Below are 139,177 nucleotides of genomic sequence, written 5' to 3'. Positions count from 1 at the left end.
GAGTTAAGTAATTAATTAAAAGGATAAAACATTTGAGATTCAAAAAAGTATTTAGAATACCAAAATATATAAAATATTTTGTATATAAAATTAAATAAAGCACAATAGAAACCTATACAGATACTAGGGGACAAGTCCGTTGCATTCAGGAATACAACGGGCGCTAGATTGGAGGGGTAGGGTGGAAGAACTCTGCGGATGGCCTCTCCCTCTCCACCCCTCTGGACCTGGAAAGGCTGAAAGCAGCTGTTAGGGAACTCACCAGCAGGGGCAGCTCTCAAGCAACAGCCATCTGCAGCCTCCAAGCCTCGGACGGAAGTGGAAGGAGGAGGGGTGGTCAGGGGTGGGGGAACAGAAGGCGATTGGCTGGCCACTCCACAGACAGGCAAGCCGGTTGGAGGAGGCACTCAGGGGCGGGACAGCTGCGCTGATTGACACATAAGCCATGAGACGCTCCTCCTCCGAGTCCTTACTAGAAATATATTATACAGAATAAGATAGAAACACATCAACCTACACAAACAGCAAAAAGGGCTAATAAGTTCTTTGCGAAGAAAGGCTAAACAGAACACATTTCAGGGGTTCAAAGGAGGCCCACGTATGGTCTGCAAAAGGACAGATAAGTCCCACAGCACCTCTGAGACCCACAATATCTCCAGGGAATAATCTTTTGAGAGGAAAAAAGGCTTCACCCACTTGTGGAAGACAGCCAAAGAGGGAGAGAGCGCCTGTCTATTTCTCTGCTCTCCAGGCCCAACATTTCCACCGCAGTTGGCTAAAGTCAGGAATGCTATTAAAAGCCTGGCTAAATATTTAAAGGGCACTGCTAAACTTAAGCTAACAGCCATCTTAGACTTGAAATTCTCCCAGACGCTGATTGGGGAGGAGATCTCTCAGACAAAAAATTCAGCTGGCCGTCACCTAATCCTTTACGGAGAATGTTGCATCCGTGGGTTTGAAGGAATCCAGGGGACTGGCAGGTCAATCAGCTCTTTATTGTCATCGCAGCACGATGATACAAGGCTCAAAACTGAATCCAGAAACCCACAACCACTCTCAACTTATATACACAAGTCACACAAGTGTCTAGCGTCACCCTCTCCCTACTTACCAGGGCATTCAGGGAGGCATTTATTGGGCGGGTGTGGACCCCGGAGGAAAAAGGAGAGGGCAAGCATGTGTGTTCTCTTGGCAGCTTTTGTACATGAGGGCAGGAAGCCATGAAGTGGTGCAGCCGCTAGGCACATGAGTCAGTGTTGTGGCTGTGGGCGGGGCCAGTGTTGCGGCAGGTTTAAAGGATTCAGTGGGTTGCCCCCATCACTTGCCCGCTGCTGAAATCTTTGCTCTCACCCTCCCTCCCTCCCTAACTTTCAGGGTTTTTTAAAATAATTTTTTTATTTTTATATTGTTATTGTTGTTATGTGCAAAGTCGTGTCCGACCCATCGCAACCCCATGGACAATGATCCTCCAAGCCTTCCTGTCCTCTACCATTCCCCGGAGTCCATTTAAGTTTGCACCTACTGCTTCAGTGACTCCATCCAGCCACCTCATTCTCTGTCGTCCCCTTCTTCTTTTGCCCTCGATCGCTCCCAGCATCAGGCTCTTCTCCAGGGAGTCCTTCCTTCTCATGAGGTGGCCAAAGTATTTGAGTTTCATCTTCAGGATCTGGCCTTCTAAAGAGCAGTCAGGTCTGATCTCCTCTAGGACTGACCGGTTTGTTCGCCTTGCAGTCCAAGGGACTCCCAAGAGTCTTCTCCAGCACCAGAGTTCAAAAGCCTCAATTCTTTGACGCTCGGCCTTCCTTATGGTCCAACTTTCACAACCATACATTGCAACTGGGAATACCATAGCCTTGACTAAACGCACTTTTGTTGGCAGGGTGATGTCTCTGCTTTTTAGGATGCTGTCTAGATTTGCCATAGCTTTCCTCCCCAGGAGCAAGCGTCTTTTAATTTCTTTGTTGCAGTCCCCATCTGCAGTGATCTTGGAGCCCAGGAAAATAAAATCTGTCACTATCTCCATTTCTTCCCCATCTATTTGCCAGGAATTGAGAGGGCCGGATGCCATGATCTTTGTTTTCTTGATGTTGAGTTTCAAGCCAACTTTTGCACTCTCCTCCTTCACCCGCATCAACAGGTTCTTTAGTTCCTCTTCACTTTCTGCCATTAGAGTGGTATCATCTGCATATCTATAGATATAGATAAAGGTAAAGGTATCCCCTGTGCAAGCACCAGGTCATGTCTGACCCTTAGGGTGACACACTCCAGCATTTTCATGGCAAACTCAATACAGGGTGGTTTGCCATTCCCTTCCCCAGTCATTACCATTTACCCCCCAGCAAGCTGGGCACTCATTTTACCGACCTCGGAAGGATGGAAGGCTGAGTCAACCTTGAGCCGGCTGCTGGGATCGAACTCCCAGCCTCATGGGCAGACAACTTCAGACAGCATGTTGCTGCCTTACCACTCTGCGCCACAAGAGGCTCTTAGATATAGATATAGATATAGATATAGATATAGATATAGATATAGATATAGATATAGATATAGATAAAAACAGGGAGAAAATATCTTTGATTACAATATCACCCCTCCCTCTACCCCCAAAGTCCCCATTTGCTTGAAGTTTCGTATTGCCAAAATTTTCAGTTTTTAATGTTTTGTCACAGCAGTGGGTTTTAACACCTTAGGGACGGATTCTTTGGGGCTTAGCCCATGCTGGTGGGCTGGACTTTGCCTAGTCCAAGTTCTCTGAGAGCTCTCTCAGTCCCACCTACTTCACAGTGTCTCTGTTGTGAGGAGAGGAAGGCAAAGCGAATGTAAGCCACTTTGAGACTCCTTCAAGCAGGGATCAAATCAAATTAACTTATTATGGTCCAAGACCAACAAACAAAAATGGATTCCAGAAATACATATTCCACAGTACTGAAATACCAAAAGTGGAATACATATTACAGGGAGAGGAAAGGAAGGTGATTGCAAGCTACTTTGAGACTCATGAGGCCTACTGTGTGACCTTAGGCCACACAGTTCGCTCAGAGCTCTCTCGGGCTCACCGACCTCTCAGGGTGTCTGTTGTGGGGAGAGGAGGAGAAGGCAGTTGTGGGCCACGTTGAGATTCCTCTTAGTAGTAAAAAGTGTGATACAAAAAAACAGCTGTTCTTAGCAGACCGAGCTCTCCCACTGAAGGAAGTTTAATGTCATTCTGAGTAGGAAAAGAAAGGTTCAAGATGGAGATGATACTCTCTTGGCGCAAACAAAGACGAGAAAGACAAGGGAGGGAGCCGTGCCTGGAGAGAATAAGATGTTTCCAAAGTACTTGGACCCGTCGAATCCACCTTCCTTTGTTCTTGGCTCAAAGCGAGCACTCATGACAACTTAGCTTTGGAGTGACGCGCTTTCAGGAAATTTGGGGCTCAAGAGAGGAAAACAAGTGTTTTCTTTGTTGCCGTTAGCGAGAAGCAGAATTGGAACCCTTGCCCACTTTTGAGGCCGTCTCCATTTCAAATTCATCCAGAAGGACTAACTTAAGCAGGGCAGCGCCATACAAGTGTCTGACTTCGGGCCAATACGCACCTTACTGATTCATCAGTCCATCGAAGGAGTCTGCAGCCTGGAGGGGCAAACACAGGTCTGAAATCACACAGTAAACAGATGCTCTGGTGCCTCAGCCAGGTGAGGTATATGTAAATCGTATTCCCTGAGAAAATGCTTACCATTCTCTCCTCTACATATTGGTTATTGGGAACATGCATAAAGCTGGCAGAGACAAAGGCAATTTCCGCACTGAGTGCCAAATTGAGCTTTGTGTCCTGCTTGCAATTGCGCAATAGTAAATGGCGCTATTTCTCCTCTCAACAGTCTGCCAATGCATCTCACCTTTTCCCCTCCTCACTAGCAGGCACAAGAAAGACCAGGATGTTGGTAACATGATGTGGAGGAAGCTGAATATGCCACCAACATTCAGAGGCTGTCCAGCTACATTTTGCACGTGCGGAAATGGCCAATTTGGCCCACAGTATTATCATTTTGTTGATATCTAGAATGTCTGGAATGTAAGTTCCTTGGGGCAGGGACCTACCAGTGGTTATATGCTCAAGGTGCTATTAATAACAGTAATCTATACCTGTTTCTGTGAGGAGGAGGAGGAGGAGGCCCCCAAAATCTTCCACACATTAAGCCCACGGACCATTAAGCCCATATATGACCCACGGACTCCATGACCTTGAGTCCTATAGCACCTGCCGATGTGAGATCCTTCTCTTAACAATAGAGTTAAGATGCTGGGAAGGCTTGGGTTCAAATCCATATTTGGTTGTAGAGATTGATGGGCGAAGTTGGAATGCACTGTCTTTTTTTTTTTTTTTTGCTTAACCTACCTCACAGGATTGTTGTGGGGCTAAAATGGAGGGACCTTTGAGGAAAGGTGGAACAGATGTTAGAGATTTAAGATGCAGACTCTAAATAAATAAATAAATACAATCTTTATTCCTATAATCCGCCCTGCCCATGAGTCTCATGGTGGGTAACATTAGTCCATAAAATACAGTGAAATTCTGTATTTAAACATCTGAACATTTTAAAGGAAATTGCCAGATGTTTCTTCAAACCATTCATTTCGAGACCTTACAGGGGAGGACCAGACTGAAATGGTTTAAGGATTATGAGGTAAACACAAAATAAAGATAATTAAAAATACTTCTGTGTTGATGATGCCCTTCCCTCCTTATATTGATATTTTAAATATTTTTGGCAAACCATGGTGCCTACCGGATACCTGCTGCTGACCAGAATCTAATTTGTGAAGTGGATTCTTTCGGCAAGGAAATGTTGAACGGTAATAGTGGTATTTTACCTTGTCAAAAAAAATGATTAGGCTAAAACAGCCCTAAACTACCCAGTAACGCCAGAAATTGAAGTCACACAAAGGCTATCGAATTACTTACAAAACTTCTGGATTTACTAGTAAGAGGCCTGATTTGATACTTGAATGAGTAATCAAGAAAGTCTCATTTTCTGCTATATTGATCACAGTATAAGGCAGGATCGAGCTACAGTAAAGGACAGTAATTTATTATTTCCTCCTTATTAGTGTCAGAAGAATCATCTTCAAAACCATTTCATATTGTTCCCTTGGGCGGTGGGGGGGAGTAACCCACTGACGATTTGACAGAAGGGTTTTTTTTAGTCCCTTGAAAGAAGATATGCAAGAAAAAAACATACGGGTTTGGGTTTTTGTTTTGTTTTTTTGTTAGCCTACTCCTCGGCGATGTTAAGGGCTGCAAAAAATAACCAAGACAACGAATGTAATGCAAAACTGTACAATATTGTTTATATAAATTTACAGAAATGTGCAAAAGAGTGAGGATAACATCCTATCGAAAAATAAGAAAGGATGGTCACTTTAAGTAAGGATGAACTTGAAAAACTGAGGATTAGATTCTGACCTCAGCTGCTGAACGAAGGAGACTTGAAATCGGATAAAGAGCAGGTGAACAGCCACAATGGGATTCAATCAGCACTTGGGCAAAGAATTTCCTATAAAAATAGAGAGTGCTCAGCTCTCTAGGTTGGGAGTTCTACAATGGGGGGCTACCACCCAAAAAGTCCTGCTTCTTCTTGACATTGTCTAAGCCAGGGGTAGTCAACCTGTGGACCTCCAGATGTCCATGAACTACAATTCCCATGAGCCCCTGCCAGCAAACGCTGGCAGGGGCTCATGGGACTTGTATTCCATGGACATCTGGAGGACCACAGGTTGACTACCGCTGGTCTAAGCCTCATGAGGCTCCAGCATCTGTACTATGCCCTTGGTTGATGCCCTGAGCAGATGGAGGCAGAGGGTGGCACATTCCCAGTTCTGGGTTGGAAATACCTGGAGACTGGGGGGATAGGGGGCAGCTTTTGGAAGAAAGCGACCTCTGTGGGATGTAATACCATAGAGTCCACCCTGAAAAGCAGTGACTTCCTCCATGAAAACTGATTTCTGTAGTCCAGAGATCAATTCTAATTCCTGGATACCTCTAGGCCCCTCCTGGAAACTGGCAACCCTAGTTGAAGTCTCCAGAGACTACAATAATGGTGTTCCTTTTTATTTTTAGCAAACAATCCCCCACAGCTGCTGCATGGGGGAGCCAGCTCTAGGGTAGAGCCAGAGGGTGGCCATTTTGTCCAGTCGAACTGATCTCTGTCACCTTGTAATGGAGAGAGAGCTCCAGTCACTACCTGAAGGCTGGCAACCCCCAGCTGTGTGGCTGGGGAAACCACCATGTCTAGGTGAGCCCTAAGTTAGCAAGCCTCCATGGGGAAAGAATTCCAAACCACTGAAAAAGCCCTGTATGTCACGAGGGTTTCGAATGATGAGGAACTCTGTCATTACCTCAGGCCCACTTCTGATGTGGAGATGATCTTCTTGACTTGCCACACAAAGTTATTGTAAATTTTTTTTTGAGGTAATATCTACAAAACACTTAAAAGGGGCCAGGTGGGAACATGAAACAAATGAGCTTGTTTGTTTATTGTTTCTGTTTATATCCTGCCACTCTTCGTGGACTCACGGCGGGTCACGTAAAACAATATTAAATCCGCAATAAAACCAATCCAACCCCCCAAATAACATAGTGCACAAGAAGTGGCATAATCCCAACCATCATCAGAAGGAGGGAAATCACAAGATGGCATAGCATTTGACTGGAGGAGGGGCCTCAGTTGTTCCTGATACTGGCCTCAACCAAACACCTGGTGGAAGAGCTCCATTTTACAGGCCCTGCGGAACTGTGATTGCTCCATCAGGGCCCTCAGCTCTTCCGGGAGCTCATCCCACCAGGTCGGGGCCAGGACCAAAAAGGCCCTGACCCGGGTTGAGGCCAGGTGTGCTTCTCTGGGGCCAAGGACAACAAGCAGATTCGCACCCACAGAGCAAAGAGCCCTGCGTGGGGCACAAGGAGACACGCGGTCCCTCAGATAGGCAGGGCCCAAGCCGCAGATGGCCTTAAAAGTTAACACCAGGTTATATCCTTTTAGTCATTCTGCGTCATTCGTTTCCACTCCAAACCCTCCCGGTCCATCTGAAATGGAGCCAGACAGAGGGCTCTCTGGGGAGAACACATTTCTAGCCAATACAGTGATAATAGGTGTGAATGAATTGCCAATGGCAACAATATACCAATGGGCTTGAAATCGCTTGGCTAACAGGCAGCCGAGGTATCTTGGTTGCAGCTGTGCTTTTTAGGCAGAGCAGACCTCGAATCTCTGAGTTATACCTGAGAGATACCTGTGGGTATTTTTTTTCAAAGGTGTTTAGCTGTCATGATTGTGGAAAACTCTTAAGTATGTATGGGTCTGATTACGCTTTCTGAATGGCCTCTAGAATATAAATTAGCAATGTCTTGAGATGACTCTCATACAATGTTTTTGACTCGGATGCAGGTACTTGTTTACAAAACACAGCTCATTTTTTTAGTTGCTTGGTAATGAAGGGTCAGTGAAGATCAACTGATGCTAACGCCGAGGGCACTAATGGCGGGAAGAATCCTCTATCCAAATCCCCTCTCAGTGGAGATCTGGACATAGAATCATAGAATCCTAGAATCATAGAGTTGGAAGGGGCCATACAGACCATAGAATCATAGAATCATAGAATTGGAAGGGGCCATACAGGCCATAGAATCACAGAATCATAGAGTTGGGAGGGGCCATACAGGCCATAGAATCACAGAATCATGGAGTTGGAAGGGGCCACACAGGCCATCTAGTCCAACCCCCTGCTCAACGCAGGATCAGCCCTAAGCATCCAAGAAAAGTGTGTATCCAACCTTTGCTTGAAGACTGCCGTCTACGCCTGCAAGGCTATATGCGGCCTGGGTCCTACCTATCTGAGGGACCTCTTGTCTGCTTATGCCCCTCCACTCTGTGGGTAGGAATCTGTTGGTTGATTTGGGCCCCTGGGAAATCCACCTGGCCCTGACCAGGGCCAGGGCCTTTTCAGCCTTGGCCCCTGCCTGGTGAAACGAGCTCTTGGAAGAGCTATGGAGCTGTCTAAGCTCCTCAGGGCCTGCGAGATGGAGCTCTTCCACCAGGCTTTTGGTTGAGGTGGGGGGGGGGTTGACCGGAATTTGATCAGGGGTCCCACCCTAGCTGAGCATCCCTTGTAATATAATAACAACTAGTGCTGAATTGTCTGGCTGGACTCTGTAGAATGAGTTGGGATAGTTGTTTCCACCATCTTATGGGTTGACAACACGAGTGGGTGCTCGTGGGAATTGTAGTCCATGGACATCTGGAGGGCCACAGTTTGACCACCCCTGCACTTGTTGTTGTTAGGTGCGAAGTCGTGTCTGACCCATCGCGACCCCATGGACAATGATCCTCCAGGCCTTCCTGTCCTCTACCATTCCCCGGAGTCCATTTAAGTTTGCACCGACTGCTTCAGTGACTCCATCCAGCCACCTCATTCTCTGTCATTGTCCCCTTCTTCTTTTGCCCTCGATCGCTCCCAGCATTAGGCTCTTCTCCAGGGAGTCCTTCCTTCTCATGAGGTGGCCAAAGTATTTGAGTTTCATCTTCAGGATCTGGCCTTCTAAGGAGCAGTCAGGGCTGATCTCCTCTAGGACTGACCGGTCTGTTCGCCTTGCAGTCCAAGGGACTCGCAGGAGTCTTCTCCAGCACCAGAGTTCAAAAGCCTCAATTCTTTGACGCTCAGCCTTCCTTATGGTCCAACTTTTGCAGCCATACATTGCAACTGGGAAGACCATAGCCTTGACTAACGCACTTTTGTTGGCAGGGTGATGTCTCTGCTTTTTAGGATGCTGTCTAAATTTGCAATAGCTTTCCTCCCCAGAAGCAAGCATCTTTTAATTTCTTTGCTGCAGTCCCCATCTGCAGTGATCTTGGAGCCCAGGAAAATAAAATCTGTCACTACCTCCATTTCTTCCCCATCTATTTGCCAGGAATTGAGAGGGCCGGATGCCATGATCTTTGTTTTCTTGATGTTGAGTTTCAAGCCAACTTTTGCACTCTCCTCCTTCACCCGCATCAACAGACTCTTTAGTTCCTCTTCACTAGACACTACAACAAGCCAAAACTGAAACAGTCAGCCAAAAACACAGCTCAAAATCCTGTCTCAGCCACACAGAGAAGAAAGCCATGAGCAGCCTGAACAAGCGGACAAGGGAGGAGCTATTGTCATACTGGACAAAAGAAATTATACATTAGAAGCTGAGCGATAGCTGTCCTCAGACGCCACATGTGAATAGCAGCAAGAATTCAACAAAATCATACATGCATGCCGAAACAAATATAAATGGATACACTCTGACTGTTTCCACACTAGGGATATACTCCGGATTTGCATTTTTAAAGGATCGAGTTATTGTCCATTTGAATACTGAAATTCGCCTCTTTGAGTGCACACCCAAATTGCTCCAAAGCAAAGGAATCCCGAGAAAACTGGAGTCTAATTCAGGGCTGCCAACTGTGGAAATGCTTACAAGAGGGCTTTTCTCTGCACTTGCCATTTTGAGTTGTTTGGGAATGCCCTTTTCCTCATCCCAGTACTCTCTCCCCCTCTCCCCATCCCTCCCTCCATTCCTAAACATCCGCTTTTTTTATCGCCTCCCCCTTCCCCCCAAAGCGTCTCAAATGTAATTTTTAAAAAACTGTTATAGCGTTATAACATTATAACACTGCTGTATAAGACTGCAAGACTGCTTTTTTACTAACTTAGAAACAGCGTTGTAATGCGATAACTCTTTTAAAAGGGGGTGATCATGTTACAACGCTGTTTCTAAGTCAATCGACTGTTACCTGAAACAGATCTGTCTCCTGAATTTATGATGAGAGAATAGCCCTGTAGAAGACAATGTGAACAAAATAAATAATAATGCCACAGCCATTTCCTGAATGCATTTCAGAAAACTTGCTGCTGGAGCACATATGCAAGGAACCTCTCCTTGCATACATGCTCAGAAGAGCAACAAAATGGCAAGATAGGAGCACTGTGCAGTACCCAGGATTCCTTTGTAGGGAGGTTCAAGGACACATATACACATGCACAAAAGTGTTCTCTTTTTCCCTTGCTTTTCCTGGCCTAGTCAGTCCTGCCACTGCTACTCACCAGTGCCCCACACTCGCCTGCAACATGGAACTCCTCCGTCTCAGTGGGACCACAATTCTGGCCCCTCCTCTTCCTGTCATGTGATTCTTATGGCACATCACTTCCTGTCATGTGCTTGCCTCTCAGTGGGTTCCACGCTGCCACCTGGGCCATTAAAGCATGGCAATGCTGAAGTGGAAAACTGGAAGAAATGCTGGTATCGACCAATGCGGTGTAGCCCGGCATAGCTAAAAGAAGACAAAGCAATGCAGGCAATAGGTCTACGGGCCCCTTTGGTGAACCCATAATAGTTGGGAGCACCGATTCATTAGCATCGCCTCTGGTCTAGTTATCCCCTTGTTTCTCAAAAAGTTCTCTCTCTTTCATTTGAAGAGGCAAGAAAAACACACGGCGAACGACCCCTTCCCACTCCCAGTTGTGAAATGACAAGGAGTCTTTGATTCACTTTTAAAAGTTACTTGAGAATCCTTACAAGCTCGCCGAAGTTGATTTAATTGACTCCCGACCCTCCTTGCCTGATAGCCGCGAACGTATTCATGCAGAAACCTCATCTTCTCCCCAGTGGTTTCTGAAAAGTCAACAAGCTACAAAAAGAAGCAACAACAAAGGAGGGGGGGTGGAAATATCACTTGTTTTTCTGCTGCTGCCATAACTGTGATCGAGGGGTAAAGGCAATAAACAGGATATCGGGAACATTTCTTTAGGGGAGGGGGATCGTGATCTATTTCAATGCTGCATTTTAATTCACAGCCCAGTAAACTGTTCCTGATCTTCCTCTTTTGAATCCACCCCTTCCCGCTTTGCTTCTCGTGTTACGAAATCCGGGTAAGATGACTTGTAATTCCGCACGGTAAAGTCTGCTTCGATTTCTGCTGAAGAGTGGCTGTGCTTGTCCCTTTCTGAAACAATAAAACAGTCGTCGGTAAGTATCGCCAGGGAACAAGGAGCTTTGCTTCAAGTGGCTAAATAAGGCACTAGCCCTCATGGCCCAAGCCACTTCATCAGCCATGTTTTTACGGAGCGCTCTGTCGTTAAGACTTTTGCTTCCCACAGAAATCTGCCTGACGCTGAATAAGACTGTTGTGTCTGTAGGCCTGCTGAGGACGGAGCTTGAGGTCCGAGGCGGGATCGGAACTCTGCGGTTGCAACAGCCAATGCGTGGCTAGATCCCGACGGCAGGATCCAGTCAGTTTAAACCGAAACTGACTTATAGTGTGCTCTGGTGGGAAGAGAGCTTTCGGCGTTCCGCGGGGCCTGTAAAACGGAGCTCTTCCGCCAGGTTGTTGGTCGAGGCTAGCCGCAAGGAAGATCTGGGCCACCTCTAATAGGAATAAATTAAGTAGCAGTAGCGAATCATAGAATCGTAGAATCATAGAGTTGGAAGGGGCCACACAGGCCATCTAGTCCAACCCCCTGCTCAACGCAGGATCAGCCCTAAGCATCCTAAAGCATCCAAGAAAAGTGTGTATCCAACCTTTGCTTGAAGACTGCCAGTGAGGGGGAGCTCACCACCTCCTAAGACAGCCCATTCCACTGCTGGACTACTCTGACTGTGAACATTTTTTCCTGATCCCAACAGCGCCCTCTGTCTCCCTTCCCTCTAGAACGGGTTATCTAGGGGTAGTGTAGACAAGGGTTGTGGGGTTTTTTTTGTTGCATCTTGTCCTATCACGGTTGGTATATGTGTGTATTGTTATTTTTTATGGGTTTTTAGTGTATGGTTTTACTGGGGTTTTATATGTAGTGACTCATCTCAAGCCTCCGGGGAGAGGCAAGTAATAAAGCTAAATAATAATAATAATAATAATATCCCATTGTTTGTGTATGTTTATAAGTTGGGGTTGCTGGTTGAGTTCTGCTCTCTTGTTTTACCATAAAGGTAAAGGTATCCCCTGTGCAAGCACTGAATCATGTCTGACCCTTGGGGTGACGTCCTTTAGCGTTTTCATGGCAGAGTCAATACGGGGTGGTTTACCAGTGCCTTCCCCAGTCATTACCGTTTACTCCCCAGCAGCAAGCTGGGTCCTCATTTTACTGACCTCGGAAGGATGGAAGGCTGAGTCAACCTTGAACCGGCTGCTGGGATTGAACTCCCAGCCTCATGGGCAGACAGCTTCAGACTGCATGTCTGCTGCCTTACCACTCTGTGCCACAAGAGGCTCGGTATGTTTTACCATACTGGGGTTCTAATAAAGAGCTTAAATGTCCTTGTTCTTCCAAAGCTGCAGATTTAACAAAGGCAATCAAAATCAATATTAGGGATACCAGACCCTCCCAGTGGAGACAGGGGTTTTCCAGCTGCCAGGGCCCCACCACTGGTGAGCTGGCCAGAGGGGAGGAACTCCCACCCCCCAAAAAAGAGAGAATTGCAGTGATGTGTGTATGTCACTGCCCGTGTGACCCGGAGGGGGTGTTATTTATTTATTTATTATTATATCTGGATTTATATGACTGCCGCTCTCAACTAACTGGCTGATGGCGGTTTACAGGTATGTAAAATACAGATCCAAACCATAAAACAACAATATCAACAACCTAAAACAACCCCTTCCCCATTAAAATATAACTCGAAAACTCTACAGTATTACAGGCGACGGTAATAATTAACAACCAAACTCATTCCCCGCACAGGGAGCCACGTCCAGGTTGTCAGGGTGATGTGATGTTATCATGTTGTTGAGGCGATTGTATTTGGGCCAAACCTCTATGGTAGAAGGCAAATTACCATAGAGCTTTGGCCCCGATGTCAGAGTGTCTCTCCGGTGTTCCGAAAGTGATGATGTCACTTCCAGGTCAGAATGGAAGTGATATAGACAGGTTGATGTACATCAGATGAGTCTGCTTGCTGCTTCTGGTAGGACTCCCCTCATCCCTTTGGGGTTGTCTACTAAGATTGGCAGCAGCTCTCCAGGGTCTCAGGCAGAGGTCTTTCATGTCTCCTACTGTAAGATCCTTTAACTCAGCAGTCCCCAACCTTCATCTGGTCGGGGACAGCCTCCGGAGGTGGGGGAGAGCCAGTGGCCCGGCTGCGGCAGTTGCTCAAAAACGCGCACGCGCGGAACTGCCGCACATGCGTGTTTTGGCCACCAGGGGGCGCAAACGCGCATGCGCGGCAGTTCCGCGCATGCGCGTTAGCGTCGCTGGTGCGCCGGCTGCCGTGCTGGCCTCTTCCCCCCCTCTCGCTGCAGGGGGGGAGGGAGGCGTGGCCGCTGGCGGCCCGGTACCGGGCCGCGGACCGGGGGTTGGGGACCCCTGCTTTAACTGGAGATGTTGGGGATTGAACCTGTGCCTTTCTGCACGCCAAGCAGAGGCTCGACCACTAAGTCACAGCTTCTCCTCAACTCCTCAAGCTGTTGCTAGGTGAGCAGAGTGTAATCTGCAAATTAGAACTCACAAAAACATTTTTAAAGGGTTTTAAAGAAGATCCTAATGAGTTACTCCAAGAGAGGGAGGAACTCTTATTAGTTCTTCAGAAAAAAAAGAAGAAGTCTTAGTTTTTTTATTTGCACACTGAAAGCCATTAGAGACCATTTGCAACTTCTGATGAATGCTTGCTCTGTCAGATTTTGTTCTCTAGCTGGCCCCTTACCAGATGATATTTCCTTAATGGTTCATGGTCCTTCTCTTAAAAAAAAAACATCCTGTAAAATAAATATACTAGTATTCTTTGAAAGCCCATCTAGAAAGCAGGTAGCTCCATCTAGCAAGGTAACCCCTGAATATGGTTTAAAATGTTCCTGCTTTATATTCCAGACTAACCTTTCTCAAGTTTTTTACTATTAAGAAACCACTAAAACAGTATTCAGGCTTCAAGGACCCCCCCCCCCCAAAAAAAAGTGGTGCTATCCTGTGTAGAATATGGCTGGGAAGCAGAGCTGTGTACAAGCCCACCTGGGGCCTCTCCCCTTCCCACCCCCTCCAGGCCCAGCCCTGGCCATTTGGGGAGGGAGTCAGCCTAACGTGATCATATATGATCACATGACCTGATATATCATAGAATCATAGAATTGGAAGGGATCTCCTGGGTCATCTAGTCCAGTGGTCCCCAACCTTTTTATCACCGGGGACCACTCAACACTGGGGACCACTCACCGGGGACCACTCAACGCCTTTTACTGAGGCCCGGTGGGGGGGAGGGTAGTTTACTCTTCTACTCTCAACCACTGCCCTAACGCTCTCTGCTCGCTATGGTAATGTTTAAACATCCCTTCAAAATAAGATACAGACATGCCACAACAATGAACATGAGGAACATTTTATTTTCATGGAAATTTTAACGCATGATAAGGACAAATCAATGGGAACCCTGAGCTTGTTCCTCTGCAACGAGATAGTCCCATCTGGGAGTGATGGGAGACAAGGACACCCGAAGTGTGTTGTAAAGGGCCGGGGGGGATGAAGTAAAGGGCTGGGGGGGGGGGGAGAAGGCGTCCTTCGGGACCCACCTCCAATTAGTCGAAGGACCACATGTGGTCTGCAGCCCACAGGTTGGGGATCACTAATCTAGTCCAACCCCCAATTTTAACAACTTTAAAAAAATTTAAAATTAATTAAATCCCAACCAATTGGGAAACCCTTCCAGGGCCATCAAGAAACCCCAGGGTTTCATGAAACCCTGGTTGAGAAAGCCTGTTCCAGACTTTTTTTTTTTTAGCAGAATTTTTCTTTTATTTTCCAAAATTAAAGATGAAACAGTACGAATAATCTACATTATTAATAAAGACTGTTCCAGACTCTTGACCTGCAGCATCCAAGCAAAATAATCTGTCAATCATTCCATGCTGTCTTTTTCTGACATACCCAATAAACATGGCCTTCGTTGACCCGCCCTCTTTCTGAAAACCTTTAGCAGAAACCAGGTCAGAGGGTGCCCAGGAGCCCCTGGTATATCCTGCAAACAGGGTTGCATCATGAATTCTTTTGAGCCCCCCCAAATTCATTTTGAAGGAGTGAGCACCATGCATAGGCTGGACCACAGTTGCTGGTGATTTTGTTGGAAGCAAGGAGGACCTAAGGTGGCTTTTCTCAACCAGGGTGTTGTGATGGCCCTGGAAGTCCCAAATGGGTGGGAGTTCATTAATTTTTAATATATATTTTTACATTTGTTCAACAGTTACCAGGTAGCATCACCATTTATGGTCATATCGACCCCACCTCTCCCAAAATGGCCAATGATGGGCCTGGAGGGGGTGGGAAGGGGAGGGGCCATGGGTGGGCGTGTCTACAGCTCTGCTCCTCAACCCTATTCTGCACGATCGCACCACTTCTGGGGTTTCTCGAAGCCTGAAGGATGTTTCAGGCGTTTCTCAAAGCTTTAATTTAAAAAAAACAGCTGAGAAAGGCTGACTTAAGACTTGGTTGTGTTGTTCCTGGATCGGGTGTGTGGAAAATGTGAAGGGCCTTATTAAGAGGGAGATGGGTCAGGAATCATAGCGGTAACTTTGGCTGTCTCCAAAACCAGTCAATAAACTCACAAGCCTCTGAAGGTCAGGGTACCCTGTCACTCTCGTTCTCTCCCCTTGCCTTTTCCCCGCAGGGAGAAAAGAAGCCGGGGAGGGAGAGATTGATCTCCCACCAAACATCCAGCAAGGAAAGGGTGGTACATATCCCCACAAGACTGGATTTGAAATAGACTGCATTTGTTTTCATGGGGTTGGGGAGGGGAGGGGAGGCGTTTCCAAGGAGAAATGCCTGCAAATCCACATGCTTGCCTCCTATTTCATTGTCTTCACAGCAGATAGCTGTTGCTATTTTGTAATGTCCGTATTGTGGATGCCCACTGGGTTACCAACCTCCAAATGGAGCCTGAAGATCTCCTAGAAATACAACGCAACTCTAAAACTACGGAGATCAGTTCCTCCGGAGAAAATGGCTCTCTTAGATGGTGGAATGTTATGTATGTGGACAATTTATTCCACCAAACCTCATGCAGAAAAGGGCTTGAGAACTGCACAATCACAGCCAATCACAACGTATATCTGAACTCTCTCAATGGACCAATGAACTGCCTACACTCAGGACCAATCAGGTTCTGCGGCGGGCAATCCAAAGTGTTCTATAAGTTCGTGTCGTGCTTGTGTCTCTTGTTCAGTATTTGGAGTTGGTGTTGGATCGAATAAAAGAGTTGATAGTTTTCAGTAAAAAACCTTTGTGGTCTGTGCGACAAATTTTGAGTCCAATGGCACTTTTAAGACCAACAAAGATTTATTCAAGGTGTGAGCAAATTAGTAAACAGCATCAGAAGTCATAGAATCATAGAATCATAGAATCATAGAGTTGGAAGGGGCCATACAGGCCATCTAGTCCAACCCCCTGCTCAACGCAGGATCAGCCCTAAGCATCCTAAAGCATCCAAGAAAAGTGTGTATCCAACCTTTGCTTGACGACTGCCAGTGAGGGGGAGCTCACCACCTCCTTAGGCAGCCTATTCCACTGCTGAACTACTCTGACTGTGAAAAAGTTTTTCCTGATATCTAGCCTATATCGTTGTACTTGTAGTTTAAACCCATTACTGCATGTCCTCCCCTCTGCAGCCAGCAGAAACAGCATCCTGCCCTCCTCCAAGTGACAACCTTTCAAATATTTAAAGAGGGCTATCATGTCCCCTCTCAACCTCCTTTTCTCCAGGCTGAACATTCCCAAGTCCCTCAACCTATCTTCATAGGGCTTGGTCCCTTGGCCCCAGATCATCTTCGTCGCTCTCCTCTGTACCCTTTCAATTTTATCTACGTCCTTCTTGAAGTGAGGCCTCCAGAACTGCACACAGTACTCCAGGTGTGGTCTGACCAGTGCTGTATACAATGGGACTATGACATCTTGTGATTTTGATGTGATGCCTCTGTTGATACAGCCCAAAATGGCATTTGCCTTTTTTACTGCTGCATCACACTGCCTGCTCATGTTTAGTTTACAATCCACAAATCCAAATATAAGTCCAAATATGCAGTATGATCATTCTTTGCTCGAAAAGCCAATCTGTCCTTTGGGTTCAATTGTCATTTACAAAAAACATTGGGGCAATAAAATTGTAAAGTTAGTGATTAATGGCAGGCCCTTTCCCAGTTGTGAAAAGAAGTAATTAAAAGCGACTTCTTGTTAGCCCTGTCCATTCGTAGCCCCTTTTTATCGAACCCAAAGACACTTCATCGACACTATGGCATTATACCCTGCTGAGATCCCTTCCCCTTAAACTCTGCCCTCCACAGGCTTAGCCCCCACCCCAACAATCTCCAGGATTTGAGCTGGTAACCCTACAGTTAATTTATTCTTGTCCAAAAAGCAGTTTTCATGAAAGACAGAATCATAGAACCATAAAATTGAAAGGTGCCCTACAGGCCATCTAGTCCCACCTCCTGCTCAATGCAAGATCAGCCTCAAGCATTCAGGATAAGGATCTGTCCAGCCACTGCTTGAAGACCACCAGTCAGGGGGAGCTTCCCACCTCCTTAGGCAGCCCCTTCCACTGCTGAACTACTCAGACTGTGAGATTTCCCCCCTGATATTTAGCTGATATTGTTCTCCATGCAGTTTAAACACATTGCTGTGGGTCCTCTCCTCGACTGCCCACAGGAACCTTTCCCTGCCCTCCTCCAAGTGACAACCTTTCCGATCCTTCAGGAGAGCCATCCTGTCCCATCTCCACCTCTTCTTCTCCAGGTTGAACATTCCCTCAACCTTTCCTCACAGGGCTTGGTCCCAAGGCCTGCTTTTGCCAAAGAAGAGGAACGTTCCATCAAGTTGCAAACTGACTCACAAAAACGCCACAAGGGGTTTTAAAGGCAGGGGCTGCCTCTGCACAGCAACCCTGGACTTATTTGGTGGCCTAAATATAGCCGACCCAGCTTAGATTCCAGGCTCTGATGAGGTCAGCCATACTGGAGGTTCCATGCTGGGTTGCAGGCTGGAGTTTGCATTGGGGCAGGTTGCCCCACCCCTTCCGCACGGGGGAGCATTTGGCCCATTGCACCTCATCCCCCCTGGATTTGTGCTCTTGTACAGGAGCAAAGGCAGCAAAGTCCCCAGTGCGGAAACGGTCCAGGTCTATTCAGGTCGCCGTGTTTGCAGAAAGCCAGCTTCATTGACTAGCATATAGATGATATTCATAGTTTCAAAAGTTATTGCTTTAAATTTGGCCTATTGTCCTCTCATTCAGCACGTTTCCCTTCTTCAGCTGGCTTAGGTGGCCAAGAAAAAAATGCTCGGGGGAGGGGGGGGGTTCGACCAAAGAAGAAAATTGAGGAGGCACTTTGAAGAGCATTAAACTCTTAAACCAGGATGCTCTAATCGAATACTTTGTTCAAATTTCCTATTAGCCGGGACGGTGTCTAACTTCATTCTGCGGAGTCAACAGGAGAGAAAATGGGATGTTACTTGACATAAGTAAAAGGTACATTTGCTTTATGACCAGCAAAAGGTCAGGAACATTTTGTGATTGCAAGAAATTGCATCCATTACAAGCCGGGAGCCTTCGCTTACGGCAAAACGGCGCAATCTCGCCGGTTCAGAGTGGTAAATTTCTTGCACGGGAGGCTCTGTGAAACTGACAAAGAAGGCGTTTCCAAATGGGTTGAAAGGACCTTATGGGTGGAACGGGCAGAATAATTAGTTGCAGAGTTTCCATTGGAGGAATGACCGTGCTGGGTTGCAAAAGTGCTTTGGCGTGCCCCTCAGTACCTGGACACAGGGGTCACTTTGTAGTCGCTATTTCCCTGATCTGCAGGGTTGGCTCCACGTGATCCCCCATGAGGTTGTCCACATGAGGTCCTTTCTAACTTTATGTTTCTACTAGATTTAAAGCACTGTCATTACAACCAACGCTAGCATCCACTTTCTTTCCCCCCCTCCCCGGCAGCTCTCTCGCCAGCCCTCCCCCCTGCCCCAAAAGGGCCTGCTGCAGCTTCTCCAAGGATCTGCGGGCATTTTCAGGCCAGGGAACTCCCTTCTTCCCCGCCCCCCAGCCCCAATGACCTTCTCTCCTGGAAAGGAGCAGACTGGCGCCAATTGTGCCAGACTGAGCCAGACTGCACCAGACTGCGCCTCTTCGGGTTCATTGGGGGCCAGTCTGTCCTCTGTTTTCGGTCCACAGGCCAATCAGAATGCGCATTCTGATTGGCCCATGTACCAGAAACAGAGGATGGACTGGCTCCGCCCAGGAGGCAGCTTCTCAATTATTATAAGAGCAGCTGTTATCTGTGGTGCCCAAAACTGAAAACAGTTCTCCAAGTCAGGCCGAACCAGAACAGAGTTCTCCCTGCCTTGCTTTCCAGTTTTGTTCTACAGCTGCTTCAGATTTTCTGTGCTTACTTCCCTGTAGACATTCCTGAATGGATCTCTAATCAGCTCTTCAGCTGACAGGCTTTAATTAGGGCTCATCTCTTTCAAGTTTTGAACTGTTACCTTTCCCCAGCATTTTCATGATTGGGGTTTTGTAGTGGCAGAAAAACAAAGGCACTGACCCTTTGCCCTCCTGATTAGGAATTGATTCAGGAATGCCAGGGGACCCTGGTTGATTCAGTGGAAGGAGGAAAATGCAAAGGGGCAGAAAGCCTGGGAAAGCCTCCATAGTCCCGTGGTGGCATTTTAAGGAGGAACTATATGTTTGAAAGTCAGCAAAAAATAAATCTGTAAGAATAGTGGAATGTTGATACCCACAGCTAATTCTGTTCCAGCAGCTACGGTTCTGTCTGCTTTCCATACAACATCACCTTCCATTCCTGCATAAGTCATGGATAACTGTTCCGCTAAAAATTCCAACTTTTAATTTAAACTAGAGGGGGAGGGCGATCTTTCATGGCATGGGATTCCTGGGATAATCTTCTCCATGTCCAGAAAGGATACCCCACTTCTTTGCATTCTCACAGAGAACTGCCTTGATATAGTACTTGACGACAAGATTAAGATTTTTGTTTACTATGTTACAAGACAAGACAAGTGACAAGTGTTTACTCTCTTGATTACTATTTTAAAAATTCTTGAATTACACCCTTCTCTCTCCCTGGATATCAAGAGGCCAATCAGAAGAGAATAACTGGAGGGTTTATACACTCTGCTTTTCACTACCTGAAAGAGTTCCAAAATAGTCCCTCTCCCTTCCTTCTAAGGATGCCAGCTCTGGGTTGGGAAATACCTGGAGAATTTGGGGGTGGAGCCAGGAGTTGGCAGGAGTTGGAGCAGGGAGGGACCTCAGTGGAGTAGAATACTATGGAGCTTACCCTCCAAAGCAGCCGTTTCCTCCAAGGGAACTGACCTCTTTCGTTGGGAGACAAACTATAATTCCAGGGGATCCCCAGGCCCTACTTGGGGACTGGCATTCCTACTTCCTCTCCCCACAACAGACACCCTGCGTGGCAGGTGGGGCTGAAAGAGCCCTAAAAGAACTGAGCTGCAAGAACAGCTCTAAGAGAACAGTGACTGGCCCAGGGTCACCCAATTTATGGAGGAGTGGGGACTCAAACCCGGTACTCCAGATTAGAGAGTCAACTGCTCTTTAACCACTACACCACACTAGCTCCAAGATAAATTAGGCTTTTCAGTGCCAATGACCATGATGGGAGACATTAGCAGCATCCTAGAATCATCTTTCTGTATAATAAAACATGGACCGTACTGGCAGATGACTCACTTCTTTAAAAAGCAGGTAAATTGGTTCCAAGCCCTGCAGGGGAGTTGGGACTTTGGGAGATGATTGCCACACGCGTTCTAAGAGTTCTCTCTTCTTCTAGTTTCTTGACCACTGCCTCTTCTTCTTGGGCAGCTGTTGTGTAGATAAGATGCGACCTGCCGTATTAGCTTGGGACCTGATGGGGAGGAGGACTGAAAGAAGGGTTGGCTCTTCTGAGCTACAGTGCAGAAGGGTTGATGGAGTTAGAATAGGGGTCCCGGGTCCCCCCTAGCCACTTGTGGGCACGAGGGGGGTACAGTTGACAGATTCAGGCTGGGAAACTCCTGAAGATTTGGAGATGGAGCCCAGGGAAGACAGGAACTTCAGTGGGGCACGATGGCATGGAGTCTGCCTTCTGAAGCAGCCATTTTCTCCAGGGAAGGAGATCTCTGTTGCCTGGAGGTGAGCTATAATTCCAGGGGATCCCCAGGTCGCATCTGGAGGCTGGCATCCTTCAGTTAGAACAAAGCAGAAAAAGTTAGAACAAAGCAGAAATGGAAAGAAAGCCAGATGAAACGTATGCCCAGTTGTCATTTAGATAGAGCATTGAATACATAAGGGGAGTAAAGCCACAAAATTTGAAGAATTGAGGTGACTAATAGGCTTAGAACCGTTCTACAGGAAAGTTTTCACACAATTTAGATGTTTCCTGAGGGATAAAACACTAAAAAGAGATGAAACCACCAGTTTATTAGATTAGATCAGAGGTAGACAAACTGCGGCCCTCCAGATGTCCACGGACTACAATTCCCACAAGCCCCTGCCAGCATTCGCCATTAGCCTGATCCAAGATGGCATTCGCTGGCAGGGGCTCGTGGGAATTGTAGTCCGCGGACATCTGGAGGGCCGCAGTTTGACTACCCCTGGATTAGATTGAGGGGGACTTGGGGGGATATTTTTCCCCACCACACAAAAAGAAAAATAAAGTTCGGGGCCCCTCAGGAGTCATCTAACACCAGCCCTGCAAGGTGGGACACTCCCCCACAAAATAGACAGGGAAGTTTCCAAACCAGGATCTGGCCACCCTGCCCCTCATACCCCTCTGGTGGCTGGGGGACCTGACAGCGTAGCCCAAAGGCTGGCACCCAGGAGCATAATAAAACACAAGCAATGGCAGAATATTCTCCTTTTTCCTGCAAACATGACTCGCTGATTCATACAGCCATTTATGAGTGTGCTAGGCACATGCATCTGTATTTGGATGATGTATTTATTTTCTCCGCCCTTGGGATTCAAAGCAGCTCCCAGAACCTCATTCTCCTTCCCTCTGTTTCTCTCACAACAACACTCTGATGAGGTAGGGCAGGCTGAGAATTTGTGACAGGTCATCCAGTTAGCTTCCGTGGCAGATGTGGGGATGTGGGTATTCGACGGAAAGCTTCAATAAATTGGTCCACGCAGACTTCTGTAGGCCACTGGTTCTTCTTGACTATCTGTTTTGTGTGGTATTTTCTCCCAGCTCCATGCATTCGCCAGTTTGCAGTTTAGCTTCAAGCCACAGTTCCCGTTCTCATGGAAACACGGTTTAGCAACAGAACTTTCCACCAACAGCAGAATTGTGTTTTTTTTAATTACTAAAAACCCCTTTAAAACATCTATTAGGTATAAGCAGCAGCCTCTATCTCAGAAATTGACAGATTTTTTTCCAATTCTTAATTTATTTTTCATTTCTTCGCTTGTTTTGTTAGCCCCGTGACTAATCGGGGACTGTTCACAGCTGAATAAGTTGCTTGGTTTTCATTTTATAGAATAATTTGTTTGTTTTCTTTAGGCTTGCCAACCTCCAGGTGAGACCTGGAGGTATCTAGCTCTTGTAATTGATCTCAATTCCCCTGAAGAAAATGGGATTATATCCTGCTGAGGTCCCTCCATTTGCCAAACGAAATCTTCCTCAGGCTCCAACCCCCCAAATCTACAGGTGTTCCCCAAACCAGAGATGGCAACCCAAATTTTATTTTTAAAGTGTGTCTTGCCTTTCTTCTGAATAAGAGCCAAAGAAGCTGGCATAAAAGGTCTAAACCAGTGATCCCCAACCCCCGGTCCGGAGACCAGTATCGGTCCGTGGATCAGTCGGTACTGGGCCGCGGCTCCTCCTCATCCTCCTCCCCGGCTACTGCCTCGGGGGCTGCCCTGCCACTCTGCTACCGGCTCACCTTTGGTGCTCTCCAGCAGCCGCCATGGCTGGGGCTCCCCCTCAGCATGGCACTGTGCAGCTGCTGCTGGCAGCACCCCCAGCGGGCAGCGGGAAGTCAGGGGCGCCGGCGGGAAAGCAAGTGGAGCAGGGGCTCAGGCGGCGGCAACGACGTCCCTCCACAAAAGACTACCCCCTCCCCTTGGGCCTCAGTAAAATTGTCAAGCGTTGACCGGTCCCCGGTGATAAGAAGGTTGGGGACCACTGCTCTAGAACAAAGATAAAAGCCCTTTCCTGATCCAAAAAAGGAGGCGGGAGAGGAAGGAACAGGCTGCTTCGTATGAGACCCCCCCTCCCTTCACATTTGCAGAACATCAGCTGTCCGCACAGAATATCCAGGAGAGGCCGAGTGCTTTCAAGGAGAGGCATCGCCAGACGTGATAGGGTAATTTGATTTTCCTCCGGCGCGTGTGGGCGGATTGTATGAGACATGAGCCGTGCGGGGGGCGCCTTCACACCGCTCTCCCAGGCCGTTTCTGAAGCTGCATTTAGAACGGGAACCGCTCCAGGCCCTGGAGAGTTTGCCATGTGTCTAGTTCTAAATGAGTCCTGATACCGAACGCCTTTTACACCAGAGCTGGAAAGTCCAGGGTGCCTTAGCTTTAGCGTGGAGGGGGATTATAGCTATGGCTTTTCCCAGTCAGGACTACGGGTTGTTTATTATTATGCGAGAGAGAGAGAGCCAGCTTTATGTAATGGTTAAGAACGACAGTCTGGGGAGCCGGCTTTGATTCCTCGCTCCTCCGCATGACTTGGACTTACCACAGTCCTGTTAGAGCTGTTCTCACAGATCAGTTCTCTCGGAGCTCTCTCGGAGCTCTCTCAGACCCACCTGCCTCACAGGGCGTCTGTTTTGGGGGGAAGAAGGGAAGGCAATTGTAAGCAGCAGGTGGTGGTTAGGAGTGCGGACTTCTACTCTCGCGAGCTGACCTTGGGTTCGCCATGGCACTGATAAAGCTGTTCTGACTGAGCAGTAATATCAGGGCTCTCTCAGCCTCACCCACCTCACAGGGTGTCTGTTGTGGGGAGAGGAAAGGGAAGGCGACTGTAAGCCGCTTTGAGACTCCTTCAGGTAGAGAAAAGCGGCATATAAGAACCAGCTCTTCTCCTTCTTCAGTAATATCAGGGCTCTCTCAGCCTCACCTCTCTCAGGGCATCTGTTGTGGGGAGAGGAAAGGGAAGGCTGTCCCCCAGGCCCATAACTAAGGCCAGGAAATTAACACTGAAGAAATGCTGACCTCCCTGCTAAAAGAAAACCCAACCACCCAACAGAATTAATTCCCCTTTTGAAGGTTTTATAGAGGTGGTTGAAGACTGTAATTTAACTAATATGTGTTAATATATGTGAATTTTCAAAACTTTTATCTATCTAATTGAAGACTTGTATGCTTCTTGTTGCAACCCGCCCTGATCCCGCAGAGAAGGGCAGGCTATAAAAACTGAGTTTATTATTCCTGTAGTATTCCTTGGAGGTCTGCCATTCAAATTCTACCTAGAGCCAAGAAGAAGAAGCAGAAGAAGAAGAGTTGGTTCTTATATGCCGCTTTTCCCTACCCGAAGGAGGCTCAAAGCGGCTTACAGTCGCCTTCCCATTCCTCTCCCCACAACAGACACCCTGTGAGGTGGGTGAGGCTGAGAGAGCCCTGATATTCCTGCTCGGTCAGAACAGTTCTATCAGCGCCGTGGCGAGCCCAAGGTCACCCAGCTGGCTCCATGTGGGGGAGCGCAGAATCGAACCCGGCATGCCAGATTAAAAGTCCGCACTCCTAACCACTACACCAAACTGGCTCTGAAGCTACCCTTTTCTGTACCCAAAGGAGTCTCAATTGTCTTCCTTACGCTCAGGACCTGTGCTTTGAACACCCAAGAGAGCTGAGCAGTATTCCTACGATAACAGAAGTTACATCGCGGCAGTTGTGACGGACAGCCTGTCCAATGGAGCTGCAGATCTTATTTTTTGGCTGTCAGAAGAGGCCCATTTGTCATCATTGGGCTATGTGTGTTTGTGTGTGTGTGTGTGTGTGTGGGACTGTGTTCCCTCCGAGCTGCTTTACTCAAGGATTTCACACCAGCAGAGCGCAGGCTGGTCAAAAGCTTGTCTTCCCTGTTTCTCTGCTCATGCTCCTTCATGCTCTGGCTGGATGGGGAAGTCAATTTCTTCCTCCTGGCCGGTTCATCAGGCAAACTTGCCTTGTGCAACTCAAGGGCCGCCGGATCCTGGCCTCGCCAGCTGCTCTCCCCGGGAGTTATTTCAAGGCATCGCCAGCCGGGTATTGCTGCCACAGCAGCTGGGTTTTCACCTTGTTCTCTGCATCAGTTCCTTGTTACAAGATCTCCCCCTACTGTTAATCTATAGGAAAACATACCTTTGAGAATGAGAGAGCAAAATCTGAGTCCAATAAAGGTTAATGGGGCATATAAGCGTTTGTGTGCATGTATACATTTGGGAGTAGAGTGCGCGCACACAAATGTGTATACCCACAATTAAATGTTGTGGGTCTTAAAAGTGTCCCTGGGCTCAAACTTTGGTCTCTAGCCTCACACCAACATAGTAACTCACCTGAATCTTTGAGAATCGAAGTTTTAGAAGGATCGAATCTGGCAATCTCATAACTGACAGGCCCAGCCCTACCCCTCTTGTGAATGGGTCCGTTCTCCGATCCTTTTACAGGAAAACCCTTGTCTGGGTATTGTGACGTGTTGTAATTTTTCGCCCCAATTAAATGTACTTCTATGCGGCGCCTGAATCCTGAACTAACTAATCAAATCATTTTTTTTTACAAGCCAGTTCTATGCTTTTACCAAACTCTGTGCTCAAATGTTACTTAGTATAGATATATTGGTACCAGCATGGTGTAATGTTAAGAGAGGGGGACTCTAATCTGGAGAACCGGGTTTGATTCCCCACTCCTCCACATGCTGCCAGCTGGGTGACTGTGAGCTAGTGACAGTTTCCCTAGAGCTGTTATCACAGAGCAGTTCTCTGAGAGCTCTCTCAGCACCACCTACATCGCAAGGTGTCTGTGGCAGGAAAAGCGAAATGTATTTGTAAGCTGCCTTGTGTCTTATTCAGCTAGTGAAAAGCAGGGTATTAAAAAAAGCTCTTCTTCTATGCCAAAATAATAATAATAATTATTATTTATTAATATTATTATTAATAATATAATATAATAATATAATATATTATTCTATTATAATATAATATTAATAATAATAATAATACTTGCATACTCAGGCTATCCTGAGGCTAATAAAGAAGCACAATTTTACTTCTCATTGTTCAAAAGTTGAGGGTAGATGATAGATAGATAGATAGATAGATAGATAGATAGATAGATAGATAGATAGATAGATAGATAGATAGATAGATAGATAGATAGATAGATAGATAGATAGATAGATAGATAGATAGATAGATAGATAGATAGATAGCCATCTAGTACTTGAAGGGCTGTCACATAGAGGATGTAGCAGAGTTGTTTTCGGCTGCCTCAGAGGGTCGGACCAGAACCAGCGGGTTGAAATATATTCAAAAGAATTTTTGGCTGAACATCTGGAAGAAGTTCCTGACAGAGCAATTCCTCAGTGGAATAGTCTTCCCCATGAGGTTTTCCTTCTTTGGAAGTTTTTAAATATAGGCTGGATAGCCATCAGTTTGGTGAGAGCCAGTTTGGTGTAGTGGTTAGGAGTGCGGACTTCTAATTTGGCATGCCAGGTTCGATTCTGCGCTCCCCCACATGCAGCCAGCTGGGTGACCTTGGGCTCGCCACGGCACTGATAAAACTGTTCTGACCGAGCAGTGATATCAGGGCTCTCTCAGCCTCGCCCACCCCACAGGATGTGGGGAGAGGAAAGGGAAGGAGAAAGTAAGCTGCTTTGAGACTCCTTTTGGGTAGAGAAAAGTAGCATGTAAGAACCAACTCTTCTTCTTCTTCTCCAGTAATCTCAGGGCTCTCTCAGCCTCACCCACCTCACAGGGTGTCTGTTGTGGGGAGAGGAAAGGGAAGGTGTCTGTAAGCCGCTTTGAGCCTCCTTCGGGTAGGGAAAAGCGGCATATAAGAACCAACTCTTCTTCTTCTTCTTCATCAGACAGAAATGCTGGTTCTGTCAATTTAGGCAGATGGTGAGTGGGTGGGCAGAAGGGACTGTGTCTGAGCTTGACTCTTGTGGGCCTTTCCTGCATTCTACAGGGGGTTGGACTAGGTCACTCTGCAGTTCCCTTCCAACTCTATGATTCCATACTGAATGAATGTAAATATCTGCAGAAGACCCTGGAATACTTCCATCCTTCCAGAGCAAGTGTTTAAATGACTTGGGCGTGGCCAGGAGGCGTGGCCAGGTGACATCACTTCCGACCTGGTTCAAAGCCTGAAAACACATTTCAGGGGCTCCTCCATGATCAAAAGGTTGAAAAAGGCTGATCTAAACAGAAGGCAGCAAACTGGATCAGGAAAAATGCTAAGACGGGCTTGCTCCTTTCACAAGATTAGAGCTCTTTCCGTAGGGTGAGTTTTAATAGCAAAGAAGATGATGTTGTGGAACGCTTAAATTCCAGCCAGCCAGCTGATGCTTCTAAGTTGTAATTGCTCTCTGGTTTGCTTTAGGAAGATATAATAAGAATCTCTCAAGAGGAAGTACTAGGAAAAGGGCTTGACTCTTAATGCTCCACCCACTGCTGTTCTGCAGAGGCTGTTTTGTAATACTACAAGGCCAGGACCTTCCTACATTTCTGTTATTGTATCACTGTGACCCCCGTGACAATTTTTAGCCTCTTAACTGTGACAATTTAGTTTGTAAGAACCCCGTGTAATCTCACGCAATTATATAAAAACGTAGGAATATTTTGCACAGTGGATGCTTATTTCTGTCAGACGTCAAAGCGGGTATTCTCTGGCGGTATGGCCACTGCGGTATGGCCGTTAGTCTGCTCGATTAGGATCTGAGAGATCCGGGTTCAAATCCCCCCCCCCGCCATGAGATGTGTTGGGTAACCTCAGCCTAGCCTACCTCATAAGGTGGTTGTGAGGAGAGAACCGCAAGAAGAAGAGTTGGTTTTTACATCCTGCTGTTCTCTACCCAAAGGAGTCTCAAAGTGGCTTACAATCGCCTTTCCTCTTCCTCTTCCCACAACAGACACCCTGTGAGGTAGGTGGGGCTGACAGAGCTCTGACAGAACTGCTCTGTGAAAACAGCTCTATCAGGACTGTGATGAGAGTAAGGTCACCCAACTGGCTACATGCGGAGGAGCGGGGAATCAAACCCGGTCAGGAAGTCATAATGCCGCCCCTGTGGGTCTAAGCCAAGTAGGGCTGAGAGAGCTCTATGACTAGTCCAAGGTCCCCCAGCTGGCTGCATGTGGAGGGGGGGGTGGGGAATCAAACCCTGCTCTCCAGAGGCAACCCCTCTTACCCACGACACCAAGCTGGCTCTAGGATTGGCATTATGAAGTTGGCAGCTAGTGGGAGGGGAACCTGGCTGCTGGCACAATGACATCACAGATGAGGCCATGATGTCATTTCCCATCATGCCAGAAATGACATCAACATAGTGGGAGGCTGATGATCCATTCCTCTCCCCCTTCCTTGTGTCCTGCCGCTCGGCTGAGCAGCACGACAACAATTTATTTTATCCAGCAAAATCTCGTCCTGCCTCCATACTACTAAGAAAGACCATTTCTGATCCTTGTCTGTACATACAGCCTGCCCGGTTTCAGCCCAGTTCTGAAGCTGAAAACTCAGTCTGTCGTATGCATTTTGATTGTTTGAGTAACTCGGAGTAAATGTGCATAGGGGAGAGAGTCCTGGGGAGAAACCACACTGTACTCAGTTGCTTCGAACAACTGTATACTCACCCTCTGGGGGCAGCTCAGTACGAAAACAGTGCAGCCAAGGACACAGGACACAAGTCAACAAAGCCAAGCCAACAAGCCAAGTCCGTGAAATTTAAAAAAATGCAAGGTCCATACAAACAGAAATTCATAGCAATCAAACAGTGAGCAACAAGCAAGGAAAGCCCTTCTCATCAAAGCCTGGACAAAGAGAAGGTTTTGGGGCCTGGGGGCCAAGGTAAGTGTCAAGTAACCCTCGAGGAGCTCTTCTTAGATTAGGCAAACATAGATTACAAAAGGCATCATTGAAAGCATTCCCTAACCTAGGGGTAGTCAAACTGCGGCCCTCCAGATGTCCATGAACTACAATTCCCATGAGCCCCGGCCAGTGAACACTGGCAGGGGCTCGTGGGAATTGTAGTCCATGGACATCTGGAGGGCAACAGTTTGACTACCCCTGATCTGTGAGAAAAGAGGGAGTGTGTTTCTGCAGGGTCCTGACCCAGATGGCCCAGGCTAGCTTAATCGTGTCTGTTTGTAGAAGCAAAGCAGGGTCAGCCATAGCTACGGTTTGGATGGGAGACCACCCAAGAAATCCGGAGTTGCTACGCAGAGGCAGGCAATGGCAACCCACCTCACTTTGTCTCTTGCCTTTCAAGCCCTACATCGGGTGGCCAAACTGCAGCTCTCCAGATGTCCATGGACTACAATTCCCATGAGCCCCTGCGAGCACCACAGTTTGGCCACCCCTGCACCTACCATTGCTTTTGACAGTTTTCATGCTAGGGATGTTATTTTTCATTTGGAATCTCTTTCCCCTCATCAATCTCAAGCCATTTTCCAGTCAAGCTGCTTGCGATCCATTCATTTCAGCCCTCCAGTGGGTAAGTAAGACGTAGTCCTCGTTTTAAGCCAAGCGACCGAGTTATCCATCGGAGTTTTGGAGGAATGCTTTCGAAGACGCCCAAGTTCTGCCCCCAGTGATGCCCGCCTGGTTTCTGTTGTCCTTGGCTGTCCCTCGCAGCTACTATCGATTGCGGTTTCTTTCTCCCCCTGCTGCAATGTTTGCCCCTCCGTGTCATGGGGATGCAGCAATCCGCTGATAAAGCTGGTAGTTACACAAAACTGCACACTGAGGCAAGGCCCGTCAAGGAGATGTAATGGCCTTGCATCAGGATCTGGTACTAAACTGTGTGACTCAAGTAAACTTTGGACACCTCCTCCCATTAATGAATTGAGGGCTGTAGGGTGGGGGTCCCCAATGTGACGCCCACCAGGCATTTTTAGAAACTGGGCAGGGCCAAGTGAGGTTTTGGCCCAGCCAGGTTTCTGATTGGCCTCTGGAGATCTGATTGGCTGTGCAGATTTTTTTTTTTAAATGCTTTGGCAGCAACTGAGTTCAGCACAAAGATATTCTCTGTGTGACTGAATTTAAGCTACGGCAGCCATTTTGTGGCTGGCTCCACCTCCCGTGGCAGCCATTTTGTGGCTGGCTCCACCTCCTGTGGCAGCCATTTTGTGGCTCCCCTGTGTCAGAATTCTGAAGGTGCCTGCAGGCTTTAAAAGGTTAGGGGCCTCTGCCGTAGACTAAGAAAAAAAGTCTTTCCAGACCATTCTGTAATAATGATAGTCACAAAATTATAGTTATTTCTCCACCACTGTCGTACCTATGCCCATCATAGGACAAATCTTTTCTGAACTGCCAGTGGACGAATCAGTTCTGAATTTCCTTCTGGAAACATTTGTTCATTCGTTCCTTCATTTGTTTGTTCATTTGTTCGGTTTATATGCTGCCCCCTCACTTGGCGTCTCCGGGTCGGGAAATAAAGGTTACTCAGCAGCGCCACTAGGAAGTGGTTTGCCAAGCACATTGCAAATAATACCACATCTATACTGACCTTGACCTCTTCATGGCAGCAGCTTTTTATCAGCGATGTCTTCATCCAATGTTACAGCTGCTTTTAGGGATGCCTGTGGCTGCAGCCAGAGGGTGCAGGCAAGCTTTTAAAAAGGAAGCTCTTTGACCTATGCTCTAGATCGGGGGTCATCAACCCCCGGGCCATGGCCCGATACTCGCCCCCCACAGCGAGAAGCTCAGCAGGCCGCAAGAGAAGCAGTCGCTTTGCTCGTGGCCTGGCTAGCTTCTTACTGCTAGAAGGGGGGAAGAGGCAGGCGTGGCTGCTGGGACGCTGGCGGACACAAACGCGCATGCATGGAGCTGCCGCGCATGTGCGTTAGTGCCCCTGGTGGTCAAAACACGTACACGTGGCAGCTTCGCGCGTGAGCGTTTTCACCACCAGGGGGCGCTAATGCGCATGCGCGCTGCCCGGGCCGCCGGCCCTTCCTTACCCCTGAAGGCGGTCCTCAACCTTCAAAAGGTTGGGGACCGCTGCTCTAGATCAGCCTTTTTGAACCTTTTGACTGTTTGAGGAGCTCCTGAAATAAATGTTCAGGCTTCGAAGACCCCCGGAAGTGATGTCAGCTGGCCACCCTCCCTGCCACGCCCCCAGAAGTGACATGTCACCAGAAGTGACATCACCACACACACCGTTCACCCCTGCCCCTTTCCTATCAAGGCAGTTCTGCCTCATGTAGGCTGGAAGGAAGGGACTTCTATCCTGTAGCACAATCAACTCTCCCTTTTTTACATCCATGACCTATCCACCAAGCCCTCTGGTCAGAGGCAGCCCATTCCTTAGCTTGTGGCCAAATCCATTAACATAGTAGGGGAAAGGCCTCAGATATCCTCTGGAGCTCCCATGGACCCCTGGTTGGGAAGACAGGCTATAAATGATAGATAGAATCATAGAATCATAGAATCATAGAAACAGAGTTGGAAGAGGCCACACAGTCCAACCCCCTGTTCAATGCAGGTTCAGCCCAAAGCATCCTAGAGATCTTTTGTACCTTGTCTAGTTTCACAGTACTTCTGCTGTGTCCTCTTTTTTAGTATTTTGTACCTTTTAGTCTTTTGTACCTTGTCTAGTTTCACAGTATTCTGCTGTGTCCTCTTTTTTAGTATTTTGTACCTGTCTTGTACCTTGTCTAGTTTCACAGTACTTCTGCTGTGTCCTCTTTTTTAGTATTTTGTGCCTGTCTTTTGTACCTTGTCTAGTTTCACAGTACTTCTGCCGTGTAATCTTTTTTAGTATTTAACACTCTTCAGGGTCATAACTCCTAATAGATTCTAGCCTATGTGAAAGTGTTCTGCGTGGGGTGGTCCTTGAAGACTGTTTGGGCCTTCTCTGCAGTAACCCCAACCCAATCAGCTCTCTCTTTAGAAAACTGGTGAAGAAAAAACTTTTTTCTTTGGACTATCTGGCACGTGCAAGCAATTTTAACTGGAAGAGACGGGGCTTGCACAAAGAAATCTTTCTGTAATTCGTGTCTGGGGTGTTAATGGATTTCTCTTTGAAACGGTCCCAGCACTTTAAACAAGAGGCAAATCCTGCTAGTAGGTAAGATTGCTCAACACGCCAAGGGTCACCGAATGTGACGTTCTGCCCATCTGAGCTTGCTGTCAGATGTCATTTTTCTAGACGAAGAGGCCCTGCTCACAGCGGAAGGGTTATTTTATTTAATTACTTCTTTTATAATCCAGCTTTTTCTCTGATAGCTTCAGGCAGCCTGCCATGTTAGTCGGTGGAAGCAGAACAAAATTTGAGCCTGATATCACCTTAAAGACCAATAACGTTTACCAGGGCATACATAAGCATTTGTGGGTCCATGCTCGATCTGTCAAAAGGCCAAATGACAGGTTTGTAAGGTTTCTCTGTGCAGCTTTTGAAAAGCAAGAGAGAGACTAAATAGGTTTGAGAGAGGAAGGGGCTCTGCTTGTTTTCCCAAGCTGTTTTGCCTCACAAAAATAATTTCCCCATGGAGCAGCAAAAACAGGAAAATAACCAACCCCTAGCAGAGTTTTTGTGAGGAAAAACTGACTAGGTGGAGAGGAGCCCTTGTTCTGAGGTGGCATAAAGTTGTTTGGGCTATTTTAAAAAAGGAAAAAGAGATGGTTCTTATACCCTGCTTTTCTCTACCCGAAAGAGTCTCAAAGCATCCCACAATCGCCTTCCCTTCCTCTCCCCACAACAGGCACCCTGTGAGGTAGGTGGGGCTGAGAGAGCTCTGACAGAACTGCTCTGTGAGAACAGCTTTAACAAGTCACCCAGCTGGCTGCATGTGGAGGAGCAGGGAATCAAACCTGGCTCGCCAGATTAGAAGCCGCCTCTCTTAACCAATACACCAGGGGTGACCAAACTGTGGCTCTCCATATGTCCATGGACTACAATTCCCACGAGCCCCTGCCAGCAATTGGCCGAGGCTCATGGGAATGGTAGTCCATGGATATCTGGAGAGGCACAGTTTGGTGACTCCACTACACCAAGCTGGATCCCAGTTCTGCAGAGGAATGCACTTTGGTGTAGTAATTAGGAGAATGGCAGCTTGGTGTAATGGTTAGGAGTGCGGACTTCTAATCTGGCGAGCTGGGTTTGATTCCCTCTTCCTCCCCCACATGCAGCTACCTGGGTGACCTTGGGCTGGCCACAGCACTGATAAAGTTGTTCTGACTGAGCAGAAATCTCAGGGCTCTCTCAGCCTCACCCACCCCACAGGGTGTCTGTTGTGGGGAGAGGAAGGGGAAGGCGCTTTGAGACTCCTTCGTGTAGAAAAAATCAGCATAGAAAAACCAACTCTTTGACCTCTTCTTCTATTTAAGTTTAATTGTATTGAGGGAGAGGGGTAGCCCTCATTTTTAAAAAAAACCATTACAAACAGAAGTTGGTTTCCTTACTGATGCCATTTGTATGGGTTTTCTATGCCTAATCACTGGGATTCCTTCAAAAGAAATTCGAGTCACTCTGGGAGTTATTTAAAAAGCCATATTAAACTGACACTCCTATATTCATGCCTAGTGGCCTTTAGGTCTTACACCAATCCATTCTCCTACGCAGATGATTGCTGAGTAGGCTCTGAACCTTATTGACGCAATCCACAGCATGAGCAGAACAAAATGAGGAGGCTCCATCAGGCAGATGGAGGCCAGCAGGAAGAAGGGAACGAACCTCTCCCACACCTAGCCAAAAGGCCCGGAGAGAAGCATCGGCCCACCCACTGGAAGCAGAGTGGTTGGGCATATGCCCACCTCAGCCCGAAATGGATTAGTTCACACAGTTTGCACAGAAAAACCAGATGCTGCTACATTCCAGTATTTTCTGTTTTGCTTGTGTTGTGCCTGAAGGCCTGCCAAGGACCAAGTTTCCCTTTCAGGCAGATATGCCACCACGCTTGGGAACATCATCGGTGGTGGTCAGCGGTTACACTCCCTTGTCGGTAGTCCTTCCGTTATAAAGGTAAAGGTATCCCCTGTGCAAGCACCGAGTCATGTCTGACCCTTGGGGTGACGCCCTCTAGCGTTTTCATGGCAGACTCAATACGGGGTGGTTTGCCAGTGCCTTCCCCAGTCATTACCGTTTACCCCCCAGCAAGCTGGGTACTCATTTTACCGACCTCGGAAGGATGGAAGGCTGAGTCAACCTTGAGCTGGCTGCTGGGATTGAACTCCCAGCCTTATGGGCAAAGCTTTCAGACGGCTGCCTTACCACTCTGCGCCACAAGAGGCCCTTCCGTTATAGAGGAGGGCTTATTTCTCACCGCCATATTGTTGTTGTTGTTAGGTGCAAAGTCGTGTCCGACCCATCGCGACCCCATGGACAATGATCCTCCAGGCCTTCCTGTCCTCTACCATTCCCCGGAGTCCATTTAAGCTCGCACTGACTACTTCAGTGACTCCATCCAGCCACCTCATTCTCTGTCGTCCCCTTCTTCTTTTGCCCTCAATCACTCCCTACATTAGGCTCTTCTCCAGGGAGTCCTTCCTTCTCATGAGGTGGCCAGAGTATTTGAGTTTCATCTTCAGGATCTGGCCTTCTAAGGAGCAGTCAGGGCTGATCTCCTCTAGGACTGACCGGTTTGTTCGCCTTGAAGTCCAAGGGACTCGCAAGAGTCTTCTCCAGCACCAGAGTTCAAAAGCCTCGATTCTTTGACGCTCGGCCTTCCTTATGGTCCAACTTTCGCAGCCATACATTGCAACTGGGAAGACCATAGCCTTGACTAAACGCACTTTTGTTGGCAGGGTGATGTCTCTGCTTTTTAGGATGCTGTCTAGATTTGCCATCGCTTTCCTCCCCATGAGCAAGCGTCTTTTAATTTCTTTGCTGCAGTCCCCGTCTGCAATGATCTTGGAGCCCAGGAAAATAAAATCTGTCACTATCTCCATTTCTTCCCCATCTATTTCCCGGGAATTGAGAGGGCCAGATGCCATGATCTTCGTTTTCTTGATGTTGAGTTTCAAGCCAACTTTTGCCATATTAGATTACTGTATTTTTGTATTAGTGTTAATTTTAATCGGATTTTAATGGGGGGTTTTATGTATGGTTCACGTAAAACAGAAACAATACAGACAACTTAGTTTAACAATAATAAAGTTATAACAACAAGCAACATAGAACAGTAGGAAAATATGGAGAACATTAAATCAATGCATACCGATCGCCCAATGGGTTGTGTGGAATTGTAGTAAGTGACATAGGACGGAGGCCTATGGGAAGTGGTGGTTCAGGTCAACTTCAACCAAATGCCTGGTGGAGGAGCTCCCTTTTTGCAGGCCCTGTGGAATTGTTTAAATAAGAGGTTAGTTTCATTCAAACTCCCCACTCCCCTGAAACCTATATACCCTCACACACTAAGGAAGCAAGCAACGCTCACCAGTAGCTCCCGAGCTGGCACTCTCTCCTTCTCCCTGCCCAGCTGTTTATGAAGAATTATTCTAGGACACAGTAGTTGTGAGGTCCTTTCTTCTGGGCACCACTCAGACATTGTTTCTATTTGGCTAAGACGAATAAAAGTATTTTACAACACAGTCTTTGTAAATGATATTGTATTTTACTATAATTCCTTGTATCATTTATTGTGATCGTTTCTTGAGTCCACTGAAGAAGCAGAACTCTGCTAAAATGAAGTGTATGGAATCTCCATGTGGATTACAGTGTGTCATTCAAGACAAGACACTTTTATAATCTCTTTATGTCACTAAAAATCCTTACAAGCTTTTTTTAATAGTTTTGATTTTTAAAATTGTTGAATGTGTCTGGATGGACACTCTAGCACACTGTGTGCTCTCTAGCACACTGAATCCAGGGCTGAATCTGCACGGAGCTTTTATTACAATCCCAGATCGATTCAGTCCCTGCCGTTTACACTAAATGAGATTTCGATTTTTATAGAATCATAGAATCATAGAGTTGGAAGGGGCCACACAGGCCATCTAGTCCAACCCCCTGCTCAACGCAGGATCAGCCCTAAGCATCCTAAAGCATCCAAGAAAAGTGTGTATCCAGCCTTTGCTTGAAGACTGCCAGTGAGGGGGAGCTCACCACCTCCTTAGGCAGCCTATTCCACTGCTGAACTACTCTGACTGTGAATTTTTTTTCCTTATATCTAGCCTATATCGTTGTATTTGTACGTTGATTTTGATTTGGGGCGATATAAATTTTCCCTCTGCAACAAGCAGGATTGATCCAGAGTAACCCTACCTTTTCCCCGCAGTATGTTAGAGTGGATATAACCCTTGATATTTGAAAAATTGGCATGAGTAAAGGTGCAGCTCTCTGGTTTCCTTTCAAGAAAGGAAAGAAAGATGCTTCTGCTGTGCTTGGCTCCCCCCCCCCCCAGCTTCCCTAACCACATGCAGAACACTTTTCTGTTTCAATGGGGAGGGGGATAGAGAAAGACCTGAGTTCCAATCGATCTGGATTCAGCAGGATCCACAACGGAATAAACAAAGTAAGTGCAGATTCAGCTCTGGTCCGTTGTGTTATCCCCACCTGGAGGCTGTTAATCCTAGTGGGAAAGGGCTCCATCACAAAGATTATCTAGCATGCAGAGGATTCGTTCATTAAGACTCCATTCATACATTTACACCTATTGATTAATTCTGATCCATCAGCAAAGCGTCCCTGTCGATTGACACGGTCTCCCGTCGGTTTCTAAGCTTATGTTGTTCTTGATAACCAAGCTTGACGTCAAATGTATTCTCTCTGGAAAAGTCAAATTACTCACGTTATGACTAACGTCTGCGTCCCTGGTCATGCCATTCCCTAGCAATTAACGGTTGCTTGTTTGGTTTCCGAAGGGACACCCCCAGGGAAAATGAAAATCCCCGGAGAAAAGGGACGGAAAAACACAGGTTCCAGAGGTACCTCAGGTAAATACTCTGTTGTTATAGGTTAACAAGGATCATAAGATTGCCAATGGGTCTGTAAAACTATCCTGCCTCTTTTATGGTGTTGAAATACCTGAGAACAACAGGAAGAATATTGGATTTCGAAGCCCTCCTTGAAGATCTTCCAGGACCAGGTATAAAAAGAACGCTGGACTAGATGGACGACTAGTCTGATCCAGCAGGGCTCTTCTTGTGTTCTAATGACCTTCACCTCTGTTCCCTGTTGTTGGCTGTCCAGAGAAACTGGCTGGCCACTGTGTGAGAGGGGATGCTGGACTAGATGGACCCCTGGTCTGATCCAGCAGGGCTCTTCTGATGTTCTTATAAAGGCCTTGGCCTCCATGCCCTGTGGTTGACCCTCCAGAGGAACTGGCTGGCCATTGTGTGCAACAGGATGCTGGACTGGTTGGACCACTCGTCTGATCCATCAGGACTCTTCTGATGTTCTCCTGAAGGCCTCGGCCTCTCTGCCCTTTTGTTGGCCCTCCAGAGGAACTAGTTGGCCACTGTGCAAGATTGGATGCTGGACTGGATGGACCCCTGGTCTGATCCAGCAGGACACTTTTCATGTTTTTATGAAAGCCTCAGCCTCTCTGCCCTGTTGTTGTCCCTCCAGGGGAATTGGTTGGCCACTGTATGCTACAGCATGCTAGACTAGATAGACCACTGGTCTGATCTAGCAGGGCTGATGTTCTAATGAAGGCCTCAGCCTCTATGTCCTCCAAAGGAATTGGTAGCCACCGTGAGACAGGATGCTGGACAGGATGGACCACTGGTCTGCTCCAACAGGACTCTTTTCTTGTTCTTATGAAAGCCTCAGCACCTATGCCCTGTTGTTGGCCCTCCAAAGGAACAGGATGCCAAACTAGATCCAGCAAGGCTCCTCTTATGTTCTCCATCCTCTTTGCAAGGTACAATTTGACCCTTACAACCATCTTGATAAAGCAGCATCCATATTCACTGAGACTGACAAATTCATGGACAATTCCATGCGCATGCCCCTTCCCCACTATGGCTCCCCAAGGTGTCTCTTCCCCCATCCTTCCACCCTGCCCTTTCTAACCCCTAATTTAGTTTGCATCGGAATTGCCAGTTCCCCCCTTTCAAAACCGACCTCCTTAGCATTTCAGCATTGCGTCTTCCTTTCCGAGCCGAGCCTCCCTTTCTCCGGAAACTTCTGATTGCCCAAATATTGTGAATGCTCTTCAATCATTCAGATGGATGAGGGCTGCACGAGTAGTGCATACCCCACCCGGATCACCGGCAGGGTTAATTACCTTGCAGATCCAGTGGACGAACCCAGATGCTTGGCAAGTCCTCAGCCTTGTTATTCTTCCCGCAGGAAATGTCAATTTGCAAACCCGCTTGCTCCTGAATCATTTCTCGCCCTTAAAAAGTCAAGATAACCTCAAAGAAGAGGGTCTGTTGAGGAGGGCTTTGGGATTGTTCCAGGGGCTGCCAGCTGACAACACAAACGCTATTAGACAGGTATTATTAATACATCCCTTTATTCTCTCACACTCTGGGCCTGACGAGTAAAAGAAGTACCGTTACGTGGCCCCACATGGTGGCTGGGAACATAATTTTGGGGCAGAAGGTCAAGCAGGCAGAAACAAACAGCTACAGAGTTCTGGCAAAAGATTTCATCAAGAGTCGCTAATAACGCAACCCCAAATTTCTACAGAAGTTTTCCTTAAGGCTTAAACTTTATTTGCTTATTTAAAGACATTCCCACCGGCGTTTTCTCTAGCGTACCCTCGAGTAATGGTTGTTGGCACTCCCTCTAGTGTTATATCATAGAATTATAGAATCAAAGAGTTGGAAGGGACCTCCAGGGTCATCTAGTCCAACCCCCTGCACAATACAGGCACTCATTGTTTACATCAGGGGTAGTCAAACTGCGGCCCTCCAGATGTCCATGGACTACAATTCCCAGGAGCACCTGCCAGAATTCACTGGCAGGTGCTCCTGGGAATTGTAGTCCATGGACATCTGGAGGGCCGCAGTTTGACTACCCCTGGTTTACGTGTTTTTAATTTTTATATTTTAACTGCATTTCAATGATTTAAATGTTCTGATGCTTTTGTGTTAGCAGCCTTGTGGACCCCATTAGGGTGGAAAGACAGCTTTAAAAAAAGACTTCAAACTCACAAACAAAATGAGACATGCTTTTCCCCTTATATCTCCATAAGGTAAAGGAGATAGAGTATTATTTTTTAAAAGAAAGCTAGGAATTCTGAGAACACGATGCACATTTTTGCAGTGTTATATTGATATAACCATATTCAATTGCTGATCTGGGTGGGGGGGATCTAAAACCTGATTGGAGGGGGAATGGAGACCATTGGCACGGTTTAGGGTTGCCCGGTCTCCCCTGGGAGGAGATAGGGGTGGTCGGGTTACATATCCAGGTTGGGAAAGTCCTGGAGATTTGACGCTGGAGCTTGAGGAAGACCAAGGCTTCAGTGGTGTACAACAGGGGTAGTCAACCTGTGGTCCTCCAGATGTTCATGGACTACAATTCCCATGAGCCCCTGCCAGCGTTTGCTGTCAGGAGCTCATGTGAATTGCAGTCCATGACCATCTGGAGTACCACAGGTTGACTACCCCTGGTGTACAATACCCTAGATTCTACCCTCCAAAGCATCATTGTTTTCCCCATTGCAACTGATCTCTGTACTCTGGAGATAAGCTGGAATTCTGGGGGACCCCCAGGTCCCAACTGGAGGCTGGCATCTGCAGCAGGGCAAGGGAAAACGTTTGCCATGTGGATGAGACTAGAAAAATACAAACTCCACACACGCACCAACACACAAACACAGCAATCATATAGGCCTTTGCTGCAATCTCTTCCAGAACTTTGCAGATAAACCGGTTTGGGAAGATTGGAGCACAGCTAAAGAAACCCCAGGAAGTGCCTGAATGCCTCATGATTTATTTACAAATATTTACATCATGGCTTTCAGCCCCAACAAGACTATCAAGATGGCTAACCGTTGAAAGCAGAGCACCACGAAGCCCATAATAAAATCAGCACAACCTGCAAAACCCAGCAATGCAGGGCCAGGGAAGAGTGGTTACGAGGGAACGCCAGACAAAACAAAAAAGAAGTCTTCACTCACTGGCATGCAATTGTCACCTCCAGGCTTGACTTCTGTAAGTCGCTCTACGTGGGCCCACCCTTGTCCTTGACCCGGAAATTGCAGCTGGTGCAGAATGCAGCTGTTAGCATCCTCACTGGAACACCATGGCAGGGGTAGTCAACCTGTGGTCCTCCAGATGTTCATGGACTACAATTCCCAGGAACCCCTGCCAGCAGATGCTGGCAGGGGCTCCTGGGAATTGTAGTCCATGAACATCTGGAGGACCACAGGTTGACTACCCCTGCCTTGGAAGGCCCGTATCCAGCCAGTGCTGAGCCAGCTGCACTGGCTACCGATTGCGTTCTGGATCAGGTTCAAGGTTTTGGTGTTAGCCTTCAAGGCCATCCGTGGTCTGGGCCCCACATATCTGAGAGACCACCTATCACCTTATGTCTTCCCTTCCACCAGCTTTGAGCTCAACGGGTATGAATCTGCTGGTGGTCTCTGGCCCAAAAGAAGTATGCCTGGCCTCAACCAGGGCCAGGGCCTTTTCGGTCCTGGTCCTGACCTGGTGGAATGAGCTCCAGGAAAAACTGAGGTCCCTGATGGAGCTTGTGCAGTTCCACAGAGCCTGCAAGATGGAGCTCTTCCACGGGGCTTTTGCTGAGGCCGCGTGGCAATAAGATTGAGGGCCCACCTCAGTTTGGCTGGGACATCAGGCTCTCCTCCCATTGCATCTTTTCCTCTGAGAGGGTTACTTGCTCATCGGACTTAGAATAATTTTGGTTGAGGATGGTTGTATTTTATTGTGGGGGGTTTCATGTTGTAACCTGCTGCAAGGCAGCTTGCTGGATGCGGCGGGTAATGAATGCAACAATAACAATAACAAACCAATAATAATGGATTAATCTTTCATGGGAGAAAGTTCTGGAATTTCTGAGCCATCGGGGAGGAGGTTGCCCCCCCCACACACACACCTAATTCATAACCAGATCTCGGAACTCCCAAGCCATAGTGACTGGGGGCCAGTGATGATGGACCAAGATTCCCATAATATGGTCCACAAGAAAATGTTATTCAAGGCATAAGCTTATTCAAGGTGTAAGTATGCATGCACCCAAAAGGCTGTGCCCTATTCCCTGAATAAAACTTTGTTGGCCCGCAAGGTCACACCAGAACCAATCTTTGTTCTGCTGCTCCAGAGCAACACGGCTGCCTGCCCAAATTTATTTTATTTCTTCTTGGATGTCTATCACAAGGAAGGAAGGAAGGAAGGAAGGAAGGAAGGAAGGAAGGAAGGAAGGAAGGAAGGAAGGAAGGAAGGAAGGAAGGAAGGAAGTGGAGTGAGAAGGAAGGAAGGAAGTGGAGTGAGAAGGAAGGGAGGGAGGGAGGGAGGGAGGGAGGAAGGAAGTGGAGTGGAGTGGGAAGGAAGGAAGGAAGGAAGGAAGGAAGGAAGTGGAGGGAGGGAGGGAGGGAGGGAGGGAGGGAAGAAGGAAGGAAGGAAGGAAGGAAGGAAGGAAGGAAGGAAGGACTTGTTTAATTGGTTCGTTGAGTGTTATCAATTTTTGTACTTCCCTAACTTTAGGCTACGCATTTGAATCTAACTTTAGGGAGTTTGTTTTCACAAAGAATGGAGCCTTCTGCTTAAGATTCACATTAGCAACCACATTGAACAATATTGTGACTTTCTACAGTATTTATCCGTTTTTCAGCCTCCGGGTGGGGCCTGGGGATCTCCGGGAATTAAATGGCATCTCCAAACTATGCAGTCAGGTTCCCTGGAGAAAATGAATGCTCAGGACTCTATAGTGTTGGACCTAGGCTTGCCAGCTTGGGGTTGTGAAATGCCTGGCAACTTCAGGATTTGGGCGGGATTTGGGGCGGGGAAGGACCTCGTGGAGTATAATGCTATATAGAGTCTCCCTCCCATGCAGCCATGTTCTCTGGGAGAACAGATCTCTATAATTCTAGGTTCCACCTAGGGTTGCCAGCTCTGGGTTGGGAATACCTGGAGACTTTGGGGGTGGAGCCAGGAGTGGGTGAGATTTGAAGTGGGGAGGAACCTCAGAGTCTAATGCTATGGGCTCCCCCCCCCTCCCAAGCATCCCACTTTCTCCAGGGGAACTGATCTCTGTTACCTGGAGATGAGCTGTCAAACGAGGGGGGTCCCCAGGTCCCACCCGGAAGCTAGCCTCCTTAGTTAAGATGACCAGATTGTCCCATCTGGGGGCACCTGGCAAATTGTACTTATGTTGAAATTAAATATATATTGTCGCTCCCTATAGACCAAATTCTAATCAAGACCCCCCCCTCCCCGGGCAATGGTGTCCCGCTTGACCAATGTTAAAACCTGGTCACCTTATCCTAAATTGAACCCCAGCAAGCTCCCAGGTTCCACCTCCCCGAATCTCTAGGGCAGGGGCCGGCAAACGGGCGTGGACTACAATGACCATGAGCCCCTGCCGGCATCGGCAGGGGCTCATGGTCATTGTAGTCCACGCCCGTCTGGAGAGCCAGCGCTTGGCCACCCCGTCTCTAGGAGAGTCTCAACCTGCAGTGGCCAACGCTCTCTATCCTGCAGTGTGTGTTTGTGTGGGGCTAATCCGGATCCCTTCCGCACCGGTTGGCCAATCCCCCTTCCCGGTGCTTTTGCAATTGGTGCTTTCCTGGCATCTGCAAGGCATCTCCAGCCCACCCGGCCGCGCAGTTGCCCCCCGATCTACTTCTCCGCCCCCAAGAGGCGGGCCAGCCCGTCCACCGCCCACCGCCCACCCAGTCCCGCCCAGTCCCGTCCCGCCCCGCCCCTCGGCGCCCGCGGGCTCCCTCCAGCTGGCGCGGCGCAAAACTTTCTCCGCCACGTGGGTCCCGCGTGCCAGGCCGGGGGTGGGGCAAGGGGGGCCGCTCCGCGCGGGCTTTTGAGCCCCTCCCGGCGCCATCGGAGCCGCACTGAGCGCAGCCGCCGCCAGAGGAGGAGGAGGAGGAGGCAGAGGACGCGCCATGGCCCCCGCCGAGATCCTCAGCGGCAAGACCGTTTCCGCGTAGGGCTGGGCTTGGCTTTCGGTGGGGAGGGGATCCGGGCGCTGCAGGGGCGCCCCTAGGAAGCTAGCAGGCGTGCGGGGCTCCCGGCACGAGGAGGGCGCCCCCAGCTGGCTCGCTGCGCGCGGGACAACATGGGGTGGAGGGGGGCTCCCCAAAGTTGGCATCCCCCCCCCCTGCGGGTGGAGTTTCTCACGCCCGGGCAGAAAGATTTGGGGGGAACTTGGTGGCGGCTGGGAGGCCCCCGATCCCGAGAGCGCAGCCCACGTTGCGCAATGCGCTTGAGATGCGCGGCGTTTTGCACGGGGGGATCCAGCCGCATGGGCCCCGCGTGGCCTCCGGGGCTGTGACCCTGAATGCCCTTGAGCGCGCGCAGCTGCCTGCGGACTGGTTGGGCCAGGTCAGTGTCGCCTGCTCTGGCCGGCAGCGGCTCCCCGGTCTTTCGCAGGGCTTTGTTGGAGAGGCCAGGGATCTGTTGACCTGGGACTTCCTTGTGTGCCCAGCGGACGGTCTGCAAGTGAGCCAGCCCCTTGGTCCACAGTGTATCCTTGGACTGGCAGCGTCCTCCTGGGGTCTCAGGTAGAAGTCTAGACCCATAACCTGCTGCTTGTTGTTGTTGTTAGGTGCGAAGTCGTGTCCGACCCATCGCGACCCCATGGACAATTGTCCTCCAGGCCTTCCTGTCCTCTACCATTCCCCGGAGTCCATTTAAGCTCACACCGACTGCTTCAGGGACTCCATCCAGCCGCCTCATTCTCTGTCGTCCCCTTCTTCTTTTGCCCTGCTGCTAGATCCTTTAAACTGGAAACGCTGGGGATTGAACCTAGGCGAGAGAATCCTAGAAACGGAGTTGGAAGGGACCTCCAGGGGCATCTCCTCCAACCCCAAGCAGAAGGCAGGGATGACAGCCCCCAGGTGGATCCCCTGGAATTCCAGACTCAAGGGATCAATTCCCCTGGAGAAAATGGCTGCTTTGCAGAGTGGTCCCCATACAGCAGTGCGATTGCTCCCTGCCCCAAATCCTGCCCATTCCCGGTTCCACCCCCAAAGTCTCCAGATAATTCATAACCCAGAGATGGCAACCCTAGCTGCTGCCAAGCCACTAACACTCCTCTCCTCCCCCAGCCATTTTTCTGTCTGCCAGGGTCTTCTACGTGCAAAGCAGATACTCAATGGCTTACCTACAGACTCTTATCAGCTAAATTGGGGGTTGGGGTGTTATGGGGGGTATATTGTTTTGCGATCCGCCTTGAGTCCCGGGGGGGAAGATGGACTATAAATCTAATAAATAATAATAAGTAATTTGGAGTAATAATAAGTAATTTGGAGGGAATTTGGAGGGAATCTGATTCAGTGTGATGTAAACACTTCAGTTATGGTAGCCCAGGACCCTGATCTGAGGCTGACTGCTGAACTTTAGTTGCTGATTAATGAAGTGAGGCGGTAGCACTTTGCATAAGTTCAGAGGCAACTGCTGTTCTTCGTATTTAGTCTGGCATTACCCCCCCCCCAAGAGTGTATAAGTCGCTCAGAACCTCAGGAACAGAACAAAAGCTAAATGAGTGCATTGAAGTTCATTTCTTGCTTGAAATCTGGGATTTACTTTGTGTGTCTGTGTATAAAGTGCTCTCCTGTCACAACTGATTTAGGTAAGATGAAGAGAGGTGGCTTGCCAGCCCCTGCCATTATGTTGTAACCATGGAATGGTGGATCGGACCTGTGGTCCATCATGAGAACATCAGAAGAGCCCTGCTGGATCAGACCAGGGATCCATCCAGTCCAGCCTCCTGTCTCACTCAGGGGCCAACCAGTTCCTCTGGAGGGCCAACAACAGGGCAGAGAGGCCGAGGCCTTCCTAAGAACACCAGGAGAGCCCTGCTGGATCAGACCAGGGGTCCATCTAGTCCAGCATCCTGTCGCACACGGTGGCCTATTACTAACACAGTAGAGGAAAAACTGGGTCTGAAACAGGACACATTTAAATGCAATAAACGAACTTGCTTGTTGTCTTTTTCCTAATTTTATTTTGCTTGTAGTGACACACAAAATGATAGTTTCGGTCAAAAAGCTTTCATAAGACTAAAAAATCAGGCTAACAATAATTTCTAACACTTACCAATACTTGTAAGTAAATGAACTTTTAAAGTTACTCAAATTCTAAGAGTGTCATTTTCTTTTATATCTGAAAGAATGGCCACTGTAATGAAAGCCATTCCCAATCCTAAAAAACGATTCATACCACAAAACTACAAAGATTAGTAAAGGGTTACCAAGGCTGTACTGCGTTCCAATTAAAGAGAAGTTCGTATAAATTTTATTTTTGTTTTGTAGAAATCTGAATGTACTTTTTACTACTTATTAATTCATTCTGTGTTCTTTATTATGGTGAGTGTTTTATACATTGTAAGATTATATTATGAATAGAATTTTCTTCCTAGTAAAATATTGGTCAATTTTTGTAGTTTATACCATAACTGATGAAAGCTGCTTGAGAGAAACAATCATTTAGTATGTCACTACAAGCAAAACGATATTAAGAAAAAGACCACAGACAAGTTTGTTCATTGGATTTAAAAGTGTCCCATTTCAAACAAAAATTTCAAACACAGTGACCAACCAGTTCCCTTGGAAGGCCAGCAACAGGGCATAGAGGCCAAGGCCTTCCCCTGATGTTGTGTCCTGGCTCTGGGATCCAGAGGATCAGTGCCTCTGAATGTGGAGGTCCCCCTCAGTCACCATGCTAGTAACCACCAATAGATTTATCCTCCATGAATCATTCTCTGTGTACAATAGTATTTCCTGAACCTACTGCCCATCAGCTTGGTGGATGCTTTTGAGTTCTAGCACTCTAAGAGCAGGAGAAACATTTCTCTATGTCCACTCTCTCCACCCCATGCATCTTTTTATAACCATCTATCGCAGGGGTAGTCAACCTGTGGTCCTCCAGAGGTTCATGGACTACAATTCCCATGAGCCCCTGCCAGCAGGGGCTCATGGGAATTGTAGTCCATGAACCTCTGGAGGACCACAGGTTGACTACTCCTGGTCTATCGTATCTCCCCCTTGTCTTGTTTCCTAAACTGAAAAGTCTCAGACGCTTCGGCCTTTCCTCACAAGAAAGGTGCTCTAATGACTTCTTGGCTGCCATGCTCTGCACGTTTTCCAGCTCTGCAGTGTCCTCTTGAAGATACAGTGACCAGAATTGTCCCCAGTATTCCAAAGGAGGCTGCACCATTGATCTATATGAGGGCATTACACTATCAGATCTTTATTCTCATTTCCTTTAGTAATAATCCTTAACACAGAGTTTGCTTTTTTCACTACTGCAGTGCGCTTGGTTTCATTGAGTGATCCCCTATGACCCTGAGATCCTTTTCCCTCTTGAAAAGAGTCCTGTAGAATCGTAGAGTTGGAAGGGACCTCCTGGGTCATCTAGTCCAACCCCCTGCACTATGCAGGACACTCCCAACCCTGTCGCTCATCCACTGTCTCCTGCCACCCCCTTGAACCTTCACAGCATCAGCTTCTCTGTCAGATGGCTCTCCAGCCTCTGTTTAAACATCTCCAAAGATGGAGAACTCACCACCTCCCGAGGAAGCCTGTTCCACTGAGAAACCACTCTGTCAGGAACTTCCTCCGGATGTTGGGACGGAATTTAGAATCATAGAATCATAGAGGTGGAAGGGACCTCCTGGGTCATCTAGTCCAACCGCCTGCACTATGCAGGACACCCACAATCCTGTTGTTCATCCACTGTAACCTGCCACCCCTTTGGCTTCACAGAATCGGCCTCTCTGTCAAATGGCTCTCCAGCCTCTGTTTAAAAATTCCCGAAGATGGAGAACCCACCACCTCCCAAGGAAGCCTGTTCTCTCTTTGTGCTCTCTTTGTGTTTGGCTAATAGATTCTTATGCAGTTTAATAGTATGCAGTCCTTGAAATTCCCCGCCCCGAGACGGCCATCAAGGCAAAATGCTAAAAACTCACCATAAAAAACAAAACACTCCTATTGAGAAACAGAGCTAAAATTCCTAAAAAAAAAACAAATCTCTGGACACGAAGGAGAGATCAGGGTGGGAATGCCAGATGAAAGAGGAAAAGTCTTTACATCCTTACAGAAGACAGCAATAGAGGGGGACAGGTGAGCCTCTCTGGGGAGTGAGTTTTTGGTGCCACGACCAATAAGGCTCTCTTCTGGGTGGCCAAAAGACGAGGGCACCTGAAGCAAGGCCTCCAAAGATGATGGACGTGGTTTTGCAGGTTCATAAAGGAATGTCGGTCTGTCGGTCCCAAAACCTATAGGGCTTTAAACGTCGACACCAGTGCCTTGAACTCTGCATTTAAACAGACCGGGAGCCGGTGTAGATGGGCCAACCCTTTGGACAGCTTTGGCAACGTGTGTCAGTATTTCTGATGTGGCCTTTCCCCAGGGTGCAGTTTTCCTGCTCCTAGCTTTCCCCTGCTGTCTGTCTTTATTGCGCCATAGGCTTAACATTTAACTCGGGAGCACATGACTGATTAACACGTGTACCTTGATCCTGGAATGTGTACGTATGTCCCAGGAATGCTTGTTCTTCTTTTGAAATCCCTGCTTGGCTTTAAAATCATTTCTCTCTTGAGGTCCAGGTGCAGAATGCGATTGTTTTGTAAGGACTTCCCTCCCCTCTTTCACACACATTTTAGAAGGGATTAGAAGTGTTCCTCTTACAGCTGGACACAGATCGACTTTCATATGTTTTGAAGGGAGGTAGAAACCTGTAGAAGTGAGCAGAGACTCACAAAAGTGCCTATTTTAGGGATGTCGGCCTGCAGGCAGGACGTGGGGATGCTCTGGAATTACAGCTCAGTTCCAGACTGCTCAAATCAGTTCCCCTGGAGAAAAGTTAGACGGTATAGCGTTGTGCCCCACTGGGGATCGTGGCCTCCCCGTGCTCCATTCCCAAATCTTTAGGAGTTCTCTGACCTGGATCTGGGAATCCTACACCGCCTTTCCCTGCCAGCAGCCAAAGGGAACCTAGCAACCCAATCATTCCCTGCCACGGAAGTTATTATTTTTTATTTATTGGATTTCTATACTGCCCTCCCATATGGCTCAGGGCGGTTTACATACAATGTGGGGGGATACAGGGAATGAATTAATATATAAAGTAAACAAATACAACAACAACAATAATCTGCAGAGGAGAGGACACGCAGTAATGGGTTTAAACTCCAAGTACAACGATATAGACATCAGGAAAAAAATTTCACAGTCAAGAGTAGTTCAGCAGTGGAATAGGCTGCCTAAGGAGGTGGTGAGCTCCCCCTCACTGGCAGTCTTCAAGCAAAGGTTGGATACACACTTTTCTTGGATGCTTTAGGATGCTCTGGGCTGATCCTGCGTTGAGCAGGGGGTTGGACTAGATGGCCTGTGTGGCCCCTTCCAACTCTAGGATTCTAAATAAGACAATTTCAGTGATCTCAAACAATATAACAGGAACGGAACTTAGCTAAAGCTCTTAAAGAGGACAGACTGGTTCAGGCCATGGAGAGGATGTCTGAGGGGGGGACCTGTCTCAGGCAAATACCTAGTGGAGGGGCTCCCTTTTGCAGGCCCTGGGGAATTTTGGGAGTTCGGGCAGGGCCCTGATCTCTTCGGGGAGCTCGTTCCACCAGGTGGGGAACAGGATCGAAAAAGCTCTGGCCCTCGCTGAGGACCAGCGTGCTTCTTTGGGGCCAGGGATCACTAGCCAATTGGTGGTGGCAGAGTGTAATGCTGTTTTGGGGGTATAGGCGGAGAGACGGTCTCTTAGGAACACTGGGCCCATTACTCTTCCAGGTGCTCCTGGACCCTGGCTCTTTTCTCCTACTACAGGCAGACTAACTCGGTTACCTATTCTGGAATTGAGTCGTGAGTCACAAAAGCTCCTTCCCGGACACAAATTTTGCTAGTCTTTCAGGTGCTCCTGGACTCTTGTCCTATTCTCCTGCTACTGGCAAACTAACAGGATGACCCATCTTGGAAGTGAGCCATGATTCACAAAAGCTCCTCCCCTACCACAAATTCTGCTAGTCTTTCAGGTGCTCCTGGACTCTGGCTCTTCTCTCCTGCTACAGACTCACATGGGCTACCCGTCTTGATCTCCAGGTTGTTCATGATGCAACAAAACAGGGCCGATAAAGGAGAAGCCCTAAAAGAGGTCAAGTAGCTTTGGACGTGAGAGGGAGGCTTATTCCGGAAAAGAAAGACAGTGTCCAGCTTCTTCCAGTGAACCAGGCAGAGAGTCACAAGTTCCCCGGCTCATGTGCCTTCGATTAATCCATGCCGCTTCGCTGCGGTCAGGTCTGCACGAAATAAAAGCTCCCAGTGTTAGGAGCAGTTTTCTTTCTCTTGGTGCACCGGCAGATTCTGCTTCCTTTGCACAAAATAGTCTGGTTGTCTTGTGCCAGGATGCAAATCTGTTAGGAACATGGTGTTTCTGGGATGGTGAATGAGGAGACTTTGGGCCAGAAGGGCTCCATTGAAAATCTCCTCCTGACCATACAAATGAATTTCCTGTTTCCTAACCTAACCCAACCCTACGTCACAGAGTTGCTCCATGTGGCCCGAATGGGGTAATTCCCTTGTAGTGTTCTCTGAGCTCATTAGGAGTAGGGAAGAGAGTGAGTGAGATAGGAAATTTGCTGCCAGAGGATGTAGTGATGGCCACAGGAATAAACAGCTTTCAGGGAGGACTAGATTAATTGAGGATGAGTCTATCATTGGCTACGTGGTGATTGAGGGGAACCTCCACTTTCAGAGGCACTGATCTTATGAATCCCAGAGCTGGCTTGTAACATTGGGGAAGGACTTGGGCTCTCTGCCCTGTTGCTGGCCCAGAAGAGGAACTGGCTGGCCCTTGTGTGAGACAGGAGGCTGAACTAGATGGATCCCTGGTCTGACCCAGCAGGGCTCTCCTGATGTCCTTAGGAAGGCCTTGGCCTCTCTGCCCTGTTGTTGGCCCTCCAGACGAACTGGCTGGCCCCTGTGTGAGACAGGAGGCTGAACGAGATGGACCTCTGGTCTGATCCAGCAGGGCTCTTCTGATATTCTTAGGAAGGCCTCGGCCTCTCTGCCCTGTTTTTGGCCCTCCAGACGAACTGGCTGGCCCCTGTGTGAGACAGGAGGCTGGACTAGATGGACCTCTGGTCTGATCCAGCAGGGCTCTCCTGATGTCCTTAGGAAGGCCTCGGCCTCTCTGCTCTGTTGTTGGCCCTCCAGAGGAACTGGTTGGCCATTGTGTGAGGCAGGATGTTGGACTAGATGGACCACTGGTCTGATCCAGCAGGGCTCTTCTCATATAAGGATAAAATGAAGGGGAGAACATTGAGGGCTGGTTTTGAATCTCAGTTTATGAAAAAAATCAGGATAGGCAGGCAGGAGATAAGTATGCTCAGTCGGGTTACAGTGAGAAGCTGCAACTTTCCAAAGGAGGTCTTTCACATCATCTGCTCCTTCTGGTGATGCAAGAGATTGAACAGGGGACATTCCGCAGGTAGACTGGATGCCCTGCAAATGCGCCGTGATTTCACTTTTTGTCCAGATTTTTTTTTTCTGTAGTGCTGATTGGGGTGGGAAGGCAGCTTGGTAGAGTCAGATCTCAGGAATGATGTAGGGTCAGTACTTGGATGGGGGACAACCAAGGAAGGCTCTGCAGAAGAAGGCCATGGCCAACCACCTCTGCTTCTCTCTTGCCTTGTAAGGACCATGCAGTGGTTGCTTTAAGTCTTGGATGGGAGACCACCAAGGAAGGCTCTGCAGAGGAAGGCCATGGCCAACCACCTCTGCTTCTCTCTTGCCTTGTAAGGACCATGCAGGGGTTGCTTTAAGTCTTGGATGGGAGACCAACAAGGAAGGCTCTGCAGAGGACGGCCATGGCCAACCACCTCTGCTTCTCACTGGTCTTGAAAGCCCCTGGCTGGGAGTCACCCACCATAGATTGCTTGTGAATTGATAACATTTATGTATGTACTACTAACTGGGATATATTGCAAGAATAGGTATATCCATGGCTACTCATGGTGACGGAGGGGAAACCTCCCCATTCAGAGGCGCTAAACCTCTGAATACCATCAGGGGAAGGCCTGGGCAACATCAGGGGAAGGCCTGGTCCTGCATGCCCTGTTGGACTTCCAAAGGAACTCATTGGCTACAATGTGAGACAGGATGCTGGACTAGATGGACCCCTGGTCTGATCAACAGGACTCTTCGGATACTCTTGATCATTTGAATCCAAGATTCTAAACCCTCCACCAAGTGCTTTAGGATGCTCTGGGCTGATCCTGCGTTGAGCAGGGGGTTGGACTAGATGGCCTGTATGGCCCCTTCCAACTCTATGATTCTAAGACTTAAAAGTTTCAAAAGATGCTGCTGTTGTAATGCAATCCTAGGCAGAGGTACGACGACCACCTTTCTAAGCCCCAAAGTCACACAGTGGCATCACGCTCTTTATGTGTGCCCTGGTATTCTCCACGAATCTATCTAATTCCGCCTTAAAACTCTGTGTTCGTGTGATTTTTATTGCTTTAATGCGAAATACCATAATGGAAATGTTAACAACATTTTACAACTTTCAGCCGCAGTTTAAAATGCAACTTATTTGTGGACAATGGTAACCCGCCACGAGCTGGTTTTGGGAGTGGTGGGAAATAAAAATCAAAATAATAATAAAATTAGTATTATTATTATTGGGGTGGGGGGAGAGAGAGCAGGTAGGAATGACTTCCTTCTGACAAACTGTTGTAACAAAGAGGCAGCTTGGTGCAGTGGTGGCCTCAAATCTGTAGAGCCGGGCTTGATTCTCCACTCCTCCACCTGCAGCCAGCTGGGTGACTGTGGTTGAGTCACAGTTCTCTAAGGGCTATCCTCAAAGCAGTTCTGTTCGAGCTCTCTCAGCTCCACCTGCCTCAAAGCGTGTCTCTTGTGGGTGGGAGGAAGGGAAAGCTTTGAGACTTTTGGGCATTGAAAAGTAGGATATAAAAACCAGCCCCTCTTCTTCTAAAGATTAACTGTTTCAGGCTAACCGTGGATTTATATTAGTGGGATCCGGTGAAATATTAACTGGAGATAAAACGGAGGCCCTTCACCTTTTACCCTCCTCCTTCGTCATCAGAATCATCATTGAGAAAAATAAAATACTGTTGCGAAACGAAAGCCTAAAGAGACCTGAATCAGCCCTTTTTACAGCTCACATCTGTTTCTGCAAACGCAAGAATGTTTTCTAGTTCTGTAAAGATATATCCTCCTATGCCCAGTGAAGTGCTGTAGCATTTGATGGTGCAATTCTACTCACTGTGATACATGAATCGGTAACGTGCTGATCTAATCACATCTGGCAAAACACAAATACATTCCTAGGTGTTTAATTTTCAGACCTGGCACTGTGTATTTCAAGCACAGATCTGGCACAAAGCAACGCCTGAGAACTCTTCCCGGACAGTAGCATCAAATGCTAAATTCATTCTGCCGCCACACAGCTGCCGATAGGTTTTTATATCCCACTTTTCACTATGCAAGGAGTCTCAAAGCGGCTTACAGTCGCCTTCTCTTCCTCTCCCCACAACAGACACCCTGTGAGGGAGGTGAGGCTGAGAGAGCCCTGATATTACTGAAGAAGAAGAGTTGCTTCTTATATGCCACTTTTCTCTACCCGAAGGAGTATCAAAGTGGCTTACATTCGCCTTCCCTTTCCTCTCCCCACAACAGACACCCAGTGAGGGAGTGGTGGCTGAGAGAGCCCTGATATTACTGAAGAAGAAGGAGAGTTGGTTCTTATAGGCCGCTTTTCTCTACCAGAAGGAGTCTCAAAGCGGCTTACAATCGCCTTCCCTTTCCTCTCCTCACAACAGACACCCAGTGAGGGAGGTGAGTCTGGGAGAGCTCTGCAGATCCATAAAAATGTACTCACACATGCACCCCCGACTGGTGGCCAGAATCATCCCCCTTTTCTTCTTTTTTCATGCAGGGAAAAGTAACTCCAGTTACAGTGGCTGGCAAAAGTATTCACTCCCCTTGGTTTTTATCTTGTTTTGTCGCATTTCAACCTCGAAATAATTTTTTTGGGGGGAGGAGGGTAGCACCCTTTGATTCTCACAGCCTACCTACCCCTTTGAAGGTGCGAAATCTTTTTGATTGTGACACAAGCAGTGCTTAAGACAAGAAAACCAGAAATCATGACTGTGCATAAAGCATTTGTCCCCCCAAAGCCAATACTGTGTAGAGCAGACTTTAGAATCATAGAATCATAGAGTTGGAAGGGGCCATACAGGCCATAGAATCATAGAGTTGGAAGGGGCCATACAGGCCATCTAGTCCAACCCCCTGCTCAACGCAGGATCAGCCCAAAGCATCCTAAAGCATCCAAGAAAAGTGTGTATCCATTCTTTCTCAACCAGGTTTTCAGGGGGGGGGGGGTCTTGACAGCCCTGGAAGGGTTTCCCGAATAGGGGGGAGTTAATTAATATATCATTTTAAAATGTGTTAAGCATTTAGAAGAAGAAGAAGAAGAGTTGGTTCTTATATGCCGCTTTTCCCTACCCGAAGGAGGCTCAAAGCGGCTTACAGTCGCCTTCCCATTCCTCTCCCCACAACAGACACCCTGTGGGGTGGGTGAGGCTGAGAGAGCCCTGATATCACTGCTCGGTCAGAACAGTTTTTATCAGTGCCGTGGCGAGCCCAAGGTCACCCAGCTGGCTGCATGTGGGGGAGCGCAGAATCAAACCTGGCATGCCAGATTACAAGTCCGCACTCCTAACCACTACACCAAACTGGCTCTCTTTATTGGGTGATATGACCATATATGCTCATGTTAAGCTGCCCCACCTCCCCAAATGGCCGATGGACCTGGAGAGGGTGGGAAGGGGAGGGTCCTCAAACTATGGTTGCTTCCCAATTGTATTCTGCATGATTGCACCACTTCTGGGGTTTCTCGAAGCCTGAGGAATGTTTCTGCGATTTCTCAGTGGTCAAAAACTTGAGAAAAGCTGCAAGTCCGAATACTTTTTGCAAGCAGCTGTACCTGTGTTGTTCACAGACAGGCAGGCGGGTTTCCCCTCTGCTAAATGGGATTGTAGTCCAGAGTTAATCTCTGGTTTAGGATTCTGCTTAGGATGGGAAGTGGAAGGTAGAACTGGCTTGCATGCCTATTTTTGTAGGGCACAGAAAAGAGGTTATTTTTGCCTCTGTTTAAAAGTGGAGGAAGCGAGAATGGAAAAGGGGGAACAGCCTCTAAAACACATTTGTGTGTTTTTAATGATACCTGGTGCTCCTTCACAGGAGTTTCAATTTCACAGCTTATCTTTCTCACATCCCTGGAAATGAAATTGTCAAAATGTAAAGGGGAGAATGCTCAACTTTCTCGCAGTTCCTGCTTACTGTAGTTACACCCTGTGCTCACTAGATGGCACTGACATGCACGTTTTATTTGAGTCGGGATGGAAAAATAAATTGATAAAATAACTTTTTATCAAATGACATCCCATGCTACAAAACATGAAGACCTTGATTTAAAAGCACCAAGATGCAGATACAAACTTGCAATTTAAAAGCAGCAATGCACACACAACCTTGCAATACGTTTTCATTTTAAACAAATATTGACATTCTTCAAATGTAAATATACCAAAACGATTTTACAATATCTTTTGCCACTTCTTCATAGAAAACTATTTACAAAACTTTTTATTATTGCTTACAGTCTTGTCTGCCTACCTACCTACCTAATCTATAATCAACCTTTCTCAACTATTTTACCATTGAGAAATCTCTGACATATTCTTCAGGCTTTGAGAAATTCTGGAAGTGGTGCAATCGTGCAGAATATGGTTGGGAAGAATTGCTGTGTGCATGCCCACTCGGGGCCCCTCCCCTTCCCACCCCCTCCAAGGCCCATCGTTGGCAATTTGGGGAGGGGTGGTTGGGTTGACATGGTTATATATGGTCATGTTGTTGTTAGGTGCGAAGTCTTGTCTGATCCATTGCGACCCCATGGACAATGATCCTCCAGGCCTTCCTGTCCTCTACCATTCCCCGAAGTCCATTTAAGTTTTCACCTACTGCTTCAGTGACTCCATCCAGCCACCTCATTCTCTGTCGTCCCCTTCTTCTTTTGCCCTCGATCGCTCCCAGCATTAGGCTCTTCTCCAGGGAGTCCTTCCTTCTCATGAGGTGGCCAAAGTATTTGAGTTTCTAGCAGGGTAGAATACCATAAACCCCACCCCCCCGAAACAGCCATTTCCAGGACATTTCCAGGCCCCACTGGGAGGTTGACGACCATGCTATCTTTTTGGTGTGCACTTGGTATTCCTGAATCAGGGTGTGAATTTGCTTTTTCTCTCCCTTTTCTTTTTTATGTGTGATATGAATTTGCTTTTTCTTTCTCCTGTGCTCACCCCCCTCCTCCTCTTCTAGGCAAGTACGGGAGCGACTGAAGAACCAGGTGGCAAACCTGAAGGAGAAAGCCCCAGGATTCAGGCCAGGGCTTGCAATTTTGCAGGTAACACCCCCCCCACACACACACACACCGCCTCCCCCCCCAGGTTTCTAAGCATCTGTTCACGGGCCAGGACTTCTTTTCTAGAAATGGGTCCGAAAGCTGGAGAGAATTTGCTGGGGGGAAAGTGGCGACTGAGAAGAGGAGTTCTTAATCTTTTCTCTTTCTCCGCTTCCATAGAATCCTAGAGTTGGAAGGGGTTTGCAAAGGCCGTCTCGTCCAACCCCCTGCCCAAGGCAGGCTCAGCCTAAAGCAGCCATGAGAAGGATCTGTCCAGGCTGAACCTTTCCCCCAAATTCCCCTCCCCTGGGCTGGTTCCTCTCGAGTTAGGGTTGCCAGCACTGTGTTGGTTGGGAGTTTCCTAAAGGTTTTATGCATAGAATTTGGGGAGAGAGGAGATTTCAACCAGCTTGAATGCCATAGGGCAGGGGTAGTCAAACTGCGGCCCTCCAGATGCCCATGGACTACAATTCCCATGAGCCCCTGCCAGCGTTCGCTGGCAGGGGCTCATGGGAATTGTAGTCCATGGACATCTGGAGGGCCGCAGTTTGACTACCCCTGCCATAGGGTCTAATGTCCAAAGCTGCTGTTTCTTCCAGGGAGACTGATCTCTGCAGCGTGATTGGCTGCAATTTTTGGGAACTCTCCAGTCAGAATTTCATTTCTGTGTTTCTCAACTTGAGCACTGTTAAAGAAGCCCCTTACGGTGCAAAATAACTTTGAAAGCAGCGAAACCGGCGTTTAAGGCCAGGTTCACCCGGAAAGAGATGAGGAGGCACATTTCTTTGATGGTGATATGCTCTGACCGCAGGGGATTACAGATAATTCACCTTCTGGAATGCAGGCAAGGATTAAAAACCTCCCATGGAGAGCAATCCAGTTCAGCAAGCTGAGGGGTGGAGACTAACCTTTTCTCCCCGCTGTGCTCCTTTTTCTCTCTGCAAAGAGATTTTGTGTCAAGGAACACTCAAAGCCGAAATCCACCACCTGGGTTTTAAAATGGGTCTCTTCCCCTTTTCCTCCATGGTGCTTTGCCGCCTCATTACCCTCCTGCATGTGTGAACCGGTTCTATGTCCTCTCCCTTTGCTGAGTCCCTGGAAAAGTTTGTGGGTAGATGGTGCCGATGTAACCAGGCAAATCTAGGCCTGGTTCGTGTCTGTCTGGAAGTCTTCCTGGCTGCTCCATATTTTAATGTCATTATTATTTTTAACTAGAGGCAAAGCCCATTGCATTCAGGAATATAATGGGCACTAGGTGGGTGGACGAACTCTGCGGACAGCCTCCCCCTCCCCCCAGGACCTGGAAAAGCAGCAAGCCCTTGAGCAGGGAACTCACTGGCAGGGGAAGCTCTCACATGGCAGGGATCTGCAGCCGCCGAGCCTCGGAGGGAAGTGAGAGGAGGAGGAGGGAGTGGTCAGGGGTGGGGGATGGAAGGCGGTTGGCTGGCCACTGGACAGACAGGCAAGCCGTTTGGAAGAGGAGGCACTCAGGGGTGGGCAGCTGCCCTAAGTGAGTGTTAAGCGCTGAATGGCACTTAAGCCATGAGACCAGCTCCTCCCCCAAGCCCTTACCAGAAATATTAAGTGGAGCAGATGTCAGTTGTAAAGTGCTTTGTGGAAAAACACTGTTTTTGGCTACTGCATGACACTATTGGACTGGATGGGCCATTGGTCTGATCCAACATCTCTTATGTTATTACAAACAAGTATTTGGTGGAGGGCTCACTTGGGCACAAAATTGGGGTCACTGTGGGTGGGTGAGTTTCCTACATTGTGCAGGGGGTTGGACTAGATGACCCTGGAGGTTCCTACCAACTCTAGGATTCTATGACGCTATTCTATTATTCTGTTTTCCAGTAGAATGTCAAACTAAGATGTGGGATGGCCAGGTTTGAGTCCCTGCTCCGTCACACTGCTCACAGACAGTGTAGATCAATTGTTGTTGCCTCAGCTAATTTACCTCACGGGTTCAGAGGGTAGCCATGTTGGTTTGCAGTAGAAGAGCTAGATCCAAGTCCAGTGACACCTTAGACACCAAAGTTTTCGGTGCAAACGCTGAAGAGTCAAAGTTTCCTTCATCAGATAAGTGATGAAATGTCTGACAAAGGGATCGTTGCCTCTTGAAAGCTTGAACTCCAGAAATCTTGCTCATCTTGGGGGGATTGGATAAATATACGGAGAAGAGGTCCATCAGTGGCTATTAGTATAGTGGCTATTACTATGTCTGGGGTAGTGATGCTCTGTATTCTTGGTGCCTGGGATCCTGGAGTTCTGGCTTTCCTGGTGGACCTCCTGATGGCACCTGGGTTTTGGCCAATATGTGACAAGGAGTATCAGACTGGATGGTCCATTGGCTTGATCCAACATGGCTTCTCTTATGTTCTTATGGTGGACCTCCTGATGGCACCTGGGTTTTGGCCACTGTATGCCACAGAACGTTGGTCTAGATAGGCCGTTTGCCTGATCCAATATGGCTTCTCTTCTGTTCTTATGGTGGACCTCCTGATGGCATCTGTGTTTTGGCCATTGTGTGTCACAGAGTGTTGGACAAGATGGGCCATTGGCCTCATCCAACACGGCTTCTCTTATGCTCTAATTGGTAAGGTGCTGCTGGTCTTGAATCTAGTGTTACTTCATAGAGCACTTATGAGGCCAAGCAGTATGCATTTGTGGGAAGAATCATGGGAGGTTCCCTGAGCCCATTGGAGGGAGATTAGGATAAAACAGACTGAAATGAAACAGCCAAATTCCCCCCAGTGACCTTTTCCTTTCTTTCAAGGTTGGTGATCGGGATGATTCAAATCTCTACATTAGCATGAAACTGAAGGCGGCAGCTGAGGTAAACTTTCTCCCTAATTCAGCTGAGAATTCTGAAGTTCTTCTTCTCTTTAGGCAGAAAGACTGGGAGACAGATTAGCTGTAATACAATTTTGATATTTTTTTATTATTTAAAGAGATTTCCGTAGCACCTTACTTTTTCAGCGTGTTGTTGCAGTCTGGTCTAATGTTTAGGATCTCAGACTGGGATCTGGGTTCAAATCCTTGCAGGACCACGAAGCTGTCTGGGGGAATTTTGGGTAGACGTACTTTCACAGCATACGCTCAGGGGTAGTCAAACTGCGGCCCTCCAGATGTCTATGGACTACAATTCCCATGAGCCCCTGCCAGCAAACATCTGACGGACATCTGGAGGGCCGCAGTTTGACTACCCCTGCGCTACCTCATAGGCATGATGTGACAAAAAAGTAGGAGAAATCTATTTGCCACTTTGCATTCTTTGGAGGAATGGTGAGATAAAAATGTGACCGCTATAGAGATATGTCCAGGCCACCAAAGTTTTCGGTGAATCCTGACACCCGATTTGCTCTGTACATCACTTGGACTTAACTTCCTTTGCCCCCAGTGATGTCACTAGATTTGATTGGCTGCACAACCATGTCACCGTTCATAGGTGGGCCGGTATTAGGAAGCCAAATGGAGAAGCCGTTGGACACAGTGAACAGGAGTGAAAAACATGAAATCTGGGGCTGAGTTCTTATGGTGAATGGAACTTATTGGGACACAAAAAAAATGGCGCTGGAGAAACCACCGGCTGGGTGCATGAAGAGAATAATTTTGAAAGTACCCGTGAGAAGGGCATAAAAACTAATGGCGGGCCTTCCCAGGACAGGAAGCGACTGTTGCCATGGCAATAAAGCAGTGTGCTTCCTCACGAGGGTTTTGGGGGGGGACATTATTTAATCTCAAATCAGGACAATTTTCCTTTGCAGGGATGGGGAGGGGTCAGTCACAACTCTGCCTATGGGAATATTGATGAGCTTTTCAAGATGAAAAAATTATTCCCCCCCCCCCTTTTTTTAAAAAATATTTTAATCGTGATGCGACTTATAAAACCGAATAAATCCTCGGCCTTCTTGCTTTTCTAGATCGGGATCAACGCCAATCACATCAAGCTGCCAAATACTGCATCAGAAGCTGAGGTAACGCCATATTGAATTTTTGGTTTGTGTGTATGTGTGCCTGCAGGGGTGAGTTTCATGATAGAATTTGACAGGATAATCCTGCTGTTCTCTCTTGGCAGTTATGTCTTCTGACCTCACCGCATGGTGTCTGAATTACATTTCATTACAGGCTGAAGGAAGTTTAAAGTTTTTTTTTTTTTAATCTGCCTGCCTTCTGGCTATGGCTTACCTTCAAATTGTGATTATGAGGACACATTGGCTAGGAAGCTTTCTCACCATGTCAGGATTCTTTTCTTATATGACTGGCTAAGTTTGGCTCAGAGGAAGAGCTTCTGCTTGGCATGCAGAAGGTCCCAGGTTCAATCCCCGTCATCTCCAGTTCAAAAGGACCGGGCAGGTGATTGGAATGACCTCCTCCTGAGACCCTTGAGAGTCATGGAGAGGAGCCGTAGCTCAGGAGCAGAGCCTTTGCTTGCCATGCCTAAGGTCCCAGGTTCAATCCCCGGCATCTCCAGATGAAAAGGACCAGGCAGTGGATAATGGGATAGACCTCCACCTGAGACCCTGGAGAGCCATGGAGAGGGGCCATAGCTCAGGGGCAGAGCCTCTGCTTGGCATGCAGAATGTCCCAGGTTCAATCCCCATCATCTCCAGTTCAAGGCAGGTGATCGGAATGACCTCCTCCTGAGACCCTTGAGAGTCATGGAGAGGGGCTGTAGCTCAGTGGCAGAGCCTTTGCTTGCCATGCCTAAGGTCCCAGGTTCAATCCCCGGCATCTCCAGGTCAAAAGGACCAGGCAGTGGATAATGGGATAGACTTCCACCTGAGACCCTGGAGAGCCATGGAGAGGGGCTATAGCTCAGGGGCAGAGCCTCTGCTTGGCATGCAGAAGGTCCCAGGTTCAATCCCCATCATCTCCAGTTAAAAACAATCAGGCAATGGATGATGGGAAGGACCTCTGCCTGAGACCCTGGAGAGCCAGTGCCCATCTGAGGGCACAATACTGACCCTGATGGACCAATGGTATGTCAGCATCATGGGTAAAATCCACTTCAGAGCTAACTTGGGGCTAAATTGATGGACTGCAGTGAGAGCCTGCAGAAATGGCAGGCAATGACAATTAAACTTAGAAGGAGTTGTCACGTGAAAGGGGAACAGGGATTGGTTCCATGTATGATTGCCCTTTTCCCTTGGTGTGAAGAGATTCAAAGAGTCTCTTGCTCGAGGAAAAGACCTACTGCACTAGTGGGAGGAAGCAACAATAGAGGGATGGGTCTGTGGGACCTTAATTCATTGTATTATGCAGAGTTTTGGAGTTTAGACTGGGAATACAGAATGGAATAATCAGCGTTTCCTCACCAAAGGGGTTTTTGATGTGTATTTATAAATCTTACCAACAGAATGTCAGGGTCACAGACCTAAAGGATCGCTTTTTCCTTATAACCCCCCATGAGCAGTAAGATCTTCGGATAAACATCTGCTCAGGGTCCCTGGCCCTAAGGAGGGGAAATTGGCTTCTACCAGGGCCAGGGCTTTTTCAGCCCTGGTCCCAGCCTGGTGGAATGAGCTCCCAGGAGAGATCAGGGCCCTGTGGGATATAAACCAGTTCTGCAGGGCCTGCAAGACGGAGATTTTCCACCACGCGTATGGTCAAGGCCTAAAGTAACATCCACCAAGAAATTCCGGCCTCATCACTTGGAAGAGTTGGAAGATTGGAGCCTGAATGGCAACCCCCCCTGGGGGTCTGGGAATTTTAATGAGGGGGGCATTAGGAGAACTGTATTATTGTTTAGAGCCTCTTGTGGCGCAGAGTGGTAAGGCAGCAGACATGCAGCCTTGAAAGCTCTGCCCATGAGGCTGGGAGTTCGATCCCAGGAGCCGGCTCAAGGTTGACTCAGCCTTCCATCCTTCCGAGGTCGGTAAAATGAGTACCCAGCTTGCTGGGGGGTAAACAGTAATGACTGGGGAAGGCACTGGCCAACCACCCGGTATTGAGTCTGCCATGAAAACGCTGGAGGGCGTCACCCCAAGGGTCAGACATGACCTGGTGCTTGCACAGGGGATACCTTTACCTTTACCTTTTTATTAGTGTTTAACTTTCGTACGTTGTTTTACTGTCACCCTGGGCGATAGAGAATGGCAGGATAGAAATTTAAAAACATTACTATTAATTATTGAAGATTTGATGTATATTTCATCGCATTTATGTGTACGTTTGTGTGTGTTTATTTATTTAAGCCTCAAGAGGCTAAAGCAAACACATAATGAAGCTCACTAACAAAATGAAAAGGGAATACAGGATGCAAACACACAAAATAAGGGAGGAAGAAACCAAAGCCAGTTCTGCCAAGATGTTTCGCCTCCCACACTATGTCAAGATTCACAACTAGATCCATGATGGGATCTTCTAAGTGCATTGGGGCTTTTTTGTCTTAAGAAGGTGTCGGGCACCAGTTTGGTTCAAGGTTGTGATTTGGATAGAGCTGGGTTCATAGAATCTTAGAGTTGGAAGGGACCTCCAGGGGCATCTAGTCCCACCCCCTGCAGAATGCAGGGAAATTCCCAACTACACGTCCCTCTGGGTGATGCTCCACTGATCAAAATGGACCTTCCTGAGGTGTCCTCAACACTGGGAAGGAAGAAGACGGTCCAAAGCAGAGTGCTCGCCTCCCTCTCCTTCTAATAACAATGATAGCATTGCCAGGTAGCCCTCGGCAACCAGTGGGGTGGGGATGAGGGGGCCATAATGGCAGGAAAACTAGCCTTAGGCCTCCATCACTAGTGACACATTGATGTCACTTCCTGCCTGCGCTGGAAGTGATGTCGTCGCTTCGCCCGTGACATAGGGATGCTCTGGTAATTGGGCAAAAAGTCTATGGTAGAAATTTTTACCATATACCCAAGTACCAGAGCGTCCCTGTGTCACTGATGACAGGATGCTGTCACTTCCGGAGCAAGCAGGACCATTTTGATGTAAAAGATCACGTGTTTGATGCCCAGAATCGACATCTGGTTTCACATGCAAGCCTCAAATTCTGCTGCTGTGTTTCTGGCCTTTTTCTCTGCAACACGCCCAGAATCTTGAGGCCTGCTTACATTTGCAGAATAATATCAAAAGGGAGATAAAAATATATCCTTTCCATCCCAAAGGTTCTGAAGCTTATTTTCCTCCCAATTGCTCACCCCTGCTTGCTTTCCAAAGGTACTGAGGTGCATCAATACTCTTAACGAAGATCCGGCCGTCCACGGATTTATCGTGCAGCTGCCTCTGGATTCGAACAAGCCCATCAACACTGAGAAGATAACCAACGCGGTGGCCCCTGAGAAGGATGTAGATGGGTAAGCTTGTCGGGCTTTTGTAAGAGTGACTGGGTTCAAGTCCAGGCTCTGATTATCCCCGTCAGAGCCCTGTAGAACCGCCTCTCCCATAATGCTCTGCCGTGACCGCCTTGAATCATAGAATCCTAGAGTTGGAAGGGGCCACACAGGCCATAGAATCATAGAATCATAGAGTTGGAAGGGGCCACACAGGCCATAGAATCATAGAATCCTAGAGTTGGAAGGGGCCACACAGGCCATAGAATCATAGAATCCTAGAGTTGGAAGGGGCCATACAGGCCATAGAATCATAGAATCATAGAGTTGGAAGGGGCCACACAGGCCATAGAATCATAGAATCATAGAGTTGGAAGGGGCCACACAGGCCATAGAATCATAGAATCCTAGAGTTGGAAGGGGCCACACAGGCCATAGAATCATAGAATCCTAGAGTTGGAAGGGGCCACACAGGCCATAGAATCATAGAATCCTAGAGTTGGAAGGGGCCACACAGGCCATAGAATCATAGAATCATAGAGTTGGAAGGGGCCACACAGGCCATAGAATCATAGAATCCTAGAGTTGGAAGGGGCCACACAGGCCATAGAATCATAGAATCCTAGAGTTGGAAGGGGCCACACAGGCCATAGAATCATAGAATCATAGAGTTGGAAGGGGCCACACAGGCCATAGAATCATAGAATCCTAGAGTTGGAAGGGGCCATACAGGCCATCTAGTCCAGCCCCCTGCTCTGCGCAGGATCAGCCCTAAGCATCCTAAAGCATCCAAGAAAAGTGTGTATCCAACCTTTGCTTGCAGCCTTGCTTATCTGAGAAAAGCCTTCTAAATAGGAATCTATTCATGTGCATTCTCAGTGGTGGTTCCGCAGAGTGTGCAAAGCTCTGATCTTCGAGAGGGCGTTTAAAAAAAAGAGTTTGGAGCTGTAATGGAACAAGCAGGTCTGGTGGGTACCTTTATAAGAGCGTGCTGCAGGGATTATTATAGGTATACCCTGCTTTTACTGCACTGTAATCCACTTTCTGTCTTGTTTATAGCAGCTGTTCGCAATCCTTTATTGGGCACAGCCCTTTGAGGTTCCTGGGTGCAATGAGCTAGGCTAAAAAAAGGCCTAAGCTAAGAATGAGCTAACTATACTTTTGACATTCCTTGTCTGGTATAGAAATGTCCAGAAGTCAAAAATCGAAATCCAAATGGCACAAATGTATTAAAGCCTTCTTTTTTTTTATCTTACGTAATTAATGTATTTCTAATTTGCAACTTATCAGTATCCATTAATTTCCAAATACCGGCAACCAAACGGTGTCTCCGGTATTCTTATCCTGTTTTCTGTATCTTCATCAGTTGATTGCCAGAATATCTACAATAAGCCAGTGTCATGATTAAAGTCAGAATTACACAAATAACATCAATTGTACATCCAGCACAATTTAGAAACGAGACGGGTTTCTAGATTTCACTTCCCATGGCAGTGAATTCCACGTTTGATTTCCTCTTTGGGCGAAGGAGTACCTCCTTTGATTTGTTCTAAGCCTAACTCTCCTTAATTTCGTTGATTGCCAACGAGTTCCTTCTCGCAGTACGAGGACTTGTGGGCACTCAATGGAATCTGACCCAAATCACAAGAGAACCAGCACAGTGATCATAGTCAAGAGTTTCAGGCTAGGGCCTGGGGGACCCGAGCAAGTCCTCACTCAGCCATGTATAGAATCATAGAATCATAGAGTTGGAAGGGGCCATACAGGCCATAGAATCATAGAGTTGGAAGGGGTCATACAGGCCATAGAATCATAGAGTTGGAAGGGGCCATACAGGCCATAGAATCATAGAGTTGGAAGAGGCCATACAGGTGTTGACCATGGCCAGCTATGTTTAGCCTGTGGGCTCAGATGGAGTCAAACAGGGATGATCCAGGGCCTGGAGACCAAGCCCTGTGAGGAAAGGCTGAGGGACTTTGGGATGTTTAGCCTGGAGAAGAGGAGGCTGAGAGGGAACAGGATGGCTCTCTTGAAGTATCTCAAAAGTTGTCACTTGGAGGAGGGCAGGGAAAGGTTCCTGTGGGTAGCAGAGGAGAGGACCCACAGATTACACATAGAACGAGATTGGCTAGATATCAGGAGAAATATTTTTACAGTCAGAATAGTTCAGCAGTGGAAGGGGCTGCCTAAGGAGGTGGTGAGCTCCCTTTGACTGGCAGTAGTGGCTGGACAGATCCTTCTCATGGATGCTTTAGGCTGATCCTGCACTGAACAGCAGGTTGGACTAGATGGACTCTTCCAACTGTGGTTCTGCAATCCTATCTACTCTGCTATTGTGCTGTGATAAATACATTAGCTTCTAAATAGAGACGAACTGGGTGAGTCTTCAGCGTCTGAGTGCTGTCACCTTTGCTCTTCCTTTTGCCTTCCCAGCCTGAGCAGCATCAACGCGGGGAAGCTCTCCCGAGGTGACCTTGGAGACTGTTTCATCCCCTGCACGCCCAAAGGGTGCATGGAACTCATCCGGCAGACGGGTAAGCTTGTTTCTCGGACATCCCCTCGCACTCTGCTTGCATTCGTCGGCCTGCTGCCCATCGTCTTAGCCTTCCTCAACCTTTTTGACCATGGAGGCACACCTGAAACATTTTTCAGGCTTCGAGGCATGCCGGAAGTGATGTCAGCTGGCCACGCCTCCCTGCCCTTTCCCCAGGAAGTGACACGTTGCCCAGAATTCACGCCCAAACACAAAAATCCTGGTAAGCTTGAAACTTTTAAAAGCTCTCCAAGCCAGGCACCCAACAAATTCAAAACCTTTAAGATATATAAAAGGTAGTGTCTGTCCATAGATGAGTCATAATAATTGCATAAACTGATAATAAAACATCTTTAACCACTCCTGTGGAGCGGATTAAATAAAACAGTAAGGCCCCCGAGGGCGGGCCCTGTCTGGGATGAGGAAGGGTGCCGATTGGCCCCTTCCCCCGGACTGACAACTGAAGGCCCTCTGGTTGTCAGTCCGCTGGCAAGGGACTAATCGGCACCCTTCCTCATCCCGGACAGGAAGGCAATTGGCTGGCTGCTGCACAGACAGGCAAGCCGGTTGGAGGAGGAACTCAGGGGCGGGACAGCCGCCCTGAGTGGGTGTTAAGCGCTGAGTGGCACTTACGCCATGAGTCACGCTCCTCCTCCAGGCCCTTACCAGAAATATTAAGTGGAACAGATATCTCCCTGAGAGCATTGCTGAAGGCCCAATGGTGTCTCTGCCACCCAAGGCCCAGAGATAGCCTGGCTGCGGGTGAGTGCTGGGCCACAGAAGATGATAACTTTGAAAATCCCAACATAACTCGCATGCACCAGTGGCACACCCATTTGCTGCAGGACACTGGTGAGAGTCTTGAGTTTGATGAGTGATATTATAACTTCCTGTCATCTGTCTCTGAGGTCTTGTGACTTCCTGTCACACGTTTGGATCTCAGTCTGTGCCATGCTTATTGGGTCCCTAGTCTGAAAAGAAGAAGAAGAAGAAGAAGAAGAAGAGTTGGCTCTTATGTGCCTCTTTTCTCTACCCGAAGGAGGCTCAAAGCGGCTTACAGCTGCCTTCCCTTTCCTCTCCCCACAACAAACACCCTGTGAGGGAAGGGAGGCTGAGAGAGCCCTGATATTCCTGCTCGGTCAGAACAGTTTTATCAGTGCCATGGTGAGCCCAAGGTCACCCAGCTGGCTGCATGTGGGGGAGCGCAGAATCGAACCCGGCATGCCAGATTAGAAGTCCGCACTCCTAACCACTACACCAAACTGGCTCTCAAAACATTGAAGACCACTGGAACACACAGTCCAAAGCTTGATAGGCCAGTGATCCGATTTTGGTTTGAAATTTATTGATACTTCAGACTTCATCCAGGTCTTTGGGGGGCTCCCGAATGTTAAAAACAACGTCCTGTATTGCAGGTATCCAAGTGGCAGGCAAGAGAGCCGTGGTGATCGGGCGGAGCAAGATAGTGGGAGCGCCGATGCACGACCTCCTCCTCTGGAACCACGCCACCGTGACCACGTGTCACTCCAAGACAGGGTCCCTGGCTGAGGAAGTAAGGCTGGGAGACTTTTGCCGGATGCACAGGGCACCTCTTTTGTTATGCAAACAGGGCACATTGGCCCGTATTTTTGAGCCTCTGCGAATTATTTAAAACACAAACAAGTGAATGTTTTGAGATTTGCAAACTGGCCAATGAGCAAAGTTGTGGGCCGGGAGCATTGAGCCATAAGGGGCCAATGCAGTGTTTGTGCCGGGTAGCATCTGAGAGACTTGGGTTCAGATCCTCACTCAAATATGAAGGTCATTTTGGGCCAATCACTCTCAACTTAACCTGTCCTGGGGTGGTGGAGATTGCCTTCAAGTCGCAGCTGGCTTATGGTATTCCCCTCAAGGGTTTTTCCAGGCAAGAGGCTAACGGAGGTGGTTAGCCGTTGCCTACCTCTGCATAGAGAGCCTGATTTCCTTGGTGGTCTCCCATCCAAGAGCTTACCAGGACTGACCCTGCTTAGCTTCCGAGAGCTGACGAGGCTGGGCTAGCCTGGGCCATCCAGGATTTCAAGGTAAGAGATCTTCAGAGGTGGTTTGCCATTGCCTGCCTTGGTGTAGCAACCCTGAACTTCTTAATGGCCTCCCATGGTGGTCAAACCTGCTTGGTTTCCAATATCTGACAAGAAAAGGCAGTTCATAGGGTTCAATTAATTTTTTTGTCCGATTGATATTCCCCTTCCCCCCAGCGGGGACCCAAAGCAGCTTAGAGCAGGGGTAGTCAACCTGTGGTCCTCCAGATGTTCATGGACTACAATTCTCATGAGCCCCTGCCAGAATTTGCTGGCAGGGTCTCATGGGAATTGTAGCCCATGAACTTCTGGAGGACCACAGGTTGACCATCTCTGGCTTAGAGCATTCTGCTCTTCTCAACTTTATGTTCACAACAAACCCCTTACATTAATAGAATTGGAAGGGACCTCCAGGGTCATCTAGCCCAACCCCCTGCAGGATGCAGGAAATTTACAAATAATGCTATCTACAAATAATCCAGGTGGGGAAGGTTGAGCTGAGAGTATGCGACAGCCCCAAATCATCCAGCAAGCGTCCTTGGCAGAGTGGGGATTCGAACCTGGGTCTCTCAGATTCTGTTAATGCTCTAATCTCACCTGGTTTACGTGAAGACGAAAGATGTGTGTGAATGTGTTGAAATGTATTTAGATCGCGTCCTATGGAGTCGGATTGTTTCTCCATCTCGCCTGGCGTTCCTTTGAAAGTACCTGCTATCAAGGTCCTTCCCAGAATTCATTCTGGATTCTTTTTCTTTCCATTGATGCGGGGGACTTGTAGAAAGCCCTAGATTTCACGCAAAGCCCTGTTCTGCATTGTTTTGTTTCCCAGAAAGAAAAAGGTCATTTCAGCAAGCTGGGGCTCCCAGTAGATTTTGCTGGCAGGGTAATGAAAAGAAACCGGCAGCTGGCACAGCTGCGAGAAGCTAACTCAGTGTGGTCTTAATAGGGACCATGGAAAGATATGTTGTTTGCACAGGTAGTGTCCTGAATTCAACCTCTAGCATCTCCTTTCTGAAGGGTTTTGGGGAGGGGGAGGCGAACCCTTCCTTGCAGCTAAACCTCCCTGCTTGGTCATAGCTGATTTGTCAGGAAGAAAAGTTTCTAGCCTAGCGTTTTCTCTGAGATCTTAGTGTTTTGTGTTCAGGGAGGGTTTGTGACAGAGAATTCTGTGTGTGTATGTGTATGTGTGTTTTACAGACCTGAGTGCCTGGGAGAATGGCTTAAAGAAAATACATGAAGTTGCTCCATAAGTTGCTTTAGGATGCTTAGGGCTAATCCTGCGTTGAGCAGGGGGTTGGACTAGATGGCCTGTATGGCCCACTCCAACTCTATGATTCTATGATCCTGCATTGAGCAGGGGGGTTAGACTAGATGGCCTGTATGGCCCCTTCCAACTCTATGATTCTATGAGTCCAATAGCACCTTTAAGACCAACAAACATTTATTCAAGGTGTGAGCTTTCGAGTGCAAGTACTCTTCCTCAGACTAAGAACTCCCTTCCTGGAGCGCAGTCCGGATCAGGCCGTCCCGTGGAGGTGGCCCATCTGGTCGCCGGCCGCCACGTCCCCTTCCCCACCTCAGAGCCCAGCGAAATTGCTCTTTGTTGTTTCTGGAGTGATCTTCTGTTTCTGAGCCACTCACTCACTTGCCCTTTGCTCACGGCTAAAATTATCTGTCTAAATCAAGGGTCCCCAAACTTTTAAAGTTTGCAGGCATCTTTGGAGTTCTGATGTGGCATGATGGGCACAGCCCCAAAATGGCTGCTGCAGGAGGCGGAGTCAGCAACCGGCTTCGCTTGCGCAGTGGCAAAGGCCATGCTGAGGGCGCAGCTACTGTTAAAGCGAGGCTTTTAAAAATCTGCACACCCCATCAGTTCTCGATTGCTCGATCAGAAGCCCCGCCTGGTTCCACCCACTTTTTAAAAAGGCTTGGCTGGTGGCAGGAAGGGGGTCAACGGATGCCATTGGGCATTCCTGGCCCAAATGTTCCACCCACATGGAATCGTGGAAGGGGCCATCCAGGCTCAGTCAAAGAACCGTCAATTCCTCTAAGTGTCCAACCAAAAGAAAAAGGAAATCTTGCGGCTGATTAATAAATACGTTTTCACAATCCACTGAATGTGTCCCAGAATGAGATGAGCTGTGAGCCAAAGTGATCCTCTTAGAGAGATATATTTAGTTGTAAAAAACATCACCTTATCAAGGAAGTAATCACCGAAGAAAATCCTGTTTTCTGTTGAAAATCCTGTTGAAAATAGGCCCTTACCTTGGATCCTGTTTTGATTACTTCTGATTACTGCATGATTCGTCAGCCTTTATATTGGCTTCAGTAAATAACACAATGGAACAGTGTATTGGATTGTGGAAAATATATTTACTCATCAGCCGCAAGATTTCCTTTTTCATTTGCTTGGTCAGTGCAGGATCAGCCCAAAGCATCCAGGAGAAGGATCTGTCCAGCCACTGCTTGAAGACCACCAGTGAGGGGGAGCTCCCCACCTCCTTAGGCAGCCCCTTCCCCTGCTGAACTAGACTCCTAGAATCCTAGAGTGGGAAGGGGCCACGCAGGCCATCCAGTCCCACCCCCTGCTCAATGCAGGATCAGCCTCAAGCATCCAGGAGAAGGATCTGTCCAGCCTCTGCTTGAAGACCACCAGTGAGGGGGAGCTCCCCACCTCCTTAGGCAGCCCCTTCCACTGCTGAACTACTAGAATCCTAGAGTGGGAAGGGGCCATGCAGGCCCTCTAGTCCCACCCCCTGCTCAGTGCAGGATCAGCCTCAAGCATCCAGGAGAAGGATCTGTCCAGCCGCTGCTTGAAGACCACCAGTGAGGGGGAGCTCCCCACCTCCTTAGGCAGCCCCTTCCACTGCTGAACTACTAGAATCCTAGAGTGGGAAGGGGCCATGCAGGCCCTCTAGTCCCACCCCCTGCTCAATGCAGGATCAGCCTCAAGCATCCAGGAGAAGGATCTGTCCAGCCTCTGCTTGAAGACCCAGTGAGGGGGAGCTCCCCACCTCCTTAGGCAGCCCCTTCCACTGCTGAACTACTTTGTGAAAAACTTTTTTTCTGATATCTAGCTGATACAGTTCTACATGTAGTTTAAACCCATTACTGTGGGGTCCCTCCTCTGCTGCCAGACACTGTGAAGACACATTTATTGAACTTAATTTTGGTCTTTCCCTCTAATCTTTTATTTTTCTTGTAAAGAGGAACTGATTTGTTTAAAAGGGCAGCTTCCATCAAACCTTTTCTTTTCGTGGGGTCCTGTTCTGACCGCGGGCTGATGTGTTTCCCAGGTCGGCCAAGCAGATATCTTGGTGGTTGCAGCCGGCAAAGCTGAGATGGTAAAAGGGGAGTGGATTAAACCTGGCGCCGTCGTGATAGACTGCGGAATCAACCACATACCAGGTAATTGGCTAAAGAGGATGTATCGGATTGCACGGTATGTGGGATCATATGCAAGTAGGTTTTAGGTTTTCCTGATTCCAGAGAGGAGAGCTTTGGTTGGTGAACCCTGAGTGGGAACTGGCTCAATCAGCCTTCTGGAATAAATAATGTTTTATCTTATATTATTGTTTGTTTGTTTATGTTTATTGTGACATTCCTAGACTGCCCCTATCGCACCTGGCATCTTGGGACGGTCCATAACATTTATATATAAAAATATAGTGTCCTTAAAATAATTAAAACAAAGGTTAAAATATTAAGATTAAAATATTAAGTTGCTATGACCAGCCCTAGTTGTGAGCAGGTTCGTATTGCTTTGGACAGTCTAGTACAGGGGTAGTCAAACTGCGGCCCTCCAGATGTCCATGGACTACAATTCCCAGGAATTGTAGTCCATGGACATCTGGAGGGCCGCAGTTTGACTACCCCTGGTCTAGTAGGTCTCTGTTCTTCCTCCCTTTTAGGAAGGCAGCAGGAGAGAGGACTATTGGAGCTGCTAGTATTCCTTGATGCCAATGAATGAACCTGGGACTTGTTGGGGGCAATATTGGTGTCCCCCACAAAACACAGCTCTTCTCCTGAGCAGGAACACATAAAGGCAGTGGTCCCCAACCTCTTTATCACCAGGGATCGTTCAACGCTTGACAATTTTACTGAGGCCGGGGGGGGGTAGTCTTTTGCCGAGGAATGTCGCTGCCGCCTGAGCCCCTGCTCTGCTTGCTTTCCTGCCGGCACCCCTGACTTCCCGCCGCCTGCTGGGGGGCACTGCCAGCAGCAGCTGCACAGTGCCACACCTAGGGGGGGCCCCCAGCCATGGCGGCTGCTGGAGAGTGGCAGGGCAGCCCCCGAGGCAGCAGCCAGGGAGGAGGACGAGGAGGAGCCATGGCCTGGTAACGACTGATCCACGGACCGGTACCGGTCCACAGACCGGGGGTTGGGGACAACTGCATAAAGGCACCTGATACTAAATCAGAGCATTGGTCTAACACAATGGTTCTCAACCTAGGGGGCCGCAACCCCAATTGGGGGGGCCTAGCCCCTTCTTGGGGCTCCCCAGGTTGGTTGCTGCCGCCACCAGCGCCGCAGTAGCAGTGGCAGGAAGCAACGGAGCGGTTGAGAGCCGCTGGTCTAACAAGATCGGTTTCAATTGCGTTGATTGGCAGTTGTGCCTCGGATCTCATCCCTGGCTGCAGATTCTGGGGACTGAAGCACGGGAAGGATCCCAGGCCCATCTGCAGGCAAAGCAGATGATCTTCCTCTGAGCCACAGTCACAAATGCCTTATATTGAATCAGAGCCCCGATCCGTCACAGTCCGTATTGTCTGCTGGGACTGGCAGAGGATCTGCTGCCAGATTCTTTACTGGAGAAGCCGGGGATTGAACCTGAGACCTTCTGCATGCCAAGCAGACGCTCTGCCATTGAGCCAGGGCCCCTTCCAGTGGGAGACGCTGGGGACTGAATGTTTGTGTTCAGCTCTTAGCCAGATTTTGAATGCAGTCAATATCCCATTGACACTTCCAGGGGCTGGAGGGTTGAACCAGATGGGGAGTCTATTGCTTTTTGTTAAAGTCTTTTTGTTGAGTTTTTTTCCTTTGGCTCTGTGGATCTGAATCTCAGGTGCTTAAATAAGAGGATTAGTCATGCCTGCCAAGACGTTTCCATCCACCCACTTTCCGCGCCTCCAAGAGAAGGCTGTTTTTATAAGTGATCAGTCATTTATTGCAATTACCTAATGGAAGGGTTTTTTGTGTGTTTCTTTGCTAGAGCTCTCCTCCAGCTCCCATTATTTTAGCTTAAGTTGGGTGACAGGTGTGGCTGTTTGAAATAATTCATTCTCACAGTGCACTCTGAAAGCGGGAGGGCTTTGAATGCAGAAGTTCACTCCGGGAGAAAATAAGGCCTGCTTGGATCAGGCTCGGGATCGGCGAGTCGCGTAAGCCAAAAAGTCTCCAAATCAATGCTAATTTTGGCACTTTTTGACCTGAGCCGAACCATTGATTCCCCGCATTTAGGTCCAAATTCCATTTAAATGCATCCCTCCCCCTCTTTCTAAGGCAGGGGTAGTCAAACTGCGGCCCTCCAGATGTCCATGGACTACAATTCCCAGAAGCCCCTGCCAGCATTCGCTGGCAGGGGCTTCTGGGAATTGTAGTCCATGGACATCTGGAGGGCCACAGTTTGACTACCCCTGTTCTAAGGCATCGCTTGAGAAAGGGGAAGCAGTGGGCCGAATACCTGATAATGACAGGCTTGCCATTCCCTTTAAATATCTCCCTCCCCTACCTTTGCAGGCAGAGCTGCCTGGGAAGGTAGGTGTTGGGGGGAGCATTTAAATGGAGCAGGCGGCCACCTATGTTTGGGGAGAGATTTAAAGGGAGTGGCGTGCCTGTCATGATCAGCTGTTTGGTGGGCACTCTCTTTCCCCCTTCTCAGGCAGGGGAGGTGTGCTCTGCTGCCTAGAGGGGACGGGGAAGCAAGGATGTGCAAAACCCCCAAAACTTTTCGGATTTGTCCAAATCCAAAAAAGTGATATTTATGCAATTTGGATTCAGCCTGAGTTGTTTGGGGCAGAATCCAGAAGTGTGCATTTTTTGTGTGTGCACCTGCCTAGATCATAGAATCATAGAACCATAGAGTTGGAAGGGGCCATACAGGCCATAGAATCACAGAATCATAGAGTTGGAAGGGGCCATACAGGCCATAGAATCATAGAATCATAGAGTTGGAAGGGGCCATACAGGCCATAGAATCACAGAATCATAGAGTTGGAACGGGCCATACAGGCCATCTACTCCAACCCCCTGCTCTACGCAGGATCAGCCCTAAGCATCCTATCAGAACAGTGGTCCGTGTAGTCCAGCATCCTGTCTTACAGTGACCCACCGGTTCCTGTGGATGGCTAAGAACAGGGCACAGAGGCCAAGGCCTTCTCCTAGTTTTGCCTTCTGGCTCTGGGATTCCAAGGATTAGTGCTTCTGAATGTAGAGGTTCTCATCAGTCACCATGGCTAGTATCCCCTGGTAGACTTATCCTCCACAAATCTGTCTAAACCCTTTTTAAAACTGCTTATTCCTGTAGCCCTCCCAACATCCTCTGGCAGTGAATTCCACATCTTAGACACTCCCTTCTGCCAAGAAATTGGGATCTTTCCCCTGCCTTCTCTTTGATTTATTGGCTTTGGAAGTGTTGAAGAAAGTTGAGATTCTTCAGAACCTGATAAAAGAGTTTGGAAGAGAATAAGCAAGCACTTCGCTACATGCTAGGCCAGTGGGCCCCAACCCCCGGTCCAGGGACTGTGGATCAGTCGGTACCAGGCAGCTCAGTGGTAAAACATCTGTGTAGTATGCAGAAGGCCCCAGTGTCAATTCCCGGCACCTCCAGTTGAAAGAGTCAGATAGTAACTGACTCAAAAGACCTCAGACTCTTTATTATAGAAGAAGAAGAAGAAGAAGAAGAGTTGGTTCTTATATGCCGCTTTTCCCTACCCGAAGGAGGCTCAAAGCGGCTTACAATGGCTTTCCCATTCCTCTCCCCACAACAGACACCCTGTGAGGTGGGTGAGGCTGAGAGAGCCCTGATATCACTGCCCGGTCAGAACAGTTTTATCAGTGCCGTGGCGAGCCCAAGGTCACCCAGCTGGCTGCATGTGGGGGAGCGCAGAATCGAACCCGGCATGCCAGATTAGAAGTCCGCACTCCTAACCACGACACCAAACTGGCTCTCCTTATACAAAGGAAATGAACAGAGGGCAAGGCTTTTCCTTGCCAGAACTGAAACACAAAAGTTTATTTTTAAGTCCATCTCAGCCCGTCCCCCCCATAGAAAACTTGGTGCACTCTTAGCATGCCTGTCCCTCATTTCCCCAAGCTCGAAAGCATGCATTAACCCCCAGATGCTACATGGAATTCTTAAGACCACAGATCAGCCCTACAAGGTCAGACAATAAAGGTCAGCAAGAGCCGTGAGAAAGCACAGCTTAATTACACACAGGAGAAAGACAGGTCAAAGGTGACGTCTTTCGGGCAAAGGATTTAACTGGTCAAGGCATACGAAACAAACCAAAAAGCATCACATGGCAAGATTATAACACTGGATCCTAACAAAAGGACCAGGAAGTTGGTGTGGAAGACCTGGAGAGCTGCTGCCGTTCTGAGTAGACCAGGGGTAGTCAAACTGCGGCCCTTCAGATGTCCATGGACTACAATTCCCATGAGCCCCTGCCAGCGACCGCTGGCAGGGGCTCATGGGTATTGTAGTCCATGGACATCTGGAGGGCCGCAGTTTGACTACTCCTGGAGTAGACAATACTGACTTGGATGGGGTGATGGTCCGATCCAGCGCTAGGCAGCTTCATGGGTGCGTTCATGGCTGAGAACCTCACCTGCTCTGGTATGTTCAGAACCAGTGCAGTTCAACTTGCCCGGGTTTTATGGCGAGGGATGAGCAAACACTTTGGCTGTGCTTAGGGGTTCGCTTGGCTGCACAAACGTCCGCAGAGACAGGCGGCTTGGCAGGCGAGGAAGCTGTTGGCTCGTGGCCATGGGAGGCTCTTGTGGACCCCACCAGCGTCTGGCTACTTCCTCCCTTCTGCATCACCGGCTGTGAGAGAGCCCAGGGAGGAGCCGAGGACAACAAAGGATGGCCAAGCCATTTGTGTGCAGGGACACCAGCTGTCTCTCTCTCTCCCTCTCTTTCTCTCTCTCTGTCTGTCTCTTTCTCTGTATGTGTCTCTCTGTCTCTTTCTCTCTCTGTCTCTGTCTGTCTCTCTTTCTGTGTGTGTGTGACTGTCTCTCACTGTCTGTCTCTTTCTCTCTCACTGTCTCTCTGTCTGTGTCTGTCTCTTTCTCTGTGTGTGTTTCTCTGTGTCTGTCTCTTTCTCTTTGTGTGTGTGTCTGTCTCTCTCTGTCTCTGTCTCTTTCTGTGTGTGTGTGACTGTCTCTCACTGTCTGTCTCTTTCTCTCTCACTGTCTCTCTGTCTGTGTCTGTCTCTTTCTCTTTCTCTGTGTGTGTTTCTCTGTGTCTGTCTCTTTCTCTTTGTGTGTGTCTCTGTCTCTCTCTGTCTCTTTCTGTGTGTGTGTGACTGTCTCTCACTGTCTGTCTCTTTCTCTCTCACTGTCTCTCTGTCTGTGTCTGTCTCTTTCTCTTTCTCTGTGTGTGTTTCTCTGTGTCTGTCTGTCTCTTTCTCTTTGTGTGTGTCTCTGTCTCTCTCTGTCTCTTTCTGTGTGTGTGTGACTGTCTCTCACTGTCTGTCTCTTTCTCTCTCACTGTCTCTCTGTCTCTGTCTGTCTCTTTCTCTTTCTCTGTGTGTGTTTCTCTGTGTCTGTCTGTCTCTTTCTCTTTGTGTGTGTGTCTCTGTCTTTCTCTGTCTCTGTCTCTTTCTGTGTGTGTGTGACTGTCTCTCACTGTCTGTCTCTTTCTCTCTCACTGTCTCTCTGTCTGTGTCTGTCTCTTTCTGTGTTTCTTCCTCTCTCTGTCTCCCTGTCTCTCTCTCTATTTCCTCCAAAGGGGAATTTTGTGGCTCCTTAAAGACCAGCAGTTTTTTGCATGGCATGAGGTTGACTTCACCTTGTCAGAAGCGGGAAACAAATTCCCAGCAACGTTTGTGCACACAGAGAAAAGGGGAAGCATGTGAACATCTTAAAGGGCCTCGCCTGTGACTTTTCCTTGCAAAACTGGAGACTGAGGCAGGGAGAATCAGAACAGCGATTGGTTTGCGGTGACCGCATCTGGCAGCGGCAACAATCACTTTTGTTGTGCTCAGTCATTTACCACCGTTGGAGAAAACAGTCAGGCGCGTTTTGCTCTTGGTTAACGCTCTCAGCCTTATTGATGCAAACCTAATGCAACAATGTCCAGGATTGGATGCGGGCTCCTGCCACAAAAGTTTTTTCGTTGTCAGGAGCCTCCAGGCTCTTCTGGGATTGCTTCCTTGCTCCGGATTGTCACCCCGTGTAAGGGGCCGTTTTGGGATAGGCAAGAAGGGACCTCTTCCAAAAGCAGCTCCTCTTGCCAAACAGAAAACTGCATTAAACTTAAGCAAACAACATTCTTAAAGAAAGCCAGGGTCCTCAAAGCTGCCTGATAGCTGAGTTAGGGGGACCAGTATCACCCCCACCCTGTAGAGGGGCCTGTAGTGATTTTCAGTGATCTAATGTCTGGTCCTCTTTTAAATGGAGATGCCAGGGATTAGATCTGTGACCTTCTTTATTCAGGGCATGTGCTCTGCCACCAGACGCACATAGGAACACCAGAGAAGCCATCTTGGATTAGGCCAGTGGCCCATCCGGTCCAACTTTCTGTGTCACACAGTGGCCAAAACCCAGGGGCTATCAGGAGGTCCACCAGTGGGGCCAGAACTCCAGAAGTTCCCACTGTGCTTCCCCCCCCCCCAAAGCATCCTTGCCCCAGACCGAATGTTCCATCTAGACCAGGAGTGGCCAAACTGTGGGTCCCCAGATGTCCATGGACTACAGTTCCCATGAGCCCCTGCCAGCACGGTGCTCATGGGAATTGTAGTCCATATACAACCTGGAGAGCCTCAGTTTGGCCAGCCCTGATCCTGACCTTATGGATAATAGCCACTCCTAGACCTCTGCTCCGGTGTTTATCCCGCCCCCTCTTGAATCCGCCTTTGCTTGTAGCCACGACCACTTCCTGCGACAGTGAATTCCATGTGTTAATTACTCTTCTGGTGAAGAAAAAGCTGCCAACAAGATCAGCACTGTCTACTCAGACTAGCAGCAGCTCTCTAGAGTCTCGGGCCAGAGGTCTTTCAGATCTCCTACCACCTTGTCCTTTTTCCTGGAGATGCCGTGGATTGAACCTGGGACCTTCTGTATGCCAAGAAACTGTACTATCACTGAGCCACAGCCCCCTTCACTATGAAGCAGAGATTTCTTCTGCCCACTCTGAGTTTATGGGATGTATTTCCCTGGGGTTTTAGTGTCATCATTTTGATTTGTTTTTCCCCTGCTTCCTGCACTGATACACAATATGTCTCCCTTTTCCAGATAGCACCAAGGCCAGTGGGAAAAGGGTAGTCGGTGACGTGGCTTACAGTGCAGCCAAGGAGAGGGCCTCTTACATCACCCCAGTCCCGGGAGGGGTTGGACCAATGACGGTGGCCATGCTGATGCAGGTAGGTCTGTGGCAAGGAACCAATGGGCATCCATGGAATTCTGACAGGAGGCCGAGCCGGCCACAAAATGGCTTCCACAGGAGGCAGAGCCAGCCACAAAATGGCTGCCACAGGAGGCATCAACAGCTTTAAAAATCTGCTCTGCTATTTGGACCTCTGAGAGCCCCATCTAGCCATGCCTACTTCCTAAAATCCCTTAGTAGGTACAGGGAAAGGTGTCAGCAGTTGTCACGGGGCCCATGGGCACCACCGTGGTGACCCCTGGTGTATGGGATTAGTAGGGTAGATCTTGGTCTGTTTGCTGTCCTCCAGCTGTGTTCCTCTTCCCCACTCCACCCCCAAAAGAGCATCTGTATTAAAAGTCCTCACCTGGCCATTCATAGGAACCTTGGCCAGTGTATAGCCTGCGGCCAAGCTTGGTGTTCCGCCCATTTTGCTGGGGTGAAAGTTGTTTCAGAAGAACCAGAACAGTATCCCCTTTGTGTCTGCTGGGAGCACCTGTTCAGGGAAGCTGCCTCCATCCCAGGAGGACAGCTTGGTTCGGAACCTTCTGCAATCAGCCCTGGCCACACGGCAGCCATTTTGTGACCAGGCCTGCCTCCCATGGCGGCCATCTTGTGGTTGCAGCCAGACCCCTCTCTCAGAACCCCCAAGCACTCACAGACTTTGAAGACACCAGGACAGGCACTTGTGCATACTTTGCTGATCTAAATTCTGAGCACGACTCCAGACACCCCGAAGGCAAGTTGTGGAAGTTGCACGATTCTGCTTGGTTGCGGAAGGTTGCGGAATTCTGTCTTCAAATACTGGGACACGTTGGGGGGCGAGAAGCCGTTGAGCCTGCCTGCTGGGCATCCTGCTCCATCTCCAAAATAAATGCAATTTGTGTCCAAAGCTGCCTTTTTGTATTGTAAGCTGTCTTGAGCTTCGTAAGAGAGGAAGGCAGCTAATACATGTTTAAAATAAGTACATTTAAATCAATAAACCTCTCCAGGCTGGTGTTGGAGACTCCAGTCAGCTGTAATGTGTGTGCTAGGACAGCACAATAGGTCTACTTAACCAGTTTCTAACTCTTAGAACCAGTCATCGGTTGACTGTAGTGGGAGACAGGATGCTGGACTAGATGGACCACTGGTCTGATCCAGCAGGGCTCTTTCTTGTGTTCTTATTGGCTCTCGTGTCTTTTGCAAACTCCTTCAGAGCACCGTAGAAAGCGCCCAGCGTTTCCTAGAGAAATACCAGCCTGGCAAGTGGAATATTCAGTACAACCAGCTCAGTCCCCAAATCCCCGTTCCAAGGTAAGTAACAGCTGGAAAATGAAAGACACTCATTTGTGATTCAGTTCTGCTTTCTGTTTTATGGAAGGCAGACGAGTCACAGGGTACGTTGCATTTTGGGTGCAGTAGATGTAATCTGAGTCATTGTTAAACTGACCAAGGAACTTTGTATTTGCAGATCCTGAAGATCTGGGGCAACACATAGGTTCATTCCAATAACAAGGTTCCTGTTTTATCCCGGCTTCTTTTGGGGGAGCTGAGCTCCTCCTGTGTTGCTTTGATGAAATCAGCACTAGCTTCTGCCTGAATATGTTGTGTCTAAACCCGTTACACGCAGTAATGGGTTTAAACTACAAGTACAACGATATAGGCTAGATATCAGGAAAAAAAATTTCACAGTCAGAGTAGTTCAGCAGTGGAATAGGCTGCCTAAGGAGGTGGTGAGCTCCCCCTCACTGGCAGTCTTCAAGCAAAGGTTGGATACACACTTTTCTTGGATGCTTTAGGACAGTGGTCCCCAACCTTTTTATCAGCGGGAACCACTCAATGCCGGGGACCACTCAACACCTTTTACTGAGGCCCAGTGTGGGGGAGGGGGTAGTTTACTCCTCTACTCTCAACCACTGCCCTAACGCTCTCTGATCGCTATGGTAATGTTTAAACATCCCTTCAAACTAAGATACAGACATGCCACAGCAATGAACATAAGGAACGTTTTATTTTCATGGACATTTTAACTCATGACAATGACAAATCAATGGGAACCCTGAGCTTGTTTCTCTGCAACGAGATAGTCCCATCTGGGAGTGATGGGAGACAAGGACACCCGAAGTGTGTTGTAAAGGGCCGGGGGGGGGGGGGGGGTAGAGAAGGCATCCTTCGGGGCCCACCTTCAATTAGTCGACGGACCACACGTGGTCCGCTGCCCACAGGTTGGGGATCGCTACCGTGGAGGAAGGAAAGTTGTCCTCTCTGACACACAGGGACTGGGCAAGTGTGTTGTAAAGGGCCGGGGGGGGGATGAAGTAAAGGGCCGGGGGGGGGGAGAAGGCGTCCTTCGGGGCCCACCTCCAGTTAGTCGAAGGACCACATGTGGTCTGCGGCCCACAGATTGGGGATCGCTACTTTAGGATGCTTTGAGCTGATCCTGCATTGAGCAGGGGGTTGGGCTGGATGGCCTGTATGGCCCCTTTCAACTCTATGATTCTATAATTCTAAATCTGCTGCAAAGCTGCCATCACATGTACAGCTTAAACCGGAATTAAGATACAACAGAAGCTGTGCATGAACGAGTGATAGAGATACAGGCATCTGCATTGTGCCCTCTCCCCTTTTGATGCATCTTCTAAGCTGAAAGGGGGGGAACGGTTTACTTGCATCTCACCCTCCACTTTGGGAATTATTAGGGATTGCCAGCATCCAGGTGGTAAGCAGAAGAAAAAGGGCTCAAGCTGGCGATGGTGAAATAATTTATTCCAATGAAAACAATGCTCAAAGTGGATTCCTGGGTATAGTCCGTTTTCGATATCTTCATCAGTGATATTCTCAATATTGTTAAGAGCTGAATCTTCTCTAAATGTATTCTTTTGTACGGGATCACTGCTGAAGAGTAATTACAAATTGTGATATTAATATTAGTCAACCCCTACAAATTTGGATAAGGTATGATGATTTAGGGATTGAACTATACAAAGCAAAATATTACCAGAAATATTACCAGTTATTTTTGATAATTTCATCATAAAATTTAAAAGTATTAAAAGCAGCAATTTAAACTGCCATATTAAAATCAACAATTAAGACTCATCAGTATTAAAAGCAGCAATTGAAACTCATCAGTATTAAAAGCAGCAATTATAACTCAGCAGTATTAAAAGCAGCAGTTAAAACTCATCAGTATTAAAAGCAGCAATTGAAACTCATCAGTATTAAAAGCAGCAATTAAAACTCAGCAGTATTAAAAGCAGCAATTGAAACTCAGCAGTATTAAAAGCAGCAATTATAACTCAGCAGTATTAAAAGCAGCAATTATAACTCAGCAGTATTAAAAGCAGCAATTATAACTCAGCAGTATTAAAAGCAGCAATTAAAACTCATCAGTATTAAAAGCAGCAGTTAAAACTCAGCAGTATTAAAAGCAGCAGTTAAAACTCATCAGTATTAAAAGCAGCAATTAAAACTCATCAGTATTAAAAGCAGCAATTAAGACTTAGCAGTATTAAAAGCAACAATCAAGCAAATCCATTAGCAACTCATGCTGCAAAACACTTGCAGCAAACCCACATCAGTATTAACACACATGTGCCCTGAAGCATCTCCAGGATGGGACTAACTTGCATCCATGTACAAAAACTCTTTAAACAAAAAAAGTTATGCAATTCCTCACTCCTTGCTGTGCCACCTTCTTTGTGCCCTCAGTGACATCGAAGTCTCTCGGTCGTGCATCCCCAAGCCCATCGGCCAGCTGGCCAGAGAGATCGGCTTGCTCTCTGACGAGGTGGAGCTCTACGGTCAGAACAAGGCCAAGATCTTGCTGTCGACCCTGGAACGCCTGAAAGCCCAGCCGGATGGCAAATATGTTGTGGTCACAGGGTAGGTGGCCTAGAGAGCTCGGGGCAGCCTCGCTTGATGGGGGAGTTTTTCTGATGGGTTGCTTAGAGTGCTAATGGGAGGAAGTGCTGGCCTAGCCCCAAAGGGAAACTAGTTACATCGTCCTGCAAGTCTTCTTCCTCCTTCCTCTTCCCTCATTGGGGCAGAGAAGACACCGTGTGGGCTAGAACCTTGTAATCACTCTGCTGGCTCATGTGGAGGCAGCATGAACATGTGAAGCTGCCTGGTCCATGAAGGTCAGTGTTGTCTACTCAGCTGGCAGCAGCTCTTCAGCGTCTCAGGCAAAGGACTACCAGATCACGTGCTACTCTGTCCTTTTAAAGTTCCTGAAAATTAAAACAGTTTTTCAGCAGAACAGACTTCCTCGGGAAGTGGTGGGTTCTTCATCTTTGGAGATTTTTAAAAAGAGGCTGGATAACCATCTGACAGGCTGATTCTGTGAAGGTTCAAGGGGGTGGCAGGTTAGAGTGGATGAGCAATAGGGTGGTGAGTGTCCTGCATAGTGCAGGAGGTTGGACTGGATGACCCAGGAGGTCCCTTCCAGCTCTATGATTCTATGATATTAAACTCCATCTAAACATCCGGAAGAAGTTCCTGACAGTTAGAGTGGTTCCTCAGTGGAACGGGCTTCCTCGGGAGGTGGTGGGTTCTCTTTCTTTGGAAGTTTTTAAGCAGAGGCTAGATCGCCATCAAACAGAAATGCTTATTTTATGAACTTAGGCAGATTGGGAGTGGGTGGGCAGGAAGGGATGTGCCAGTGTTTGTCTCTTGCAGCTCTTCTTTGCAAACCCAGGGAATTGCTGATCACCACTGTGGGATAGTAGGGGAATTTCCTCCAAGCCAGGTTGGATTCTGGAGATTTTGGGGAGTGGGAGATCACTTGGGCATGAATTTGGAGTCACTGTGGGTGGGCAGGTAGCTGTGAGTTCCTCAGTTGTGCGCGGGGGTTGGACTAGATGACCCTGGAGGTCCCTTCCAACTGTATGATTCTAAACTGGAGATGTGGGGGAGTTGAACCAGAGTCCTTCTGCTCACAAAGCACTCAGCCATGGCTATCCCCCACTGAGGGGCATGCAAAGGTGGTAGATAAATCAACTGGCTGGATGGGATGTCCAGAAAAAATGAGGCAATTATTTATGCTAATTGTTTAACTCAGTTTGGTGAGCAATTTTTATTTATCTATCCCATCCTTCCAAGGATGAAAGGGTTGCATATCTTGTTCCAACTTTTTGAACCTCACAAAGTGAAAGATTGCCTTGGGGAACGCATCTTTGGTGGGAGGTAGATTCGAAGCCTCATTCCGCCACTGTGGCCTTTGTGCGGTGTGGAATCTTTGCAGGGGTAGTCAAACTTCGGCCCTCCAGATGTCCATGGGCTACAATTCCCAGGAGCCCCTGCCAGCATTCGCTGGCAGGGGCTCCTGGGAATTGTAGTCCATGAACATCTGGAGGGCCGCAGTTTGACTAACCCTGCTTTACAGGAACGACTTTGTTTCTCTTTGTAGTGGGAGTGGGGCTGCTGGCTCGGGGGTTTGCCCTCTCTTCTCTACCCCCCCTTCGCTGGTGCTTCCCACTTTCTGAAAATACTTGGCAGGCCCCACGCTGGGGACCCCAGCTTCAGTGGCTCTGCTTTAAGCATGTGGCTGTGCTTCTGAACTGATCGTTACCTGGGACTGTCTCTTTGGGTTCTAGGATCACCCCCACCCCCCTGGGAGAAGGGAAGAGCACCACGACAGTCGGGCTGGTCCAAGCCCTGGGAGCGCACCTTGGTCGGAACGCATTTGCCTGTGTCCGGCAGCCGTCCCAGGGACCCACCTTTGGAATTAAAGGTATGGAAAAGCAGCCCACCCGATCCTTTTGACCGTGGAGGCATGCCTGAAACGCTGAAGAAGACGATACTATGTGAAAAATAGCATAGCAGTGACTAAAAGATTTGTAAATATCCAAGAAAGGATCACCGGCAGTCTTCAAGCAAAGGTTGGATACACACTTTTCTTGGATACTTTAGGATGCTTAGGGCTGATCCTGCGTTGAGCAGGGGGTTGGACTAGATGGCCTGTGTGGCCCCTTCCAACTCTATGATTCTATGATTCTATGGCCTGTACGGCCTCTTCCAACTCTATGATTCTATGATTCTATGGCCTGTATGGCCCCTTCCAACTCTATGATTCTATGATTCTATGGCTTGTACGGCCCCTTCCAACTCTATGATTCTATGGCCTGTGTGGCCCCTTCCAACTCTATGATTCTATGATTCTATGGCCTGTATGGCCCCTTCCAACTCTATGATTCTATGATTCTATGATTAAGTTTACCATATCTTATACAAAGCCACCCATTATAAGAAAAGCGCCTTCTTTTAATGCCGTGTCATATCAGGTGCAAGAATGTCTGTTATTCAAACTAATACATATTGAAAAGGCAGCCTCACAACCAAACCCACAACTCCAAGTTTTATGCAAAGTTAACCAATGGCATCATCATGGTCAATAAATTACTAGATCGTAAACTGAAGACAAAGTGGCCAGGAAAAGCATGTTCAAGCTTTAAACACACCTGATAAAATAGTGTAGTGGCTAGGGGGAAAGATAAGGTGGGTCTCCGGTAACCCCCCCATTTCGGACCTGCCCTTTAAAGTTATCTTCAAATGAGTTTCCTGTTAGTAGAATAACAGCATTTCTTTGTAGGATCAAGCCTGTATGCGGTCAGCCTTTCTCAATTTTTTACTGTTGAGAAAACCCCCGAAACATTCTTCAGGCTTCGAGAAACCCCAGAAGTGGCACCACCGTGCAGAATATTCTTGGGAAGCAGAGCTGTGGACATGCCCACCCGGGCCCCTCCCCTTTCCACCCCTCCAGACCCATCAGTGGCCATTTTGGGAGGGGGCAGGCGGGTGGACAAGACCATATATGGTCACATCACCCGATATGTGTTTAATAAATTTTAAAAAATACTTAAAAATTAACTCCCACCCATTTGGGAAACCCTTCCAGGGCCGTCAAGAAACCCCCAGGTTTCACAAAACCCTGGTTGAGAAAGCCTGACCTATGTGGGCAATTGTCCGTCAGATGTGTTAGAGGTCTCAACAAGTCTTCTGAGGGAGTCTAGCCTTCCATACAAGAAGTCTAGACATAAGCATAACGAATCTCCATCTTATTGAGTAGTGAAAATCAGGGAATTAAAATCCAACTTGTCGTCTTCTTCACCCTTCCTAGACAATTTGCACCACTCCTTAATTGCTGAAAATTACAGATATTTTGCCTGCGAAGGTACAAACTAAGTTTCTTTTGAAAAAATATTGTTATTAGGGATTTCCCAGATAAGACCAACGCACACACAAAGTCCAGGCCCTGCTTTTCCTCCCAGCCACTAACCAAGACTATTCCTTGTTGCTTGTTGTTTCATTTCATTCGTCATTGTTAATCTAAGTTATCTGTATTGTTTCTGTTCTGTTTCATGTGAATCACCCTGAGCCTTCGGGGAGGGCAGTAGACAAATATAATAAATAAATAAGTATTAAGTTGCTAAGTCAGTAACGCAAAACACAACGCCTTAACCAATAGCCGTTAGCTCACATTTTTAAAACCAAGACGCTCAGCTTTAAAGCGCTCGGCAGTTCCAGTTAACTGGGAACAACATTTCCCTGGGAAGAATTCATCTCTGACGAAGGTGTAACAATGGCACATTTCGGAGGCCCCAAAACATCAATCTTTTCCCCCACACATTGAATTGTTCAGGCTCTGAGCAACCTTTCATCAACCGTCTGTGGAAAGTTAACGTTTTCTGTCAGCTTTCCGTACCGTATTTCCCCGTACTGAGGTTCTACACCAGGGGTAGTCAAACTGCGGCCCTCCAGATGTCCATGGACTACAATTCCCAGGAGCCCCTGCCAGCATTCGCTGGACATCTGGAGGGCCATGGACATCTGGAGGGCCGCAGTTTGACTACCCCTGTTCTACACCAATGGGCTTGCGGTGGCTTCCCTGTTTTCTTAGCGAGCTCTGATCGTGCGCCAGGGATCGGAAGGGAGTAAGAAGGTCTCCATGTAACACGCGTTTTTTAATTGTCCTTGAAAAATCCCTAATGACAGCGAACGCGGATGCGGGATGACATGCTGTCTAGTTAGATGATTGAACTCCTCGGAGAGCTCGGTCCCAGGGGGCCAAGGCGTCGTTACATAACCGTCACATATGGGCACGCAATCGACAGGCCCCCTTCAACAATATGAAGGAGAATCTGCTGAAATGTGGCGTTAACTCGAGGGGCTTTCCGTGCCTGCTGTGTGCTGTGTCACTTCCATGGAATTAAAATTCATCGCAGCCGCTTCTGTCTCTGGTGGCAGTGTTTGCGATCGCTGCCACTCTTCCTAGACATTTAGAAGCCATGGCCCCCTGATTTGTTTATTTATTAGATTTTTATAGCGCCCTTCCATATGGCTCAGGGTGATTTACATACAACATCACGGGGGGATACATGGAACAGCCTAACATATAGAGTTGTTCTCTCTTGCCCCGGAGGGATCGACCAGAACCAATGGGATGAAATTAATGCAAAAGAAATTCCGTCTACACCTCCGGAAGAAGCTCCTGACAGTTGGAGCGGTTCCTCAGTGGAACAGGATTCCTCGGGAGGTGGCGGGTTCTCCATCTTTGGAGATTTTTAAACAGAGGCTGGAGAGCCATCTGACGGAGAGGCTGATTCTGTGAAGGTTCAAGGGGGTGGCAGGTGACAGTGGATGAGCGAGAGGGTTGTGAGTGTCCTGCACAGTGCAGGGGGTTGGACTAGATGGCCCATGAGGTCCCTTCCAACTCTGTGATAGTCAAATACAACAACAATAATCTAACAGTGGTTCTGAATCGACACAATTTCAGTGATCGTAAACAAAAACAATATGACAGAAACGGTAACTTAGCTAAGCCCCCTAGAGAGGTCAGACTGGTTCAGGCCTTGGAGGGGGATGCCTGAGGGGGGCCTGTGGATGTTATTTGTCTTTCCCTGAAGACCCTTTCAGCTCCCCGTTTTGAATTCTTGTCACAACCTGGTAGAATCCTGGAGTTGGACGGCGGCCGTCAAGGCCAGCTGGTCTAATCCCTGCCCACCACCACACATGAAGTAACTTTATACAGAATCAGATCAGATGGTTGGTCTGTCATTTTCAAGTGATTCCCTGCATTCTGCAGATGACCCTGGAAGTTACCTTCCGACTCTATGATTCTGTGATCTTAGAATCATAGAGTTGGAAGGCCATCCAGCCCATCTCCCTGCTCAGTGCAGGGTCAAAGACTGTACTCAGACTGGCAGTGGGTCTTCAGTGTTTCGGGCAGGGGCCTTTCATGTCACCTTTAACTGATGCCAGGGATTGAACCTGGGACCTTCTGCATGCCAAGCAGGTGCTCTGCCACTGAGCCATAGCCCCTCCCCCTTGCTCAAGGCAGGAAATCCACCCTGACAGATGGCTGGCCTCTTTTAAGGGAGACCTCCAGCAAGGGAGAGTCCCCTCCCTCCCACTTAACGGGTTCTACTCCTGAATCCCTCCCACGGTTAGGAAGTCTCTCCTGATGTTTAAACAAATTCTCCCCAGTGATAACATAAGTCCTTCTGCTCCAGCCTTATACTCTGGAGTAGCAGAGAATTGAGTCTTTACCGTCTTCTCTGTGTGGCAGATATTTGAACAGTGCCAATGCAGAAATAAATTTTATTGCATCCAGATAAAAGAAAATGCAGCGAATAGACAGAAATAACCATTCAGAATTCCTTTCCTTTCTGGCTTACCAGAGTTCTAGAAATAGTATCTTTTAAAGCGTCTCCTGCTAATCTTGAGTAAGACTGAGTCCATTTTTCAGATAACATTTTGGGCATGAATAAGGCGCCCTAACGTCTGTCCAGTAATACAGAAGGAGAGTTGGTTTTTATACCCTGCTTTTCACTCTCTGAAGGAACCTCGAAGTAGCTTACAATCTCCTTCCCTTTCCTCTCCCCACAACAGACACCCTGTGAGGGAGGTGAGGCTGAGAGAGCCCTGAGATTACTGAAGGAGAAGAAGAGTTGGTTCTTATATGCCGCTTTTCTCTACCCGAAGGAGTCTCAAAGCGGCTTACAATCGCCTTCCCTTTCCTCTCCCCACAACAGACACCCTGTGAGGGAGGTGAGGCTGAGAGAGCCCTGATATTACTCAAGAAGAGTTGGTTCTTACATGCTGCTTTTCTCTACCTGATGGAGTCTCAAAGCATCTTACAATAACCTTCCCTTTCCTCTCCCCACAGCAGATACCTTGTGGAGGAGGTGAGGCTGAGAGAGCCCTGATCTTACTGCTCGATCAGAACAGCTTTATCAGTGCTGTGATGAGGCCAAGGTCATCCTGCTGGTTGCATGTGGAGGAGGAGCAGGGAATCAAACCCGGCTTTCCAGATTAGAAGTCGGTGCTCCTTACCACTGCTCCATGCTGGATCTCACACCAAAGGGGATAATAAGGATACTGATGGGGAACAATGTAATGACTTTCTTCACTCGTAAAAGCACAGGTTCTTACTTTGGGTCCCTCAGTAAGTAGAGGGTGTTGATTTTGATGCGGACATGCCCACTGTTTTGGCAGACATCTAATGCGTGATGACCTCCTTGTTCTCCATTCTTACAGGAGGTGCTGCCGGAGGGGGCTATTCACAGGTCGTTCCTATGGAGGAGGTAATGTTCGGCTTTTATCAATTTAAAATCTTATTTAGATTCCAGTGGGAAGCAGCAGGACACAGTTTTGTGTATTGTGTAAGGTGACCAGATTGTCCCACTTTTGGAGGGACATCTGGGGGTACCTGGCAAATTGTACTTATGTTGAAAATATATATATTACAATACTATTTTTGCATTCTATGCATTCTATGAAACTTTTTGTTGCTCCATATAAACCAAATTTTTAATCAAGAACTCCCACATCCCCAGTCAGTGGTGTCCCGCTTTACCAATGTTAAAATCTGGTCACCTTATTATAAACACATTTCCCTTCCTCTCCCCACAACAAACACCCTGTGAGGCAGGTGGGGCTGAGAGAGCCCTGAGATTACTGAAGAAGAAAAAGAAGAGCTGGTTCTTATATGCTGCTTTTCTCTACCCGAAGGAGTATCAAAGTGGCTTCCATTCGCCTTCCCTTTCCTCTCCCCACAACAGACACCCTGTGGGGTAGGTGAGGCTGAGAGAGCCCTGATATTCCTGCTCTGACAGAACAGCTTAATCAGTGCTCTGGCAAGCTCAAGGTCACCCAGCTGGCTGCATGTGGGGGAGCAGGGAATCAAGCCCAGCTCACCAGATTAGAAGTCCGCACTCCTAACCACTACACCACGCTGACCATACCCCGTTTTCCCCCTCCTTTCTATGTGACTCTGCTGTCCAATGACTTCCAGTCCTGTGCTTGCAGCTCAGCCAATCCTGTGCTCGGTGGATTTTGAAAGGGTTCCATAATTAGACAATATGATTAGCTGATCCTCTTGATCTAGTTCAGGGAGGCTCACGTGTTGGAGAACTTTATGGTCTCAGCCACACACATAAGCGGAAAATTGCTCCGTTGTGGGACCTTTCGTAGCCCTGCGACAGCCCAGGATCGCCTGATCTTCCTCGGATCTCAGAAACTGAGAAGGGGTGGTCTTCATCAGAACTTGGATGAGAGACCACCAGGGAAGTCCAGGGTAGTTACTCAGAGGCAGGCCATGGCAAACTACCTCCAAACATCTCCTGCCTGGAAAACCCTACACCAAAATTCTTTTGTGAAAGCCTGAGATTTTTTGACGGCCCCGTAATTCATTAAACATTTATCGGGTGATGTGCCCATATATGGTCATGTCGACCTGCCCACCCCCTCCCAAAGTGGCCAATGATGGGCCTGGAGGGGGTGGGAAGGGGAGGGGCCCCGGGTGGGCGTGTCCACAGCCCTGCTTCCCAACCCTATTCTGCCTGATTGCACCACTTCTGGGGTTTCTCAAAGTTTGAAGAATGTTTCAGAGATTTCTCAACGAGAAAACAGTGGACACTGTTTTGATATGAGTTATGATCTGGGCACCAGATCCAGCCCAGGAAAGCGAGGTATTTTTTAAACTTTTGCCATGCATCTCCAAAGTTTCTGGAAGTTTTGCCCAATGAAGAGAAGGACTTTCCTCTTCCTCCCTTTCTAACTTAGATTAGACGCATGCAGAGCCATTTCCCACATGGCCCCCATGCACTCTGCTATTAATATTCCTTTCTGTCGCTGACTGTCCTGGTTCGGGGACTTAATAAGACCTGGAAAAGAGGTAATCGTTGGCCTGTGCCTTCTCCTCCACCCCCCTCCTTCCCTTTCTCCCTGCAGTTCAATCTCCATCTCACCGGTGACATTCACGCCATTACGGCAGCCAATAACTTGGTTGCTGCCGCCATCGATGCCCGCATTTTTCACGAAGCGACACAATCGGATCAGGTAAACCCAGTTCCGCTTGCCCTTCCGCCCTTGCATGCACTGTACAACGTCAGTCTAGCCCAAATGGATTGGGTGTTCTTCAACGGCTCAACGCAGCCCTTGTTTTCCCAGGCTCTTTACTCTCGCTTGGTTCCTTCGATCAGCGGCTCCAGGAAGTTCTCCGATATCCAGATCCGGAGGCTGCAGGTGAACACGGGCTCCCCTTCCTCTCACGAGATCTCCAAGATATGCTTAGGGATTGTCAAGCGTTGCAAGGAACTCACAACAAGCTTCTTTATTAAAGAAAGCGTTTATTGAGAAGTTACTTCATACACCTAAGCTAAGAAAGTCAAATCTGCCTGAGGACAGATTTGCCTCCCCTTATCAATACAGTTCTCCCGCCTAAAACTTGAAAGTTCCCATGGGAGGGGGGAAAGGAGGCACCAGGTGCTATAAACCATAGTGTTACAACTCGCACGTCCTTGGTCGTCTCCGGACAAGATAAGATGTTCTGGTTACAAAAGGCAGACCCAGCCGGGAGGTTCAAAAGACAAATAATTCACAGCTCCCTGTGATAACAGGATGCAGCAACATAGTTTCGGTTTCAAGCATAATATATGGGCCTTGGGTTACATAGGGCCCCAAGCACAAAGCAGAGAAGGGACAAGATAAACAAAATGGAGAAACTCAGGCTAACTCATGGCAGGGTTCAGCAGCAATCCTGACAGGGATGTGCCTGCCTATCGTGTCCACAAGGACAGGACTGGAGATTTGGGGCAAGCCCTCAGTTTTGATTGCGTCCTGTGCAATACTGGACCGTTCAGATATAAGGATAAAAGCATGACCGGGAGCCAGGGTTATGTATTCTTTTTCACTTTAGCGATAAAGTGAAACATTGCAGTCGTTCGGGGAAGGTGCAGTTGAGATTCAAGATGGAAAGAGGTCGGATGCGTCACTGGCTGTTAGGCACAAATAGCTGACTGGGGGGCTACGGATTGAAAGGCAGCATACCCCGTTTTGCATGAGTGGAAGGTTTTCTTGAGCCAGGGAAAAATGGCTACTAGTAGGTCTAGAATGCCCAAGCCAGTGGTGGGAAGAGAATTCTGCGTGTGCTGTGTGATGTCAGTCTAACTCAAATGGATTGGTATCTGGATAAATGTGGCGTTTACTAAATTGCGCATTCAACTGTACACGTGTTGGGCATGACGCAAGAATTGCCCAGTGCATGTACAACCCCCCCCCCCGAAACCCTGTTCAGATTTCAGTGAATGCGTGTGCCGTACATGCAGTGTACACTTGTGTTTCTTTTTTCATGCGTAATTCTCCCGTTACATTCAATGCATGCACAGTTGAACATACAGTTTAAACCCTACGCTTGTCCAGGAACTGTTCCCGGATTTATTTTTAGTGTACCCACACAAACATGTAATGCACTCCCTTCTGTGTGCATCCACTGTAATTTGTGTACAGAGCCCATATTTCAGGTGTTCACCCGTAAACCGTATCTAGCTTGTTTTAGATTTCTACCCAGATGTTAATCCTCTGGCATAGATTCATCTCTCCCTTTGATTTGTTTTTGAAAATACTCTGATGAGATTTCTTAGAGGGCCGTTTCCTGGTACTCTTTTCATTTTGTTCTTTCCCCATCCCTCCACCCCTTTCTTCTTTTCCTCTCCAGAGACTACAAATTAAGAAAACGGACCCAGACGCTTTGACGGCAGAGGAGATAAAGAAATTTGTGAGACTGGATATTGATCCGGAGAGCATAACGTGGGCAAGAGGTATCCAGGCCGAAAATAATTGAAAGAAAAGGAATCTGGAAAACGTTCAGAAGGACAGGGGGGTTGAAAGGCCTTTTATCGACAAGAACGCTGGGCGGAGGTTGAAAGTACCTGTCAGTTCCTGAAATGATGGTTGGCAAGTTAACTTTCAGAAATCAAACAGCACCTACATTATGTACTGAAGTTACAGTTTTCTGTGAGAAATACAATAGAGGAGGTGAAAGGGGAGGGCAGGGTTATGGTATATCTGGAACTCACTGCCTGAGGATGTCGTGATGGCTAGAGACACGGGCAGCTTTGAAAGGGAGATTCATGGAGGGTAGGTCTGTCAGTGGCTACCAGCCATGGTGCCTAAAGGGAACTTCCATATTCAGAGGCAGTCATCAGAGGAAGGCCTCAGCCTCTGTGCCCTGTTGTTGGCCCTCCAGAGGAACTGGCTGGCCCCTGTGTGAGACAGGAGGCTGGACTGGATGGACCCCTGGTCTGACCCAGCAGGGCTCTCCTGATGTTCTTAGGAAGGCCTCGGCCTCTCTGCCCTGTTGCTGGCCCTCCAGAGGAACTGGCTGGCCCCTGTGTGAGACAGGAGGCTGGACTGGATGGACCCCTGGTCTGACCCAGCAGGGCTCTCCTGGTGTTCTTAGGAAGGCCTCGGCCTCTCTGCCCTGTTGCTGGCCCTCCAGAGGAACTGGCTGGCCCCTGTGTGAGACAGGAGGCTGGACTATATAGACCCCTGGTCTGATCCAGCAGGGCTCTCCTGATGTCCTTAGGAAGGCCTCGGCCTCTCTGCCCTGTTGCTGGCCCTCCAGAGGAACTGGCTGGCCCCTGTGTGAGACAGGAGACTGGACTAGAGGGACCCCTGGTCTGACCCAGCAGGGCTCTCCTGATGTCCTTAGGAAGGCCTCGGCCTCTCTGCCCTGTTGCTGGCCCTCCAGAGGAACTGGCTGGCCCCTGTGTGAGACAGGAGGCTGGACTATATAGACCCCTGGTCTGATCCAGCAGGGCTCTCCTGATGTCCTTAGGAAGGCCTCGGCCTCTCTGCCCTGTTGCTGGCCCTCCAGAGGAACTGGCTGGCCCCTGTGTGAGACAGGAGGCTGGACTGGATGGGCCCCTGGTCTGACCCAGCAGGGCTCTTCTGATGCTCTTCTGATGGCCTCGGCCTCTCTGCCCTGTTGCTGGCCCTCCAGAGGAACTGGCTGGCCCCTGTGTGAGACAGGAGGCTGGACTGGATGGACCCCTCGTCTGATCCAGCAGGGCTCTGAAATACTATTTATTTAAATATCTATACTATGCTTTTCTTCCTATTAGAATTCAATCCTGGCTTACAGCATCATGTCCTTTGGAGGACGTATTGTGGCTCAGTGGTAGAACATCTGCTTGGCATGCAGAAGGTCCCAGGTTCAATCCTTGACATCGATGTTCAGAACAACCAGGCAGTAGGTGATGGGAAGGACCTCGGTCTGAGATCCTGAAAAGTCACTCCGGTCTGAGGAGGCAATGCTAACCTTGATGGACTGTAGATCTGATTCATCTTGGCAGCTTCATGCATTCATGAATTCCCTTTGTTTTCATACTCACGGTGGTTTAGGCCAAGAGAAAGTGGCTGTTCCAAAGCCATTGAATATCATTTATTATTTTCTGTGTGGTAGAGTTAACACACAGGAAGCATATTATGATATAAAAGTTGTAGCCATGGAGGCACAACTGTTATGTAGACAGATCCTCATTGCAGCATCAGCCTCAAGCATCCAGGAGAAGGATCTGTCCAGCCGCTGCTTGAAGATGGCCAGTGAGGGGTCCTCCCCACCTCCTTAGGCAGCCCCTTCCCCTGCTGAGCTAGACTCCTAGAATCCTAGAGTGGGAAGGGGCCATCCAGGCCACCTAGTCCCACCCCCTGCTCAGTGCAGGATCAGCCTCAAGCATCCAGGAGAAGCATCTACCCAGTCGCTGCTTGAAGACCGCCATTGAGAGGAAGCTCACCACCTCCCTGGTAGACCATTCCACTGCTGAATTAATATGTAAGTTCTCCTTCAGTGGGGCTCCATTGCATCCCCCTGGAAAGCACAGCACTCGCATTCTCGTGACAGATGGAAAATAGTTTGGCAGGCTGCATCTCAGTCGCATTCAGGCCCTGGTACGTTGCTCCATTTAAACGACAGGTCTGCCCCACCGCCAAAGCCTGTCCGTATCCCGTGGAGCCCTATGGCAGAGTAAGGATTCAAACTCAAGCCTCCCAACCACTCAGCCGTTGACTTCTCATTCATGGGTGAGCCTGGCCTCAGTTGAACTCAAGCTGATGCAACTTAGCCAAAGAGTTTCCTCGCCATGCATAATTCATTCTTTTTGACCCCGACGCTTTGATCCATTTGCCCCTTTCCAACTTCCAGAAAGCAAACTGGCTCTCCCCGTTTGATTCCTTTGCCTTATTAGCAAAGAAGGGAAGCGTTTGAAAACTCTTCCTGGATTTTAAAGACGCTGCGTCGGCCGGCTCTTCTCTCACAGTTTGATTTTTTTTTTCTTTGTGAAGCTTTTCACAAAGCTAGGAAGCCTAGCCAATGAAGAGAGCTTGTTTGTTTGGTGTTTGTTTGGCATTTTATTATCCTAGAAGATAAAAACATGCCATGGATGACGGTTGTGGGCCACAGCACTCTGGATGTTTGCCAAGGGAGCCTCCACATTCAGAGGCAGTAGGCCTCTTAAGCCCATGTCCAGGAGGGCAACACTAGGAAACGGCCTCAGCCTCTGTGTCCTGTTGGAGTGGTGGTTAAGAGCAGCGGCATCTAATCTGGAGATCCGGGTTTGATTCCCTACTCCTCTACATGCAGCCAGCTGGGTGAGCTTGGGGCAGTCCCAGTTCTCTCAGAGCTGTCTCAGCCCCCACCCCACAGGGTGTCTGTTGTGGGGAGAGGAAGGGAAGGTGAGCTGCCTTGTGACTCCTTCGGGTAGAGAAAAGCGGCATATAAGAACCAACTCTTCTTTTTTTCAGTAATCTCAGGGCTCTCTCAGCCTCACCTCCCTCACAGGGTGTCTGTTGTGGAGATAGGAAAGGGAAGGCAAATGTAGGCTGCTTTGAGCCTCCTTCAGGTAGAGAAAAGCACCGTATAAGAATCATAGAATCATAGAGTTGGAAGGGGCCATACAGGCCATCTAGTCCAACCCCCTGCTCTACGCAGGATCAGCCGTAAGCATCCTAAAGCAACCAACTCTTCTTCTTCACCATAGAATCCTAGAGTGGGAAGGGGTCATCGAGGCCATCTAGCCCAACCCCCTGCTCAATGCAGGATCACCCTCAAGCATTCTCCTCCCCCTCCTCCTCCTCCTCCTCTATCATCATCATTATTCTTTGGAAGAAAATGTGAAATCTTTGGAGGGGAGGTGGGTGTTCCCCGATGCCTCCCTAGAGCTGAACATCTGATGTACTTGCTTTTTCTTGGCCGTTCTTAATGCTTGTTGACAGTCACTAACATGGCCCACTATCCGCTTTCCTCCTTCACGTCTCTTTCCTTGGGATTGTGCGGAAGCCGAAGTAGAGATGTCACTCTTCCCCACCCTTCTTGTCTATGAGACTCCAGCATGTCTTCATGTGAACTTTTGCTACATTTCTACTAATAGAAGGGCAATTTTGTTCCTTCTCCCCCACCCCCGGACCTGACTCACCGTTGCATCCTTCTTCCCCCCACCCCAGAAATATGCATATTGGGAGATCCTCTCCATGAGTCTGCTCTGGTCTGACACCCTCAAATGGGCCCAGTTTTCATGGGGTGCTCTGGTTAGAATTTGCTGTTGAACTCTTTACGTCTGGCTTTCTCAACCAGGGTTTCTTGATGGCCCTGGAAGGGTTTCCTGAATGGGTGAGAGTTAGTTAATTTTTTATGTTATTGTTGTTGTTGTTAGTTGCAAAGTCGTGTCTGACCCATCGCAACCCCATGGACAATGATCCTCCAGGCCTTCCTGTCCTCTACCATTCCCCAGAGTCCATTTAAGTTTGCACCAACTGCCTCAGTGACTCCATCCAGCCGCCTCATTCTCTGTCGTCCCCTTCTTCTTTTGCCCTCGATCGCTCCCAGCATTAGGCTCTTCTCCAGGGAGTCCTTCCTTCTCATGAGGTGGCCAGAGTAGTTGAGTTTCATCTTCAGGATCTGGCCTTCTAAGGAGCAGGCAGGGCTGATCTCCTCTAGGACTGACCGGTTTGTTCGCCTTGCAGTCCAAGGGACTTGCAGGAGTCTTCTCCAGCACCAGAGTTCAAAAGCCTCAATTATTTGACGCTCGGCCTTCCTTATAATTTTTTATATATTATCTAAAATTGCCAAAACAGTTATCAGATGCTGTGACCATATATGATCATGTCTACCACTACCTCAGCTAGTGATGGGCTTGGAGTGTGGGTGGAGGGTGGGCGTGTCCACAGCCGGGCTTCCTGACCATATTATGGACAATGGTGCCACTTCTGGGCTTTCTCGAAGCCTGAAGAATGTTTCAGGGATTTCTCAGGGGTAAAAATGTTGAGAAAACTCGCTCTGTGTGCCTGCATTTTCTTTTGTTTGGTTTTTAAATTGCTCTTTCAGTGTTCATGATTGTTTGCTCTCTCGGGAATCTTACTTTAGCAGGAAAGATAGAATTAAGAGGGTTTAAAATAAATATATTGGCCAGGAAAGTCTAAATAAATAAGAACATATGGACATGAGAAAAGCCCTGCTGGATCAGACCAGTGAGAGCCAGCTTAGCTTAGTGGGTAGGAACACAGACATAATTTGGCAAGCCGGGTTTGATTCCCCGCTCCTCCTCCACATGCAGCCAGCTGGGTGACCTTGAGCTCGCTACAGCACTGATAAAGCTGTTCTGACTGAGCAGGAATATCAGGGCTCTCTCAGCCTCACCCACCTCACAGGGTGTCTGTTGTGGGGAGAGGAAAGGGAAGGCGAATGTAAGCCGCTTTGAGCCTCCTTCGGGTAGAGAAAAGTGGCATATAAGAACCAGCTCTTCTTCAGTAATATTAGGGCTCTCTCAGCCTCACCTCCCTCACCAGGTGTCTGCTGTGGGGAAAGGGAAGCTAAATGTAAGCCGCTTCGAGACTCCTTCGGGGAGAGAAAAGTGGCATATAATAACCAACTCTTCTTTCTCAGCCTCACCTCCCTTGCAGGGTGTCTGTTATGGGGAAAGGGAAGGAAAGGTGACTATAAGCCGCTTTAAGACTCATTCGGGTAGCAAAAAGCGGCTTATAAGAACCAACTCTTCTTCTTCACTAATATGAGGGCTCTCTTAGCCTCACCTCCCTCACAGGGTTTGTGTTGTGGGGAGAGGAAAGGGGAGGTGATTGTAGGCCGCTTTGAACCTCCTTCTGGTAGAGGAAAGAAGCATATAAAAACCAACTCTTCATCTTCAGTCGTCCATCTAGTCCAGCATCCTCCCTCACACAGGGGCCAGCCAGTTCCTCTGTAGGGCCAACAACAGGGCAGAGAGGCCGAGGCCTTCACAAGAACACAAGAAGAGCTCTGGTGGATCAGTCCTGAAAATTACTTGGAGTTTGGGGGGGGGGGCGGGAACGACACATTCTACTTTTATGCTTTCAAAAAACTAGAGCAGGCTAGCTGAAGTTCTCAAAACGCTGAATTATTAAATTGAACATTTCCCTCAGCCGCCTCCTGGGCCACCAGCAATGTCCATAGGCTTGTTTTTGTTTCGGAGTGTGATTCCTTTTTTTCTCTCTCCCACGCCTGGGTGATTCGAAAGAGCAAATGGCTTGAGTTCTTTTGTCAACTGTGACTTCGTTTTCCGCCTTGGGAGAGCTAAGACCTTAGTCTCCTGCCCTGTGCATGTACCAAATGGCTCCTGCCTCTCTCTTTTTAAATAACCCTGGCATTCACTCCTTCTCTCTTTCTGCTTTCCGCAGTGTTGGACACCAGTGACCGGTTCCTGCGGAAGATCACGATTGGTCAGTCTCCTACCGAGAAAGGGCATAGCCGCACAGTAAGTTACTTGGCTTTTGTCCTCCGGGATCCTTTGCTTTTTAGAAAACACAAGACTGTGAAAAGTGCCCCTTCTCCCCCTTACTTGAGCAGTAACTTGAGCAAATTTTTCTAGGTTTTTTCCTAAGGTTATTTTCTGCGGTTCTGCTCGAGGAGACTATCCTTGGCCCTTTGCTAGATGTTTCCCCTCCCTTCTGTTTTGTTTTACTGCCGCTTCCTGCGTTTCCCTAGACCCAGTTCGACATCACGGTAGCCAGCGAGATCATGGCTGTGTTAGCCCTCACCGACAGCCTGGAAGACATGAGAAACCGGCTGGCCAGAATGGTGGTCGCTTCCAGCAGGGAAGGTATCCCAGTGACCACAGAAGATCTGGTAAGCTGACCGTCATCTTGCCAGAAGGGGTTAAAAATTGGAGGGGCTGATCCGAAGAAGCGCAAGAGCTCGGAGTCCAGGCCCGAGCGAGTTGGCTTGGAGTTTGTGGAACAATTCCAGAGAAGTCTCTTAAATTTGGATGTGAGGCTTCACAACGTAGCACCTATATGATCTTGCCCCCACAAGGATGCTAAAGACGTTTTTCTTATGCTGTCCCCTCGGCCTTTTCATGGGCTAAGAGATTCAGACAATTTATTTTTATTTATTTATTTAATTTATATATGACCCTCCCAGACTGACTTAGGGCGCTGTACAGCCATGATAGCAATAACAAAAATCGATTAATTCAACATGAATAAACCATTTCTAAAAACATTCAAAACCTTTAAAGCGTCTCAGTGTGAACAGTACATCGTAGTCTCTTTAGATGTTCGCCGTGGGGGTCTTCCCTTGAGGGCGCCCGTTGGATGTTATTGGATTGTCGGCCCAAACCGAAATCTTGGCGGAAGAGCTCCATCTTGCAGGATCTGCGGAACTGAGCCAGTTCCGGCAGGGCCCACATCTCCTCGGTGAGCTCATCCCACCAAGTAGGAGCGAGGAGTGAAAACAAGACCCTACTCTGGAGTTCCTCTGTTTGAAAGCTACCAGAGGCTGGGCCTTGTCTGTGTTGGCCCCTGTGTTGCATCAGGTGCTCCTAAAGAAGAGAAGGAAAAGGTAAAGACCTCGGCAGAAACGGCAGTGGAAATAACCACCCGTCCTTCTTTCCTTTAGGGAGTGAGTGGTGCTCTCACGGTTCTGATGAAAGACGCTATTAAGCCAAACCTCATGCAGACGTTGGAGGTAGGTGTATATTCCGTGTTAGCCGATGGCTGCGTGTCACTATGTTGGCCAGAGGGTGTTCTCTCCAAGCGTTCAGCCCCACCTCCCTCACAGGGTGGCTGCTGGAGGGAGAGGAAGGGAAGGTGATTGCAAGCCGCTTTGAGACTCCTTCAAGTGGTTAAAAACGGGGCATTAATAAACAACTCTGATTCTATGCTAAGACCAAAAAGAAATGGGGTGTGTGTGTGTGCACAAAGTCAGAAGATCTCCTCTCTTCCTTTTATCCTTTAGCTGGCGATTGGCAGAGCAGGTTGTCCTGATGTAGGTCCCTCCTGATTTGTTGCCTTGTTTATAATATGTTTCCACTCTTGGACAGAAGATCTAGAGCAGGGGTAGTCAAACTGCGGCCCTCCAGGTATCCGTGGACTACAATCCCCATGAGCCCCTGCCAGCGAATGCTGGCAGGGGCTCATGGGGATTGTAGTCCATGGACATCTGGAGGACCACAGGTTGACTACCCCTGGTCTAACGGCTTTGTTCCCAGGGTGCTAGTAACAGGATTACATGGGACTCATGGGGATTGTAGTCCACGGACATCTGGAGGGCCGCACTTTGACTACCCCTGATCTAGAGCTTGGAACTTGCTCCCCAATCATCATGCATCTCCGGAGGCCTCCCACGACGTTCTGGCACAGCATTTCTGACTTCCTTTTGCCATGTTTCTGCTGCCTCTTTTCTCTGCCAGGGCGATCCGGTGTTCGTCCACGCTGGCCCGTTTGCCAACATCGCTCATGGCAACTCTTCCGTCCTGGCAGACAAGATCGCCCTCAAGCTGGTTGGCAAGGAGGGGTTTGTGGGTAAGTTGTGAGGAATTCAAGCTCCAGCTTTGGCAGTCTGGGTTTTTTTTCGTGTTGATGGGAAAATGCATTGCAGACTAGAAATCGCATAGATGCTGCAAAAACTGTAGATGCTGCACTCTCTCTGCCAGCTCAGTCTTGTCAGATGGCGAGGGGTTTGGAGACCAAGACGAATGAGGAAAGGTTGGGGGAGCTTGGTCTGTTTAGCCTGGAGAGGAGACGACTGAGAGGGGGTCTGATAACCATCTTCAAGTATTTAAAAGGCTGCCATGTAGAAGATGGAGCAGAATTGCTCTCTGTTGCCCCAGAGGGACAGACCAGAACAAATGGGATGAAATTAATTCAAAAGAAATTCCATCTAAATATCCGGAAGAAGTTCCTGACAGTTAGGGAGGTTCCTCTGTGGAACAGGCTTCCTCGGGAGGTGGTGTGTTCTCCATCTCTGAGATTTTTTAGACAGAGGCTGGAGAGCCATCTGATGGAGAGGCCGATTCTGTGAAGGTTCAAGGGGGTGGCAGGTTACAAGGGATGAGCGAGAGGGTTGTGAGTGTCCTGCATAGTGCAGGGGGTTGGACTAGATGACCCAGGAGGTCCCTTCCAACTCTATTATTCTTGTGATTCTAAATTCTGTCTAAACCTCTGGAAGAAGTTCTTGACAGTTAGGGCGGTTCCTCAGTGGAACAGGCTTCCTCGGGAGGAGGTGGGTTCTACATCTTTGGAGGTTTTAAAACAGAGGCTGGAGAGCCATCTGACTGAGAGGCTGATTCTGTGAAGGCTCAAGGGGATGCAGGTGACAGTGGATGAGCGATAAGAGTTGTGAGTGTCCTGCACAGTGCAGGGGGTTGGACTAGATGACCCAGGAGGCCCCTTCCAACTCTAGGATTCCATGAGATCCTCGTCCGCCCTGGTTAGAACTTGGGTGGGAGACCACTGAGAAGGCCCAGGGTTGCTGTGCAGAGACAGGCATTGGCAAACATTTTCTGTTTATCTTTTGCCTTGAAATCCTGGATGGCCCAGGCTAGCCGAGCCTCAGCCAGATTAGAACTCTACACGCCTAACCATCACACCCAGCTGGCTCTGTGCAGAAAGAACCCGTTTGTATACATCCAAAAGAACCCCAGGTTTGCAGGGGAAAGCCTTTTTAAGGACATCTGAAGAAGAAATGTCTTTGATTGTGTAAACATCATAACCTCAATGAAGTATTGACTAAAACATTATAAGATTTTTTAAAAAATCCCCATGAGGTTGGCATAAGTGAGCTGCCACTCAATGCCGAAAAACACCCAACAACAACTCTGTCTGGGAACGGGGTCGATTTCACAGAGGAGAGGTACCGGGGACAAGGTCACGGGACCCCAATCACTGAGTATTTCAGAGCCATTCAAATGGCTCCGGTTGCAGCAATAATAAAAGATACACAGAATCAAGCGGCAGAAAAGGACGTGATTTGTATTTTACCAGCTAAACTCAATATTAAAGGCGTCTTGAAGAAAAGTTCTTCGTGTAGCTGGAGACTGCCGTTGGAGTTAAGAATATTAAAACTGAAGCTCGGGGAAAAAAGAATATCTAAGCCAGGGGTAGTCAAACTGCAGCCCTCCAGATGTCTATGGACTACAATTCCCAGGAGCCCCTGCCAACAAAAGCTGGCAGGGGCTCCTGGGAATTGTAGTCCATGGACATCTGGAGGGCCGCAGTTTGACTACCCCTGAAGCTGAACTGCATGAAGAACGTTTCTTTAAGGCGCTTCTATTATTGTGTGAAGCCAGTCATGCACAGGTGATGTCTTTTTCCGGTTGGAGAAAGGCAGAAGGTTTACCATCTCGCGCAGCGGCTAGACCGGCGCACCTAAAGGAACAGAGACTGGGAGGGAAAGCCAAGGCAGTAGCAGGGGGTCTTTTCCGATCCCCTGGAACCTGAGAGAATGGGGCTTGCAAGGTGTGTTCCATCACGGAGCTGTTTTCAGGAAGGGTGGGATAAAAAAGAGTGTGAAAATGTGGTGGTGTTATGTCAGTGGTTCTCAACCTTCCTAATGCGGCGACCCTTTAATACAGTTCCTCGTGTTGTGGTGACCCCCAACCATAAAATGATGCAAGTGTTCTTTCATAGAAATTAAACTGAAAGTGACCAATGCTGTGAAGATCCTTTGTTCATGATTGTGTATAAATTGTTTTTTTTCCCTGGGGTTTCCCAGTTCGGTTCTGCCTCTTGTCCCACCATGCTGATCTCGCTCTTTGCTGCTGCTCCAAACAGGCAAATACTTTCTCCCTCGATCTACCCCGCAAGGCTGTTGTGTGGATGGTGCTTCACCGGCCAAGCAGCTTGCCCTGCCGCAACCACTGTGAAAGGGTCATTTGACCCCGAAAGGGGTCCCACCCCCTAGGATGACAACTACTGTGTTAAGAGATTAGGGGTGTTTTAGGATGCTTTGGGCTGATCCTGCGTTGAGCAGGGGGTTGGACTAGATGGCCTGTATGGCCCCTTCCAACTCTATGATTCTATGTGTTCAGAAGCCCCTCTGTCCCTGTTTCTTTGTTTACAATGAGCCTTTTTACGATGTTGTGTGTTAGCTGCAGTTGTCTGTCTAGCAGTCGGGCCTGTCCCACGATATTGTTCAGCTGTGCCATTGGTTAGGCCTCTCTGTTTCTTTCCACACCTTGTCTCTTCAGTAGCAAAGAAGGAATGATGTTGAAAGTAGCCGTGGGGCAAAAAACAACAATAGGGCCACGCAGAAAGGAAGGAAGGTATGGAGTCTGATTCATCTGGTAGAATAACTTGTTTTTGTTCTGCCTCCAGTGACCGAAGCCGGTTTCGGGGCGGACATCGGCATGGAAAAGTTCTTCGACATCAAGTGCCGGTATTCGGGCCTCCAGCCCCACGTGGTCGTCTTGGTGGCTACTGTCCGGGCTCTCAAAATGCACGGTGGAGGGCCCACGGTGAGCACTGGGTCCTTCTTGTCTTTTGTGGATGAACCCCTGTTGGCCCAGGCCCCGCCCCATCCGGGCCCTGTGGAGCTCCTGCTGCCCCTGCCCCTAGCGGCAGGCCGCCCAGGACTTTTGTCCTTCCTCCTGCTACAGGCAGGCTAACAGGTCTACCCACCTTGATCTAAATAAATCATGGCTAGTGACTTGAAGTTTTGCTGGATTCAAAAGCAGGACGATGTGTTGTTTCTAAAGAAAAAGACCAGTTTAGGCCATAAAAAGGACAGTGGATTTAATCATTACATTAAACCAGCCTTTCTTATTGTTTTGACGGTTGAGAAACTGAGGCTGTAGGAGAGGGGGTGGGAGGGAAGGGGAGGAGATGGGGGTTATTCTTTTGTTTTTTTCTCTCTGTGGCTGCCGATTATGGTTTGGTTTTTAACACTTTAGCTCTGTGTGGTTTTATATTTTATAATTGTAACCCGCTGTGAGACGAGCCTCGGTAGCAGTGAGATATAAATCATAATAATGCTTTAGGCTGATCCTGCATTGAGCCGGGGGTTGGACTAGATGACCTGTGTGGCCCTTTCAAACTCTATGGTTTTATGCTTTTATGATTCTAATACCCTTTCCTTGCTCTCTGCAGGTCACAGCTGGAGTCCCCTTACCAAAGGAATACACAGAAGAGGTAAAAATGGCTTGCTTTTGGTGGAAAGGAAAATTTAGCAGCACCTGAAAAACTAACTACTGTTATTTCAGTATGAACTTTCATGGGTCAAAGCTAAGTCACCAACTACCAAGTTATAGCTGGAGATGTCCTGGGATGACAATTGATCTTCACACCATAGAAATAGTCCACCTGTAGAAAATGATCACCTTGGAAGGTGGGCTCTCCGGAATTCTACCCGATTGAAGTCCCTCCCCAAACCCCGCTCTCCAGGTTCCACCCTCAAAATCTCCAGGTATTTCCCAACCTGGAGGTGGCAACCCTACTCTCAGCCCACCTTGTCAAATAGATGTGGGTGAACTTTAACCCCCAAACCTCATATTGAAATAAACGTTAGTCTCCAAGGTGCTCCTAAATTTTTGTTTTATTTTGCTACAGTAGACTTTTACTTAATGCAATTGGTTCATTTTTGATTGCTTTTAATCAAGGCCATTTATTGGTTTTGGCTTTTGTACAGCTGATCCGGATCGTAAGAAAGGACCAGGTGTTGGCCTGAATGGGGGGGTGGGGGGGGGAGAATCCTTCTTCCCTAAGCAGGGGGTGAATTGATGTTTCTTCTTCGATCGCTGCTAGGAGAGGGTGGGACCATAGCCCATTGGCAGAACATCTGCTCAGTTTCTTCTGAACATGGAGGTTCCTTTTAGGCACCTTGACTAGTAGCCATGAACCTTATCTAATCCTCTTTTAAAGCTGTTTATCCCTTTGGCCGTCTCTGCATCCTCTGGCAGCACATTCCACATATTAATCACGCTCAGGTTTATCTCCTCAAAAGGAGACGGCGCCAAGCAGATGGCGTTGTGTTGACCTAAACTCACAGCCATGCTCGTGCTGGGAGGTCTGATAAAACGTCGAAAAACGACATTCCTATGTAGTCCTCTGGCTCTTTTAAATTCCTCAACTTCGTTCGCTTCGCTCTGAACCAAAATGAAGCCAAAATTTTTCCCTCTTGAACAAACCTCTTTGTCTCATGAAGCCAATTTTTTTTTCCAAGTGACACGACCCTCGTCTTATCTTACTGGGTTCTAAAGTATGCAGCCACTGCCTTTTGACCTCTTTTGCTTTTACCATCAAGTCACAACTGCCTTATGGTGACCCTGCCGGCGTTTCAAGGCAGGAGACATTCAGGGGTAGCTGGCTTGGTATTCCTTGGAAGTTTCCCATCCAAATGTTAGCCAAGGCTGACCCTGCTGAGGTTCCTAGGTCTGATGAAATTGGACTAGACTGGAGTTTTCAGGTCAGTGCATTCGACTCCTACCTAAGTAATTATTTGAAACATGGATATCCCACAAACGTTCAGGCTGGTTTTGCTCCTGAGAGGGCTTCCGTGTGCGAACGACAACATGAGCCCTGGAAATATTGTTGACAAAAGAGGAGAAGTGCTTGAAAAGAAACCCAGAGAAGTCCGTTCAGACCAGATGATCTAACAACGGCAGACGTAAAAGCAGGCATGTGTACAATAAAGAAAACAGAGACAGTATTATCTTCAAAAATAGGCAAGGCTGCTCGTGTCAGCCCAGAACATTAGCAAAAACATAACAGCCTAAAGTGTAAACGTTAATATTTACAAATAACAGAAGCAAACATCCTAAAAACCAGTAGCAACTGAAAAATAAAAAATGAAATGTAAGCTGGGGAGGCTTCCATGCTTTTCACTACCGGAAGGAGTCGCAAAGCAGCTTACAATTGCCTTCCCGACACCCCCCCCCCGACCCCCACAACAGATACCCTGTGAAGTCTGTGGGGTTGAGAGAGCTCTGACAGAACTGTTCACTGAGAACAGCTCTAACACGACTGTGACTGGCCCAAGGTCACCCAGCTGGCTGCATGTGGAGGAGCAGGGAATCGAACCCGACTCGCCAGATTAGGGGCCACCACGCTGCCAGAGAATAAGGGAGGGGGAATAGCAAGGGACGAAAGAGGCTTCTATTTCACACCCGGCATCTCCTGGGAAAAGAACCTGATGGTAGTTAATGCAGGAGCCTTCTGCCTGCGAGAGAGCTGCTGCCAGTCTGAGTAGACAATTCTGACCTTGACGGACCAGTGGAACGAGTCAGGATGGCAGCTGCATGAGGAGGGGCTGTGGTTCAGTGGGAGAGCCCCTGCTTTGCAGGCAGTAGGTTTCATGTTCAGTCCCCGGCATCTCCGATTAAAAGGATCCAGGCTGGAGGTGACATGAAAGACCTCTAGTGAAGCCACTGGAGAACCACGGCCAGGCTGAGTAGACCGTATTGCCTTTGAGGGACCGAGGGTCTGATTCCATAGAAGACAGCTGCCTGAGGATTCGTGGGTATATAGCAGCCTCTCTCAACATTTTTACCATTGAGAAATCCCTGAAACATTCTTCAGGCTTTGAAGCAGAGCTGTGGGAAGCAGAGCTGTGGACACGCCCACCCGGTGTCCCTCCCCTTCCCACCCCCTCCAGGCCCATTATTAGCCATTTTGGGAGGAGACGGCAGGTTGACATCCTTATCCTTAACCATTCATTGTTCCTCTTAATATTTGTGAAACAGCCCTGGGGTGGAGAGTGTCCTGGCTGTCTGAGATGGAATAGGGCCAATCAGGGTGCAGCCAGAAAAGCTGGCCTCACCCTGATTGGCCCTCCCTCTCCAGCTCCTGCCCTCTTTTCCTGGACGCTAGCCAGTTTGGTGTAGTGGTTAGGAGTACGGACTTCTAATCTGGCATGCTGGGTTCGATTCTGCGGTCCCCCACATGCAACCAGCTAGGTGACCTTGGGCTCGCCACGGCACTGATAAAACTGTTCTGACCGAGCAGTGATATCAGGGCTCTCTCAGCCTCACCCACCTCACAGGGTGTCTGTTGTAGGGAGAGGAAAGGGAAGGCAACTGTAAGCCGTTTTGAGCCTCCTTCGGGAGAGAAAAGCGGCATATAAGAACCAACTCTTCTTCTTCTCTCAGATGTCTCAGAGAGAGACACAGAGACCCCTGCCAAACCACCCGAGCCCTGATTACCTGCTATGACTCCTGCTACGAGGGATAGAGATCTGTGCCTGCCGGTGTCCCCTGGGTCCTAGCACCCATTGCATTCCTGGTTGCAATGGGCTTTCTTGCTAGTGACTGTATATAATCATATCACCCAATGCATGTTTAACAAATTTTAAAAAATATTAAAATGCATTAACTGCCATCGGTTCAGGAAACCCATCCAGGGCCATCAAGAAACCCCAGGGTCTCACAAAACCTTGCTTGAGAAAACCTGGTCTGTAGGTCTGAAGCATTCCCCTTCTAGAAACTTCCCAGTGGTCTGAGTGTTAATGCCCAGACCCTGTGTGTCACAGAGAGGACATCTTTCCTTCCTCCACAGTAGCGATCCCCGACCTGTGGGCTGCGGACCACATGTGGTCCTTCGACTAATTGGAGGTGGGCCCCGAAGAACGCCTTCTCCCTCACACTTTGGGTGTCCTTGTCTCCCATCACTCCCAGATGGGACTGTCTCGTTGCCGAGAAACAAGCTCAGGGTTCCCATTGATTTGTCATTGTCAGGAGTTAACATTTCCATGAAAATAAAATGTTCCTTATGTTCATTGTTGTGGCGTGTCTGTATCTTATTTTGAAGGGATGTTTAAACATTACCATAGCGATCAGAGAGCGTTAGGGCAGTGGTTGAGAGTAGAGGAGTAAACTACCCCCCCCCCCACCGGGCCTCAGTAAAATTGTCAAGCATTGAGCGGTCCCCGGTGATAAAAAGGTTGGGGACCACTGCTCCACGGTGCTTTTGATCCATCTAGCCGGCCCTGACTCCTTTCCTTTGAGTGCTGGGAATGAAGGTGCTATTTGGATGGAGGGGGGGGGGAAACCCTCTTTCATTCCGGTTGTTCTCCAGTGTTGTGTCTCTTTCTCTTTGAAGTGTGTTTCATCTTCCCCGCGAACAAGGAGCCGGCTTCTCTGAAAGGAAGCACTTTGGGCTCTGCTGTTTGCCTTCTTTCGCAGAGCTCTTTGCTTTCATTTTCGCGCTTTTGTTGTTTAGCGGCAGTGATTTCTTCGCGCAGCGGGTGGCCCAAAGGCCTGACAGTCTAGCTGCCAGAACTAACCCTTTCATTTTTTTTTCGTCTCCCGTCCTACAGAACCTGCAGCTTTTGTCAAGGGGCTGCTGCAACTTAAGCAAGCAGATCCAGAACGCCCAGACCTTTGGCGTTCCTGTGGTGGTGGCAGTCAATGCATTCAAGTAAGTGGGAACCCCTGACGCACCCACAAAATACAGCAGCTACTTGTTTAGACCTCTTTTGCATGCATCCGTCACCTAGTGCTACACACGAGAGCCAGTTTGGTGTCGTGGTTAGGAGTGCAGACTTCTAATCTGTCATGCCAGGTTCGATTCTGCACTCCCCCACATGCGGCCAGCTGGGTGACCTTGGGCTCACCACGGCGCTGATGAAGCTGTTCTGACCAAGCAGTGATATCAGGGCTCTCTCAGCCTCACCCACCCCACAGGGTGCCTGTTGTGAGGAGAGGAAAGGGAAGGTAAGCCACTTTAAGACTCCTTTGGGTAGAGAAAAGTGGCATATAAGAACCAACTCTTCTTCTTTAGGATGCTTTGGGCTGATCCTGCGTTGAGCAGGGGGTTGGACTAGATGGCCTGTATGGCCCCTTTCAACTCTATGATTCTATGATTCTACGATTATTCTTCAGTAGTATCACAGCTCTCTCAGCCTCCCCTCCCTCACAGGGTGTCTGTTGTGGGGAGAGGAAAGGGAAGGGAGAGGACTGTGAGCTGCTTGAGACTTCTCTGGGTAGAGAAAAGCGGCATATAAGAACCAACTATTCTTCTTCTACTACTGTCTGTGACCCCGCAGGAAGGAGATCAGCCACTGAAGGGCTGTCCCCCGAATTCTGGTGTTGGAGAGGCGATGAGCTAGAAGCTCATGGTCAACTCTGTCGATTGTGGCTGAAAGGTCTAATAATATAAGCAGCCCTGAGCCGCCTCGGTCCAACTGGCAACGGAAGTCATCCGTCAAGGCAACTAGCGCTGTTTCTACCCCATGGCCAGGCCAGAAACCCAACTGGAACGGGTCATCAGGAAGATTTCATCAGGAAGAAGAAGAAGAGGAGGAGGAGTCGGAAGAGTTGGTTCTTATCTGCCACTTTTCTCTACCCGAAGGAGCCTCAAAGCGGCTTACAGTCGCCTTCCCTTTCCTCTCCCCACAACAGACACCCTGTGAGGGAGGGGAGGCTGAGAGAGCCCTGAGATTACTGAAGAAGAAGAAGAGTTGGTTCTTATATGCCGCTTTTCTCTACCCAAAGGAGGCTCACAGAGGCTTACAGTTGCCTTCCCTTTCCTCTCCCCACAACAGAAACCCTGTGAGGAAGGGGAGGCTGAGAGAACCCTGAGATTACTGAAGAAGAAGAAGAGTTGGTTCTTATATGCCGCTTTTCTCTACCCAAAGGAGGCTCACAGAGGCTTACAGTCGCCTTTCCTTTCCTCTCCCCACAACAGAAACCCTGTGAGGAAGGGGAGGCTGAGAGAACCCTGAGATTACTGAAGAAGAAGAAGAGTTGGTTCTTATATGCCGCTTTTCTCTACCCAAAGGAGGCTCACAGAGGCTTACAGTTGCCTTCCCTTTCCTCTCCCCACAACAGACACCCTGTGAGGGAGGTGAGGCTGAGAGAGCCCTGAGATTACTGAAGAAGAAGAAGAGTTGGGTCTTATATGCCGCTTTTCTCTACCCGAAGGAGGCTCAAAGCGGCTTACAGTCGCCTTCCCTTTCCTCTCCCCACAACAGACACTCTGTGAGGGAGGTGAGGCTGAGAGAGCCCTGAGATTACTGAAGAAGAAGAAGAGTTGGTTCTTATATGCCGCTTTTCCCTACCCGAAGGAGGCTCAAAGCGGCTTACAGTCGCCTTCCCTTTCCTCTCCCCACAACAGACACCCTGTGAGGGAGGTGAGGCTGAGAGAGCCCTGAGATTACTGAAGAAGAAGAAGAGTTGGTTCTTATATGCCGCTTTTCTCTACCCAAAGGAGGCTCACAGAGGCTTACAGTTGCCTTCCCTTTCCTCTCCCCACAACAGACACCCTGTGGGGTGGGTGAGGCTGAGAGAGCCCGGATATCACTGCTCGGTCAGAACAGCTTTATCAGTGCTGTGGCGAGCCCAAGGTCACCCAGCTGGCTGCATGTGGGGGAGCGCAGAATCGAACTTGGCATGCCAGATTAGAAGTCCCCACTCCTAACCACTACACCAAACTGGCTCTAAGAAGCTAAGCAGAGTCAGCCGTGGTCAGTATTTGGATGGGAGACCACTCTGAATAACTGTTGTGTCATCAAGGCAAGAGAGAAACAGAATCTATCCAGTGGCTTAATACATCCATATTTGGATGGAGTGGCAGAGTCGAAGCCTGAATAAATAACATAAGAGACTCTTTATCTTTTCAGGTTTTATTAAGCCACTGGATAGATTCTGTTTCTCTCTTGTCACAAATTTGGAATCGTCCATTTTTTTCGTGCAACAGTGTCATCAAGACAGGCAGGGGCAAACAAGCTTTGAACGTCTCTCACCTTGAGAACTCCAGAAGTCAGTTGTCACCTGGAGGGGAACATCTGTGAACTAATGGACTGATCCAGTTGGGCCCTTCATATGTTCTTCTTCAGATGGGTCTCTGTTGTGTGTTTCCTTTGCCAGGGCCCAAGGGCAATAACCCGGTCCCGCATTCGTTTTTTCAATGCCTGTTTTCACAGATCAGACACGGAGGCCGAGCTGCAGCTGGTCATGAAGCTGGCGAGGGAAGCCGGCGCTTTTGACGCTGTGAAGTGCACCCACTGGGCCGACGGGGGGAAGGGAGCCGTGGCGCTGGCGAAGGCAGTACAGCGGGCGTCGCAGGCCCCGAGTCACTTCCGGTTCTTGTACGACGTGAAGGTGAGAATCCGTACTCCGCATTGCAGTAGGTTTATGTGCATTAAAAAGGTGAAGGTATCCCCTGTGCAAGCACCAGGTCATGTCTGGCCCTTGGGGTGACGCCCTCCAGCGTTTTCATGGCAGACTCAATACGGGGTGGTTTGCCAGTGCCTTCCCCAGTCATCACCGTTTACCCCCCAGCAAGCTGGGTACTCATTTTACCGACCTGAGAAGGATGGAAGGCTGAGTCAACCTTGAGCCGGCTGCTGGGATCGAACTCCCAGTCTCATGGGCCGAGCTTTCAGACTGCACGTCGGCTGCCTTACCACCCTGCGCCACAAAACATTTAAATACAGTTTTTAAACTGTATCCCTTTCTAAGTTGGTCTCCTGCTTGCAGAACAAGCACTGCCTCTCTCCTGGAATTTTGAAATTTATTTATTATTTGATCGCATTTTTAGATTGCCCCTCTCTGCAGACAGGCTCAGGGGGGCTTACAGCATATTAAAGTTCTGGTTAAAACACAATAAAAACAGTCAAGCCAATAAGTATCCCATGGTCCTCCTGTTATCCTGCATCCCAGCCATTTATTCAACAGTGGGATGATCGGAAGGCAAATATGATTTTATTTATCTGTACTGACCTCAACCATAAGCCTGGCGGAAGAGTGTCGCTTTGCAGGCCCCGGGGAACATGAGCAGCTCTGTCAGGGCCTGGGTCTTTGCTGACAATTGATGCCACCTGGCTGGAGACCTGGCCAAAAAAGCGCTGCCTCTGGTTGAGGCCGGGCATACTTCTCTCAGGCCAGGGACCACCAACATGTTGGTATTAGAGCAGCCTTTCTCAGTATCTTTACCTCTGAGAAACGCCTGAAATCTTTTTCGGTCTTCAAGAAACCTGAGAAGTGGCGCGATCATGCCTAATATGGTTGGGAAGCATCGCTGTGGACACGCCCACCCCCTCCCCACCCCCTCCAGGCCCATCATTGGCCATTGGCTGGGGGGTGTCAGCCTGACCATATATGGTATATCAGTGGTCCCCAACCTTTTTATCACCGGGGACCGGTCAACGCTTGACAATTTTACTGAGGCCCGGGAGGGGGGGGTAGTCTTTTCCTGAGGGAAGTGGCTGCCACTGCCTGAGCCCTTGCTCCACTTGCTTTCCTGCCGGCGCCCCTGACTTTCCGCCGTCTGCTGGGGGGCGCTGCCAGCAGCTGATGCGCAGTGCACCGCCAAGGGGGAGCCCCAGCCATGGCAGCCGCTGGAGAGCACCAATGGTGAGCTGGCGGCAGAGTGGCAGGGCAGCCTCCGAGGCAGCAGCTGGGGAGGAGGATGAGGAGGAGCAGCGGCCTGGTACTGACTGATTCCCGGACCAGTACCGGTCCCCGGACCAATGGTTGGGGACCACTGTGGTATATCACCCGATAAATGTTTAATTAATTAAAAAATTCATTAAAGCCCGTAAAAAAAACCCTCCAGGCTTTCACGAAACCCTGGATTTAAAACTTCAGTGTAGGATTTCCAAGGTTTTAACTCCCACCCATTCAGGAAACCCTTCCAGGGCTGTCAAGAAACGCCTGGGTTTCACAAAACCCCGGTTGAGAGAGCCTGCATTAGAGGATAGTAGCATTCTTTTGGGGACGTCCTGAGAAAGATGGTCCCTCCGAGACGTAAGGCCTTGAAAATGATCTGTTTCTCAAATGGGTTGTTAATTCCCCCATTAGCACCTATTTGACAAGCTCATTTCCCCATTCTAGGGTACCCAATCTATTTCTGTTCACGTAGAACCAGGGAAACTGCTCATTTAAGTGGACCAATAGCCTGCCATTTAGTAGTACTCAGTATTTATAAAGCATACTAGAAATAAAGCCTGTTGTAACTGATACAACGGGCACTAGAGCGAGATGAAGGGGAGGCATTCCTGCTGCCTAAGGGGAAAGGGAAAGATCCCCCCCATCTCCCCCACCAGCTCCCGTTGGGCCGGGAAGCCCTCACACTGCCTCTGGAATCAATGATTGGGCCAAAGTCCTGATTGGGCGTGGCCTATCTGAGGCAGGCCCCAATCACGTCCCGAGTGGGCCCTGCCTCGGACAGGCCACACCCAGTCTCTGCCCACCCACCCCTTCGGCTGTTATTTTAACAGCGAAGCGCTGTTAAAGATAGGCAGTGTTTAGAGAGTCAGGATTTTCACTGCCAGGGTAAGAATTTTTTTAACGGGACTTTGTTTTCAGGATTCCCACTAGCCCCCCTCCCTCCCCTCGCATCTCATGAATCAGGCATTCGCATTGGTACTGCTAGCTCAGGGCTCCCCACCGTGGCACCGTGGCATCTGCCAACAATTTTACTTATTTTATTTATTTTTGGACTTGTATACCGCTTGTGCATATTAAATGATGACGTTAGTGTTTAGTCACGTCCGACTCTTGGCGATCCTGCGGCTCGGCTGCCTCCGTATCTTGCGATCTCGCACTACTTCTTTTAGTTCTAGAATGCTCTGGCCGGGGTCCTCTAGCTCAGCGGCTCTCAACCTTCCTAATGCCGCGACCCTTGAATACAGTTCTTCAAGTTGTGGGGACCCCCCAGCCGTAAAATGATGCAAGTGCTCTTTCACAGAAATTAAACCCAAACTGACCAATGGCTTGAAGATCCATTGTTCATGACTGTATATAAATTGGTTTTTTTCCTCTGGGGTTTCTCGGTTCAGTTCTTCCTCTTGTCCCGCCATGCCGATCTTGCTCTTTTCCGCTGCTCCAGAGAGACAAACGCTCTATCTCGATCTACCCTGGCCAAGCTGCTTGCCCTGCTGCAACCCCTGTGAAAGGGTCATTTGAGAACCACTGGGGTAGTGAGGTACAGAAGCCCACTATTCTTCTTTGTATTACCAAGGAAGGAGATCTGTTGGCAGGCAATCGCCCACCGTGATCTGGAACACGGCAAATGTAGCGTGTGCTTGGTCTCTCACACACACACATGAAAACATGGGAATTGTAATTGTAATCTGGAGGGACACAGTTCGGCCACCCCTGGAGTAAATGTTCAAGAGTCGAAGCTTTCTGTGTGAGATACCCTGTGATGCTCAGGGCATCCCCCTTGGGGAATGACTGATCTAAACAGATCATGCACATTTCCCATCCCCTGGGTGCGATTCCATTGCAGGAGGACTCTGGAGAGGCAGCGTGGAAATCTCCTAAATGAGCTAAATAGATAAATAGGTTCTCTGTTGCACAGCCTTGGGATACGCTGTTCTTCAGATGGCTGTGAATTGCCGCGTTCTCCCTGGATGAGAAGTATTGGAAGAGGGGTCTGAAATTCGTTTCCTCTTCTTCTGTTTCCCCCCCCAGCTGCCAATTCTAGACAAGATCAGAATCATCGCACAGAAAATCTACGGGGCAGACGATGTGGAATTGCTGCCCGAAGCGGAGCAGAAGGTGATTTTGTACACTAAGCAGGTGAGTTTGAAAAAAACGGGTGTGTTCTCTTGGAATGAATGCAGGTTCCGAACATGCATACTCAGACTGAGTTGGGCGCGGATGCCAAAATAGGGTTTATTTGTTTTGTTTATTCATAGAATCATAGAGTCGGAAGGGACCTCTTGAGTCATCTAGTCCAACCCCCTGCACTATGCAGGAAACTCACAACCCTATTGCTCATCCACTGTCACCTGCAACCCCCTTCGATTTCTATCCCGCCACTTTCCATAGACTCATGGCAGGTGACATAAAACAGATAAAACCAACCCCCTTAAAACATAAACCACAAGAAAGTGTCATCATTCCCCTCCCACCTCTTACCATCAGCCAGTCATCACAGAGTGGGGGTTTGCATGATGATACTACGTCAGCCAAAGGAGGGTCCCCAGTTGTTCCTGACCCCGGCCTCAACCCAAGACCTGGTAAAAGAGCTCCGTTTTAAAGGCCCTGCGGAACTGTGACAGCTCCATCAGGGTCCTCAGCTCTTCAGAGAGCTCATTCCACCAGGTCGAGGCCACGACTGAAAAAGCCCTGGCCTGGGTTGAAGCCAGGAGTGCTTTTCTGGCACCACAAGCAAAGCAAAGAACCCTGCGAGGGACATAAGGAGACAAGTGGTCCCTCAGATAGGCCAAAGAGAGAGCCCCCTGGATAAGAAAATTGTATCACGTTAAGTGTGTGGTTTGAGTTCGCTCTTCCATCTCTGCTCTCTTCAACAACATTGATAACTGGTAGGGTTGCCAAGCTCCCTGTGAGGCCTGGAGATCTCCTGGAATTGCAACTGGCGTCCAGACCACAGAGATCTGTTTTCCTGGGGGAAATGGCTGCTTTGAAGACTGACCTCTATGTTAGTTTACCCCACCGAGATCACTCCCTCCCCAGACTTCTCCCATGAGAACTCCAGGAATTTCCCAAGATGCAGCAGTCTTCAGTCATTGGCTGGACAGATCCTTCTCCTGGATGCTTGAGGCTGACCCTGCATTGAGCATGGGGTGGGACTCGATGGCCTTTATGGCCCCTTCCCACTCTAGGACTCTATGAGTCTAGTTCAGCAGTGGAAGGGGCTGCCTCAGGAGGTGGGGAGCTCCCCCTCACTGGTGGTCTTCAAGGAGCAGCTGGACAGATCCTTCTCCTGGATGCTTGAGGCTGATGCTGCATTGAGCAGGGGGTGGGACTGGATGGCCTGGAGGGCCCCTTCCCACTCTAGGATTCTAGGAGTCTAGTTCAGCCGTGGAAGGGGCTGCCTAAGGAGGTGGGGAGCTCCCCCTCACTGGCTGTCTTCAAGCAGCGGCTGGACAGATCCTTCTCCTGGATGCTTGAGGCTGATCCTGCATTGAGCAGGGGGTGGGACTCGATGGCCTTTATGGCCCCTTCCCACTCTAGGACTCTATGAGTCTAGTTCAGCAGTGGAAGGGGCTGCCTAAGGAGGTGGGGAGCTCCCCCTCACTGGCCGTCTTCAAGCAGCGGCTGGACAGATCCTTCTCCTGGATGCTTGAGGCTGATCCTGCACTGAGCAGGGGGTGGGACTAGATGGCCTGGATGGCCCCTTCCCACTCTAGGATTCTAGGAGTCTAGTTCAGCAGTAGAAGGGGCTGCCTAAGGTGGTGGGGAGCTCCCCCTCACTGGCCGTCTTCAAGCAGCGGCTGGACAGATCCTTCTCCTGGATGCTTGAGGCTGATCCTGCACTGAGCAGGGGGTGGGACTGGATGGCCTGGATGGCCCCTTCCCACTCTAGGATTCTAGGAGTCTAGTTCAGCCGTGGAAGGGGCTGCCTAAGGAGGTGGGGAGCTCCCCCTCACTGGCTCTCTTCAAGGAGCAGCTGGACAGATCCTTCTCCTGGATGCTTGAGGCTGATCCTGCATTGAGCAGGGGGTGGGACTGGATGGCCTGCATGGCCCCTTCCCACTCTAGGATTCTAGGAGTCTAGTTCAGCCGTGGAAGGGGCTGCCTAAGGAGGTGGGGAGCTCCCCCTCACTGGCTGTCTTCAAGCAGCGGCTGGACAGATCCTTCTCCTGGATGCTTGAGGCTGATCCTGCATTGAGCAGGGGGTGGGACTCGATGGCCTTTATGGCCCCTTCCCACTCTAGGACTCTATGAGTCTAGTTCAGCAGTGGAAGGGGCTGCGTAAGGAGGTGGGGAGCTCCCCCTCACTGGCCGTCTTCAAGCAGCGGCTGGACAGATCCTTCTCCTGGATGCTTGAGGCTGATCCTGCACTGAGCAGGGGGTGGGACTAGATGGCCTGGATGGCCCCTTCCCACTCTAGGATTCTAGGAGTCTAGTTCAGCAGTAGAAGGGGCTGCCTAAGGTGGTGGGGAGCTCCCCCTCACTGGCCGTCTTCAAGCAGCGGCTGGACAGATCCTTCTCCTGGATGCTTGAGGCTGATCCTGCACTGAGCAGGGGGTGGGACTGGATGGCCTGGATGGCCCCTTCCCACTCTAGGATTCTAGGAGTCTAGTTCAGCAGTAGAAGGGGCTGCCTAAGGTGGTGGGGAGCTCCCCCTCACTGGCCGTCTTCAAGCAGCGGCTGGACAGATCCTTCTCCTGGATGCTTGAGGCTGATCCTGCATTGAGCAGGGGGTGGGACTGGATGGCCTGGATGGCCCCTTCCCGCCCTAGGATTCTAGGAGTCTAGTTCAGCAGTGGAAGGGGCTGCCTAAGGAGGTGGGGAGCTCCCCATCACTGGCCATCTTCAAGCAGCGGCTGGACAGATCCTTCTCCTGGATGCTTGAGGCTGATCCTGCACTGAGCAGGGGGTGGGACTAGATGGCCTGGATGGCCCCTTCCCACTCTAGGATTCTAGGAGTCTAGTTCAGCAGTAGAAGGGGCTGCCTAAGGTGGTGGGGAGCTCCCCCTCACTGGCCGTCTTCAAGCAGCGGCTGGACAGATCCTTCTCCTGGATGCTTGAGGCTGATCCTGCACTGAGCAGGGGGTGGGACTGGATGGCCTGGATGGCCCCTTCCCACTCTAGGATTCTAGGAGTCTAGTTCAGCCGTGGAAGGGGCTGCCTAAGGAGGTGGGGAGCTCCCCCTCACTGGCTGTCTTCAAGCAGCGGCTGGACAGATCCTTCTCCTGGATGCTTGAGGCTGACCCTGCATTGAGCAGGGGGTGGGACTAGATGGCCTGCATGGCCCCTTCCCACTCTAGGATTCTAGGAGTCTAGTTCAGCCGTGGAAGGGGCTGCCTAAGGAGGTGGGGAGCTCCCCCTCACTGGCGCTCTTCAAGCAGCGGCTGGACAGATCCTTCTCCTGGATGCTTGAGGCTGACCCTGCATTGAGCAGGGGGTGGGACTAGATGGCCTGCATGGCCCCTTCCCACTCTAGGATTCTAGGAGTCTAGTTCAGCCGTGGAAGGGGCTGCCTAAGGAGGTGGGGAGCTCCCCCTCACTGGCTGTCTTCAAGCAGCGGCTGGACAGATCCTTCTCCTGGATGCTTGAGGCTGACCCTGCATTGAGCAGGGGGTGGGACTAGATGGCCTGCATGGCCCCTTCCCACTCTAGGATTCTAGGAGTCTAGTTCAGCAGGGGAGGGGGCTGCCTAAGGAGGTGGGGAGCTCCCTCTCACTGGCGGTCTTCAAGCAGCGGCTGGACAGATCCTTCTCCTGGATGCTGGAGGCTGATCCTGCACTGAGCAGGGGGTGGGACTAGATGGCCTCTATGGCCCCTTCCCACTCTAGGATTCTAAAATCCCCATGATATTGCAGTGCGGAGGGGTTGAGCAAGGCCTGTGCCTCAGTTGTAGAATAAACAGGGTGGGTTTAATTTCAGACGTAAATCTCAGCGGGCACTTCAGTTCCAAATTGCTGGAACCCACTGTCTCTGCAGGGAGCCTCTTGTTGAACAAACCACAACGTTAAAAAGTGGCAGAGCGGTGACATTTTTTGTTCAGAGCCCCAACATATTCAACATCGCCGTGTCCCATCCACAATAGCTGTTCCTAGTGATGACAACCCCTCGACTTTCAGTTTCCCTTAGTTACTAGATGGAAGAGAAAAGACCTCATGTATGATTGACAGATCCAGTCAATCAGGCTGTGGATGAAGGAGTCAATTAGACCAGTCTGTTTAGATCGAGGGCGACCGAGCCGAACATCCTTGACTGGAGCAATTGCACAGTGTTCTTCTGGCAAATCCTGCCCTGTTATTTCTCGTCCTCACCTCGCCTTTTCCTCTCACAGGGCTTTGGAAGCTTGCCCATCTGCATGGCCAAAACCCACCTGTCGCTGTCCCACGACCCCGAACTGAAAGGGGTGCCCAAGGGTTTCATCGTGCCCATCAGAGACATCAGGGCCAGCGTGGGCGCCGGATTCCTGTACCCGTTAGTAGGAACGGTGAGTCCCCTGTGCCGGAAGGATCAAGTGGATTAAATCTGGGGCCTGTGGTAGGGGGGGGTCTCAGGGGGTCTGGGGCTACTTGGTTCTCCTTGTCCTCCTGTAGATCGGGTTGAGACCCTGGGGCTCTAATCTGGAGAACCAGGTTTGATTCCACCACGTCTCCACATGCAGCCAGCTGGTTGGCCTTGGGCTCATCACAGAGCTGTTCTGGCAGTTCTGTTAGAGCTCTCTCAGCCCCACTTATCTGTCAGGGTATCTGTTGTGGCAAGAAGAAGGTGTTGTTGTGCTGCTTTGGGATTCCTTCAGGCAGTGAAAACGGGGGTATAAAAAAACACTTCTTCGCCTCCCCTCTCCTCTTCTCCTCAGGTTTTGCCTCCATAGCCTAGAGATAGCCGGGTATTTCCTCTTTGGCCTTTTGCTTGAACCCTTATGGGCCAGGCTAAATCATGTGCATGCCCAGCAGGCTTCCAGTTTGATGATGATGTCGTGGTTAGGAGTGCGGACTCCAAATATGGCGAGCTGGGTTTGATTCCCCACTTCTCCCCCACATGCAGCCAGCTGGGTGACCTTGGGCTGGCCACAGCACTGATAAAGCTGTTCTGACAGAGCAGGAATATCAGGCCCCTCTCAGCCTCCCTTACATATATGCATGGAACAGATTTCCTTCAAGGGAGCACATGCTGTTACAGTCCCTGTTGTTTTAAAAAGAAGTCCCCCGCTACGCTGCATTAAATTTGCAGCCCTCTTAGCAATGTTCTCTATCCAAATAGCGGAGGCTTTTGATTTGGTAATTTTTGTGGGAAATGTCACGGGCTGAAGGTCAGACGAAGGAAGGGGAAGGGGAGGTTCTGAGACAATTTCTTCTAAGATGCAGGCTCTTCTAGCAAAGAACGTTCTCGGGTATAAATAGAAAAGCACATGTTGCAGGAATGTGCAGAAGGCTGGAACGCTGGGGAGCATGTTGGCGTTGCCAGATCCTGGACGGGATGGGTTTGAACGGAAGTCCCTGAGCTTCTTACACAAACCTTTCAGTAGCACTTACTGGTTGGCCGAAAGGGGGTGCAAGTCGATAGGAGATGGGTGCAAAAAGAAAAACAGGGGTGTTTTTGGGCTTGGGTATATTGAACTCGAAAAAGGACGCTGATTCCCGAATCCCAATATGGGCATCGTATTTGGATTCGGTAAATATTTGGGAATGCCGAATTTTTGGGTTCAGGTACAGCTGATAGGAAGCCTTCTAGTCAATGGTCCCCATAGACCAGGGGTAGTCAACCTGTGGTCCTCCGGATGCCCATGGACTACAATTCCCATGAGCCCCTGCCAGCATTTGCTGGCAGGGGCTCATGGGAATCGTAGTCCATGGACATCTGGAGGACCACAGGTTGACTACCCCTGCCATAGACCACGAATGGCCAAACTGTGGCTCTCCGGATGTCCATGGACTACAGGGGTTCATGGGAATTGTAGTCCATGGACATCTGGAGAGCCACACTTTGGCCACCCCTGCCATAGACCATAATGGAAAATCTATCTGTGGGTATTTGATTGGGTTTTTTTTTTTTTTAGGTAGAGCAGCTTTTTTCAACTTTTTTACCATGGACGTGCCCCTGAAATCTTTTTCTGGCTTTGAGGAGCCCTAAAAGGGATGCCAGCTAGCCACGCCTACCCGCCACACCCCCAGAAGTGACATCACCTCTTTAACAGGCAGGCTGGAGGAGGACTGGGGAGGCAGAGACAGATGTGGTTTAAGGTGGGAGTTGAGGCGTAGTCTCCACCCCCTCCCAGGTGCAGAAACCATGAGAGAACTCACATCCCGGAGGGTGGGAGGAGCAATGAACGCAGCTGGTTTCCTAGCTTATGACGGAGTCCATTAAGGCTGGAGGAGAAAGGTCACAAATCCCCCCTCTGGAGCTCTCCTGGACTCCTGGTTGGGAGGTAGAGGTGTCAGATTTGCAGCATAGTTGCTGGAGCCTCTTCTCAAAAGAAACCCCAACAAGCCCACGTGTGAAAAAGATTGGCTTAGGGGGTCGGATTACATGACTCCCCCAAAGAATTCTTGTATGTCAAGCGCGTCACCTGTACTTACTTCCCCTTTGATCCCCTTTCTTTTTAACGCTCCCTTCTGCAAACATCGGGACAGGTCAAATCCAGGAGCTTGGGAACAAAGCCACGCATCACCCGCGGTTGCCGCACAAAGCGTGATTGCTCCAGGCCCACATCCACGCTGTCTCCGTATCTGCGGGAGCCGCTTTGACAAGGGCGCCTGTTCCTCTTGAGCTGTAGGCCGCCTGGGGGACGGGCCTTTATTCTGTCTTCCGTAGCTGCCATTAGGCGCACGGCTTCACCTCCAGCGTGGGCCAGGGCGGAAAGCGAAATCCAGCCTCCGGTTGCCATTGTTCCATTCTCAAACGGCAAGCCCACGACCGCGTCTCAGCCATGGCACCGAGTCCCCCCCCCACCTCGCCCCTTTTAAACTTGTCATTTTTACAACCCACTCATTTGGCTCGTTACAGGCGCTCTCGTTAACCTCCCTGCAGAAGTCTCGGATGACGCAGGGCCTGTAGGTTTGGGTTGCTTTCTTCCGCGGGGAGCCAGGGACTCTCGTAAGCATATTCAGTTTGAGATTGTGACCCCCGTTTCCTGCAGTGGCTCTTCCCTAGGAGAATTTCAGAATATCTGCAATTTGCGATCTTTCATCTCCTTGTTCTGGGGACATCTGCTGCCCGCCTTAGCAGCAAAGGTTGATGGGAAGGGGCCTTGGGATTTCTACCTGGCATGCAGCGGGTTACAGGTTCAATCCCTGGCGTCTCCAGTTAAAAGGACCGGGTAGGAGGTGATGCAGCACCCTGCAGCACCCTGGGGAGCTGCTGACAGTCGGAGTAGACAATTCTGACTTTGATGGACCAAGGGAAGGGCTGTGGCTCAGTGGCAGAACACCTGCTTGGCATGTAGAAGGTCCCAGGTTCGATTCCTGGCATCTCCAGTTGAAAGGACCAGGCAGGAGGGGATGGGAAAGACTGACCTTGTTAGACCAGTGATCTGAGTATAAGCAGCTTCGTATGTGTTCGTATTTACTAGGGAGGGACTGTGGCTCAGTGACAGAGCACCTGCTTGGCATGCAGAAGGTTCAATCCCCGGCATCCCCAGTTGAAAGGACCAGGCAGGCGGTGATGGGAAAGACCTCCGCCTGAGACCCTGGAGAGGCCTGCAAGTCTAAGTTAGCTCTTCATGGCCTGGCTCAGTATAAGACAGCTAAGAAAGGGGCTGTGGCTCAGTGGTAGGGCTTCTGCTTGGCGTGCAAAAAGTCACAGGTTCAATCCCCAGCATCTCCGCTTAAAAGGACCAGGTAGTTGGTGATGTGAAAGTCCTCCACCAGAGACCCTGGAGAGTCACTTCCTGAATAGTCAAGATTGACCTTGATGGACCCAATTCGGAAGAATGCAGTTTCATGTTTTCAGCTGCGGTGGTCTCCTCTACACGGGATCACACAGCTGTGGTAAAGTGAGTAACCAGTTTTGCTATACTGCTGCAGCAACCCTGCCGGCAGCTGAGATTTCCAATTCACGGGGTTTCTTGGGGGTTTTGTTTGTTTGTTTCTAAAACAGCAAAAGTGGTGTCTTTCTTTTCTTTTCTTCCAAATTCTCATCAAGTGAGCAAGTTCCCTCCCCCCATTACCCAGAAATCTTCCTCAGGCGGGATGTTTGGTATTTCAGAGGGGGTTGGAGAGGGAAAGAGGTTTTCAGGACATAACGGCATAGCTTCGCAGCATAATCTAGAACAGGGGTAGTCAAACTGCGGCCCTCCAGATGTCCACGGACTACAATTCCCAGGAGCCCTTGCCAGCATTCGCCAGCGAATGCTGGCAGGGGGCTCCTGGGAATTGTAGTCCATGGACATCTGGAGGGCCGCAGTTTGACTACCCCTGATCTAGAAGATTAGGTGGCGCTCGGGGACAGGAGACAATTTCAAGAGACTACTGGGACGGAGACAAAACAAATGACCCGGCTCTTTCTTTTTCTTTTTTTCTTTATTCGAAATCTTAAATGCTTGCGTAAATTAGGTCCCCCCCTGTTCTCATAGGTGTGCACCTAAGAGGGAATGCAGATTTCAAAAAAAGCACCACATGGAAGAAACAAACACATGTTTTGAAAACAGCGGCAGAGAAGATGTCGGGACACCATGTGTCAGGTGCCTCTTCTGACTGCCGACAGCAAAAGATGCGATTAAGCCCTCCTCGGTCACCTCTCCCACACAGGCCCTGTGACAAGTGGTGTCGAGGGGCCGAGGAACGTCTGTGCGTGGGCGAGACCCCATTTCTCAGAGCTTCATTCACTCCAATCAGGTTTTTTGTAGCCATCTGGTTTGCTCCTGACCTCCTTGTCAGGTGAAATTCACAAAGAAATTTTCCTTGCCCAAATTCCTATCTTTAGAAATTTTTAAACAGAGGCTGGATAGCCAGCTGACAGTCTAATTCTGTTAAAGTTCAAGGGGGTGGCAGGTGACAGTAGATGAGTGAGAGGGTTGGGAGTGTCCTGCATGGTACAGGGGGTTGGACTAGATGACCCAGGAGGTCCCTTCCAACTCTGTGATTCTAAATTCCGTCTCAACATCCAGAAGAAGTTCCTGACAGTCAGAGCGGTTTCTCAGTGGAACGGGCTTCCTCGGGAGGCGGTGGGTTCTCCATCTCTGGAGATTTTTAATCAGAGGCTGGATAGCCATCTGACAGAGAGGCTGATTCTGTGAAGGTTCAAGGGGGTGGCAGGTGACAGTGGATGAGCGATAGGGTTGGGAGTGTCCTGCATAGTGCAGGGGGTTGGACTAGGTGACCCAGGAGGTCCCTTCCAACTCTATGATTCTACTGCCAGGATGCTATTGCATTGCTGTCTAAGAAAGCCAAGATTAGAAGTTCTTGGCACACTTTCTTCCTTGCGGATACCGTCTCACGGTTTCTAGCAAATAGTTAAATCAGTGACTAATCAGTCCAATCTCAGGACGTTCCACAGGCAACTTCTGGCAGTGTTGTTCTATGCTTTCATTAAACTAAGTGGTTGACTCCAATGGGGGCCAATCGATCTGAAGCTGATGTTCCCGAACAGCCTACTTTCGCAGGCTGTATCCAGGGCTTTTCTGATGTTCTTAGGAAGGCCTCGACCTCTCTGCCCTGTTGTTGGCCCTCCAGGGGAACTGGCTGGCCCCTGTGTGAAACAGGAGGCTGGACTGGATGGACCCCTGGTCTGACCCAGCAGGGCTCTCCTGATGTCCTTAGGAAGGCCTCGGCCTCTCTGCCCTGTTGCTGGCCCTCCAGAGGAACTGGCTGGCCCCTGTGTGAGACAGGAGGCTGGACTGGATGGACCCCTGGTCTGACCCAGCAGGGCTCTCCTGATGTCCTTAGGAAGGCCTCGGCCTCTCTGCCCTGTTGCTGGCCCTCCAGAGGAACTGGCTGGCCCCTGTGTGAGACAGGAGGCTGGACTGGATGGACCCCTGGTCTGACCCAGCAGGGCTCTCCTGATGTCCTTAGGAAGGCCTCGGCCTCTCTGCCCTGTTGCTGGCCCTCCAGAGGAACTGGCTGGCCCCTGTGTGAGACAGGAGGCTGGACTGGATGGACCCCTGGTCTGATCCAGCAGGGCTCTTCTGGTGTCCTTAGGAAGGCCTCGGCCTCTCTGCCCTGTTGCTGGCCCTCCAGAGGAACTGGCTGGCCCCTGTGTGAGACAGGAGGCTGGACTGGATGGACCCCTGGTCTGACCCAGCAGGGCTCTCCTGATGTCCTTAGGAAGGCCTCGGCCTCTCTGCCCTGTTGCTGGCCCTCCAGAGGAACTGGCTGGCCCCTGTGTGAGACAGGAGGCTGGACTGGATGGACCCCTGGTCTGACCCAGCAGGGCTCTCCTGATGTCCTTAGGAAGGCCTCGGCCTCTCTGCCCTGTTGCTGGCCCTCCAGAGGAACTGGCTGGCCCCTGTGTGAGACAGGAGGCTGGACTGGAGGGACCCCTGGTCTGATCCAGCAGGGCTCTCCTGATGCTCTTAGGAAGGCCTCGGCCTCTCTGCCCTGTTGCTGGCCCTCCAGAGGAACTGGCTGGCCCCTGTGTGAGACAGGAGGCTGGACTGGATGGACCCCTGGTCTGACCCAGCAGGGCTTTTCTGATGTTCTTAGGAAGGCCTCGGCCTCTCTGCCCTGTTGCTGGCCCTCCAGAGGAACTGGCTGGCCCCTGTGTGAGACAGGAGGCTGGACTGGAGGGACCCCTGGTCTGATCCAGCAGGGCTCTCCTGATGCTCTTAGGAAGGCCTCGGCCTCTCTGCCCTGTTGCTGGCCCTCCAGAGGAACTGGCTGGCCCCTGTGTGAGACAGGAGGCTGGACTGGATGGACCCCTGGTCTGATCCAGCAGGGCTCTCCTGATGCTCTTAGGAAGGCCTCGGCCTCTCTGCCCTGTTGCTGGCCCTCCAGAGGAACTGGCTGGCCCCTGTGTGAGACAGGAGGCAGGACTGGATGGACCCCTGGTCTGACCCAGCAGGGCTCTCCTGATGTCCTTAGGAAGGTCTCGGCCTCTCTGCCCTGTTGCTGGCCCTCCAGAGGAACTGGCTGGCCCCTGTGTGAGACAGGAGGCTGGACTGGAGGGACCCCTGGTCTGACCCAGCAGGGCTCTCCTGATGTCCTTAGGAAGGCCTCGGCCTCTCTGCCCTGTTGCTGGCCCTCCAGAGGAACTGGCTGGCCCCTGTGTGAGACAGGAGGCTGGACTGGAGGGACTCCTGGTCTGATCCAGCAGGGCTCTCCTGATGTCCTTAGGAAGGCCTCGGCCTCTCTGCCCTGTTGCTGGCCCTCCAGAGGGACTGGCTGGCCCCTGTGTGAGACAGGAGGCAGGACTGGATGGACCCCTGGTCTGACCCAGCAGGGTCTTCTGATGTTCTCGTGCACCCAAAGAAACGTACAGGGTCTCCATGTATTCTCAGTCATCGGAAGAACCCATACTGACTAATTTTATGCTTGCAGTCAGCAGAGCTAAAGATGCAGCCAGATTTTCAATGCAGAAATAATTCAAGCTCAGTTTAGAATTTGTTCCCATAGTGTTCTGGGGCAGACAGGAGCTGTTTTCAGGCTGTAATAGATTTGCTGGAGAGGGGGGCGAGTTGGATTCTGAAATGCCGTTTTGCGCTTGTGCATAATCAGTGAGGCCTTGGCCATCGAAACTGCTGCTCCGAGCCGTCCCCATTTAGAGCAGGAGGCACCTGCAGGAATAATACAGCCGATTAGGCGGAAAGTATTGCTTAAAAAAAGAACTGGGAGGAGGGGGAAATTTTGTGACGTTATCGCACAAATAGTATCATTCATTTTGCAGTTGTGCTTCGCTTGTAATAGTCGGCTGGCGGGTGCAGTTGAGCGGCCGGGAATAGTAAGCAAAAAGATCATTGAAATGCTGGACCGGTCTTGAACACATCTCAATGCTCTTGCTTACATCGCTTCAGTGAGGTCATTTGCCGGATCTAAAATAGGGAATAGATGGGCATGCCTCACATAAATATAATATAATGTACAAATGAATGCCTCAAGGCAACTCCTGTAGGTTTTCTGAGGGTCTCATCCACATTCTGACCAAATGAAGAGGAAGAAGAAGAGTTGGTTTCTGTACCCCACTTTTCACTTTTCAAAGCGGCTTATAGTTGTCTCCCCTTTCCTCTCCCCACAGCAAGCACCCTGTGAGGTAGGTGAGGCTGAGAGAGCTCTGACAGGACGGCTCTGAGAGAACAACGCTGTCAGGACAGTGACTGGCTCAAGATCAGCCATCTAGCAGCAGGTGGAGGAACAGGGAATCAAAGCCAGTTTGAAACCTCATAGGGCTTTCAAAGCAAGAGGGCGAACAGGGGTGGTTTGCCATTGCATAGCAATACATGTTGGTCTCCAAGCCAAATTCGAACCAGGGTTGGCCCTGCTTAGCTTCCCAGTACTACAGCAAAGGAAGGAAATAATCTGTCCTGTTGATTAATGAAAGATCAAAAGTTTAAGAGTCTCTGTTATCTCTTTTATTTGCACTTGGACTCTGCCAGAAAGGTCTCTAGATTCTGTTTTCATTTTTTCAGTGCTTTGGTCAGTGAGTCTTGTTAATCACTTGAAAATATAATTAGGCAAACGCTCTTCTGGTGTGGAGAGCCAAGGCTGTAAGCTCTTGGTCTTGATTATATTTTCAAGTGATTTAAGAACAGGGGTAGTCAACCTGTGGTCCTCCAGATGTCCATGGACTACAATTCCCATGAGCCCCTGTCATCAAACGCGTTTGCTGGCAGGGGCTCATGGGAATTGTAGTCCATGGACATCTGGAGGACCACAGGTTGACTACCCCTGATTAACAAGACTCCTTTTGCCAGTGACCAAAGTACTGAAAACGGAAAACTATCTAGAGACCTTTCTGGCAGAGTCCAAGTGCAAATCAAAGAGATAACAGAGACTCTTAAACTTTTGATCTTTCATTAAGCCGCTGGACAGATTGTTTCCTTCCTTCGTTGTAGAATTGGAATCATCCACCCTCTTCTAGCAACACTAAGCTTCCCAGTCTCATTTTAACCTGGGCATCCAGGTCAAGGTGATGCATTAGGCACCTTTGGCCCACACCTTTGCCCGAGAATGTCCATTTGACCCTGGATTCACTACAGTCCTTCATTTCAATCTCATCCTAACCTGAACCCATAAGGAAAATGAGGCAATGATCTTCCCCCTTAGTTTTTAAGGTAGACGAAGAGCTGTTTTTTTGTACCTGGCTTTTCTCTACTTTCGCAGGAACAATATAGCCGATTAGGTGAAAAGTGTTGCTTAAAAAAAGAACTGGGATGGGGGGAAATTCTGTGATATTATCGCACATATAGTATTGTTCATTTTGCAGTTTTGCCTCGCTTGAAATAGTTGGCTGGCTGGGGCAGTGGAGTGACCAGGAATAATAAGCAAAAAGATCATTGAAATGCACTGGATTGATCTGAGCAGATCGTAAACTTTGGCTAGTCGATCCCCTTCCTGCGGGAACTTGCTTGGAAGATACCCCTGGCCCTTCGTTCGCTTTTAGGTACATGCCTGTAGCCATGGCGTCCTGCTGCTCTCTCCTTGTGGGATGCCAGGGTGAACAACTCTTCTGGTGGTGTTCTAGCAGAGAGGAAAGAGAAAAGGAGCTGTTTTTTTTTTAATACCCTGCGTTTCACCGGCCAAAGGAGTCTCAAAGCAGCTTACAGTCTGCTTCCCTTCCTCTCCCCAGCCTAGATGGGACTGAGGGAAGTACTCTGTAAGAACAGCTGTAAGAGTACTGTGACTAGCCCAAGGCAGCATGTGAAGCTGGCTGCATGTGGAGGAGGAGCGGGGCATCAAAACCCAGTTCTCCAGATTAGTGGGTCCCCCTGGTCTAGGTCCAAGTGGAACCAAGTCTGCTCCAGCAATGCACTTGGTGCCTCTGTGGTCCCTGCTCGATTAATTTGCGCCTCCCATCTCAATCCCATTGGCCTTTCCTTTCAGATGAGCACAATGCCCGGACTCCCGACCAGGCCTTGCTTCTACGACATCGACCTGGACCCGGTGACTGGAGAGGTGAACGGCCTGTTCTGAAACAAATCGACAATCCCCACGGTGAGTATTTCGAGGCTCCATGAACTCTCCTGCTTAAATTGGCCTTATGGAAAACGGCACCTCCGTGTACCCTTACAGGGTAGCAGTTTTCTCACGCCTGCTGTGACCAGGCTGGTTGAGAACATCAGAGGAGCCATGTTGGATCTGGGCAATGGCCCATCCGGTCCCACACGCTGGGTGCTTTCACACACCATCATCGTCATCTTTATGATGGTGGCGAACCCAGTACGCCAGGGTCATCTTTGGCAGTGGTCCCCAACCTTTTTATCACTGGGGACCACTCAACGCTTGACAATTTTACTGAGGCCCGGTGGGGGGGAAGGGGGTAGTTTACTCCTCTACTCTCAACCACTGCCCTAATGCTCTCTGATCGCTATGGTAATGTTTAAACATCCCTTCAAAATAAGATACAGACACGCCACAACAATGAACATAAGGAACATTTTATTTTCATGGAAATTTTAACTCATGACAATGACAAATCAATGGGAACCCTGAGCTTGTTTCTCTGCAACAAATGATGGGAGACAAGGAGACCCGAAGTGTGTTGTAAAGGGCCGGGGGGGGGATGAAGTAAAGGGCCGGGGGGGGGGAGAAGGCGTCCTTCGCGGCCCACCTCCAATTAGTCAACGGACCACATGTAGTCCACGGCCCACAGGTTGGGGATCGCTAATCTATGGCGTTGGGTTTTTGTTGTTGTTGTTATTAATATTGTTATTATTATTATATTTATTATTATATTTATTTCCCAGCACTCCCTATAAGGCTCATGGCGGGTAACAATAGTCTTCACCCCACTAAAATACCCATTAAAAGACTTTAAAAATCCCAACATGACGGAAAAAATAATCTTATTCCCACCCCCCACTATCAGAGTGACAGGAAGAGTGTGTGGGGGGGGAGATGTAACATTCTAGTCCCGAGGGGAGGGGAGGGATGATGGCTCTCATTCACTAATCCCAGCCTCAACCAAAAGCCTGGTGGAAGAGCTCCGTCTTGCAGGCCCTGCGGAAAGCTGGTAAATCCCACAGGGCCCGCAGCTCTTCCAGGAGCTCATTCCACCAGGTAGATGCCAGGACTGAGAAGGCCCTGGCCCTGGCCGAGACTAGGGGTGCCTCCCTAGGGCCGGGAACGACCAACAGATTCTCACCCACAGAGCATAAGGCCCTGCGGGGGGCATAGGGCCTATGGATCCCTCTTGCCATTTTCCCCGTTGGATGTTGCTATGGGGGGGGGATGGGTAGCTGAGTCATACCACCATGTTTCTTACACATGGGAAGCGCGCCTGGCCAAGACCAGGGCCAGGGCCTTTTCGGTCCTGGCCCCGACCTGGTGGAATGAGCTCCCGAAGGAGCTAAGGGCCCTGCGGGATCTTTTGGCGTTCTGCAGGGCCTGCAAAACAGAGTTCTTTCACCAGGTCTACGGTTGAGGCTGGGCGGAAGGAAGATCATGGCCCCACCCCATGGGAGTGGCCGTAGCAATTTCCATCAGCGTTCTCGGCTCACCCTTCCCCACCAGAACGTTTTATTGGGATTGTTAGAACTGGTATGAGTTTTTTGCCGCAGCATCTTATCTTAATGGGTTTTGTATTGTATTTAATGGTGTTTGTTTTCTTATGTCTACGGGGTTTTATTGGGGTTTTATTCAGACTTTCTAACCCGCCTCGAGCTCTCGAGGAGAGGCGGGCAATAAATTTAAATAATAAATAAAATATGTGGAATTTTTATGTCCTGCTTTTGATTTGATATTTTAATGGGGTTTTATTGGGGGGTTTTATCCATGGACTATTTGTAACCCGCCACAAGCCAGTTCCTGGAGTGGCGGGAAATAAAAATCTTAATAATAATAATAATAATAATAATAACAATAATAATAATAATAATAATAAATTTATTAATTTATTAATATATCAATAATTTATTGATATTAATAATTTATTATTAATAATTTATTATTAATAATAATTATTTAATAATAATAATAATTATTATTATTATATCCCACTCTTCCCATGAGGCTCAGGGTGGGTAACAGATGGTAAAACAGCCGTAAGTGGCATTAAAGTAAGTAGCTTTAAAAATATTCATCTCCCAGTTAACTTGATCATTGAAGAGGGTTTCTGTTTTTTGGATGGTGTCATTTCTTTCAATGGTCCCTCTTAATGTTTGAGCAGGAGTAGTAATAATGGTAGCATTTTCCTCCCAGTATTAGATACAGATGTTGGTTTTATATGACGGGACTGCGCAAACCGAGCCTCTTGTGGCGCAGAGTGGTAAAGGCAGCAGAAATGCTGTCTGAAGCTCTGACCATCAGGCTGGGAGTTCAATCCCAGCAGCAGGTTCAAGGTTGACTCAGCCTCCCATTCTTCCGAGATCGGTAAAATGAGTACCCAGCTTGCTGGGGGGTAAACGGTAATGACTGGGGAAGGCACTGGCAACCCACCCCATATTGAGTCTGCCATGAAAACGCTGGAGGGCGTCCCCCCAAGGGTCAGACATGACTCGGTGCTTGCACAGGGGATACCTTTACCTTACTGTGCAAACCAGTTTTCTCCTGGCCATAAACCTGGAGAAATACATATATTTTCTTCTTGGTTTTCAGCTGGCGTTAAATCTTACATTGTGCGTGCATTGGGTGAATTTTGTGTGCATGTTGGGCTGCTTTTTTGTTTCGGGCATCATTCAACTTGGCCAGGGGCTGATGACATCATTTCCCCCCTCCTCTTTTTCTTTCTAGCAACATCCATCGGACAACGCACAAACGAGCCAATCATTACGGCAAGATCTCAACTCACGGGAAACGAGAAATTCTCATTTTTAAAGAAAAATCTGCAGTGCTGCAGTTTTATTGAGTGATCTTCTCTTTCACTCCCATACAGATGGAAATCTGTGCAGCACTCTTTTAAATATTGATGACGTTTTTTTTCAAAAAGGGCTCACCGCGCGACTTATAACAATCAACACTTTTTATTTACTAAATCTTCGAGGCGATCTGTGATCTAGGAAGTAGTGGGTATACCTACATTCCTCTAACATGGCAATAAGTAACTCTGTCCATATGCTTGAGCCCCTTACAGGTGTAAATCTGGAGCCAAGGTATAGGAATAGTGGAGTTCACCTCCAGTTTGGCTGTTGCCCAGCCTTATAACATAAGCCCACATAGTAGCTGGTCTAGCAAGCTGATTGTAGCCCCTCAAGGATTTTGGAATTCTTCTGTTTTTTTTTTCCTGCGCGCCTGTCAAGGCCTTGAGGTGGCAACTGGAATTTGGTAACACTGCCTTAAAACACACCCGATTTTCATGCTCCTCCCTCCCTTTTGTTGAAGTGTTTACAAATCCGCACTTCTTTTTATCTTGCATCCTGCTCTCTTAACAAACATGATATCTGGCTTGTAGTCGGTGCACGCTACAGCCAAGGAGGAGAGTTAATCTTGCGGTAATCTTGCTGCCAGCCACGGCGGCACATTGCCCGGACGCTGGCCTTGTCCGGAAACATTTGTTGCTTTTAAATGCGGTTTTCACTACAGATGCTCTAAAGCGCCTTGAGTCTAAACACTTGCCTTTTTCTGACTGCTGTAGTTTTAACTTCGGATTGCTTCCATGCTTGTGCTCGTTGTGGGGATCAGAAGCGGAGGTTTTGCTGTTCTGACTGCACATTCCAAACTGGGTGGGTGTTCAAAGCCTGCACTGATCCCAGCAGCTACAGGAATGGAGGAGGCTTCCCAGAATGACTGTAGTGTGCTCAGAACACACTCATCATGGCTGTACCGTAGCAGCTACAGGCATCTGTGCAGAGGGAGTTTCTCAGAATGACTGTAGTGTGCTCAAAGCCCACACAGGTATCCCACACAGGTATCTCACAGGTATCCCATAGCTCCTACAAGCATCTCTGCATAGGAGGCTTCCCAGGACAACCACAGGGTTATCCTTCTGCAAAGGCCACCTGGTTCCCCAAGAATAACCCTTGATTTTCCAGAATAGCCCTACTGCATCCAGCATGGGGACACAGGGAGCTGCTTGCTTGATGCCCTCCCTTCAGAATTATTTGCTACTATTCCGTTTGGTGGCGCAAACTGACAAGATGGGTTGGAACATTTTGCCCTGAACGTCTTTTAAGTAAACTCTCACAGGACTGGGGACGTCAGGGTGGAACCACACCTGGACAAGCCCCGATCCTGGGCTGTCCCAGGATCCTGCATCTCCCCCCTTATCTCCTCGCCCAAGGCAGCAGTCATCTTTGCCGTTTGCATCAAGATCCCTTGCAGAAATTAGGGTGCAATCCTGATTAAACTTTTTAAAGTAATGAAATGCCTTCAGCCTTTGTTGTGACGAGACTGGCTCTCCCACACCGGCAGCTAGAGGAAAAGAACATGTCTTCTGGTTGCCTTTTAACAGGCCCCGGGCCGGATTTTTAATTTTTCTACCGTGTTTTTAAACGCCACCTTTTTTGATCCGACGAATGTGCAAAAAGACGTGGCTTTTTAAAAAGAAATCGGAGCTGTCGCGTGCCTCTCTTCCCTCCCCAGCTGGCACCAGAACATCCCCGAGCTGCTTTGGGTTTTTTGTTTTAAATGCGAAAATGTAACTACAGCCAGACTTGTAATTAATGCAAATAAAGAACAACATCCTTGAAGAGCTCTCTCTGGTGTTTAATGCATTCGTTGTGATTAATGGAGAGGAACTTTTATGATGAGTTACAGAAATGAGCAGGGGGGCCTGCTTATTTCCAAGGTGAGAGAACGTGCCGTTCACATCTGCAGTGCAGCAAAATGGCCGGGCAGAAGCCGCGTCCCTGCGTGTCTCCTGGGTTTAGATTCGGCAGGCAAATCAGAGGCCTGAAATGATCAAGTGTGATTTGATATACGCATGGATGCTGAATACATTTAGCATAGGCTTTCTCAACCAGGGTTTCATGAAAGGGCTTTTCTGAATGGGTGGGAGTGAATTAATTTTGTGCATGTTTTTTAAATGTGTTAAACATTTATCCAGTGATAGGACAGCTATGTCGACTCTCCCACCCCCCCAAATGGCAAATGAGGGGCCTGGAGCGGATGACAAGTGGAGGGTCCCTAGGTGGGGTTGTACACAGCTATGCTTCCCGATCATATTCTGCACAATTGTGCTACTTCTGGGGTTTCTCAAAGCCTGGAGAATTTTTCAGACAAAAAGGTTGAGAGAGGCTGCTTTAAGTACAGCTTGGTGTAGTGGTTAGGAGTGTGGACTTCTAATCCGGTGAGCCAGGTTTGATTACACACACACACACATACATGCAGCCAGCTGGGTGACTTTGGGCTCATCACAGCCCTGGTAGAGCTGTTCTCACTGAGCAGTAATGTCAGGGCTTTCTCAGCCTCACCTCCCTAACAGGGTGTCTGTTGTGGGGAGAGGAAAGGGAAGGCAAATGTAAGCTGCTTTGAGACTCCTTCTGGTAGAGAAAAGCGGCATATAAAAGCCAACTCTTCTTCTTCAGTAATCTCAGGGCTCTCTCAGCCTCACCTCCCTCACAGGGTGTCTGTTGTGGGGAGAGGAAAGGGAAGGCAAATGTAAGCTGCTTGGAGACTCCTTTTAGTAGAGAAAAGCGGCATATAAAAGCCAACTCTTCTTCTTCAGTAATATCAGGGCTCTCTCAGCCTCCCCTCCCTCACAGGGTGTCTGTTGTGGGGAGAGGAAAGGGAAGGCGACTGTAAGCCGCTTTGAGACTCCTTTTGGTAGAGAAAAGCGGCATATAAAAGCCAACTCTTCTTCTTCAGTAATCTCAGGGCTTTCTCAGCCTCCCCTCCCTCACAAGGTGTCTGTTGTGGGGAGAGGAAAGGGAAGGCTTTGAAACTCCGGGTAGAAAAAAGTGGCATATAAGAACCAGCTCTTCTACATCTACCTGGGCACTGTAGCCCTGGTGAGACTAGGGGTTGCAATATTGACAGTTTAAATACACAAACAGGTAAAGCACCTGGCTGCAATAAAAAGAGTTTTATTGTGAGGAGAAACAAACTGCATAGATAGAGGAGAGAGAGAAAGAGTCCTAACTATCTGACTGTTCTTCTGCAATCTTTCTGCCTGTTCTGGAGGAAATCATCCGGGAGAAAGTATGCTCAAAGGAATGGAGGGTGTTTCAGGAGCTCCTTAACACATGGATTTGAGGCAGCTGCTAGGTGTTGGTGGGTAAACACAAATTGGAAGGGACTACCAGGGTCATCTACTTCAACCGCCTCCCAATGCAGAAACTACAGTCAGAATAGGTCTCCAAGGAAGAATCCACCACCTCATAAGAGACTGTTCCAGTGTGGGACAAAAGTCACCATCAGATTCTTCCCCAGATTTAGACAAAGATTTATCTCATCTGCACTTTACCTCCATTTGCCCAAGTTCTGTGAATGCTGCCAATATCCTCCCCATCCTCTGTAGGGCATCCTTTTAGGTATCAAGACAGGGATCGTGTCTCCTCATAATCATTGCTTCTCCCATGTAGAGGTTCCCAGCTACCTCTTGAAGCTCTTTGTCTCCTTGATTTTTAAAAGGCAGACTTAAATCCACACAGACCCTCGGAGTTGGCAAAACAAAAAATCCCATTGGCTCAAAAGAAATGGCCCATTCAGTTCTTTGAAGCCCTCCCTGAAGCAGAAAAAGAACTGGGTTTTATACCCTGCTTTTCTCTCCCAGAAGGAGTCTTACAGCAGCCTACCATCACCTTCCCTTCCTCTCTCCACAACAGAAGCCCTGTGAGATAGTTGGGGGAGCTCAGTGAGAACAGCTCTAACAGGACTGTAACTAGTCCAAGGTCATCCAACCGGTTGCATGTGGAGGAGTGGGGGGATCAAACCGGACTCTACAAATTAGAGCCCACCGTTTCTCAAACTGGCTCTCTTTACTTTTCAAACCCAGGTCTTCAGATTAGAAGCCGCCACTTTTAACCACTACGCCAAACTCTCTTTACTCCTGAATGCATGGAAAGTCAGTTAGGCCTTGTGCTGTCCCTTTCTCCAAGGCAGCAGTCCTCAACCTCTTTCAACCTGTGAAAGTTTGACGGAAGCAGGAGGACTTTCTGCATATTGTTCCTCTCTTGGATGCCAATAAAGGCAGTGTTGAATTCTGACAGTGTGGTGGGCACAATTCTAAAATGGCTGCCACGGGAGGTGGGGACAACATCAAAATGGCCGCTGCAGGAGGCCGACCTGTGTACACAGGAAGCTCAAGTGCAGGAGACAAAAGGAATAATTTTAAAAAGCCGCTGGGAAAGAGGGCTGAGAGTGAATAAAACCTATACTGTGGTGGCAGGTTTCCAGTAACTTCTCAGAAATGCTCCAGGGCCTGCAATAATTAAACTATATTTGTAGAACGGTACGGTTTATGATTCTAGGCTCTAGGAAAGATCTCAGCAGCCACCATGGGGGCCATGCTGGGGACCCCTGTTCTAAGGAGGCCAGAATAGTACAACTCCCTCTCCACATGGTTAGGTGAGTAGCCATACAAGTACATATTATTGTTGTTATTGTTGGATTTATTGCCTGCCACTTCCGGACAGGCCGGCTCATGGTGGGTTGCATACAAAGCTCAAAACAATAATACAATCCCCAATTAAGACCCTATAAAATTACAGAAAAATACAAAACCATACGGCAGAAATAGCAACACTCTTAACACTAGTAACTCTACTAACAGGGTGGCTAGGAGAGGGGTGTGGCAACCAACCACACCAATGGACCGGCGAGGGAGCATATCTTCCAGGGGGAGAGCCCCATCTGGTCTTCTACTAGCACTGGCCTCAACCATAGACCTGGTGGAAGAGCTCCGTTTTGCAGGCCCTGCAGAAAGATGAGAGCTCTCCCAGGATGTTAAGGATCAGCCATGTGTCTGCTCAAATATCAAGGCTGGGGAAGGGGAATTCTTCAACCTTTTCATTCATCTGTATTCTATTTTTCTGACAAATGCACGTGGATTCTCGGAACAGAATATAAAGAAGCACCAAAGTATAATTTAGACCTGTCTTTTCCCACCTCTTGGCCATGGCGGAACCCCTGACCAGTGAACTTGGGAAGTGGTCTCATGCCCTTTCAGAAAGGGGTCGTGGGAGTAAGATGTGGGAGCCAGACGATCGATCATTTACCGTTTCTGTTGTGGAGAAAGAGACTAGGCCTGTAGAGTCACGGGAAACCAGGCTCCAGTGGCGTTGAGGGAAGTCTTTGGCCATCTGAACCTCTGGGAAAGGCCAGGTTTCCCAGAACCTGGTTGGGAATCCCTGATTTAGACAGAAAACCACCTCCCCACCCCTCTTCTAGGGCTTGTTCTAGATCTACTGGCCTGTCTCACCCGGGCTAAGAGCTGGTCAAGCAGAGGTGTCTTCGAGAGAAGGAGGGAGGGGACACAGACCTTGGCGGGGTATGCCCTGGTCTCTGTTGGGTGACGTGAGAAATGAGCATATCTAATTCTATCACAGAGCCTCTTGTGGCACAGAGTGGCAGCAGACATGCAGTCTGAAAGCTCTGACTATGAGGCTGGCAGTTCGATCCCAGCAGCCGGCTCAAGGTTGACTCAGCCTTCCATCCTTCCGAGGTCGGTAAAATTAGTACTCAGTTTGCTGGGGGGTAAACGGTAATGACTGGGGAAGGCACTGGCAAACCACCCCGTATTGAGTCTACCATGAAAACGCTAGAGGGCGTCACCCCAAGGGTCAGACATGACTCGGTGCTTGCACAGGGGATACCTTTACCTTTAATTCTATCACAGTCAGTGGTTTCAAAGTTTCTAGGGTTGCGTTGACGAGGGTGGAGTCTGTGTAGGTGGTGGGGCTGGTTTAGTGCAGGCTATATATAGCCAGCTGCTGGGGAGAAGGGAAAATTATTTGAAGGTTAGGAGAGCAAGAAAGCTTAATCACTTCAGGCAGCCTTTATATATTGTTCAGAAACCCCTGAAACATTCTTCGGGCTTTGAGAAATCGCAGAAATGGTGTGATCGTGCAGAATGTGGTTGGGAAGGAGAGCTGTGGACACGCCCATTTAGGGCCCCTCCCCTTGCCACCCCCTCCAGGCCCTCATTGGCCACTTTGGGAGGGGGGGCAGGACAACGTGGCCATATATGGTCATATGACTCGATAAATGTTTAACACAGGGGTAGTCAAACTGTGGCCCTCCAGATGTCCATGGACTACAATTCCCAGGAGCCCCTGCCAGTGAACGCTGGCAGGGGCTCCTGGAAATTGTAGTCCATGGACATCTGGAGGGCCGCAGTTTGACTACCCCTGGTTTAACACATTAAAACAAAAAAAACATAATTAACTCCCACCCATTCTGGAAAACCCTTATGGAGTCAAATGTTGCCTTGAACTTCTTTTGAGATTTCTACTCGAGGGTGGGAGGCAGGGGATGGGAAGGGGCTTGGAGGGGAGGGACCCAGTCATTGGAGTACCCTTTCCTAGGAACAGTATGCCACGAAAATAGGGATGGTGCGCCAGTAAGCCATGAATTAAAGGCTCCAGCCAAGCCCAGAAGTGTCTCCGGGAGAGACGGCTGCTTGATTTATTTCTCTCCCTTTTATTTATCATCCTTGCCTCCTCCTCAGCCTCTGCTTGCTGGGGAAGGGAAATTCTTTCGCAGCACAAGACTCCTCAGTCATTCTGGATACAGAGATGCAACACAACGCTCCTTGCCGGTGAGGAGGCGGCCTTGCTTTGTCGTGTCTCTGCACGAGTCCCTGAGCCCCTGCTCAGAGGTTCCCTCCTGCGAGAATCACAGAATCATAGAGTTGGAAGGGGCCATACAGGCCATCTAGTCCAACCCCCTGCTCAATGCAGGATCAGCCCTAAGCATCCTAAAGCCTCCAAGAAAAGTGTGTATCCAGCCTTTGCTTGAAGACGGCCAGTGAGGGGGAGCTCACCACCTCCTTAGGCAGCCTATTCCACTGCTGAACTACTCTGACTGTGAAAAATGTAGAGCACCTGCTTGAGGCTGATCCTGCACTGAGCAGGGGGTGGGACTGGATGGTCTCTCTGGCTACTTCCAGCTCTATGGTTCTATAAAACATGAGTTGAATAGTTACAGTGATAGGTGTTGTTTATTTGAGGGAAATGGCCAGTTGTTTTGCGAATGCTGACTTTGTCCCAGTCCTTAAATTATTTTTACTTTTTTGCTTTTTGCTTTTTGTTTTCCACGTCAGTGCTAACAGCTGGCATCCGTATTTCTTACCTTCTTTGTTGATTTATTTTACATGGGGTGTCCCTATATTTAGTCCTGTTCTTCTGGGGGAAGGGGAGGCAACCTCAGCACAGATGGTGATTGATGTAGTCCCACCCCCTGCTCAATGCAGGATCAGCCTCAAGCATCCAGGAGAAGGATCTGTCCAGTGAGGTCTTCATAGAATCATAGAATCATAGAGTTGGAAGGGGCCACACAGGCCATGTAGTCCAACCCCCTGCTCAACGCAGGATCAGCCCTAAGCATCCTAAAGCATCCAAGAAAAGTGTGCATCCAACCTTTGCTTGAAGACTGCCAGTGAGGGGGAGCTCACCACCTCCTTAGGCAGCCTCTTCCACTGCTGAACTACTCTGACAGTGAAAATTTTTTCCTGATCTAGCCTATATCGTTGTACTTGTAGTTTAAACCCATTACTGCGTGTCCTCTCCTCTGCAGCCAACAGAAACAGCATCCTGCTCTCCTCGAAGTGACAACCTTTCAAATACTTAAAGAGGGCTGTCATGTCCCCTCTCAACCTCCTTTTCTCCAGGCTGAACATTCCCAAGTCCCTCAACCTATCTTCATAGAGCTTGGTCCCTTGGCCCCAGATCATCCTCGTCGCTCTCCTCTGTACCCTTTCAATTTTATCGACGTCCTTCTTGCAGTGAGGCCTCCATAACTGCACACAGTACTCCAGGTGTGGTCTGCCCAGTGCCATATACAATGGGACTATGACATCTTGGATGTGATACTCCGGGCCGTATTTCATGTGGAGGCAGGGCAGCCAGGCTTCTGAGTGGGTTCCTTGGAAAGCGTGCCCCTCCCCAAGCGTGTTTTAAGGATCAAGGGCACCCCAGTGTGAACTGAGAAATGACATGCTTTGGAGACACAAGCG

General features: G+C 48.9%; 1 protein-coding gene across 1 annotated transcript; it reads left to right on the top strand.

The window, feature by feature from the left end:
- The first annotated feature begins 42,973 nt into the window (after positions 1 to 42,973).
- On the top strand, positions 42,974 to 132,752 carry MTHFD1 (methylenetetrahydrofolate dehydrogenase, cyclohydrolase and formyltetrahydrofolate synthetase 1). Its single transcript, XM_077323889.1, has 28 exons — positions 42,974 to 43,194; positions 55,619 to 55,703; positions 58,480 to 58,539; positions 59,627 to 59,680; positions 62,865 to 63,001; positions 65,411 to 65,511; positions 66,926 to 67,062; positions 70,864 to 70,975; positions 78,026 to 78,153; positions 79,354 to 79,451; positions 81,849 to 82,022; positions 83,732 to 83,868; positions 88,674 to 88,720; positions 90,369 to 90,476; positions 90,588 to 90,662; positions 92,134 to 92,236; positions 98,124 to 98,200; positions 98,431 to 98,571; positions 99,343 to 99,411; positions 100,136 to 100,247; positions 103,041 to 103,180; positions 103,812 to 103,853; positions 107,974 to 108,074; positions 110,581 to 110,758; positions 114,077 to 114,184; positions 118,374 to 118,526; positions 128,011 to 128,121; positions 130,858 to 132,752. Exons 1-27 carry the CDS (start codon positions 43,154 to 43,156, stop codon positions 128,098 to 128,100), a joined length of 2,808 nt encoding a protein of 935 aa, XP_077180004.1. The 5' UTR covers positions 42,974 to 43,153; the 3' UTR covers positions 128,101 to 128,121; positions 130,858 to 132,752.
- Positions 132,753 to 139,177: the final 6,425 nt, after the last annotated feature.

The sequence above is a fragment of the Paroedura picta genome, chromosome 2 (genome assembly GCF_049243985.1).
Source record: "Paroedura picta isolate Pp20150507F chromosome 2, Ppicta_v3.0, whole genome shotgun sequence".
Taxonomy (NCBI): Eukaryota; Metazoa; Chordata; class Lepidosauria; order Squamata; family Gekkonidae; genus Paroedura; species Paroedura picta.
The sequence above is the reverse complement of the archived record's forward strand: the minus strand, read 5'-3'. Positions and strand labels throughout refer to the sequence as shown.

Excerpts from the sequence above, each read along its gene's own strand:
- MTHFD1 (XM_077323889.1), top strand. The coding sequence starts at position 43,154 with ATGGCCCCCGCCGAGATCCTCAGCGGCAAGACCGTTTCCGC. Across the intron at positions 59,681-62,864 it reads ATACTGCATCAGAAGCTGAG|GTACTGAGGTGCATCAATAC; the intron begins GTAACGCCATAT and ends TGCTTTCCAAAG. Across the intron at positions 92,237-98,123 it reads GAGCATAACGTGGGCAAGAG|TGTTGGACACCAGTGACCGG; the intron begins GTATCCAGGCCG and ends TGCTTTCCGCAG.